The sequence below is a fragment of the Taudactylus pleione genome, unplaced genomic scaffold (assembly GCF_031769625.1).
Source record: "Taudactylus pleione unplaced genomic scaffold, aTauple2 ptg000015l, whole genome shotgun sequence".
NCBI classification, from domain to species: domain Eukaryota; kingdom Metazoa; phylum Chordata; class Amphibia; order Anura; family Myobatrachidae; genus Taudactylus; species Taudactylus pleione.
Window position 1 is genome coordinate 7,972,990 of NW_028284417.1, and position 144,179 is coordinate 8,117,168.

Below are 144,179 nucleotides of genomic sequence, written 5' to 3' on the forward strand. Positions count from 1 at the left end.
TGCACACACAGATAGCCACATATGCAATCTGTGTGTGCATATGTGGCTGTGTGTATATATGTGGCTATCTGTGTGTGCATATGTGGCTGTATGTATATATGTGGCTATCTGTGTGTGCAAATGTGGCTGTGTGTATATATGTGGCTATCTGTGTGTATATATATATGGTTATCTGTATGTATATATGTGGCTATATGTGTGTGCATATGTGGCTGTGTGTATATATATGGTTATCTGTGTGTGCATATGCTGAGTCGAGAAACTCAGAGTCACAGGTCCATCTCTCCTCCTTGCAGCTCACATTATTGGCTGGCAAGGTATTAATTGGAGGGGAGGAGTCGGGACTGGAAAGGGGAGGAGTCAGTGCTAAACGGTAAACCGCCCCCCTAAAAGAAGAGTCTAGATCCGCCACTGCTAAAGCTGCATACACACATAAAGATTTTCTGTCCAACCATCCAACTAGTTGATTGGTTGGAATGAAAATCTGGGAACGTATGGGAGTAACTGATGATCAGCAATTTGCTCCTAAATGCTAGAAAACAGATGAAAATGGTCATTAGACAAGTTTGTTAAATGTTCTAAACAAATTGTTCAAACAACAGTTTTTGTCCATTTTCCGGCGTTTGGGAGCAAATTACTGATTGTCATTTGCTTTCATACCTTACCAGATTTTCATTCCAACCAATGAACTAGTTGGATGGTTGGACAGAAAATCTTTATGTGTGTATGCAGCTTTAGTCTTAGTATGCTGGCTTGAATCCTCCTCCTCCTTGGGGTCTAAAACCCTCTGTTGCGCTTCCTTCTCCCCTATCTCTGCCCCCCTACTCCTCTCACTCTGTATAGTGATAGCGCGATGTGTTTTGGATAGTATTTGCAAACCTTACTTATTATAAGAATAAATGAAATAATTCACACCAATACCAACTCTAAAATAAGTGACAATGTTTTACTTAAAAGCAAATCAATTATACATGTATTATTGACAAAGCAGATTTATAGCATAAAAAAAGATTAGTTCAGCAGTAGTGACAAAATGATTATTTGCAATGCCTAGCATAGACTCACAAGGTGACAGCCAGCCCTGTTTATACTTACAGCCCAGCGCCGCGCGACTCTCTCGACCTACGATCGCTCCTGCTCAACCCGACTGACCGACCCCTCCCCTATTTGATCAATCCTTTATACTTTTTCCCTCTCTGCTACTGACATATTCTAAAATGGCGAATATTAATTAATTAATTCAATATTCATGCACACTAAACATTTCACTGATTATAGGTTTTGTTATGATTAAAACATATTATCTCCTTTCTATGTTCTCAAAATACTGGTGACCGCTTATAGGCCAAGACTATCCCGATTAGCTCCCTCCTTGTTTAGCCAGATCTGAGACCTACTGTCTCCTAGTCTGTACATATTCAACTAACCCATTATTCTGTCTTGCTAGAGAAGAAATGGTTTTCAACAGTTCTGATTTATACCTATTCCTGTAATAACACTTATACCTTTAGATTATACAATATTAACCAATAATAACTGTTGCTTCAGACACACACCTGCCTACTTTAGAGATAGGGTAGACCTCATCTCTAGGCGTGATGGTCCTCCGCAACTTACAACTAATATATATTCTGAATCATTTCTATATACTCTTAATTGCAATAAAAATAATAATGAAAGACATAAGCATGCATATATATTCGTGAATTGCTGATGGAATATGTATGGTCACATATCCGACATTATCAGCTCTCATATGGCAAAGTTGCTGGTTTTTCATTTTATTTTTGTTTTTTTTAAATTGCACACCTGCCAACCAAACACAGCCACAATTGTTCTTCTTACTACCAATTCATATCTTATTTGGTATACATAAATGAACTCCACAGCCTGAAGCACTGGAAACGTAGGTAACAGCCGGATAAGAAGAAATAGCTGTAGAGATGAAGCTTATATAAAAAAAAAAAAAAACTTCGTCCTTTACCTATGGTGTCATAAAATGATTCCACCCTAAAGACTGGTTGCTCTAGCTTTACTTCCAATACATTTTTATTGATTTTTCAACAAGAAAAACACAAATCCAAAAATAGTAAAGTAAAATAAAATAAAAACACAAGTAAAAACACATTACTTACAATTATAATGGTTGCAGATAAATGACATAAAATAAGTAAGCAATATAAAAAGAAAATAGAACAAGGGGAAAAATGAAATATAATACAATACCAAAATAAAAAAAATAAAAAAGAAAATAAAATAAAAAGGTACCACAGTTCACAAAAATATACAGTACAAATAAAATATGTAAAAAAATGCCTAAATCCCAGTAAAGACCAATACCCCAAATATTTTCATACAGAAGGTATATCTCCAAGCATAAGGTCTGCACCTTCGCCAACAGATACAAATTCCTGCCATTTACACCATAACCTCAGTGGCGAAACAGCAGACGTGGAATATGCAACGTCTACAGTCTCCATCAAAAATGCGAATTGTACCTTATGCATAATTTTATGAATAGAAGGAAGAGAAGATTATTTCCATAATTGTGCTATTGCTGTTTTGGCTGCTAGGAGAACATGCCCCACTAAGTAACAGTCAGTTTTGGCCATGCCTACAGGATAAACGTGCAATAACGCCAAAGAGGGGGATTGCAGGATATTCACTTTTAATACCTTGGAAATCAAATGAAATAAAGCTTTCCAGAAAGCCTGAATATGAGAACAACTCCAAAAAATCTGAAATATATCTCCAACATTCGTATTACACCTCCAGCAATATTTTGATTGCATTGGCCATATTACGTGTAATTTGGCTGGAGTGAAACAGAGCCTATGGAGTATTTTATACTGTAATTCTAAATGATTATAACATTTGGACAATTTGTGGGCAGTAGTGAAAATAGATTCCCATTGCAGGGGAGTATAAGACTCCTGAAGATCAGACTCCCATTGCTCTTGGGACTTAAACTTAACTGGGGGGCAAGCCTCGAGACACATGGAGTACCAAAAACCAATAGTACCTTTAGAATTACCCCTTTTTAATTTAGCCAAGATATCAGCCGAAGGCAACTCCAAGGAACCACACAGCTTTATTATATTAGCCACCCAGTGCTGAATTCGAAGATAGGAGAAAAGCTCTCCAGAAGGTAACTGAAATTGGGATTGGATTTGAGAAAATGGGATTAGAGAGGAAGAACCCAAAATGTCAGCGATAGTTTCAATCCCACATGAACGCCAGATCGCCACAGATAGATCAGGGATTAAGCGTGCTATAGCGGCTAAAGATAAAGATTTAGTCGGTAATCTGATACATTTAGATTGAAATATCATGTTGTCCCAGCTTTTGAGGGAGTCTAATATGGCCCTAGGAGTATGGCCCTAGGGGTACTATTCGAAATAATTTGTTTGGGTGTCCAAATTAAGTCCACCAAGGGATACTCTTTCAATAGTGCCCTTTCTAGGTCAACCCAGGGTTTAGTGTTAGGAGGAAGAAACCAGTCACTAATTTGTGAAACTAAACACGCTGACTGATATAACTCTAGGTCTGGGATTTGTAATCCCCCCAGGATTTTAGGTTTGGTCAAGCGCTGGTAAGCTAGCCGTGGAGTTTTACCTTTCCAAATATAAGACACAATTAGTTTATGGGCCTTAATGAGAAAGTGTTTCGGAACCAAAAAGGGAATGGTGCGAAATAGATACATTAACTTTGGCAAAATCATCATTTTAAATGCTGCAAGGCGACCCAGCCAGGAAACCTCGAAACCCAACCAGTTATGTAACAGTTCGGCAATATGTTTTATTGTAGGATCAAAATTTATCTTAGCAAAGTTATCTAGTCTGTTCGAGATATTAATTCCTAGATAGAGAAGATAATCCGTTTTCCAATTATACCTGTATTGAGCTTGTAGACGTGACAAAACACAATCAGGTATGTTAAAAGGTAGGGCTTCAGTCTTGGTGGTGTTAAGTTTGTATAGTGAAGCTGCGCTAAATTTGTCTAGTATATCATGGAGGGTTGTCAACGAAGCAACAGGGTTAGTTACAAACAAAAGAATATCGTCTGCAAATAAACATAATTTATGTGAAGTTGAACCGACTCTCACTCCAGGAAATGAAGGGGAATTTCTAATTGCTGAAGCTAATGGTTCAATGGCTAAAACATACATAAGTGGGGATAGAGGACACCCCTGTCTTGTACCGTTTCTAATATTAAATTGGGAGGAAAGAAAGCCATTACTGAACACTCTAGCTGTGGGATTACTATAGAGTGCCTTGATAGACTCTAAAATAGCACCCTGAAAACCAAAATGGCTTAGTGATTCGTAGAGGAACAGCCAGTGAAGGCGATCAAACGCCTTCTCGGCGTCGAGAGAAAGAAGAATGAACTCCTTGCGTTGCCTCAACATCAGCTCCGCCAAATCAAATACTCTGCGAGTGTTATCTGATGCTTGTCTGCCGCCGACGAAGCCCACCTGGTCCGGATGAATCAAAAGGGGGATAAAAGGGGCCAACCGACTGGCTACCATCTTGGCATAAATTTTGATGTCTGAATTAAGTAGGGCTATTGGGCGAAAATTCGGACAGGAGGAAGGAGGTTTACCTGGTTTAGGTAAAGTGATAATTTGAGCTTCCAACATCTCTGCTGGAAAGCTACCCTGACCGGAAACAAAATTAAATAAGGAGGTAAGTATGGGAGAAAGCGAATTAGCAAAGTGTTTATAGAATGAGTTAGTAAACCCGTCCGGACCAGGGGACTTCCCCAAAGGCAATGCCTTGATCACACTCAAAGTTTCTTGTTCAGTCCAAGGTGCATTCAAAACAGCCAAAGCATCCTCTCCTAACTGAGGAAAAGTAATGTCTCTTAAAAAGGTAGAAATAGAAGCATCAGATTGCTGTGGTATAGTAATGTCAGTATGAAGATTATATAGTCCCGCATAATACTCAGCAAAGGCGTTTGCAATCTCAGCGGGGTTAAGTAGTTTCTTATTATTGGGTGTGATTAAATATTCAATCCTATTTCTGGTCTGACGTTTATGCAGTTTACGAGCTAGAAACTTGCCTACCTTATTCCCTGAATTATAGAACTTTTGCTGAAGTTTAATTAAGGATGATTTCATACGAGCCAAAAATAATTTCTGGAGTTGGTTTCGAATAGACACTAGTTCTCTCTTAAGAGTACGAGAAGGACGGGCCCTATTTAGAGATTCAACCTGGGCTAAGCGTAATTCCAATTCGGATTGTTTGAGTAGATATTGACTCTTAAGTCGTGAACTTGTTTGAATGGCTACTCCTCTAAGGACATCTTTGAGGGCGCACCAGTGTGTTGTGCTAGAGGTGTCCTGTGGATCATTATTTATTAAATAGGATTCCAGGGCCTCTGTTAACGGTTTAACACCTTCAGGGGAAGATAGTAAGTGATCTGGTAAACGCCATGGTCTAGAGGGAAATCTTGTGTTATGGCCATCCCAAGTCCACGTTACCGCAGCATGGTCAGACCAAACTATAGGCTTAATACTAGATTGTCGAGTATGTTGTAGTAGATGTTTGTCTAAAAGAATCAGATCGATACGTGAATAAGTATTATGTACATGAGAGAAAAACGTATAGTCTTTCACATTAGGCGAATGAACCCGCCACACGTCGTATAGATCGAATTCCGCCAAGAGCTTCCGCAGCAGAGCTGATGTATCGGCAACGCTATTGTTCACTACGGAAACATTAACTGATGATTTGTCTATTCGACTATCAGGGACTAAGTTAAAATCACCCATTGTAATCGTATGACCACTAATCTGATAGACTTCCTCAAACACTCGTCTGAGAAACGGGATTTGAAGAGTATTAGGGGCATAGAGGGAAACTAATGTAACCTCTTTACCGTCTAGCTGACCTACTAATATCAAATACCGGCCGTTCTTATCTTCTACCTTTCTAGATAAAGTGAAAGACACTGAGTTATGGAACAGCACAGCTACACCATTCTTTTTGAGAGGACCGTTCGCATAATATGCAACATTATATCTCGTGTCTCTCAAAATTGGTGGGGCCGCAGATGAAAAATGAGTCTCTTGTAGTGCTACAACTTTAGCCCTGTGTCTATGGAAGGTGGACAAAGCAAGCCTGCGCTTGTTAGGGGAGTTCAAACCATGTACATTTAAAGAAAAAAATTGGACCATAATCTATAGACCATAAATAAGAGATGTTAGATTGACAAAAATACCCAAGGTTCTAGCGGAGATAGAGTAATATGCACTAAGGTACCCAAAATACAAAATAAACCTGAAAAAAAGAAGGACACACAGAAAAGGAACACATAGGGAAGACTGAGATAACCCAAAAAATTAGGGTTAGAGTGTTTGCCGTATAGGAAAAAAAGGGAAATCTAAGAACATGGAGGAACGTGGCCTAGGGCAAAAGCCATAAGCCCCCCATGCAGTATATTGGTAACCAAATACAAAGACAGGTGGACTACATAGATATAGGAATAAAGCTAAAATAAAACGCTCGCCAATACAGAGTGCGTAAGGACTATTCAAGTCTCTCTAGATGTCAGATATGCACGTTTAGCTAAATCCAAGCATAAACTAACAAACTCGTCCACTTTACTAACAGTATAAACGTGGAGTCGCTAAACCCACAAAACAACAATAATAATAGTAATACTATAGAAATTTTCGGAATCTTAATTACACATAGTAACAAAAACAATATGCATTAAACATGCTTATTTGATTATAGATGTACTAGAAAAGGGTCTCAAATTAAGACTTTTTGCAATAGTAGGAAGGATGGAAACCCTTAAGGGTTCCCCCCTCTTATTTCTTATTAGTAAATAAGGCCCTTAAACTAACAAAAATACAAAAATACAGATTTTTGTTATTCAATTTGGTGCAATCAGACAATAAAAAACATGATAGAACATACATAAGAAATGACTATCTCATGTAAAAAATGTAATCTAATATCTCCGATCCTATCGATAAAACAGGGCTGACCAGAATATAACAGAGATAACACAATAGCTGTATATATGTAGTAATCTCACGTAGCTTTAGACCAGTCTTGAGTTACTTGAACGCTGGAGCCAGAAGCACGAGTAGACACTGTGATGTCCCATTCCGCCAGAAGCTTAATTCCAGCTTCCACAGTAGAGATTACGTATGAGGAAGCCTCGTAGCTGACCAGAAGCTTTACAGGAAACCCCCAACGATACATGATGTCATTATCTCTTAGAGCTGTAGTAATGGACTGGAAAGAGCGCCTTTTGGACAGAGTAGCCGCAGACAGATCAGGAAAGATTTGAAGGCCCCCCAAGGTGTCTGTGCCCTAGTGCGGAGGCTGCTTGACGTGCAGCGCGCATGATTTGCTCTTTGAAATGAAAGAAATGGACACGCAATAAAGTGTCTCACTGGTAATTTCCAGCTCCTGATCTCGGTTTGGGAAGGCGATGTACTCGATCAATTATCAAGTCTTGTTGAGAAGCCGTAGGCACCAAATTAAGAAACAACTTTGAAACTTAATCTGGTAGCTCTGCATTAGATACAGAATCTGGGACACCGCGAATCTTCAGATTGTTTCTTCGTGAGCGATCTTCCATATCCGCCATTTTATCTCTCATAGATGAAACCTCTGATTGGAGTTCTGCGTGGGCTGAGAGGAGCTCATTATGAGATGAGACCAATTCCTGCATCTTCACCTCTATATGGTCTGTACGCTCTCCCAGCCCCAGAATATCAGCTCAGATAGATTGAATGGAAGTATCCACTCCCTTTAACACGTCAGACCGAAATGACGCAAAAACCTGGAACATTGCCTGTGTAGTTAGCGGTGCATTAACATCCAGGTCTAGTCCCAGGTCAGCAAGTGAAATCGAATCCCGTGAAGTGGACATAGATGACGCTCCAGATGTTGGGGAAGGTATCTGTCCGACTTTAGATATAGGGGCAGTAGGAAAGCGGATTGGTGCTGGAAGTTTTTGTTGTCTTGTTTTCTTTGACGGCATAGTCGGAGAAATAGGTAAAATCTCGCTTTGAAAAGGACCAGAGTGATGTTTTGGGGAAAGCGACTCAGGAGATTACTGCATGGGTAGGCAGGGCATTACCCGTGGAGGTGCAACATTCTTTAGATAGGTATCTTCACATCGTCAACACAGTGGACTCTGGTAAGTATCTATTAGAATATTATCCGCTTGTAAGGATGGGTTAACACACAGGTACTGGGCTCCGTCTAATGCTGAACAGCCCCTACAGAGAAGACGACCAAGCAAGAGGGGAGGGTCCCCTATGCACCATCAGACTCCCAAACAACAAGCTGGCTGAGTTGATGTTACAGCCACAATCCTGGGCAAGCAAAGGGCATAACAAGCTTGACAAATGGACACAAATGGACACAGGGGCTCACAGGTCCAACCGCCCAGGCTCCAAAGACGGGGGTTGCCTACAGGGACTGTGGAGACTCAAATGTAGCAGGCCACTGTAGAAGTGTTCCAGGCACTCACCCCCAGCCGCGGGCACCAGACGCCAGATCGGCAGCACGTGGAAAAGCATCCCAGCGAGATCCGTCTGTTTCCCTCAAGGACCCCCTCCGTGCAGTAGTCGCTGCATCAGCGTTCGGGTGCGGCAGCAGAAGAGCCACATCGGCTGTCGCGCCCTCCGACACCACCGCTCCCCTGCAGTCAGCCGCACCGGCTAGCAGGTACACAGGGTCTCCGGGGGCCTTGGTGATAGCTGGGGCTGCGGGGCTAATGAAGCAGCTCACCCCATGGCTCCACGATGCAGCGTCAGTTCCAGCAGGCAGCAGACCCAAATCCAGGTCGCGGCTTCAGGCGCCAACTAGGCCTCTGGGCTCCGGGGGGTCAGGGAGGAGACACCTCCGTCTCCAAAGCCTCCGCACTAGGGTCTGCGAGGGCTAATAGTCAGCCACCAGTGGGTCCCGGCTCAGCAAAGCCCCTCTCTGAAGGTGAAAGGGGCATATGAACAGGCTTCTCTGCAGGAGCTCGCTCAGGACGCCACCATCCCGCTCAACAGCCAGGCCACGCCCCCCTGGTTGCTCTAGCTTTAATTCTACCCCTGCAACATCCACCCTGTGAATTGCACAATTAAGAATTGCTCTTATTCCACAGACTGTCTTAAATTCTGTCAAGACTGTCTTACCGTTTACCCAAATTCTGACAGTCTTGAGTCACCGGTACAACTGTGGGTTGTATAATATATTAAGAAGGGTTACCAACTTATATTTATTCTTCCAATATAGGATTCAATAGTTGGTGTTGGCATAGTTCCATTTAAATAGGTCAGTGACCTCATCAATGCAGTGTTTTTGAGACAATAATATTTTTGCCTTTTTTTGCGCAATTTAGCGGACATGATGTGATTTATACAAATGTATCTTATTATATGAGACCAAGTGCACTATAGCGCTCATTTTAAAGAGGTATTTACGATTAAAGGTTAATTGGGAGCGGGATGAGGGCAGCGGCTAAATGGCTCGCTTTCACGCCATTTTGCTTCGCCCCCTCCATACGGAGCCACAAATCCCGGCATTTATCTCCCCATCCTGCCCACTTCACTAGATACTCTTCCGGGGGTGCGGGGGGCTGCCTGACACTTCCAGGAGGGTAGGCAAGTATGGTTCATACTGGAATATTTGACTCTATGAACTGGTCCTGAAAACATAATGATGCAGATATAAATTAGCAAGTCCAGGGTGTAACCCACAACTGCTTAATGGACAATTATCCCAATTAAGCAAACACACAGAGTCTGAGGTGTGCTGAATGCACTATTAGGAGAGTGATCTTTTTTAACCACTTAAATAGCCTCCTGCAGCTGGCTAGAAATAGCTACAGGCTCTTCACAAAGTACTACTTCTTGAATCCAAATGCAGTTTTTTACCATATGGTGCATCATAAATGTTTCTTCTTAAATGCTGAAGGGACATAGAATAGTATACTTAAAAAAATCCTGCTAACATATTTAAGCACCCCTAATAAGGACTTACTCCGTCTGGGTGCTGAACGGCTGTTGTGGAAGAAGGCCGTTTATTCCATCTTGGCTGTATTCACAGAAAGCAGTATCAGGCAAAGCCACACTGCTTATGCAAACAGCGTGCCAAAGGCAGCTCCTTATCCCAGTACGCGGCATCCTTCCGTTCTACAGGCACCTTCCGGCACACAATCATGCACTGTATCTGGTTCACCACCACCAGCAGTGGCGTAACTACTGCCCCCGCAGCGGCTTGGGGGCGCTGGGTAACTTGGGGGCGACGGGGGCAGTAGTTACGCCACTCAGTAGCGGAACTCCCGTAACTACGGAGGGTGCAGGGGGTGCGGTCGCACCCCTGCACCCTCCATCTGCCGGGCGCCCGCTGAGTGTGTTACCAGCGGGCGCCCAGCTCCTATTCAAATGGTAATGTCTAAATCCCTTTCACCAAGAGGACCATGACATCATCAGCCAGTGTCCAGCGTCATTCCCTGCCATCCAAGTGGGCACAGAGGGGGAATATAACCGTGTGGCGAGCGTAGCGAGCCACCATGCCCGAAGCGTGGCGAGCGCAGCGAGGCTGCGGGGGACAACAAAACTTGTGTAAGTGGGGACAAAATTCTTCTTAAGCTGGCTGTCATGGGCAGGAACTGCACTTCCGCCCTCACTCACGTCACTTCCATGTCCCTAGCGCGAAGGGGAAATACAGCCAACCCTATTCAAACCCCCGGCGGCAGCCGGAGGATGGAGCGCCCTCCGTCTTCCGGGTCCCGCAGGGCACTATGGGAGTGACCTTACTCCCATAGTGCCGAGGAGCGGACGCAGGGGACGGAGCTCAGTCTTCTGGGTCCCACAGAGCACTATGGGAGTGACATCATGACGTTACTCCCATAGTGCCGAGGAGCGGACGCTGGGGTATGGACGGTAGCAGTACTGGAGCGGGGATAAAGGTAAGTGTTTTTTTTTTTTTTGTGCAACTACAGGGGGCTCAGTACTGGGGGCAACTACAGGGGGCACTACTAAAATGGGCACAACTACATGGGCCACTGCATATGGGCACAACTACAGAGGGCACTACTTTAATGGGCTCAATTACAGGGGGCCCTGCATAATGGGCAATACTACAGGGGGCATTGCATAAGGGGCACTATTACAGAGGGCATTGCATAAGGGGCACTAGTATAGGGGGCATTGCATTTTGGGGCACAACTACAGGGGGCACTGTATAAAGGGCACTAACTTGATACACACAGTTTACAGGTTATAAACTATGTTCCCAATAATCTGGTTCTACACAGACATAAAAACTGTGTCTTGAGCTGAGGTGACAGACTAGCAGGAGCAGAGAGGAGGGTTGGTGAAGTAGATCTGTCAGGGTGGGATGTAATGGGCATTACTGTTTGGCATAATGTGTATTTGGCATTACTGTGTGCACAATGTGCTATTAGGGGCATTACTGTGTGGCATAATGTGTAAGGGGCATTACTGTGTGGCATAATGTGTTGTATTTGGCATTACAGTGTGGCATAATGTGAAATAGGGGCATTACAGCATTGCATAAATTTGTTATAAGGGCTTTACTGTATGTCATTATGTGTTATACGTGGCATTATTATGTGGCATGTGTAAGGGGCAGTGCTGCATGGCATAATGTGTTGTAAGGGGCATTCCGGTGTGGCATAATGTGTTGTAAGGGGCATTCCGGTGTGGCACACTGTGTTATAAGTGGCATTACTTAGTGTGTCATAATGTGTAAGGCACGTTGCTGTATCATGTAACCACACACCTTAAAAGTCATCTTTGGTTGTGTTTGATCTTTTGGGGGAAAGCCTGAAACTTTTTTGGCATGGGGGAGCAAAGTTTATAGTTATGCCACTGACCACCAGACTTTCACCTTAATACAAATTTGCGAGTCCTCTGGTGAGCCTACCTACAAACACTAGTGATATTCCTGGGGTGTCACCCCTACCACAGACTGCGACTCCGGGAGGTGCATTGCCGGGCATAAAATATGAGATAAGTACTGAGAATCAAGAAACAACAAACTTCCCTACTCTAGTCTAAACTAGGGGATGAGGAGGTGCAGGACTATATACCAGCAGGTGGACAGTCCCTAGAAAACATCCTGTCTAGACTGTAGGAAAGGGATGTTATCCCGCTGTGATGGCTGCCATGGGGGAGCGCAGAAGAAAAAGCATACCAGTCCTCTGCTTATCTTTTTACCATGTAGTATACCTCACCCTTTTTCATCCCCCACTTCTCTTTGCTCTTGCCCTCAGCTCCCTTCACTTCTAAACTGGGTCACTGCTTGTGTTAACAGTTTGTCTGCTCCCTTCCCTTTAGATTGTGAGCTCCTATGAGCAGGGCTCTCTTGGCTCCTGTTCTCATTACCTATAACTCTTATGCACCAGCCAAATTCTACATTACCTCCTTGGGCTCTCTACCCCTGGATTCCACTCCTTCATTGTCTTCACACCTCTTTCAGTGGCTCTAAACTGGTTAGCTGCACCCACACTAATAAGTACAGGTTTCAGCTAGAGCTAAATATACCCTTGCATCAGTAGCTGGGCTGATAGTTGTAGTACTATTTGATTACTGTATTGTACTATACGGTTATACCATGTACTGTATTTTTGTAGGTCCTCTGTACAGCGCTGTGGAACAAATGTGGCTCCCTATAAAGAATAATAATGATTTGCGAGTCTAGAAAGGGGCGTGTGACCTTGCAGTAATGTTGGCATGATTTGGGTAAAGCTGAGAACAGATTATGTATAGCTAATCATAGTTTGTTCAGGGTGTGGGATGGGTATATTGGAATTTCCATTTTTCTATAGGTTTTTAATATCAAAAGCCTCTGAGTCAGACAGGAGACTGGGACAGAAAATACAGACGAAAAGGATATGTGACCTGAGCACAGAGCCAGAACCTAGACGTAGAATAGAAACAATCTCATGAAAAATACTCCATCCATTTTAGAGATAGATAGATAGTAAAATATATATATATATATATATATATATATATATATATCTATGATCAATACCCTGTGGGCTTGAGGAGAGATGAGTTGATAAGGGCTTCTAGAGCTTCGGAAAGAACCCCAGTGAAACGCCTGGCTAGGAGCCTCATATAGAAGCTGAAGCTTACACTGACAAAACCTCACCACCCCTTACACAACAGGATCAGTATTGCCCTCTAGATACTTTATCACCACCTACACAGTCCCAGTGCCACCCAGGGACAAATTCAAATTCAAGACTTTGGACAACAAAAGGGATGTGGAAAAATAAACAGAAAAGAACTTACAACTATCCTTTGTAATATCTGATATATATCACCCCAAAATATAATAGATCTATAGTTCTGTTCAACAGTCCTGATTCAGCAGCGTACACAATGTAGATTACAGACACAGATTGAGCGGGTGAATGTTTGCCATCGCGCTGTGGATGTACAGAGGAATGCATTGCAAAGTGGAGTGACAGGTTGTCAGTATTTGGGGGTGGTTGGTGAAACGTTTGGATGCCATTTTATGGGTATGCATAAATTGGCCACTGCAATTGAGAGCTATCTGCGTGCAAGTAGACTTGCAGTGTTTGCAGCTGGTCAGACTTGAGGTAAATGCTGTGTGACTGCCCAATGTGCGTTGATGGTACTGAGGTTTATGTAGAAGAGGGACATTGGGTGGATATGAGAAAGCAGAAGTGGGTGTCTTTATGCCGGCTGTGCTTTGCCAGGCATTAGCATATTTTCACAGCTGCAATCGCATTAGCGTACATTGCTGAATCAGGCCCAAAGTCGTCACCTGCAAATAAGCCTATCTAGTCCAATACATTTTAAATAGTTGGAGATAACATACTTGTACCAGAGCTCTACTGCCATCTAGAGTCATACAATCTGCAGCGACCATACTACACGTAGATTTTCCATGAATATTAGGTCAACAATACAACTTTAAAATATTGTATAACTTAAAAATCTGTACAACGCTAATAGAAAATGTCACAATAAACACAAATAGATAAAAAAGGTAGAAAAAAAAACTCAACTGTGCAATAAACTGGACAATAATATGCAGCATACCAAGTTACATAGAAGCAAAGTACCTTACTTCATAAAGTATACTGGATAAAACAAAAGGTTGCAGCATGGTATGGTGCCAAATTCTCCAGGAAACTTAATATATCACAGGTTCTCAAACTCGGCCCTCAGGACCCCACACAGTGCATGTTTTCCAGGTCTCCTCACAGAATCACAAGTGAAATAATTAGCTCAACCTGTGAAACTATGAAAATGTGTCAGTGAGTAATGAATACACCTGTGCACCTGCTGGGTGACATGGAAAACGTGATCTGTGTGGGGTCCTGAGGACAGAGTTTGAGAACCACTGTTATGGACACATAAAAAGGAAATTAACAAACGGTGTAATACATTTGGCTAAAAGCCCTCTTCATGTATCAAACTTAAATAGAAATGGTGATTTAATTGCAAGGTACATACATGCACTTACAAAATTAAAAGCAGATTTAAGCTTAGAATACATAGGAATCCTCCAAAGTCACCCACAGTCTCCTACCAGAATTATGCTGCAATTGAAGTGGGATGTAACTATGAGATCGCAATGCCGCCGGTCTAAATCCCGATGGGGGAAGCCCAACAAGGGCTTTTGCCTCCAAAACTAAATTCAAATCCCAAGGAGGAACTGGAGAATATATATATATAAATAAATAAATGAGGCTGTATGCAAAGAACCCCTTGTAAGAAGGTCTGCACTTCTGAAATGGTGGCCAATTTCTTTTGAAACAGAATCGACAGGGCCAAAATTTCTCAGACCCTTACCCAACCCCTCTTGTAAAAAATAGAGGCGAGATACTTGGAATATTTCAGGCCTGAACTTGTGTTGTTCACACCAACAAATATATATCTTCCATATCTGATGATAAAGTAACTGGTTTACTCTGAAAACCCTTTGGCCCTCAGAAGTTTGGATTCAAGAACCATGCTGTCAAAGCCAAGCGATGCAAATTGGGGTGACAGCATGGACCCTGAAGCAACAGATATTGACGCAGAGGCAGATGATACAGAACGTCTGCCAGCATGGTCCGAAGAATTGCGTACCAATGACAGCATGGCCAGTCTGGATCCACCAGAATAACCGGCCGGCCTACCTGTTGAATCCGCTGAATTACCCTTGGTAACATTACCAGAGGAGGATGCCATTAGATCTATTTCTGGAGATCTCCATCTGGCAACTATTTCCGCAAACACCTCCTGGTGTAATTTCCATTCCCCTGGGTGCAAACTGTGGCGACTTAATAAGTCTGCCTCACAGTTGTCCACACCTGGAATGTAAACTGCTAAAATAGCTGGAATCCAATTTCCTGCTCAATGAAGAATGAGAGAAACCGCCCTCATTGCTTGCCAGCTGCATGTTTATGTATGAAACTACTGTGGCATTGTCTGATTGGGTTCATACTGGTAAATTCTTTACATAGCATTGAGCCTGAATCATTGTATATCGAATTGCCCTTAGTACCAGTATATTGATAGGAAAAGCAGTTAACTGGACAGACCAAACACCCTGTAACTTTTTTCCAGAACCGCCGTCCCCCAGCCTGTTAGGCTGGCATACGTGATGACAATGGTCCAGTCTTTTACTGACAATTGGCAACCCTTGTTCAGATTTGCATCTTGCAGCCACCACCGGAGAGACCGCTGGGTCTGTGGTGATAATTGGAACATCTGTTTGTTTAATCAAGGGTCTGGTTTTACCCGTCAATGAAGCAATTGGTTCTGTAGAGGTCGGGCATGAAATCTGGCAAAAGGAACAGCTTCAAATGAAGCTACCATTTTCCCCATTATCTGCATAGCCCTTAGAACCGAGATTGCAGATATCTGTAAAATGGTCCTTATTCTGGATTGAAGATCCGAAATCTTTGCCTGCGGCAGAAGCACTCTGTGACACTGGGTGTCGAAGAGAAGACCCAAAAATACTATCCCCTGAAAAGGAATTAAATTTGATTTGGGAAAGTTGATGATCCAGCCAAATCTCTGGAGCATACCTAAAGTAATCTGAATATGTTGTTTCAATAGAGCTATTGAGGGAGCCCTTAGCAACAAATTGTCCAGATAGGCTAACATACATTTTCCCCTCTCTCTTGCGTAGGAATATCATGTGTGCCATCATACTCTGGGGGAGGTGGCCACACCAAATAGCAGAGCCTGAAACTGAAAATGTCGATGCCCCACTGCAAACCGCAGAAGATGCCAATGAACCCTCCATATAGGAATATGGAGATAGGCATCTGTGATATCTATGAAAGCCAGAAAATCTTCCATTGAACAAATGACTGACCTTATTGACTCCCATCTTGAATTTCTCCAAGTGAAAATAAGCATTTAACCCCGAGGTTGAGAATGGGTCGGAATGACCCGTCTGGTTTGTCTACTATGAAAAGATTGGAGTAGAACCCCAGGCCTTCCTATAGTACTGGAACCGGAATAATTACTCTGGAGTCGGAAAGTGCAGAAATTGCCTTCAAGAGTGCTGACTTCCTGCAACCATCCACAGGGAGAGCAGTGGAAAATAATATTTTTGGAACAGGCACCTCCAAATCCAAAATGTAACCCCTGGTAACTATTCGACTTCGAAGAATCCAAGTTTCCCAGAATTTGAGTAAGTCCCAGTCCCATGACAGTCATGTTGATCTACCTGCTGGCTGCAGGTAGACTAGCGCTGGGACCACTCCGTCCCCTAAAGGTACCCCTTCGGAGACCTCTAAGTGCACCTCGGAAAGCCTGAAAGCTTCCCCTGCCTTAATTCCGAAAGGCACAAAACCTAGGAGTTTTTGTTTTAGGTGTACAGCAGTTATAGGAAGGTAAGGACGTCTACCTCTTGTAACCGGTGTAATAATTTTTGTTAATTCTGGACCAAACAGAGACCTTCCTTCAAAAGGCAATGCCCCTAGAGCATGTTTAGATTCTATATCTGCCTTCCATGTATTAAGCCAAAGCGAATGCCTGGCAGAAACATGAGACTGTACCTGACTAGTATCTAATAAAGCGTCACCTATATAGGGTAGAGCTTCCGAAATCTGATCAGCTAAAGAGGTTAGCTTCAGATTCTTCCCCGAATTGAAAACCAGTAATCATCTGATTCATCCATGGACAGACAGCCTTAATTACCCAGGCGCTGGCGATAATTGGCTGTAGCAAAACTCCTGATAAGGTGAATAAAGATTTTAGAACAGCCGCATTCTGTCTATCCATAGGATCTTTCAAAGTTACAGACTGAGTAGTGGGAATAACCCTATTTCCCTTTGGTTGGTATCCTCTTCTGAAAGAGGATAAAGACCCTTACATTTTTTCAGATACAAAATTTTTAATCTGGTTTTAACCTGGCTTCTTTTAATATTTCCTCAAAATGAGAAAATTCTGGGAAAACCAAAACATATTTCTTCTTACGTTTAAATAAAGAAAATGCACTAGTCACTGGCATAGCTGCCTCCTGTAACTGCAGAGTTTCCCTAATCGCATCTATCAACATAGAAACTCCTGAATCTGACTGGGAGTCACCCTCTCAGTTTGAGGTGTCCTCCCAACCATAATCCAATTCCCCTTCTTTGAAGAGGTAGCTGAAACCTATTCTCGAGTAAAATCTACAGAAGAATGTGACCGCTTTTGAATGGCTGTGGCCGTTTTCAGCAGCCTGTATTTTAAATCAAAATACATACCTGAGGGGTGGCCAGGTCCTGCTAATTCAGGACACCTGTGAACATTACCTCCAGCTCAGCCTGATGACATCACCACTGCGCGACTACACGCAGCGGTCGTTTATTCATTCTTTGACACATAGCCTCCGGTGGTTTCCAATGAAGTCACCCGGCACGCACTCCAGCCACCTGTTTAATCTCTGGCCTGGAAACTACTTGTGGCCCCACCTGATGCAGTCATCGCTGTGTGCCTGCACATGTCAGCGGCAACCTGGAACCAGCAAAGCCCCGCTCTCCTTTCAAAGCAGCAGCATGTTGCCGCTTCTTTAATGTTCAAACCGAATGGTTAGTGCTGAAGATTGAAGCAGTATTGTGCTGAACAGCCTATGGAGGTGTGAGACAAGCAGGCTCTACAGGATCTGCTCAAAAGCATTGTTCCAGGAAGCAGTATAATGGCAACACGATTTACATTTGTAACAAATCTTACCTTTTTGCCTGCGGCCCCCTCAGATGTGTGTCTGGATTGGAGAGAGACCCAAGGACATGTTAGTTTGGCGACTCTCTCACGGGCCGTCTTTCAGAGTGGGATATAGGGTCACACAAACTATCTAATCTATATAACTCCCACTTTGTTGGTGCTTGTTGCCTGTCTCCAGGAACTAAGTACCCAAATCCCAAAATAAAGAAATAAAACCCAACTAAAAGCTAGGACCTATCTAGCTAGCTACAAAGGCAAAAAAACAAAAAAAAAACCAGTTGTGTGCTTACAGTGGAAAGGGAGGGGTTATATAGGGGTGGGAGTCAGTTTTCAACTAGAGCTAGTGTCCGACTCCACACATCACTATACATAACCCAGATGTAAGGCATTCCCCAGATAGATGAAGGAAAAGGGGTATTACATTTATTTAAAACAAGGGGGCAAATGTATGAAAGTATGTTAAAATGTATTTGTGGCATCTGCGTACATAATGTGCAGCAGTTACCGCTTTCCTGCATGTATTCAAGCAAGAAAATATCCAGAATGACGGAGACGCTATGTGACCCTGTCATTATCTGAGCTGCTGTACCTAGATAGGGTGCTGATCTGGATACAGAAATTATGGACGGTCAGAAGCACAGATGTGTGCATGTAACGATTTCACGAGCTCTGGCTATCGCTAGAGCACAAACCGCACCGTCTCTGGCTATCGGAATATACAGGCAGGCATTGTGCATACAAAGAAAATAAGACAGTATTTTTATTTGGTAAAAGTGCGCAGCCCCTGCTGCCTAGGTACAGTATCTTCACTACACTACAATAGTATTCAAATGCTGGTTGTTGGGAGGTAGTGAGTGGATCTCAGTAGGAGAAATGTCAATAATGAAATAACAGAATTGTAAACAGTTTATCCATATACTTTTATTGACATATTCCTTACTGCCTTTATTATAGGTTATTGATAAAGCCATAATATAAAAAATTAGCCCTGAGGCCTAAGAGTAGAAATATAATTAGCTCTGAAGCATAAAAAAAAGGATTTTGAAAAACAAAAATGTAGTTCAATTTGTGCCAAACTCATGTGCATAGAAGTCAAATTTCCCAAAGCAAATTTGGAGATTTGCATAAGGTGCAGCACTTTTAGTCATGTTTCCCTGTTTAAACTCAGTTATTGTTCTTTGAGAACTGGAGTCAGAATGAAGTCAGGATGTAGCAGTTTCGAGCATCTAGGGCTCTTTGTGAAGGTAGTGCATGCTTCCTCATGTGATGGGGTATTTTCAGGGTAGTCCATTATGGCTCCACTGATCACTTCCAGTTTTCACCAAACCAGAAGCGGTCATCATTTCAGGTTTCCATTGGTTGGCATCAGACCAGAAGTGGTTGTCATTTCCGCTTCCTGCTTGTGGCCATGATGTTGGAGTTTGAATTGTCAGTTAAGCAAGGGGTAAATTTACTAAAGAGTCGAGATGACAATCTCAGGAGAGCTTAGGCATGATTTTGAACTCGCAAATTTACTAAAGGCAAAGTCAGGTGAGTTAGCGAGATTACTCTTTGCTATCTCACCTGGAGTTTTACAAGTGAGATAACTCAAATCAACTCACCATCAGGACAACTCGGAAGTACTTTTCACCTAAAAGATACATCTCTCAAATTTACCAAGAATCAGGATGACAATCTCTGGTGAGATTACAGCAAAATCTCTGCCAAACTGACTTTTCAAACTCTCCACCTCCTGAGCTACGAGTTTGGCAGAAACACACAAATCATTGTGATTTGTGTTCGTTTCTGCCTGTAAATAGTTGAGACTTAATTTTTGTAAAAAAAAAAAAAATAGCTTTACATGTATCAGCCGCTCATTGGCTGGGACCCATGTGAAACCAGCCAATGAGCGGAAGCTACATGTAAAGCGGCCACTGATTGGCTAGCGGCCCATGAGAAATAAGATTATTTTGCTCATCTGTCATTTTGCGAGGTGTAAGTATATGTAACAGCATATACTTACATGTTCGGCTTGGTTCGGGTAAGTCTGTTTGTTGTTTCAAAAAGACTCTGGATGCTACGAAGAGCAACGCCAGAATGTAGGAGAGTATAGGATCTTTTTTGCAGGTTATTCCACACGGATTTCTACATTGGAGAAAAGGACAGCCCGGCTGGTACAGGCAAGTAAGTGTGATTGAGAGGTGTGTGTGTGTAATAAACTTGTACTATATACGGTGTGTGTTGTCTTTATTTAACTATTTATTTTACAGTGGAGGTACGGGTGCCGGCCGCCTGCTCCACACGTGCCAATGGGCAGGCATGCTGGCACCTGTAATTCCACTGTAAAAAAAAAATAGTTTACTTCTCTTTTACACTTTATTACCCCCGTACCCACAGCCCAGGGGTGCGGGGAAGAGCCCCGGGCTTCAGACCAAGCGAGTGGAAGAGGTGGTAGCCCTTTTTTCGGGGGTCCCCACCTCCCCTGAGCTCCCCAGCTTGGCCTGACCGCTTGGTGTGAGAATGCTTTGGCCCTAGAGAGACCCGGTAATAGGGTCTTCTGGCTGTGGCATTACACCCCGGTCAGTTTGGGTACGGTGCTGGGTTTAAATATAGGGGGACCCCTATGCAATTTTTTTTCCACCTATATTTACAACCAGCACTGGCCCTGAAGCATAGTGCTGGTTGCTAAATTACGGTGGAACCCTACTAGTTTTGTTCCCAGTAATTTTTGGAACCAGTACTGGCTGACAAGTCTGGGGCTGGTTATGCTTTTGGGGGTACCCTACGTTTTTTTCCCCCCAAAATGTAACTTTTTTTTTTACAGGTTTTACACACAAGCAGCCTTCACATATCCCACCGATATGTTCAGGCTGCTAGCTCGGGAGAGATTTGCAGAGAGAAAACACTGCAATCTCGGGTGAGTAATCTTATCTTCACTTGCAACTCGGGGGAGATATCTCGATCTGCTTCACCAATCTGTCATCTCACTTTCAGCTAAACTCACTTCTTAGTAAATTTGAGAGATAAAAAAAACCGGGAAAATCACCCGAGATTCGGCGATGCAAATCAAGATTAAATAAAAACTGAACTCAACCAATCTCGATTCTTAGTAAATTTACCCCTAAGTCAGTGACGGCGGTGAAATAAAAAGGTGGGAATCTCATGTTAATTCTGTTTCTTTGATTTGGGATGTTCCTCATAGATTACTTAATAGTTAAAGAATAAAGCATGCGCTATCTGGAAAAGGAGAAAAAAAAAAGCACTAGATGATCGAAAACACGTCAGTCTTTGCATGCTACATCCTGACTTCATTCTGACTCCGTTCTCAGAAGACAATAATGGTGAGCTTAAACAGGGAAACATTTAGGAACTACTCCTGTTTTTACATCACGTTTATTTGTTTCACTGAACTCTATTTTTTTTTTTTTGCTTCAGAGCTAATTTGTTACAGACTAAGTGCCACACTTTTTGGAAATCGACAAATCTACTTTGGGATATTTGTTACTTTTATTCATAGGAGATTTAGAATCCTTTTGCATGCTTCAGAGCTTAATATACCCCTTATACACCTAAGTCCCGGGTCCAACCTGGGGTTTGAAACCTGGTTTCAAACTGGGTCAGATCCGGGTTATTTCCGGGTCGGCGCCATTCACACTGCACTCGTGCGCAGTGGAACTCTTCTGCTGGTGCTTGGAGAGGACATCTGTGCCCCAGGAAATCAGGCTCTCTCCATGCTGTAAACGGGACCCGGGTTACACAGGTTGCTCAAGTGTTAAACCATGCAAGCTACCCCAGGTTGGATTGCAAAGTGACTCAACCCGGGAATATAACCCTAGCCCAGTGGCTCCCAAACTGTGCGCCATGGCACCATGAGGTGCCTCGGGACACTTGCAGGGGTGCCTCAGGTTGGTGGTCTAGCACCAAATCAAATTATTTATGGTCAATGTTGTTATGTAAATATGTGGACAAACAGAAGCGCAAACCTGTCCACCACATAACTGAACCTAAGGATAACAGGTAAGCGCAACTTCAGAATTTCTAAAACTGTTGGCTAGGGTTGCCATGAAAACCATGCCAATACTCTAGGGCGCCGTGATTCAAAGTGTTTGGGAACCACTGCCCTAGCCCCTCTTACACAGAGCAGTAACCCAGGTTAACACGGCAATAACTGGGATTTTAGCTAGTTATATTTCTACTCTTACGCCTCAAAGCTAAATTTTTTACATTACGACTTTGTTAATTGACACTTTACATTACGGCTTTTTATTGACATTCTCTACTGCCTTTGATGTTATTGATAAACCGTTTAAAATTCTGTTATATTCATTACTGAGATCCACTCACTACCTCCCAGCGTCTAAGGAAGTTCCACTATTTAAGAAAAAATAAATAATGTAATTTTTCAATGTTGCTATAGATTCTTTGTCAGTCACAGGAGAGTGCGATTCACTGGAGAGGTGAGTTAACACTCTGCCTCTTTGGCAAAAGCTTCTATTCATACATTTCATCTATATTTGATCCACTTTTTCCTTAATAAAGAGTGAAGCAGAGTATCAAACCATATTTACTATCAAGTATCATAAATCTCTCCCAAGGTTCATACATTTAAATATATTTTTGTTAAGCTGTGTTTAGGGGTTAATGCAGCCTCCAGTTTCCATGCCCTTATGTATAGTCGTGATTAGAATTAATATCAGAGTGTACTGTACATGCAAGCCAGTGTGACAGTTTAGTGGCTGATTCAGGGCTAATGCACTGTAACATGACAGTCAGCAATAATATCTTGTTCTTTACTGGTAGAATGGGAACCATTTACAAAAGGTCAGCTTTAGTTTTTCAACACTGCTAAATAATTTATGTGGCTGTTTTTCAATTGCTAGGCAGTGCATACAAATAACTTCAAAAGCAATGTGAAGATATAGGAGTTGTTGACAAGACCGGTGAAGGGAAAAAAAAGTAGTCAGTCTGAGAATAGCAATGTAAAACAGCTTTATTGTCAGCAGTTTATACAGTACATTTTAATAAATATTGTTCCCATCATTTAAACATGTCTTTATGACAAGGACACAAGAATCCCTGATACATCACAACTGAATAAGATTTCAGAAAGGTTTAAATCATTTCTGCTTTTGGGGAAATGAAGCCTTGACAATCTCAAATATGGAATATAGAGTTCCTGAAAAACAGAAAATTGGAGAAATGCATTAATAAAATGTAACTTCTGCAATAAAACCTCAAAGGCTGTACTGTAAGAGGAAACCTGGCAGTCCAGATTTCTCTTCTTATACAGTGCCTTGCAAAAGTATTCACCCCCTTTGCATTTTTCATGTTTTGTTGCCTCACAACCTGGAATTGAATTGGATTGTTTGAAGGTGTGCATCATTTCATTCACAAAACATGACTACAATTGTGAAGTTGTGTTTTGGTTGATATCGTGAATCAAACAACATTTAGGACAACATAACAGAAAACTTCAGTTGCATAACTATTCACCCCCATAAAGTCAGTACTTTGTCGAGCCACCTTATTGCGGCAATTACAGCTGCAAGTCGCTTTGGATAAGTCTCTATGAGCTTGCCACATCTTGCCCCTGGGATTTTTGCCCATTCCTCAAGGCAAAACTGCTCCAGCTCCTTCATGTTGGATGGTTACCGCTTGTGAACAGAAATCTTAAAGTCTTACCACAGATTCTCAATTGGATCGAGATCTGGGCTTTGACTAGGCCATTCCAACACATTTAAATGTTTCCCCTTAAACCACTGGTGTGTTGGTTTAGCAGTATGCTTTGGGTCATTGTCCTGCTGGAAGGCGAACCTCCGTCCCAGTCTCAAATCACAAATCACAGGCAGACTGAAACAGGTTTTGCTCAAGAATATCCCTGTATTCAGCATCATCCATCTTTCCCTCAAGTCAAAATCAGTTTCCCAGTCTCTGCTGCTGAAAAACATCCCCACAGCATGATGCTGCCACCACCATGGTGTTCTTGGGGTGATGGGATGTGTTGGGTTTGCACCAGACATAAGGTTTTCATTGGTGGCCGAAAAGTTAAATTTTAGTCTCATCTGACAGAGCACCTTCCTCCATACATTTGGGGAGTCGCCCACATACCTTTTGGCGAACTCAAATCATGTCTTATTTTTATCACCAAGACTAGTAATTGCTTTTTTCTGCCCACTCTTCCATAAAGTCCAGCTCTATGGAGTGTACGGCTTATTGTGGTCACATGCACAGATACACCAGTCTCTGCTGTGGAACTCTGCAGCTCCTTTAGGGTTACATTTGGTCTCTATGCTGCCTCTCTAATTAATGCCCTCCTTGCCCGGTCTGTGAGTTTTGGTGGGTGGCCCTCTCTTGGCAGGTTTGTTGTGGTAACATGTTCTTTCCATTTGAGGATGATGGATTTGATGGTGCTCCAGGGGATCATCAAAGATTTGGGAAAAAAATTTTTATAACCCAACCCAGAAATTTACTTCTTAACTTTGTACCCAACTTGTTTGGAGAGCTCCTTGGTCTTCATGGTGTAATGCCTCTTGCTTAGTGGTGTTGCAGCCTCTAGGGCCATTCAGAAAAGGTGTGTTTATACTGACAGATCATGTGACAGTTAGATTTCACACAGGTGGATTTCATTTCACTAATTCTGTTACTTCTGAAGGTAATTGGTTGCACCAGAACTTTTGAGGGGCTTCATAGCAAAGGGGATGATTACACATGCACATGGCAATTTTCAGAATTTTATTTATAAAGATTTTTTTATACATATTTTTCTCATTTCACTTCACCAAATTAGACCATTTTGTGCAGATCAATCACATAAAATTCAGATTAAAAAAATACATTACAACCTGTAATTTAACAAAAAAAGGTAAAAAGCAAAGGGGGGGTAAATACTTTTGCAAGGCACTGTAGCTGCTTGTAATGCTGGCCATACACTAGCAAGATTTCGGGCAGATTGCCCAATTTTTGATGCGTCGCACGATTAATTGTGTAGCATTTAGGTAGGATACGATCTGATGCACGCTCCCGCCGCTCTTAAAACGTATCGTATGATCAGATGTGCAGCCAATCATATCTATCGTAATCGTATGCAGATCGTGTGCGTTAAAAAGCACCAAATCATGCCGTCGGAACTGCCGGGGAGTTCAAGGGCAAATGTACGCTGAATCGCATCGTACTAGTGTATGGCAGCATAAGACTTTTTGCAGGAACACAGAGTGAACACACAAAAATAGAAACACTCACGAATGTATCAAAACAGCTCAAAATTTTCCTGCACTCATTAATTTGTCCACTAGGTGGCACTGTTACTTGAACAACTATTGACTACGAGTGGAGGCCAACCTATGGGGTAAATCCAATTAGGTGCGAATTGAGAGTTTTTGTTTCATGCAACGCGACGACTTTGCATGTATGCGCGCACCCGAGAATTATCCAATCTAATCAAAAAATGCATATTCGGGGTACTCGCAGTGGAGGTTTGCGAAATGACTGCCAAATGCGATGTGAAAGAAGTGCATAAAAAAAGTGAGACCATCCTGGACCCCCCAAAATTGATAGTTTCGTTAGCAGGACCGTATAGAAGGCTGTTTGTGGGCATTAGGAAAATACTGAAGGTTTTCAAATGGTGACAAATGGCTGATTTGTGCTTTTTATTTTTAAAAAAGCATTCAACGAAAACGATAAAAAGCTAACTTCTTTCGTTTAATCTTACACTAATTAAACTGAAAATGACAAAAAAAAAAAGTAGATTAAAAAAAAAAAAAAAAAAAGGGAATTTTAGGATTTTTCGAAAAATTGTAAAAAAAAAAAAAATTATATATATATATATATATATATATATATATATATATATATATATATATAAAAAAATGGTCAATTTGGGGTGCCTAAACTATTGAAAAAGTTGACTGGAGTAATTTGAGGACTTAAACCCCAAAAAATTACATTATTGGATTAATTAAGCTAATTGGAAACTTCCAATTGCCTAATTAATCTTGGGGGGGGGGGGGGGGGGGGGGGGGGTCCAGCACAGTTTCCCAACATTTTAACCTCAAAATAAAGCTTTTCCTTTCCACACCCCAAGGGATGTGCGAATGGAAAAATGCAATTTCACTGACTGGTTCAATGTGAGTTGCAAATTGGATTGCGAATTTGAAGACAAAACAGCAACTCGCACTTAATTGGATAGACCCCTTTGTCTTTAGGACCACTAAAAGTTAATGTTTCCAGACAACCTTGCTGATGTATTTACTCCTTACGGACACATTCTAGGGATCAAACAGTGGTCTAGAAAATAAACAAGGTGTCCTTGAGGAATGAGTTTGGCCACCCGTGGCCTATATTGTTTACTACATGGTAACCCTCTCAAAAAAAAAAAAAAAAGAGAAATCTTTGTTTCAGGGATAGCTCTACCACTAGGCAAACTAAGTGTCCCTTTGGAAATCCTGAAAGGAGCCCTCAAAACTCTCTGCAGAGTTTTGTGGGCTCCTTTCAGGATTTCCAAAGGGACAGTTTCAATATTACAGATTGGAGGTATGCATGACTCCCTATAACTGGTTCTTGAAGTCCGGACCTTTTTTTTTTTTTTTCTTTTTTACCTATTTGGGGGAATCACTTTGTGCATATATTTGTGTTTACATCTCCCCACTCCCATGTGATTTGGATTCAGTTTATGGACTTCCTTTATCAGTTCCAGTCTACACTTATCCATTGGTTGTACCTAATAAATATTGTTTACATCATCTGAACTATGGGACTCATTATGTCAACAACCTTAAAAGAAACCTTTAAGGGTGGAGCCCGTTCTATATACATGTGAGTTGTGGTACGTCATCTCCCCTGTTGATCGCACGCATGGTGATGTAAAGATACCTTTTCATGTACTTCACACAACAGATTGAAATGAGTCCATGGTACGCCATACCTGATTGATTAGCGGTGGCATAGGATCTATTCTACCTCTGGGAGAATTTGAATTTCACCACTTTATTTCCATAATCACATAAAAGGAATTTTGTATCTCCGTTGCATTGTCAATACTACACATTGGACCTTTCTTTGTCTTTTCTTTCGATTAACATGTATTGCTCATCACTGAAAAATACTGATCAAGCATACCGAACATCGCTTTTATTGGTAACATTTGAGTATAAGTATAATCCTTCCATAATTTCTATTGTATCTTTCAATTTGTTCACGTCTTATCTTTGACATCATCTATTGGCATATGTTCCCATGTCGCCTTTGATCCCCTTCACTTTGTAAATGTATATCATTTCTCTTCACCTGATTTGGGCAGGTTATAGTGAAGAGGATTGGGCAGACATAATTCTGTGTGATAGAAATCATTATCAATCACTCATCCATTTTCGTCTGCAGCTCCAGGGTTTAGAGGCCTATGGCCGCAGACATGGTAGGGCAGCAATTGGCAGCTTCTTATCTGTGAAGCTGCAGGCCCCTGTTCCTCCCTATTAGTAATGGCTAGTAGTGTTATGCTGGGATAAGATGGCACAAAACCACAATTCCAAGAAAAGAGATGGCAACACCAAAAGGAAGGGTTGCCTGGGGCACATGATGGTGCTGCCCTCTCTGTATACATAAAATGTAAACAAATAATACAAGACTCAGGGCATCAACAGTGAATTTTCTTTATACTCTATGCTTTTCTTTTTTTTAACCCATACAAGATTATAGTACAAAGAAAGAAAGTGTGGGCTATAAAATCATATGACATATCTGAAAAACATCTAATTTTAAAACCTTACAATATTATAAGTATGTTGCCGGTCTCCAGCTCTGAAAATGCACTATGCTTTCAATGTATATGCCATTAATCTTTCAATGACAGGGCAGTTTGAACTTTAATAACTAGGCCACTGTTCAGGTTTTGCGATACACTAGCTCTACCTTCGAGTGAAGGATGGCAAAAAACATTCTACTCCTTTGCCTCCACAAAAAAAAGAAAAAAAAAAAAAAAAAGTCATTTGGAATGGCTATAGTAGTAGATTTTGGGAGAACACCGGTGGCATATTAATGTGTATCTACAAAACAAAAGAGAACACATCTGAGGATGGATCATAGAATTAGAATACAGTTTATATTTTAAAAATAATTTGTCCCTCTTGTTTTCTATTTTGCTATATGCCATTCTTTTAAGAAATTTATATATTAGCCATTAGCAGGTATATTTACTTGGCAAATCTTCATTAAAAGAAATTAATTTCTATGTCATACTAGTCTCTTCAGTTTTGCTCCAAAATGGTATTCTACAGAAGTAGCAGTGTATAGCTTTTCCCAAATAAAATGATGAATTGTTATTTTGGAATAAAAATTCCTACATTGCGGTTAGTGTCATATTTTCACAGTGCTATAACACAAATTACAGCTATTTTCAGATACTGAGAGGTATATTTACTAAAGTGAGAGTTTTTAGAAGTGGAGATGTTGCCCATAGCAACCAGATTCTAGTTATCTTCTAGAAGGTGCTAGTTAAATGTTAGATAAAAACTGATTGGTTGCTATGGGCAACAACTCCACTTCTAAAAACTCTCACTTTAGTAAATATAGCCCTGATGATCATTTAATCTACAATTTTATAACCAAATTGGGTTACAGTCAGAATCTCCGAACTTGAAGCCCAACTCACAGCAACAGATATTTATTAAACACTTATTTATATAGTACACACATTCTGCAAAGCATTTTTCTGTCATGCACATCGGTCATTGCTCCAGGGGAGCTTAAAAACCATGGGGGAGATATAGAATTGGGCAGCTAACGGGCGGTAAGCCTAGACCCGCTTCGCCCTATTTATCGTCGTGAAGCAGGTCCAGAAACCGCCTGCATGTAACACTACCCAGTTTGCCGAAGAGGGAGTGTGCTAATTCACCTGTCCGGCGAATCGCACACTCCCTCTTTCGGCTTCTGACTGGCGTTTACAGTGAATCTGCGCATGTGCCGGTCAAAAAATTCTGAGCGGAACCCACACTAATATTGGGGGGAAAAAAAATGTTTTTTTGTAAACACAGTCCTTGGCTGCATATTGCGGTTGCCAGAGACAGTGGTGTGATGTGGCAACATCTGCAGCTGTCAAAATTAATAGCTGCAGTTTTCAGAAGGATAAGTGCCACTGACCGTTCATACATTGCCTCAACATTTTAGTGTCCTATCTAGGGATAGCGGCGCCAATGATGACAGGGGGATCTACATGCAGGGAGCGGTAACACATAACGTGCGCAGTTACCGATCTCACACATCGGTCCTTCATACATCTCCCCCTATGTTCTCTATCACATCTACACACAAAGGACTCTTATTGTAGTAGTGGGCGATTACGTGCAACATTGTAGCAAGGAGTCCTTTATTTTCCTGAATTGTATGATGCACTGCATAAGGTTAGAGATCATATGCTGTATATATACACATACCACAGGTACTGTATGTGCAACCAAAGAAAGATGCAGCAAAGCACTAACATGTTTAACCAGTAATTAAATGCTATGTAGCTTTAGGCCTAGAAGGCTTAAATAGTATTTAATTATTAAGGGGGCATAAAAACATGTACTTAAAGTCAGATCACTTACCAAAGAGGGTTATCCCCATGGTCAGTCTGTACAATAAGGCATCATTGAGTCCTGCCTTTAGATGTACAGGAAGGCCATTATCTTCCTGCAAGAAAACAATGTAATACACATAATTGGGGATCACTGAATTATTTAAAAACTAAATATAATTTTCACAATTACCTTCATGGTATAGTTTTGTGGACCACTGTCCCACTTCAACAAACGCATATAAGAGCACACATACCCACCCGGTTTCTTGATCTGCTTTCTGAGAAATAACATGACATACAGTTTAATTGATCTCCATGCCACATCACACCTATTTCCGACAAAGACCGTAGTAACATAGGCATCACAAAGGGGACAGTGAGAAAATAGTGCTGGAACCCAAGCTGTGTCACTTCTGTTAGTGTAGACACCAGACACCACATGCAGTGGCAAAGAGATCAATGAATCACTAGGCCGCACCCTTCTACAATGATATGTTGTGGAACGGAAACTGAGAAAGTGTTTACGAGTCCCAACCACAGAACAATTGCATTACCACCCTCTTCATATAATTCAAGTTTACAGTGGTATTCCAAATCTACAATATTAATTTATTGGGCGGTATTCAATTGTTTTGCCCCCTTACGTGCCTGACATGAGCTTTTCAATTGTTGCTCCTGTCGGGCGGGATCAGCTGCTGGCACACCATTTCAGCTCACAGCCCCAGGGGGGGTGCGAGCTGAAATGGGCAAAAAGCTACCTATTTGGGCGCCCAAACAGCACTTTTCGCGTTCGCGCCCACCACTTTGGTTGGCGGTAGCAGTTTTATGTGGCTAAAGCCGACCACTATGGGCGCGATCAGCGCGAAAATAAGCAACAATTGCATAGCGCCTTGTGATCTCCCGTCACTTCAGACGGGGGTTCCGGACCACGAAAACAATTGAATACCGCCCATTGAGGCTTAAAAAAATTAATAAAAACTTTTTGAATATAAGTAGAAAGATAAATGGCCTTTATGGTCTATCTAGGTCTACTCTGCTTTATTACCTCAAAGCCTGAACAGTTAGAAACATCATGCTAATACCGCATTGTGGCTAATTATTACAGTATAACGTTTACATGCAGATCTGGTCCTGCTCCATGGTAATGCTGATTATTCACATTGCTCTCAGATGAAAGCAGTAATGGGAAGAATGCCAAACCCCAGGTGGCGAGGATAATAGGAATTAATGCAAGTCTATGAAGAGCTGAGGGATTTAACTGTACAGTGACACCCACGTGGTGCCTATGCCAGAGGGCACATGGGCAGCATCAACAAGGCAAAAAAAAAGCTGAAGTTTTAACTGTTTTTGCAAAGTACTTTAATTAAAATATGGGAGAGGGAGACCGACCAAGGCCTGAACTACTATTTTCTCAAATTGGATTACCTAGCAGACAAGTACATACGTTAAAAACATATTTCAAATATGTTATTTTTTTCAACAGAAATCAGGAGTTTAAAAAGGTGTGGATTTCTATTTTAGAGCCTTAATGTATACCCGGTGTGGTCAGCCAAATGTTCCATTTCAGAAGGTGTGAGCACAAAACACTTTTAAAGTGTCATTATATAATATTCCAAATTGATTGATTGTTTACAGGCATACTAAATCAGACCACATCAGTATTGCAAGATGCTGATAATTTGCATCAGCAGTGTACTGCCAGCATAACACATAAATTAATAGTTTATATATTGCTATAGAATAGCTAGATCTCATCTCACAACATGCAATTTCTATTTGGCATTTATAAAAGAGTGGCCCTATGCGGCTACCATTGTTAAAAATGCACATAAAACACATTTAAGAGACCTCCAGTGGAAATTAGACTTATCTGGATTAATGAATCATTTTTCAGAGCATATTCTTTGAGAGCTTATTATTTTCCCTCAAATATTACTCATCCTCAGTAGCACCTGATTTTCCTCTCGCTGATCCACTTTACAAATGCTCTTGTTCCTCATGACCTCCAGAATCCAATACAAATGAGTCACCCTTACCTATAAAGCCCTTCTCTTCCTAAGTGGTGCATCTAAAACCTAATTTCAAACTACTCCTTCTTTAACCCTTAGAGCAACTTCTGACTTGGTCCATGCCTAGTCTCTGGTAACCTCCACATACTCCAGTCTACAAGACTTCTAGTACGCTGCTAGCCACATATGGCATTTCCCTTTCACACCAAATAAGATCACAGCCATATTTATCCTCTAAACTTACCCTACTCCCATCTCTACTGTATACTATCCACGGAACCACACTTGCTCTTCTAACTAGTGATCTCTTCTAGTTAGAGTGTAAGCTCTCTAATGATCAAGGTCCTCCTTGTCTACATTTATTGTTTCTACCTTGGATGTCTAGACCAGGGGTCTTCAAACTTGGCCCTCCAGATGCTGTGGAACTACACATCCCATCATGCACTGCCACCTTTTTGATATAACAGCATGCTAAAACTATGTGCAGTGCATGCTGGGATGTGTAGTTCCACAGCATCTGGAGGGCCAAGTTTGAAGACCCCTGGTCTAGACTATACACACAAAAAACAAACAATTAGAATATTCTCCAGGTACCTGAAAGAACTTCTGCCTTTCTGAAACCTTGTTTTGAAGTGACTTCCGGGTAGACGTGCTGAAAGTCCGCTGAGAAATCGGACGGAGCGCCTGCAACACAACAATGTACGCCTGTAAAAAATAGACTATTCCACCACATAACGTTCAGGAAGAACACCCTCCAGAAACTGATCGATAGTTTTCTAGCCAGAGAGGGAGAAATCGAAATTCAAGCTCTGCTTTATATTCAATGACTGGCAGGGTAGCTATCCGATCAGCACTTCCCCATGCGAAGGGTGCCCAGTGCTTGAATGTCAAACTTCTACTCAGGCTGGGTGGTAGTTGTTTAGGTGCTACATGCCAGTATCTCACAAAAAGCAGAGTTACAATGGTGTAAAATAGTTTTTGCCCCCTTCCTCATCTCTTCTATTTTTGCATATTTGTCACAATGGTTTCAGATCTGCAATTAAAATTGAATAGAAGACCAAGACAACCTGAGTAAACACAAAACACAGTTTTAAATCATTTCATTTATCCCTGCGTCAGGCGCCGCAGGCCCGACAGGCGCCACAAAGCTGTCATCGATCACCTCTCCACCACAAGGGGGCGCAGGGGCCTGCCCCTCCTATGTATAGGTGCTGTTTGAAACCCCACTAGTCAGTTTTCCCGCCACCTGCATGGAGTGCACTAGTGACCTTCCTGGCCTCTCAGGCTCATCACGCAGGAACTCGTCCGACTTTTGAAGGTACGTATTTCTTTTTAATTTCTCATAATTGTGTATTTTGCTAATTTTATGATTGAAATTTACAAAGGTTGTGGGTATTTTGCAGAAATAATATGAGATATGGTAAGAACTTACCCTTGTTATCTCTATTTCTACGAAGTCCATAGGGTTCCACAGGATACCTTGGGGTATAGGTGTGACGTCAGTCGCAGGGCACCAAAGAGTTAAGCTTTCAGCCTCCCAGGATGCACTAGGTCCCCCTCCTATACCCCGCCCCCGGGCCAAGGCACCTCAGTTAGTTACCAAGCCATAGGCCGGAGGAGGAGAAGGAAGAGAGAGAACAAAGATCTGGACACATACAAGAATCACATTCTCACCAGAGGGAGACGGAAAACCGGTGACCAGAGCAAAGCCCATCTGCAGCACAGGTGCGACAGGGCGGGAGTCCTGTGGAACCCTATGGACTTCGTAGAAATAGAGATAACAAGGGTAAGTTCTTACCATATCTCATATTTTCTACTTCAGGGTCCATAGGGTATCCACAGGATACCTTGGGGATGTCCCAAAGCAGTATCCTTTAAGGGTGGGGACGCTCCTGTGCAGAAAGGAGAATCCGCCGCCCGAAGGAAGCATCCTGAGAGGCGAAGGTGTCAAACCTGTAATACCTCACGAAGGTATGGACAGAAGACCACGTAGCAGCCTTGCAGATCTGAACTGCCGAGGCACCACGTCGAGCTGCCCACGAAGGACCCACAGACCTAGTGGAATGAGCCTTCAGAGAAGGAGGGACCGGTAGGCCTTCATGAAGATAAGCTTCAGAAATAGCCATACGGATCCAGGCTGCCAAAGTTTGCTTTGAAGCAGGCCAACCCTTTTTACGGAAGCCATAGAGGACAAACAAAGCATCCGACTTCCTAAACGAAGAAGTGCGGTCAACATAAGTCCTTAAGGCCCGCACAACATCCAAAGAGGCCTCACCCACGGAAAGACCCGGTGAGTTAAAGGCCGGAACTACTATTTCCTCGTTAACATGAAACTGGGAAATAACTTTGGGAAGAAACTCGGGCCGAGTGCGGAGCACTGCCCTGTTCCCATAAAAAACCAAGAAAGGGGGTCTACAAGAAAGAGCCCCTAACTCAGAAACACGTCTGGCCGAAGCAATGGCCAGAAGGAAAACAGTCTTAGCTGTTAGCCATTTAAGATCCACTGAGCCCAGTGGTTCAAACGGCGGTCCTTGGAGAGCCCTCAGGACCACAGCCAAATCCCAAGGCGCCACAGGTGGAACAAAGGGCGGCTGAATGCGGAGAACACCTTGCATAAAGGTGCGCACATCCGGGATTGTAGCAATCCTACGGTGAAACCAGACAGATAGGGCCGAAACCTGTACTTTCAAAGAAGCAAGGCGAAGCCCATGATCTAGTCCCGCTTGCAGGAAGGCGAGAATCCGAGACAGACGAAACTCCCGCGGTGCATAACCTCTCGGTCGACACCACTGGAAGAACGTATGCCACACGCGATGGTATATCCTCGCGGAAGACGGTTTCCGAGCTCGTAACATGGTACGCACCACAGAGCTGGAAAACCCCCGGGACCTCAGCATGGCCGTCTCAACAGCCACGCCGTCAAAGACAGCCGAGTCAGGTCCGGGTGAAGGCAAGGACCCTGAGACAGAAGGTCCGGTCGTAGCGGCAACCGCAGAGGACTGTCCACGGACAGACCCTGAAGGTCTGAGAACCAGTGCCGTCTGGGCCACGCGGGAGCTATCAACAGGAGCGTCCCTCCTTCCTGTTTGAATTTCCGGATTACCCGTGGAAGAAGGGAGACCGGAGGGAACAGGTATGCGAACCGGAACGTCCACCGGATGGACAGAGCATCCACCAGAGACGCCCCTTCGTCTCTTGTGCGAGACCCGTACACCGGCAACTTGTTGTTGTGCCGGGACGCCATGAGGTCGATCTCTGGAAGACCCCACCTGTCCACCAGCAGTTGAAAAACGTCCGGGTGCAGGGACCATTCCCCCGGATGAACGTCCTGGCGACTTAGAAAGTCCGCCTCCCAATTTAGCACTCCCGGGATGAAGACCGCTGATATGGCCAGAAGATTGCGCTCCGCCCAAACCAGGATCCGAGAGACCTCTACGAGAGCCGCCCGACTGCGAGTTCCTCCTTGCCTGTTTATGTAGGCCACGGTGGTAGCGTTGTCCGACTGGACCTGCACCGGGCGACCCTGGAGAAACCGCTGTGCCTGCTGGAGAGCATTGAAGACCGCACGGAGTTCCAAGATATTTATTGGAAGCTCCGCTTCTGTCGGCGTCCACCTGCCCTGGAACAAGTGTGGACCCGAAACTGCTCCCCAGCCCCGAAGACTGGCGTCCGTTGTCAACAGGACCCAATTTGGAACCCAGAACGGACGTCCCTTGTTGAGGTGGGTCGTCTGTAACCACCACGCAAGGGACAGGCGAACCTCCTGGGTGAGCACAATCGTCTGGGACTTCAAAGACTGAGTCAGCCCGTTCCACTTGGACAGGATCAGGTGCTGCAGAGGTCTGGAGTGAAACTGGGCGTATTCCACCATGTCGAACACCGACACCATGGAGCCCAGTAACCTCATCGCCGAGTGTAAGGACACCCGGCGGCTGTGCAGGCAACTGCGCACCCTTGACTGTAAAGCAGAGATCTTGTCCTCCGTCACGAAGATCCTTTGCTGTCCCAAGTCCAATAAGGCTCCAAGATGCAGAATCCTCCGAGACGGGATTAGAGTGGACTTCTGCCAGTTGATTAGCCAGCCGTGCCGTTTTGCAGCAGTGCAATGGTCAGGTCCAAGTGGCGTAACAGGAGCTCTGGAGATCCTGCCACCAATAACAGGTCGTCCAAATACGGCAACATGCGGACTCCCTGCAGCCGCAGAGAAGCCGCCATGACCGCCATCACCTTGGTGAAAACACGTGGTGCTGTTGCCAGGCCAAAAGGTAACGCCCGAAACTGGAAGTGGTCGCTGCGGATTGCAAACCTGAGGAACTGTTGATGGCGCCAAAGAATAGGGACATGCAGGTAAGCGTCCTGTATGTCCAATGACACCAAGTAGTCCCCAGGTTCCAGCGCCAGAATGATGGACCGTAGGGTCTCCATCCGAAACTTCGGGACCCGCAAAGACTTGTTGAGTGCTTTGAGGTTGAGAATCGGACGATATGACCCATTGGGTTTCTGTACCAAAAATAGATTTGAATAGAAACCCTGGCCCCTCTGGGAGAATGGAACAGGCACTATAACTCCAGCCTGGAGCATAGTGTGCAATACCTTCCGCAGCTCCGTAGCCTTGTTCCGGTCTGATGGGAGACCCGTGGTGAAGAAGCGAGCCGGGGGTCTGTGCCGGAAGGAGAGGGCGTATCCGTGGGAAACCACCTCCAGAACCCAAGTGTCTGCCGTAGTGGTCGACCAACACTGGGCGAACTGTAGCAGGCGGCCTCCCACCCTGGGATCCCCCAAAGGGAGGCCCGGACCGTCAGGCCGCAGGCTTGTCATCTGGCTTGGGGGCCGGACGTCTGGTACTCCATGCCTGCTTCCGGGGCTTGACCGATTTCTTAGGGCCAGCCTGTCGAGGAAACGACTGTGGTTTGGGCCTGCCCTGGGCCCTAGATGACCGAAAGGACGATGGTCCCGAACCAGAAGGAGCAGCGGCCGACGGGAGACAAGCAGATTTGGCTGCCGCCAGCGTGGCCACAATCTTATCCAGATCCGGACCGAAGAGAACTTCTCCGGTAAACGGCAACGCTTCCAGACCTTTCTTGGAATCTGCGTCCGCCTTCCAGGATCGCAGCCACAAGGTGCGACGCGCAGCTACCGCTGCTGAAGAAATTCTAGACACCAGAGTACTAATGTCTAGAGCCGCCTCGTTGATGTAGGTGGCCGAATCACGGAGATTGCCAATCAACTCCGCCTGTTCGGCCGGACAGTCGGATTCAAAAGAAGCCTCTAATGAATCCGCCCAGCGCTCCATCGCTCTGGCAACCCAGCAAATGGCCATAGCCGGCCGTGCTGCCCCCCCTGCAAGGGAATAAGCGGACTTCAGGCAGATTTCTACCTTGCGGTCCGTAGCATCCTTAAGGGAGGACATGGATGGCATCGGTAATGTGGCACTACGGACAAGACGGGTCACGTGAGAATCCACCTGTGGAGGGGATTCCCACTTAGCAAAATAATTATCCGCGAACGGATAAGCCACCGCCAGGCGTCTCTGCGGCTGGTATCTTTTGCCAGGTTGTTTCCACGCCTCCTCTAAATGGTCCACCAACTGACCCGAAAGAGGAAAGACTGTGGCATCGCCCTTCACATCTTTGAAAAAGGCATACTTAGATTTAGCCGCTGGGGGAACTTCGTCCTCAATCACCAAGGCTGTGCGGACCGCCCGAATAAGTCCAGGAATATATACTTTGGACTTAGCATCAGCGTCCTTAGTATGGAGAGGTTCCTGATCGTAAGGATCCAGAATCTCCCCATCATCAGACGTCCCTTCGTCATCCTCATAAGGAGCGACAGAGACGCCACCGGCCTTTTATGAGGCCGCATCACAGACTCCCCTTGCAACACATCCGACAAGTGCTGTACAGAACTCGTCAGGGAGTTAACCCACGCTGGCTCCTGAGAACTCGGGAGCGGGGAAATAGGGAGACTGTGGGGTACCACCAATTGTCGTGGGAACCCCTGCATGGGTGACGACACCACAGACTGCTGGGACAAACCCCTCGGAGTAAACGCGGGCTGCGGAGCTAACTGGCCCACTAAAGCTGTTAACGCCTGAGCGAAACAAGCCCAGGGCGGCTCCTGTACCGGTGCTGTAACCGTAATAGGCCGCGCCATGGACAAACACTGCCTGCAAAGGCCCTCCGCGCTACCCTCCCCCTCCGCTAACGGTACTTTACACGTGGTACACTGTAGCCGGAGGGGAAAATCACTTTCAGACATGATGGCACCACGTATGTGACCTCTCTCACCAATTAAGTATTAAATAGGCGAGAGACCACCCTGCAGCACCGCACCGCAAGGGCTTTAGCAGAAGAACAGGGACAGTAATAAAGCTGACAGTTTAGAGAAGAAAAGTTACAGGCAGCAGCGCTAGCACAGTCACATACAATGCAGAGAAATAACAATTCCTGCACTAACAGCGCTGATTACTCAACTACACAGACACAGGGCCTGGTAGGACACAGCGCTGCATACACAGACCTGAGCCACAGCGGAGGAGAGGTATGCGGGGGGACCCAGACCACGATGCTTCCGTCCAGCGCTTCCAGCAGCGTTCACCATGCGTTCTGGAGAAGATGGCCGCCGAGGAGCAGAGAGGAGGCTGGCCTGGGGGAGGAGCGCTGCCACAGGACCAGTCGGCAGCATGCAGAGAGGGCTGTGTGCAGCGGGGGAGGCGCCGGCTGTGAGACAGGGAAGGCGCGCTCCCCTGGCATGCATTTAACCCCTGGGACGCCGCAGCGCTACCGCTCTGCTGCGGTCCGCTGTCCCAGGGGGTAGTGGAAGCGCAGGTTGGTCGCCTGGCTCCACGCTGCAGCCAGTCCCCAGGGAGCCCCCTGCCTGGGGACTTAGGACCATGTGATCAGCGGGGACCCATCGCGGGACCCCGCTGCTTACCTCTGTCCCCCTTGAATCCGGCCATGGTCCGGAGCATCTGGGGTCACCGCTAGCTGTGACCCCAGACGCCCACCAGCATCCCCGGATCAGTACCGGCGTTCTGGTACCGGCGGGGTGTAGGGAAGACAGCATGAACGTCAGGACTGACTGTCCATGCTGTTCATCCAGATGTGCAGCCACAGCTGCATGAAGAAAAAGCTTCAGGGGCTCTTCTAGCCCCCACTCCAACAGGTGCACCCGACTCCGGCCGGGCACCAAACTAAACTGGGGTGCCTTGGCCCGGGGGCGGGGTATAGGAGGGGGACCTAGTGCATCCTGGGAGGCTGAAAGCTTAACTCTTTGGTGCCCTGCGACTGACGTCACACCTATACCCCAAGGTATCCTGTGGATACCCTATGGACCCTGAAGTAGAAAAGTAGGTTTGTCCAAGGTGACCTATTAGGCACACTGCACCTCTTAAAATGTAGCATTTTTTGTTTTACTTGCTTTAAGGTTGATAAATGTGGTTTTGTGAATCAGATTTCCATATATTCTCTCTTTGTACATCCTAATGAAAGTCACTGATCACTTTAAGAGTGTTAGAATTGAGTTAATTAGGTGCTAATGACGATTTTATAACAGGCGCCCGAACCTGGGAGTCCCAGAGGTGCGCCCAACGCAGGGTTATTGAAGGAAAAAAAAGTTATCCAACACCTATGTTGCCTTTGAGACCTATTATCCAGCTTCACATTGCTGGAAAGGTTCTTAATTACCCTTTCAGACCAAAAGGGTTGGTAGGACGGGTCACTGAACACAAGTTTCAAGACGTGTCACGGCTGCTTGAAAACCATTAACAGCGCAGGCTGGACCCGGATTATTGCCAGGACTTCTCCTCTCCTCTGCCGGCGCTTGGAAATTACATCATCTCCAAGCGTAGGTGAGCTGGCTCTCCATAGGGTGGGGTAACGGGACCTGGGTCACCTGTTCACACTGCCCTGTAACCTGCTCATTCCAGGGTAGCTACAAGGGTAGAATTCCCAGGACACTGGACCCAGTCTATTTTTCATGGACCCTTTCACACCGAGCCACGACCCTGTTTAACCCGGCTTTTTGCAGCGATGTGAATAGGGTATTAGTGAAGTTCAGATTCCTCAGGGCTGGCAGTAATAATAAACTAAGGAGGCAATTACTATTTCACACAGGGCCAGTTGGTGTTGGATAACGTTTTTCATTCAATAAATGAAATGATCATTTAAAAACTGAATTTTCTGTTTCCTCAGGTTGGACTGGTCTTATATGCATTGTAGTTTGAAGAAATCATGGAGAGCAAACATTCTCACGCAGTTTTGCAGATTTGAATTGTGCAACACAAATGCAATTTGCAGGGCTGCCATTGATCTTATGCTGCATACACACCTATAGGTATATCTGTCTGGTGGGAAGGAAAATCTGGTAATATATGAAAGCAAATAAAAATAGAAGTTTGCTCCCAAACACTGGAAAATGGACCATGGAAAATGGATTTTCCTTCCCACCAGAGATCGGGCATATATATCGATGTGTGTACGCAGTCTAAGACAGGTGGTTACTTTAATATTAACAATGAGTCTTTTACATTGAAAATAAAAATACACAATTTTCACAAAAGTACACGTTAACTAATGAAAGAATTACATGAACCCCCAGTGTTTCAATAGATCGTTGACACAAAAAACAGACAGACTAGACATTTGCTTTGAAAAATTATCAGAATTTTTCTTAAGTGTCATTGAGCATGTGTCACTCCAACTGAGATGTACTATAAAGAGAAAGCTTTAGAGGTCTTAGTTCAACAGACAATTACATGTATTTCCTCATTGCACAGCACAAATATTGATGCAACAAATATTAAACCACTTTTTTTTTTTTTAGACAGAAAATGAATATCTTCGCTAATTCTCAATTGTGCAGAATTGTCATCGCTCCGAGTCTCCATAAATACCGCACAGTGGCCATATTCAATTAGAGGCGAAAAGCCTTTTTCCCCTGTTTTTTGAGAAAATTTTGCATAAGAAAAAAAAACTTTAATTCCAGGACAATTTCACCTAAGCGGAAACAATTCTCCAAAAAAGAAGATTCTCCAATCAATAGCAGGTGAAAATAAATGCAAAATCTTTATTTTGGGGTGCAAACGTGGGGAAACAACTCAGAACCCTTTGGACAGCCCCCCAAAGGACAAATCTGCAAAAAAAACCTGAGAACACCCCCAAAAAGACATGTAATTTTTGGAGTAAAAATTTTAAAAGTGTGGGGATAAACATAAAAAGTAGCAAAATAGATTTCTTGGGGGTCCCCAAGTATGGGTCAGATGTTTTTGGGATTGCAGGTGCAAGTAGCAGGTGAATTTTTCAATTTTTTTTAAAAGTTCACTTTAGAGACATAAAAAGATGCTAGCACCCATTTTCAAGTACCCCAAATTTGACAGGAGTACTTATTTACACCCAAAAAATACTGCTTTATGCCATTCTTCACCACTTTTACGAAGACACTAAAAGAAAGCAATTTACACAACTTAAGTACACAAAATAGTTTTATTAGGGCTATTAGTACACATCTATATTGATTCCCTATGTTAGTGCATCTTTTTCTGGGGTACAGACTGATTTCCCCAATTCTTTCAGTATTTTTCGCCTGTTCCGCATTCGCCTATTTCAGTTTTCACCTGTTTTGCAATTGAATTAGGCGAAAAGCGGGGACGAGCACGGAATGAATTCGCCTCTGAAACAGGCAAATGAAGCGAAAAGTCTGACAGGCGAAAACTTCGCCTCTAATTGAATTCCCCTCAGTATCTCCATCTATGACAGAAAACAGCAGCCAGTAATAGACAAGACATTAGGACTGATTTTTATATCAATTTGTCACTTTCACATCTATGGGCACAATTCAATTAAACGCAAAGTGAATAGCGCCGGGAATGAGCTCCAGTAGCTATTCAATCCATTGCGATGTTAGGTCGGGGAAGGCTCATTCTCGCACCCTAAACAGGGTGTTTAGGCGCGAGAACGGGCATTCTCCGACTAAACTTCCCAGCACGCTGCTGTTTTCCCAGCGCTAAGGGCAGAAAACAGCATCACGCCTGGACTTTTGTCAGATTTCTGCTCACATAGTCAAGTGCTTTGATTCAACATGTACTAACAGAAACCTATATACCATGAACTTTTCTGCTGTACATAGGTCAGTGCATGCCTTAACAACAAAAAAAAAAAGTAGATCTTATTAAAACTATACGTATTACACAAGCAAAACCTTTACCACATACAAACTATGCTGTAAAAGTATACACCCTGTGCAATAAGGAGAGGGAAGGACAGTGACAGGGCATGGAGCACAGGTCAGGGAGTGACAGGAGCTGCACGTACACACTGTAGTACAGGAAGTAGCAGTGCTGTGTGTAGTACTCAGTTACAGAGCTGTACATAGCGGAGACACATATGATCACACATTTAATAGACTAACAATGTACAGCACCTGCACTAAGCTGCTGTCTGCAAGTGTGAGGTCATTAATACATAGGAATGAACCACCCCAGGCTTACAGACTACACGGCGCGCAGAGATTCAGGCACAGTCTGTATAACCATTATCTACGCAGTTGTGTCATCAGTACGGTGATGGCCGGCTGCAGCCGCACACACTCACACAGATCCCGGTAGTGGATAGATCCCATTCAGTAGATGCACGGGCACGCACACACGCGGCATCTGCACGGGAATACATGCACCCATCAGCCAGGCTGCACTCTAAGGCCGGGCACGGACAGCACAGTCATACAGGATACATAGAACAGAGATGTTACCAGAAGGTTGCGAAACATGATGGTGGTGCTGCTCTCACTCTGACTGCACACACAGAAGGACAAGGACACCGGATAGCCGGAACAGGAAGTAGCGTCCCGCCGGAAGCACGGGACTAAAACCTGTCGCCACGGAAGCGGCCATGTTTTGTGTGGCATATCTACATCATATAATAACAACAACGTGATAACTGAGCGCACCTGGCTGCAGGGTGCTAGGAAATAAATAGAAGCGAGCTGCACATGATTTTATGATAACGTGTGATTATGGAAGCATATGGATGTGTGCTGTGCATGAGCGCTGTATGCGGGGCGGCCTCCCAGGCAAGGACACCTAGAGGTCACCTGTGTGTATGTGATTATGGAGGTTACATAGCTGGTCCGTGTGAGGCCATAAGGAGTTACTCAACTCAGAATGACTACGTTCATTTAAGATAAATCCTGGCCTCCGGTCTTAATAACGATGGAAATTCCGACGTGGGATTTAAGCTAAGCGTCGAAATACCAACACCTATCTTAATCCCGACGCACCAGCCTGAACTGGGGGGGGAGGGGAGAGAAGAAAATAGGGTTAAGCACCTCTAGAGGGGAGGGTTAGGTTTAGGCACGACGGGAAAGGGGTTAGGTAAAGGCACTAACAGGGAGGGTTAGGGTGTTTACCCGACACCTGTCGGGATACCAACCATCAGGGTACTGCTGTCGGCATTCTGACAGGAGGCATCCCGAACTAAACAGGGATATACTGCAAAGGCTAAAACATCATGAATACTGTATCAACAGACATAATAAATTAAAATGCATTTATTGATAAATACACATTTATGAATATAAGCTCCTGAGAGTTAATAAATATTAACACAAAACAGTCAATTGATTAATAAATTAAAGAGCATATAAACTAGTAATTACTAGTACCATAGAGCATAATAAATTGCAAACTCAAGAATGCTGGTTACACAGAAGCATAGTGAAAAGTAACCGTCTCAAATAGAGACTAAAGATGCCTGCACACATGGCGATATTTCACCCGATCTGGCTGATTCCGACGCATTGGAATGACCGATTGTGTAAAATGTCCTAATCGTGAGTCCCCTCTCACAATGCCGATGCGCGTCCCCGCTGGTCGCACATCGCATCTTCAGATCTGCCGTGCTGTAGGGCAGATCTGACAATCAGGGATACAATGCACTGAACAAAAAGAAAGGATACATGATGTATCGTTTGTTCATACACTAAATCAAGTGCCAATTCGTGAGCAGGACTGCCGGGGGAGTTTCAAGGGAAATCGTACACATCGTCGGATCGGCAGCACAGCACCATGTGTGTGTGTAGGCACTGATAATGCAGGAATATGTGGATGTACATATTCCTTCAGCAATTCACAAATATATGCATGCTTATGTATTTTATTTACCTGCACTGCAATTTAAAGTATATAGAAATGATTGAGGTTATATTTATATAGTTGTGTGAGTTGCAGAAGGCCGCATTTGTCGAATGGCCTCAGGCCTAGAGAGGATAAGGCCTTCCTTTTCTCTCTAAAGTAAACAAGTGCATGTCTGATGCAGCAGTCATATTGTTTAATATTTTAGCTAAAGGTATGTTAAATGATATATTAAAAAGTATATAGAGATTAGTGTTTATTTCTATGCAGGTGTGATTAACTGCGGAGATCTGTATAGGTTAGAACTACTGTAGCCATTTTGTTCTAGCAATAAGAATCATGGGTTTAAAATGTGTCAGTGTTAGCGTGAGCAGATTAGTAGACAGCAAGTCTCAGTTTTTATAAACAAAAAGAGTTAAGTCAAGATAGCCTTGGTCTGCAAGAAGCAGGAGCTGAAGGCTACATGGGAACAAAAAAAGAGATAACATTATATTGTCAATATTTTGGTTAGGACATATAAACGATTAGGGTCTAGTACGTATGAATATTAAATAAATTAATATTCGCCATTTTGATTTATTGGAGGTATGGACAAGTTATAGTATAAAGTATTGACCAGAGACAGGGGGAAGGGAGCAGTCGGAGGACGAAAGAGAGAGAGCACACAACGAGGGTCTGGGGGTTGCCGTACGTATGTATGAAATTGGCTGACTGGTAATCTGCACTGGGTGTCACAAATTTATTTTACAAGTATTCCCTACTGCCGCTGTATGTCTGCACTGGCAAAATACATGTATAATTAAGCTGTCTTTAAGTAAAAGCATTGTCATTTATTTTAGAATCTGTATTTGTGTGAATTTTTTCATTTCTTTTTGTGACGGGAAAGGTTTTTAAGTAATCTAGAACACATCGCGTTATCAGCACCATAAGTATCAAGGGCCTGATTCAGAGCCGCTCGCATGATGTGTATGCAAATTGCGTAGGCAGTGCTATCGCGCAGCAATGCATTGGCACGCCCAGCATTTCTTAGAAAGCGATCACATAGTGTATGCAGACACCCACCAGCCTGTTTTAAGACGCAGACTTGTGCACATCATGTCCAGGAAGTGTATGCAACCATCAGTACATCAGATGCTATCGCAGCGCTTGAGGTTGACCCAGCCCTGCAGCAAGCACTGCGAGCACTTCAGTGTAAAAACAAGCCAGGTGATGTCTACTATGATGCGGTCTTATAATTATGCACACCTCTAAAACGCCGTTGAGATGCTCAGGCACACCTGCGTTCGCACCTCCACTCCTCCGTTTTTAATGGCCAGTCCGTTATCACCTACAAACGGCTTCCCGTCACTCACTCTGCTGGGCTGTCTATGCACAGTGAGCGAATGCATTGTGAACTTTCGCAAAGGTATGCGCACTACGATGCATGCACACAATGCATACCATCGGCAGCAGCGAGAGTATGCATCTTATTGAGCAGGTCTGAATGAGCTCCCAAGTCTCTTGTGTCCAAGCAAGGAAAAAGGATGTAAATGAGTTTTCCACAAATGTGGGAATAAGTCACAAATAAGCTGGAATAGTGATCCTGTGGATTTGATAATATAAATGTAACAGCACATAGGAGAAATTCTTTGGTACTCACTGAATACAATCCTCTTAGACTCTGGTCTGAGGTTAATGTGTAGCACTTCCAGTGTCTGCTGGTCGCAGTGTAATAAGTCGGGCCGTAGGTGAAGGAGAAGGGAGCCAACTCAGGGCGATCGTTCCGAGGTGAGCGCCGGTTTCCCGTAGGAGTCCTGGGCCACACCAGGCCTCCGTAAGCACTTGCTCCAGCAAGCTAGGTATTCAAGCACTCTAGCTGTAGAGCTACTACAAAGTAGATGCTCCGGGCTGAATAACACTTGTAGCACCGACATGTTTCCCTGTGGTGCACGGCTTTTTCAAGAAGCAGGTGTCTGAATGAGGTAAGCCTGGGGGGGGGTGGGGGAAGGTTAGGGTTAGGCAGCCCTAGAGGGTAGGGTTAGGTTTAGGTATGAAGGGAAGGGAGTTAGGTAAAGGCACTAACGGGGAGGGTTAGGGTGTGGAGGGCAAGTATGCTTACCCAGCCCCTGTCTGGATACCAACCATTGGGATGCCGCTGTCAGTATTCTGACAGGTGGCATCCCGACAGCCAGCATTACATACCCATTCCGTAATTACAGCCTTCTTAATAGCCTAAAAATGTCTTTGTTCTAAAAAGTTTTTTGTAAAATTGATTCTATACAATTAACATATAGAAAAATCTGAGTGCCTCATTAATCTGAATACTTCCCCCACCCTACCCTTGACAATTGTCTAACGTTTTGAAAGCGCACCACCTTCACCATAAACCCTGCACTTTGTAGATTAACACCCTGTGCCCTTGATGTACTGAAGTAGCATAGAATCCTTGGAGGGCATGGGGGATGACCATGTTGAGCCTTCATAAAGATACAGTCAGACAAGGTGAGCTCATCATGCATCGTAAAGGAACTAAGTCATGGGGCAACTCAAAGGTGAATGTATGCCAACCATCAAGGACAACCTGATACAACTGTTGGCAGCAGTCATCCTTCAAATGTCTAGAGTACAAAATATCCAACAGCATGATATCAAGGTTGTCATCACCATCTGAGTGAGACAGGAATACACAAGAGTACATTGAGTTTTCACCATCCATGCACACCACATGCAGATCATAGCATTGCAGCTTGATCATCACTTTATTATGGCAGTCGCAATGTGTACTCACTTGCAGAGGCTTGTGATCAGAGGCAAACAGCCAAAAGCTCCATTTTCAATTTGAGCATATCTGGACATAGTTTCTGAGAGCTCAGGAAGCAAACAGACTTGTGCTGCATACAGACACCACCCAACCGTGCTGAGAGGCATCAGCTGATTTCAGAAACAGAAGGATAAGACTATAGGTCAGGGGTGGCCAACCAGTCAGACAAAGAGCCATAAAATATCTGTAGTCAAGATAAAGAGCAGATAGCATGCGCGCACGTGCAAAAATGGGACGTGGCCTAGCTGTCAAGGCCACTCCCCATTTTTGTGCACGCATCTTTGGTATGACATTTGCAGGAGCATGACCTTGTGAGCCCAGCACATTGAAAATACTTTGTGCCCCTTGTATAGTTCCCCCTGTAGTTCTGCCCCATACTACCTGGTGAGGTGAACATTTGATTCATATAGGGAACCCAGAATCTGCACTTACTAGGGTAGAGCTTTATGTTTTTTAGAGCAGATTCTCTAGCAATTTCAGGAGGTGCTGTTCATGCTCTTCCATGGTAGAACCCCAAAGGATGTCATCTACATTTGACAAGGGAAGCCCTCAAAAAGGTGTTGCATGCAGCATTGAAAGACCTCACTACCAGTACATATGGCGTACTAAAGAATGCATACCTGCCCACCTGTATCATGAATGTGGTTAAGATGGATGATTTGACAAAATTTATATCTTTTGTGTCAAATATTGTGAAGAACTTGCCACTGGGCATGTCAGCAATCACTTGCTCAAGTTTTGTGCTGGTGAAGTCTTAATTGTTCTCGGTCAATACAGATTCAAACAGATACATCCTTTACAGCAACCGACACCCGAGTAGCCTCCTCTTGGTGTAAATTATCTAGGTGCAGTCAGGAGGTTAAGCTCTGCAATTACTGTCTTTTATGGCAAGTGATATCCATCCTCTCCATTCTGCCTTTTCTTCATTCACGGGAAACTGCCCTCACAGCCAAATCTCTAATCTTATACTCCTTGACTTTACAGCAGCATTTCACACTGTTGATCCTTTTTCTCCAAACCCTCAATTGGGCTTCACAACTCAACACACCCAATTCACTTCTTACTTGTTCAATTGCTCCTTCTCCGTATCTGCACCCCTCACCTTCTAAGTGGGTTACTCCAAGGTTCCGTCCTTGGCCCTCCTTTTCACCCTTTACAAGTCTTTCCTCAGTAAGCTGATCAGTTCCTTTGGGTTTGGTACCACGTCTATGCCGAAGATATCAACATTTACATACCTTTCCTGGAGTTCACTACCTCTGTCCTCTCACATGTCATCTACTGTCTGTGACCCATATTATTCAAGATGGCAGAAAGCTTTCTGAAACCCAGTACTTCCAACACTGAATTAATTCCTTTTCACAATCCTGTCATTTACATCTGCACAAAATGTACAGTATGCAGCCCTTCCTTACCCTGAGTGTTACTAAAATGTATTCATGTCCTCAAGATTTTCACCTCAATAACTGTAATCTGCTCCCTTATGATTTTCCCTCTCCAGTATATCCTCAACTCTGCTACCTGCCCTTATTTTCACTATCACTGCAATACTTCTGCAGCCCCTCAGCCAGTCAATGCTAGCTCCTCTCACCTACAAAGCTCTCAACCTCCCTACATATCCAGATTAATTTCCTCACATACTACCTGCTACTCTCTTTGCTTAACTAATGATTGCTTCCTCACCCCTCCCTGATTACCATTCTCCACTCTCTCATTCAGGATCTCTCCCAAGCTCCTCCTAAATTCTGGATGGCTCCCCTCTGCTCCATCAGACTTTTTTCAGGCCTCCAAGTGTGCCCTTGAAACTTATTTTCTTTCTAGATTACCACCACTCCTCTTTTTGGACTTGATCTACTCTACAGGGCAAAAATCTTTCACGATCTACCAAGCAGGGACATTTGCGCACGCCTGGAAAAGGGGACACGGTCTTGCAGCAAGGTACGTGGGGACTGTCCCACCAAAATTGGGACTGTTGTGAGGTATGCTTTTTATGGCTCAGCAATTGAAATATAAACAGCAATTTGAAATTAATTAGTGTTATGTAGCTGGATAATGTAGTAAACACACTCAGATACACCAATACATTTTCTTCAGGTTTGTATTAGTATTAAAGGCACACCACACAATGTTATGTAGCTATACACCCCCAGATACAAGGCACACTGTGTTATGACTAATTCAGCTTCTGTTCCCAAACCACAGTAACAGAATTTAGATGCATAACAGTTATATTTATGCAGCTGCTGCTCTGCCCTCTACCAGTGTAACTAGCTAATGGTGAGCAGTAATGCTGCCCCATATGTATATCCTTTGTGCCCCTCACCTACCAACTATGTACTTTTTTGTGTCCCTTCCCCTCTGTATTTTTTTCAGTGTGCTCCTCATCTGCCATTTGTGTGTGCTTCATGATGCTCCTCTACTACGCCCCCACACCTCTTCGACACATCAAACTTGTGGTCTACCTACCAAAAAGGTTGCCTTTTTATTCTTCCTTTGCAGAGTCCTGGCTCCTCTGACACTGCCAGTGAAGAGGAGAGACCAAGGCACAGTTTCAAATTATCTTCACACACACTTCTCCCACAGGTCCCTGTACTGGTTTGGTGCGCCTGTGCTCACCCTCACTCCTGATGCCACTGGTACAATGGAGATTGCTACATGTGACAGCCTCAGCCAATGAGAATCAGCTTGATTCTTCTTGGCTGCTGCAAGACATTACCGCAACCTAAGGGTTGAGTGACCGCGCTCACTTTAGCCACCACTGTCCTATAGATTATAAGATTATATGAGCAGGACCATCTCCCATTTGTATTCTCTACATAAATGCACACTTCGTTGCTGAAGGTTTTCTTACCCTTCTGCTGAGGTAATTTCTTCACATTTGCGCTAGTTACATTCCAACATCAATGGGGCATATTCAATTAGCTGCGGGAGTTCACCCCGCAGCTAATTGTCGCACTGATCCAATTCAATTAGGGGGGATTCCTCGTATTAGTCCCCGCAGTCGGACTTTACCACATATTTCTTGGAAGTGTGAGGTAAAATCCACGTAAAAAACGGCCTAATCGGCAAACACGCCAAATCCGCAGTTTTCACTGAATCAGAGTGTTTACGCGCACGTGACCTGATTTAACGATGCGGGGGAAAAAGCTATTTAATTGAATAGCTAATCCCCGCGCCGCAGGTCTTTGTGGCAGAAATTAATCGCGGGTGAACCCTCACGGCAAATTGAATATGCCCCATAGCCTGATTTTTTTTTTTTTCAATGCCGTACCCACACATATTATACCTTGTTTTTTTGTATTTTCATAAAACACCATTAGTCTTTTTACTCATTGTTAAACGTACAAAAATAATTTAACCCAAAAGGCCAAACAATTTTTTTTTTTATTGAATTCAAGGAAGGAAACTGAAAGCAAACATGATTTTTAATTTTTTTTTTGGTCTTCTAAGCAACTCAAAGAAACACTTTGTGGTTCTTGTTTTACCAATAACCCACCTTTTCAAAATAGCAATAAGTAGGATTCTATGTATAGGTTTTGACTAGAAAAAATCTGCACTTGAAATTTTAATGTTTTTTTAAATTACTCTTTTGGGTTTTAGATTCCCATCTGTGGAAATTTTAATTTTTGCGCACTGTTTTAGTTATTGTCTGCTGATCATCAGACAATAACTACTAAATAAGTCTCCCCTCTTTCAGGATAGGGTGCCCCTGTGTGTGGGCTGGCCAGTACGAGGGAGATATCTGTGGAAAGCTATTTTTTCTGCAGCACTGGGCAATGTTGTCTGGTCATCACCAAACACTAGCCGCTAAGCAGGCCACATGATTAGAAAGAGGGGACTCTCCTCTTCCATATGTGGGTGACCCCACATTTACAGATGTGCCTTACCACCCATATACAGAAAACATATGTTTTCAATATCACAGACAATAGCTACTAGTGGGTCACATAATTTGAAAGTGAGGACTTTGTCCCACTTGTTTGAAGCTGTCGTTATGCGGGATGATAGGACATGTACTGCCCTTCCCCCCACCTCACCATATGGAAAACCTATTTTATAGTGTGGGGGTAGCATTGCCTGTGATTACAAGGCAATATGTACTAAGGGGCCCCAACATTTGAAATAATGTATCCCACCTCTTTCTAAAATGGATGCCCCTTAATTATTTGTAGCCAGGTTGGGGGGGGGAGATTTTCCCCCATGCCTTAACTACATTATTTTTCTGTAGTGCACAGGGTTAATGACTTGTAATCAGTGTGATCACTGGGCACACCGTTTGAAAAAGGGGACTTTTTTCTATGTCATAGGGTTATTAGCAATGGTGTGCACTCCACCGTCAATTACGATCTAACCAGGGGGCTGGTGAGGGTCTCGACTGTTCATTAGAACCAGACAGGGTATCATTAGGAAGATTTTTTTTTTATTGTTCCTTGCAATGTGGGACTTGTCCTCCTCAGTCTTACTATGTACATTGTAGAGAAATATTTTCTATATTTATACCTAGGGTGCCAATTATTGAAGATGCGTGTCTCCAATAATAATATTTGTTTGCTATATTTATAAATATAAAAGTTCAATTAACATACATTTTATCATATAAATACACACACAAATACATGCATACGTATGAATTATGATTCAGTGAGTTCAGACATGAAATTCAAGCTCTGATTTCAGATATGAGATATGGTAATAACTTACCTTTGTTATCTCTATTTCTACGAAGTCCACAGGATACCACGGGGTATAGGTGATGACGTCAGACATCGGGCACCATAGAGTTAAGTTTTCAGCCTCCCAGGATGCACTAGGATCCCCCTCCGATACCCCTCCCCCGAGCCAAGGCATCTCAGTTACGTACCAAGCCATAGGCCGGAGGATAAGGAAGAGAGAGAAAAAAAAAAAAAGATCTACACACACACACAAAACACATTCTCACCAGAGGGAGACGGAAAAACCGGTGACCAGAGCAAAGCCCATCAGCAGCACAGGTGTGACAGGGTGGGAGTCCTGTGGAACCCTATGGACTTCGTAGAAATAGAGATAACAAAGGTAAGTTCTTACCATAGCTCATATTTTCTACATCAGGGTCCATAGGGTATCCACAGGATACCTTGGGGATGTCCCAAAGCAGTATCCTTTAATGTTGGGGACGCTCCTGTGGTGAAAGGAGAATCCGCCGCTCGAAGGAAGCATCCTGAGAGGCAAAGGCGTAAAACGCGTAATACCTGACAAAGGTATGGACCGAGGACCATGTGGCAGCTTTGCAGATCTGGACTGCAGAGGCACCACGTCGAGCAGCCAACGAAGGACCCACAGACCTAGTGGAATGAGCCCTCACAGAGGAAGGAACCAGAAAGCCTTCATGAAGATAAGCTTCTGAAATGGCCATACGAATCGAGCCTGACAAAGTCTGCTTTGCAGCCTTTTTACGGAAGCCATAGCGGACAAACAAGGCGTCCGACTTCCTAAACGAAGAAGTGCGGTCAACATATATCCTTAAGGCCCACACAACGTCCAAAGTGTCCTCAACCCACTGAAAGATCAGGTGAATTAAAAGCCAGCACAACAATTTCCTCGTTGATGTGAAAACTGGAAGGAAACCAGGACGAGTGCGCAGCACCGCCCTGTTCCTATGAAAAATCAGAAAAGGGGGTCTACAGGAGAGAGCCCCTAAGACAGAAACACGTCTGGCCGAAGCAATGGCCAGAAGGAAAATTGTTTTAGCTGTCAGCCATTTGAGGTCCACTGAGCCCAGTAGTTCAAACGGCGGTCCATGGAGAGCCCTCAGGACCACAGCTAAATCCCAAGGCGCCACCGGTGGAACAAAAGGTGGCTGAATTCTGAGAACACCTTGCATAAAAGGTGCGCACATCAGGGATTGTAGCAATCCTACGATGGAACCAGACAGACAGGGCAGATACCTGCACCTTCAGAGACACAAGGCGAAGCCCATGGTCCAGTCCCGCCTGTAGGAAAGCTAACACTCTAGACGGATGGAACTCCCGCGGAGCATAACCTCTCGGTCGGCACGACTGGAAGAACGTATGCCACACACGATGTGGCATATATCCTTGCAGAGGATGGTTTCCGAGCCCCTAGCATTGTTTGCATTACAGAGCTGGAAAAGCCCCTGGACCTTAACATGGCCGTCTCAACAGCCACGCCGTCAAAGACAGCAGTCAGGTCCGGGTGAAGACAAGGACCCTGTGACAGGAGGTCCGGTCGTAACGGCAACCGCAGAGGAATGTCCACGGACAGTCCCTGGAGGTCTGAGAACCAGTGCCTCCGGGGCCACGCGGGAGCTATCAACAGGAGCGTCCCTCTTTCCTGTTTGAATTTCCGGATTACCCGTGGAAGGGAAAACAGATAAGCAAACCGGAACGTCCACCGGACGGACAGAGCATCCACCAGAGACGCCTTTTCGTCTCTTGTGCGACACCCGTACACCGGCAACTTTTGTTGTGCCGTGACACCATGAGGTCGATCTCTGGAAGACCGTACCTGTCCACCAGAAGTTGGAAGACGTCCTGGTGCAGAGACCATTCCCCTGGATGAACGTCCTGGCGACTGAGAAAGTCCGCCTCCCAGTTTAGGACTCCTGGGATGAATACTGCTGATATGGCCGGGAGATTGCGCTCTGCCCAAACCAGGATTCGGGACACCACTACGAGAGTCGCCCGACTTCGGGTTCCTCCTTGCCGATTTATGTAGGCCACGGTGGTGGCGTTGTCCGACTGGACCTGCACGGGGTGACCTTGGAGAACCCGAGGTACCTGCTGGAGAGCATTGAAAACCGCGCGGAGCTCCAAGATGTTTATTGGAAGCTCTGCTTCCGCCCGAGTCCACCTGCCCTGGAACAAGTGTGGACCCGTGACTGCTCCCCAGCCCCGAAGACTGGCGTCCGTTGTCAACAGGACCCAATTCGCCACCCAGAATGGACGACCCTTGTTGAGATGGGTCGTCTGCAACCACCAGGCTAGGGACAGGCGAACCTCCGGAGTGAGCACCATCGTCTGGGATTTTAGACTCTGAGGCAGTCCATTCCATTTGGACAGGATCAATTGCTGCAGAGGTCTGGAGTGAAACTGGGCATATTCCACCATATAGAATACTGACACCATGGAGCCCAGTAACCTCATCGCCGAGTGCAGAGACACACTGCGATTCTGCAGACAACTGCGCACCCTCAACTGCAAGGCAGAGATCCGACACAAAGATCCGTTGCTGTCCGGAATCCAGTAAGGCTCCGAGGTGCAGACGGGATCAGGGTGGACTTCTGCCAGTTTATCAACCAGCCGTGCCGTTGCAGTACCACAATGGTCAGGTCCAAGTGGCGTAGAAGGAGCTCTGGAGATCCTGCCACAAACAGAAGGTCGTCCAAGTACGGTAACATGCGGACTCCCTGCAGGGGCAGGGAAGCTGCCATGACCGCCATCACCTTGGTGAATACACGTGGTGCTGTCGCCAGCCCAAAAGGTAACGCCCGGAACTGAAAGTGATCGTTGCGGATTGCAAACCTGAGGAACTGTTGATGGCGTAAAAGAATAGGGAGATGCAGGTAAGCGTCCTGTATGTCCAACAACACCATGTAGTCCCCAGGTTCCAGCGCCAGAATGATGGACCGTAGGGTCTCCATCCGAAACCTCGGCACCCGCAAAGACCTGTTGAGTGCTTTGAGGTTGAGGATCGGACGATACGACCCATTGGGTTTCTGCACCAAAAACAGACTGGAATAGAAACCCTGGCCCCTCTGGGAAAATGGAACAGGCACTATAACTCCAGCCTGGAGCATAGTGTGCAAAACCTTCCGCAGTTCCATGGCTTTCTTCCGGTCTGATGGAAGACCCGTGGTGAAGAATCGGTACGGGGGCCTGTGCCAAAAGGAGAGGGCGTACCAATGAGAAACCAACTCGTGAATCCAAGTGTCTGTCGTGGTAACCGACCAACACTGGGCGAACTGCAGCAGGTGGCCTCCCCCAAAGGGAGGCCCGGACCATCAGGCCGCAGGCTTGTCATCTGGCTTAGGGGCCGGACGTCTGGTACTCCAGGCCTATTTCCGGGGCTCGGACGATTTTTTGGGGCCAGCCTGTCTGGGAAAAGACTGTCTTAGGCCTACCCTGGGCCCTGAAAGGACGACGTACCTGAACTGGAAGGAACCGCAGCAGACGGAAGACAAGCCGATTTGGCTGCCGCCAGCGTGGCTATGATTTTGTCCAGATCTGGACCAAATAGGACTTCTCCATTAAAAGGCAACGCTTCCAAGCCCTTCTTGGAATCAGCGTCCGCCTTCCAAGATCACAACCATAAGGTGCGACGAGCAGCTACAGCTGCCGAAGAAATCAGAGACGCCAGGGTACTGATATCCAAGGCCGCTTCATTGATATAAGTGATATAAGTGGCCGAATCCCGGAGATTGCCTATCAACTCGGTCTGTTCAGCCGAACAGTCGGAATCAAAAGACGCCTCCAAACTATCAGCCCAGCGCTCCATAGCCCTGGCTGCCCAACAAATGGCCATAGCCGGCCTAGCTGCCCCCCCACGCAAGGGAATAAACGGACTTTAGGCAGATGATCACCTTACGGTCCGTAGCATCCTTCAAGGAAGACATGGAGGGCATGGGCAATGTGGCACATCGGACTAGGCGTGTCACGAGAATCCACTTGTGGAGGGGATTCCCACTTAGAAAAATAATTATCCGCAAACGGATAAGCCACCGTCAAGCATCTCTGAGGCTGATACCGTTTGCCAGGATGTTTCCACGCCTCCTCTAAATGGTCCACTAACTGACCCTAAAGAGGAAACATTGTGGCGTCACCCTTAATATCCTTAAAAAAGGCATTTAGATTTGGACACCGGAGGATCTTCATCCTCAATCACTAAAGCTGTGCAGATTGCCCGAATAAGTCCAGGAATATAAATCTTGGACCTAGCGTCCGACTCTTTAGTACGGGGAGGTTCCTGGTCAGAAAGATCCAGAATCTCCCCATCATCAGACGTCACGTTGTCATCCTTATAAGGAGTGGACAGAGACGCCACCGGCCTATGTGGCCTCAATACAGACTCCCCTTGTAACACGTCCGACAAGTGCTGTACAGAACTTGTCAGTGAATTAACCCACGCAGGCTCCTGAGAAACCTGGGGAGGGGAAATAGGGAGACTGTGTGGTACCATCAGTTGTCTCGGGAAACCCTGCATGGGTGACGACACCACTGACTGCTGGGACAATCCCATCTGTGAGAACACAGGCTGCGGAGCTAACTGGCCCACAAGGGTTGTAAGCACTTTGGCAAAACAAGCCCAGGGCGGCTCCAGTACCGGAGCCGTGACAGTAATTGGTCGTGCCAATAAATAACACTGACGACATAGCCCCTCCGCGTTACCCTCCCCCTCTGCTATTGGTACCTTACACGTAGTACACATAAGCTGGAGAGGAAAGTCACTCTCAGACATGATGGTAAGTATGTGACCCCTCTCACTGATACTTGTTAGTATAGTGTGAGACCACCCTGCAATCACCACACAGGCTTTAGCAGAAAAAGATCAGGGACAGTGAAATGGCTGACAGTAGAAAATGAAAGTACAGGCTGCAGACGCTAGCAGGTCACATACAATGCAAAGAAATCAATTCCCTGCACTATCCGCACTGATTATCAACCACGCAGACACAGAGCCTGGTAGGACACAGCGCTGCATACACAGATCTGAACCAACGGAGGAGAGGTATGCCGGGGGACCCAGACCGCGATGCCACCGATCTTCAGCTTCCAGCAGCGCTCACCATGTTCCAGCAAAATATGGCCACCGAGGAGCAGAGAGGAGGCCGGCCTGGGGGAGGAGCGCTGCCACAGGACCAGTCAGCTAGAGCAGAGAGGGCTGTGTGTAGCGGGGGAGGCGCCGGCTGTGTTACAGGAAAGGCGCGCTCCCCTGGCATGCAATTAACCTCTGGGACACCGCAGCGCTACCGCTCAGCCGCGGTCCGCTGTCCCAGGGGGGTAGTGGAAGCGCAGGTTAGTTACCTGGCTCCACGCTGCAGCCAGTCCCCAGGGAGCCCCCCTGCCTGGGGCCTCTGGACCGTATTTCAACAGGGTCCCACCGCGGGACCCCGCTGCCCCCTTGAATCTGGCCATGGTCCCAAACATCTGGGGTCACCGCTAGCTGTGACCCCAGATGCTTACAAGCATCCCCGGATCAGTACCGGCAGGGGTGTAGGGAAGACAGCATGGACGTCAGCACCGACTGTCCATGCTGTACTTCCAGATGTGCAGCCACAGCTGCTTTGAAGAAAACTTCAGGGGCTATCCTTAGCCCCCCTCTAAACAGGTGCATCCGACTCCGGCCGGGCACCAAACGAAACTGAGATGCCTTGGCTCGGGGGCGGGGTATAGGAGGGGACCGTAGTGCATCCTGGGAGGCTGAAAACTGAACTCTATGGTGCCCGATGCCTGACGTCATCACCTATACCCCAAGGTATCCTGTGGATACCCTATGGACCCTGATGTAGAAATTTAGTTTTTACAGGCAAATCAAATTATGCAGAATGTTATACACAGTAGTGAAATATATACTAGGAATATTTATGCTTCTCTAAGACATAAAATTTAAACAATTTAACAAATTTAGACAATAACATACTATTCATACTCCTTGATGTTTGCAGTCCAGAGGGAGCGAATATCTGCTCTGTCCTTTCTCCAGACTGAGCTGTACTGCCTGAGCTCCTATACTCACCATACCCATCACTTCTCTACTACAACTCATATTTATATCCCTAACTTATGCATTAACTGGCATATCCTCATAGGTTTCAATTGTAATAGATAATTATAGGTTAGCCAGTTAAACTCCAAGGAGTTGTAAATCATGTTTACTGGACCAAGTTTGATATTTCTGCTCAAGCAACATGGTGTTATAAAATGAGGAATTTCTATTCCTTAATAATCTTCCTTTGGTTGTGTTTGAGGTGTAAATATATTCGTTTGGCTGGGGTGTTAGGATCAAGAATTGTGACCTCTTGGTGGTATAGTAGCTAAATTGCCCCTGGCCTGGACAATGGATGAACTGGTTTTATGATTGCCCAAGGTCTGCTACACTTTGATTCTGATCTTAATTGTATGCATATCGCCTACACACCTATGAATACCAGTGCCCATTTCATTGTTTTATGACATAAGCAGGGAAAACCTGTTCAAACTCTCTGAACAGTGATACATTTACTGTATATCAGACATATAAACATGATCATTCCCTACAGTATTTGATACATGTATACATACTCTTATAAACTAATGTAAGTCATCTACTGAACTTCTTCCTACAAAATATATATATATATATACACACATACATATACATACATACACACATATATATATATATATATATATATATATATATATATATATATACATACACACACACACACACACAGTCAGGTCCATAAATATTGGGACATTGACAGAATTTTGGCCTCTATTCACCACCACAATGGTTTTGAAATGAAACAAGCAAGATGTGCTTTAACTGCAGACTTTCAGATTAATTTGAGGGTAATTACATCCAAATCGGGTGAACGGTGTAGGAATTACAACAGTTTCAATATGTGCCTCCCACTTTTTAAGGGGCCAAAAGTAATGGGACTATCAACTCAAAAGCTATTTCATGGACAGGTGTGGGCTATTCCCTCGTTATTTCATTATCAATTAAGCAGGTAAAAGGTCTGGAGTTGATTCTAGGTGTGACATTTGCATTTGGAATCAGTTGCTGTCGACTCTCAATATGAGATCCAAAGAGCTGTCACTATCAGTGAAGCAAGCCATCATTAGGCTGAAAAATCAAAAAACAAACCCTTCAGAGAGATAGCAAAAACATTAGGTGTGGCCAAATCAACTGTTTGGAACATTCTTAAAAAGAAAGAACGCACCGGATAGCTCAGCAACACCAAAAGACCCGTAAGATCACGGAAAACAACTGTGGATGACAAAAGAATTATTTCCCTGGTGAAGAAAAACCCCTTTACAACAGTTGGCCAAATCAAGAACACTCTCCAGGAGGTAGATGTATATGTGTCAAAGTCAACAATCAAGAGAAGACTTCACAAGAGTGAATATAGAGGGTTCACCACAAGATGCAAACCATTGGTGAGCCACAAAAACAGGAAGACCAGATTAGAGTTTGCCAAACAACATCTAAAAAAGCCATTACAGTTCTGGAACAACATCCTATTGACAGATGAGACAAAGATCAACTTGTACCAGAGTGATGAGAAGAGAAGGAAAGGAACTACTCATGATCCAAAACATACCACCTCATCAGTGAAGCATGGTGGTGGTAGTGTCATGGCGTGGGCATGTATGGCTGGCAATGGAACTGGTTCCCTTGTATTTATTGATGATGTGACTGCTGACAAAAGCAGCAGAATGAATTCTGAAGTGTTTCGGGCAATATTATATGCTCATATTCAGTCAAATGCTTCAGAACTCATTGGACGGCGCTTCACAGTGCAGATGGACAATGACCCGAAGCATACTGCAAAAGCAACCAGAGTTTTTTAAGGCTAAAAAGTGGAATGTTATGCAATGGCCAAGTCAATCCAATGACCTGAATCCGATTGAGCATGCATTTCACTTGATGAAGACAAAACTGAAGGGAAAATGCCCCAAGAACAAGCAGGAACTGAAGACATTTGCAGTAGAGGCCTGGCAGAGCATCACCAGGGATGAAACTTAGCGTCTGGTGATGTCTATGCATTCCAGACTTCAGGCTGTAATTGCCTGCAAAGGATTTGCAACAAAGTATTAAAAAGTGAAAGTTAGATTTAGGATTGTTTAGTTTGTCCCATTACTTTTGGCCCCTTAAAAAGTGGGAGGCACATATAGAAACCGTTGTAATTCCTACACCGTTCACATGATTTGGATGTAATTACCCGCAAATTAAATCTGAAAGTCTGCAGTTAAATCACATCTTGTTTGTTTCATTTCAAAGCCATTGTGGTAGTGAATAGAGGACAAAATATGAAAATTCTGTCAATGTCCCAATATTTATGGACCTGTGTGTGTGTGTGTATATATATATATATATATATATATATATATTTATTACACACACACACACTATTCACTATGGTGTAAATCACATTCAATCATTAATGGTATTTTAATTCAGGCAATGTCTCTAATCATCATATTCCTAAAATATTTAGAATGACAGAAATGGTAACATGGAGGATGAGTCCCAACACCTCCTCTGCAGCAAAGGGGTTAATAATGTATGTGAATTTATGTACTGCTTGTACATACAATTCTCATTCTCAGTGTTATCCTATTGTGGTGCCTTTTAAATAAGACTAAGCGAGAAGGATCAGGTTTTATTTATCAGATGACGTATTGGGTAGGGTATATACACATTTGAAGCACATAAGGAGTTATGGCCAAGATGAAATGGACAACCAATTCATGTTGCATTACGTAGAAGTACAGCTCACTTGTGTGAATTCATGCAAGTACAGCCATAGAAAATGTATAACAAGTAATATGAGTATTATGTTACGATCATGTAAGGAGGTTTTGCTCTATTTTCTGAAGTAATATAATTGCAGAGACTCTCATTAATGACAGTACAATGGGTACATTCTTCAAGAGAATTTATTAACTGAGGAAAGTACCAGAGTAACAGACAGACCTAAAGCAAGAAAGAAAATGATAGTTCTTTTGAATTATGACAACTAAGTAGTGTACATCATTTCAGTAGAGACATTTCAGTTATTTTTTAACTGCATTGAAACAAAAATGCATGACATATTCTGAAGCTCTTCTCTTCATAAGATTCCCCTGCTGCCTGATGAATCTTTACATTTTATTAAAGCAGATATCTTCACAAAAGCTTTCTGGACTCTACTTCTCATTTGCTTACCTGTAAAGCTTCTCAAACAAACAGCCCATGGAGCCCCAGAATCTATTACCAATTTGGCCAAGATGCAGCCATTTGGGCCAAGTGGCCGGATGATTTTGGTTACCATTTACAGGTCCTAGTGATGCCAAAAGATAACCACTTTTACCAGCCGGCATGATAACGATCCTACTGATTTCAATTGTATTATTACAGTGCATTGCAATTGTTTTCAGGTCACATACACTGGATATCAGGCCAAGTGGACAGGTACCCGCTTGCGGGTAGCACTGTACATCATATGTAGGAGTGTATATAATAAAAATACTGTGCAAAATAGGTTAGCCATTCTCCTGATAAAATATATATAAAATGCCTCACTGAAGGTGTGCAGTATTGTGATTGAATTGCTAATATTTATTGTAATCTACAGTTAATTCCAATGAACAAATCTTTAGAGACGGTTAGAAATAGTATAAGTTTAGGTTGAAGAACACTATCTTAACGCACATGCTCTGTAACTGCACAAAATTGTTAGATGCAATTTTACAATGGATAATAGGTTATGAAACATTGTTACAATCACTATTCCATTTGACATGCTATTTTATTGAAGTTCAGACAGAGGATACCTTTTTGAAAGAAGTTAATGGTTTCCAATGCAACTAACTACAAAAGAATCTTGTTGCTTGTTCTATAGAGAATAATATCCAACCAACTAAAAGGGAACTTACATGATCCAAGCCCTGCAATTACGCAACAGAGAAATAATATTTTGCATAAACTATGGCTTGAAAAATAAATGCAATCATAATTTCTACACAATTTCAAAGCAGAGACATAAAAACCAGTACATTTATTTTTGGTACAATTAATTTTGTTGTTGGCAAGTAATATTCCAAAAGAAACATAACAGCCCTGAAGGAATGTTAAAATAATTTAAAGAAAAAGAAAGCAATCAGCAGGAACATTTACATAATTTATTAAACTACATAAGACCCTTCACCATGTACACCTAATATAGAAGTAAATCAAGTAAAAATGTAGCAAAACAAAACATTTCAAGCAAACAAAAAAAAAATTTTTCTTCATGACCTAACGGTCAGCACTATAGGAAACAAATATTAAAAGTAGATAACTATAACGTAATACAAATTTTTTTGTTTGTTTGGTTCGGTAACAAGATACACACTTAATTGAGGAGATTGCTAATATTCCAAGGTATATTGCAGATATTTATGAAAGGATAACATTACTGGTTTTTGGTCACACCTCTATGGGGTGCAAGCAGTAACAAATAACATTTCCTTCCCGGATAACTTGTGTTATATTAACATGGAAGGATCTGACAGAATTTCAATGCCAAGTTAACCATCCAAAATATTTCTGTAATAAATGATTTGCAAGCTATGTAAAACTATTTTGTCAAATCCTGTAAAGCTGCTTCTCTGGTTCAGGAATAGTGATGTCCTACAGATTATCCTAAATCATTGAAAGCAACTGTAAGAGTAAAAGTAAAATCAAAAGAAGACATAATAAGCCTTAAGAGATCTCAAGCCCATCACTTTATCAGCTAAAATAAATTAAATTTTTTAACAATTAGTGGTATGTACATAAATCCATAGCCCATTAAATGTTGTCAAACCCAACAGATGTAAAAAGATTTTAGGGGTTATAGAGAAAAGGAAGAGAGGAGGATGATGTTCTACAGGGGAAAGAAAAGGCTGGTGTATTGTACTGGGATCATAACAGTTCTATTATGACAGACAATATGTTAGAGAATCAGAAACCAATAGACACACCCTGTACATTTTGATGGAAATGAGGTACGAGATGTATTATGTAACAGATTTCTTCAAATACAGTAATTTACAGAGAAAGTAATTCAAATACCAAACATTCTCTCTTTCATCAATGCATCAAGCCTCAGAGGGAAAGAATACAATGTAAAATGTATGCGATGGCTCACTTGCATTTGAATTATGCATTATTTTCTTTAAAAAAACCCAAAAAGAAACCCAAAGAATTATTTTTACATTCTCTGGCCCGGATGTCTCTGTTCTGCTGATCAGATACACCAATCAGCAGCCATCGATTATCGACAATCCGTCGATAGATCAGGGAAAAACCATATTACAAATCCCTTACACACCGATCACGATAATTTTTTGGACGGGATTGAAGAATCAAAAATTTTGGATAGCCCCAACTCTGGCATTGGCAGAATGAGGACATTAGGGCAATCCATTACAGATGTATGAGAACCATTACTCAATACTTAATGTGGCTCATACATCTATGACCCAGATTCCCTGTTCTGCCCATCAGATTCGCCGATCAGAAACACTTCAGCAGATTGAGGGGAAAAAAAAGCATGTTAAAAATCCACAACTTGCCGATCCCGAACAGTTTTTGGTGTGGATTTCTCAGATTCTCCTACCCGGGCAGAACAACCGTTGAATTGGAGCAATCCATCACAAATGAATGGGCCCATTAAATGTAAAAGGTAGCTGGTACATATCTCACAGCCATGTATAAAAAGCCATAACAAAAGACTTAATTGTACTCTGTTGAACATCAATTTTATGTGCTCTCTCTATGAGCTCAAGTTTTCCGTATGGGAAAAAACAAACAAAAAAAAACCATTAAAAAATAGGTACAGTAAACAAACAAAAGTAAAAAGGGAAAAACTAAAGTGTCTTAACTGTACAGCCATTTGCAACTGTGCTAGAAGGCTAGAATAAAAAAACCTGCAAGAAGTGGCCAACCGATACATAGCTTCCATTTTAATTGGTCTAAAATGTGCACTATAATACTTTATGGAGTTATTGCAGGGAACAATAAATAAAATGGCCTTAATAGGAGCACATCAATTAAACTATAGCAGGAAGCCTTTTTTAGATGCACATGCAACACATAATGAAAACCATTAGTTTGGAATATCAGCACTGTTATTCCGATTTCCATATTTATGATGTATTATAAGCAGAACTATACCCAAGAAAAAACATATGGAGCCCACAGTGATGTATGCAATTCCTAAAAATGGATTCTTTCCCCCCATCCAAGAGATTGTGCTTAGGATCATCCTCTTTCTTCCATCAAAGCTGTTAACAGGATAATCTGAGAAATGTATAGGAAAACTGCAATAAAAAATATATATTATATATACAGACACATACATATACAACATGGTCAAAAGTATGTGGACACCATTTCTCACAATAAAATAAAATAAATTGGAAAAAGCGCTCCGTGGTGTTGGGCAGAGTGTAATAATAAATTAATTTTTTATACACCCAAATGTTCAGGGCCTGTTTGAGTGTATATGGAAAGTCACGATGGAGAATACATTGAAATGGAGTGAGATCAAAACTGGTGGGCAATATCTTGAGGCTGGGTGTTCAGGACTTGAGTCCCCTGAGACGCAAATAAGTCTATATGACGGGGAATGATCAGCAGAAACTTCTAAGGATCGATATGTAATGTACAATGTTAATCCCTGTACACCCAGGAGGTTTGATAGAGGGCTCTGCTATGTGAGAAAAGTTTGAAGTGGTGTGAACAGTGGAGAAGGCCCATTACATCCAAAATCCTGGACAAAGTCTATGTGTTTTCATTCAACATTCTGCCAACAGTTTTTGCCTAGCTGAGTTAAATTAATTTAAAATTGACTAATCAACACCCAGCCGACAGTTTTTGCCCACCAGGTTATGTGAACTTTCTCTTGGTGATTAGTGACCCTCAGTAGGCCACTGTATTGGATTAACATTGTACATTACATATCGATCCTTAGAAGTTTCTGCTGATCATTCCCCGTCATATAGACTTATTTGCGTCTCAGGGGACTCAAGTCCTGAACACCCAGCCTCAAGATATTGCCCACCAGTTTTGATCTCACTCCATTTCAATGTATTCTCCATCGTGACTTTCCATATACACTCAAACAGGCCCTGAACATTTGGGTATATAAAAAATTCATTATTACACTCTGCCCAACACCACGGAGCGCTTTTTCCAATTTATTTTATTTTATTATTTAAGGAAGTGGGGATACTTCCATAGAAGAGCTGCTAGTGGTGAAACATCTCTGCCCCTCCTATGAGCACCGGCTGCCTCTGTCCACCTTTATACCATTTCTCACAATGCCCAAGGAAACTTCTCAGCTTGTATACTAGGCTCAGTGTTACTAACAAACTCAAAATAATACAAGGTCATATTGAGGATTTGCATAGGATTTAATTACCTGATGAATTGTTAAACTAGTTGAATGGTATAGTAATCACCCAGCTTCCAACAAAATTAAGCTTTATACCAACTGGCATTCACGTGTTTCCTAGTGTTGTTAATAAATGTGCACAGTTTTGACAATGGAATCAGATGTCAAATGTTAGCACTTGCACTGGTTTTTTTTACTACACCGTTTGGTTGTGTTGCAGTTTTCCAAATGCTTCTTACTGCATTTAATGCATTCCAAAGACCTCCCAAAATCAAGTTCTATAAAAAAAATTAAAAAAAAATAGATCCCCAGTGGGAGCATGGCCTTTATGTTTCAAAATACAGAACTGTTCTCATACATCTAGCCTCTATATGCCATGAGAAGCCTTGTGCAAATGAGCCTGTGCGACTCAGCTTGCTCTGAGCATCTTTTTTGTCCAAAATTCATCTTCGTTGCAATCGGATGCGACAACCTGCTTCACGACATTGCAGTGATTAATTTGATATGCAACACATATTTGTGTGCGACTGAGGCTGTATACAAAGCACAACTGAATTTGGCGTGAAAAAAAAAAAAAGCTGCGGCCACTGCACCGTAGCACTTCGTATACAGATTCAGACGCACACAGATATACAAGTGTCGCAAATTAATCAGTGTTGTCTCAAGAAGCAACTTGTTGTATCCAATTTGATCAAGATGCATTTTCACAGCAAAAAAAACACTGAGCACAGACACTGGTGCGCAGAGAAGGGCTGTTTGGTGCTACTGCAGCCATAGGGTAAGAGGACAAATCTGTATATTTTGGTTACTGGATGATTTAAATTGAGAAACACTGCTAACTCTACTTAATGTAGACTCCACAAATAGCTTTTCTTGAGGAACAGGGAACTATTGAAAAAGGTAAAAATGTATGACATTTTAAATTTTCCAGATACCGTTTGAAAACAATACTTTACAGAGAGCATTAAGCACAAGTAACCAAAGTCAGTAGAAGGGTTCAACATTTTTTTTTTTTAGGAATACTGCCGCTCTACCATGAGCCAAACCCAGTGAAAAGCTTAATGGTGCAATGATTACATCTGTATCATTAACCTCTTCTGGTCATAATTTAATTTTTTGCAGCACATCAACCTACCTAGTGTGGGAAACTATGGCATGTGTAACACAATATTAGGAAAGGTAGAGCAGATATATGCAACTTATAACTTCCCAGCTTTGGTGGATCTGAAAGCCTCAGTATTTGTTATATTTGACTTAGTCATTGAGAGAGTTTCATGATGCTCAAAATTATTACAATCTGAATTTTGGGCCTCACAGGAGATAAGTCTTTAATATGAGTAATGGTTTCTTAAGTCTCAAAGGGAGCAATTCAATTCAGCACAATTGCTTCGATGTCCCATTTCAGAACACCACAATGCATCAGTCAACATTGAAGACTTTGCCTAGTACCCCATAGAGGTACACAGGAAAAACTTGTGATGTACAGCCTACCATAAATGGCTGATATATGAGCATTATATCATTGATTGGCAGAACATAGTTCAATGTGAGATTATTGACCAATATGAACTTTCATGAGGGTGAGGTAATAGAAAGGATGTCGAAGCATAATTGCATTAGAAGTGCAAGTGGACACTTTGCGCTGACACATCCACACAACAGGAATAGAAATCAATGTTAGTGTGTGTAGATTAGAGACATTATGTGAAAATTAATGTTCGTCAAAAGCCTTTGTTTTATAAAAGGATACTGTACTCTATATGTAGAGAGTAGTTGCCAGGTGCTAAGGCTGCATGTAAATCATTATCAATTTCTATCAGGCCGTAAAGCTTTCTGAAGGTCGGCAGTGCAGCAGTACGCATCCAAACAATAAAATCTTCATTGATGAATCCATTGTTGCCACTGTTGTCTGGATCCAGTTGATACACTGGCTTCTTCCAATTAATTGGCTTTGTTGTGCCTAAGTAACAGAAATGTAAAATAAAGACAAAATCGGTAATTTGAAACCATTACACTAGTGATTAAAGGGGAGTTTATTTTACAAAAAACAAAAGTAAATTAATTATTTTCAGCCCTATAAAATATATGGACCTATTTGGACACAAAGACAAGAACAAATGGAAACAGCATCAATTGCAACACAATACATATGGGCAATCATGCAAATAAATATATTTTACAAATTCGACAAATTCCATTTTAGGAAAAGTAATATGAAGGACATGTTTTGTTTGTTACATAAAAAAACATCACCGCTATGTCTGCATGACGGTCTTCAGTTACCTGCAACACACTAATCAGGAAAAGTTGGAGAATGTGCCAGAAACACAAATTCAGGTGGCAACGTTAGATAAACTTCAGATGATCAATGTGGAAATGCCTAAGCACTTTAAAAAAAATACGTTTTTATATCTACACCTTTATAGCCATATCCCCCCCGAAAATACTTTTGTCAATTTTAAGCCAAAAGAAAAAGCTCATCAAATTCAATGTGCAGGGAGGGCTTGGTCTTCTTGCAGGGGCAAGTCTGAAATTATTGGAGGTTTAGCAATGTCTATTGGGTCCAAACTGGCAATGCAGGCTAGTGATGGGAGATCTAGTTCATTTTGGTGATTAGATCATTATGATCTAGTTCACTCAAAGAGTAGTTCAAAAGATCAGTTAATTTAGGTCATTGCATCACTGGCTGATACACTGCTGATAGAAGTGATTGGACACAGAACTAGTCTATTACACATGCAGCACAGCATTTCTACTAGATGATTCTTGTTCAAATGATCAGATATGTTTAATATGTCTGATCTATTAATATTTAAAAAAGCATTACATAACAAACTACTAGTAGTATTGACATTGTTTAGCTCTGCAATGTTAATTATTTTTGAGAAATACCCAAATTAAGAATATTGTGACGTGTAACTTTTTCTTGCTTTTTAAACACCGTAATTGGGAAGAAAAACAAAAAAACAGTAATTGGAAAAACCCCATACCTTTACCCCATCTTATTTTTTAATTGCATCCATTAATGTCACTGAACACACACCTGGACTAGATTAAAAATGGGGTGGATGGGAATACAGCTCCAGGCCTCCACATAAACATAGGCCCATCATCATTACAGCATTATGATACCCACAGCTGCCTCACTGGCACACAGTTCGCTATAAATCATAAGTATTCTAATTGCATTTCCGTTTTCCTCTCAAAAATATACATTTTTTTAGTATTTAGGGAGATAATGGGTCTGATAGTGTAGGGGTTGTATATGCCAGCTTCTATCATTTATCTAGCACTTTCTATAAAATGACAGAAGCTGATTGGTTGCTATGGGCAAATTTTCCATTTGATCACATCTCCCCCTATGTCTTAAGGAATTAATAAAACTACTGTATATAGCATGCAGCTCTCAGCACTGTGTCTTGAGCTGATGGGGAATGTATCATGTGACTTGTGAGCTACATGATTCACTCAGTCTAAACTAACTACTGACCTACAGTACCAGTCAAAAGTTTGGACACACAGTCTCATTCAATGGTTTTTGTTTATTTAAATTATTTTCAACATAGTAGATTAATACTGAAGACATCAAAACTCTGAAAGAACACATATGGAATTATGTTGTAAACAAAAAAAAGTGTTAAACAAATCAAAATATGTTTTATATTTTAGATTCCTCAAAGTAGCCCCCTTTTGCTTGGATGACAGCTTTGCACACTCTTGGCATTCTCGCAATCAGCTTCATGAGGTAGTCTCTTGGAATGGTTTTGAATTAACAGGTGTGCCTTGTCGAGAGTAAATCTGTGGTATCACTTGCATTCTTAATGGGTTTGAGACCCTCAGTTGTGTTGTGCAGAGTTAGGGTTAGTACACAGTGAACACCACTATTTGACTACTGTTGTAATCCATATTATGGCACCAACCACTCAACTCAGTAAAGAGAAACGACAGTCCATCATTACTTAGACATGAAGGTCAGTTGCTCCGGAAAATTTCAGGAACTTTGAATGTATCCTCAAGTGCAGTTGCAAAAACCATCAAACACTATGATGAAACTGGCTCTCATGAGGACACCCCCAGGAAAGGAAGACCAAGAGTTACCTCTGCTGCAGAGGGTAAGTTCATTAGAGTTACCAGCCTCAGAAACCGCTACTTAACAGCACCTCAGATTAGAGACCACAAAGTCTTCACAGAGTTTAAGTATCAGACAAATCTCAACATCAACTGTTCAGAGAAGACTGCATGAATCAGGCCTTCATGGTCGTGTTGCTGCGAAGAAACCACTACTGAGGATGAACAACAAGAGGAGGAGAATTGTTTGGGCCAAGAAACACAAGGAATGGACATTAGACCAGTGGAAATCTGTACTTTGGTCTGATGAGTCCAAAGTTGAGATTTTTGGTTCCAAACGCCATGTCTTTGGGAGACGCAGAAAAGGTGAGCGCATGGTTTCTGCATGTGTGGTTCTCACTGTGAAGCATGGAGGAGGTGGTGTGATGGTGTGTGGGTGCTTTGGTGGTGACACTGTTGGTGATTTATTCAAAGTTCAAGGCACACTTAACCAGCATGGCTACCACAGCATTCTGCAGCGCCATGCCATCTCAACTGGTTTGCACTTACTGGGACCATCATTTGTTTTTCAACAAGACAATGACCCCAAACACACCTCCAGGTGTAAGGGCTACTTGACCAAGAAGGAAAGTGATGGAGTGCTGCGTCAGATGACCTGGCCTCCACAATCACCCGACAAACCCAACTGAGCTGGTTTGGGATGAGTTGGACCGCAGAGTGAAGGAAAAGCAGCCAACAAATGCTCAGCACCTCTGGGAACTCCTTCAAGACTGTTGGAAAACCATTCCAGGAGACTACCTCATGAAGCTGATTGCGAGAATGCCAAGGGTGTGCAAAGCCGTCATCCAAGCAAAATGGGGCTACTTTGAAGAATCTAAAATATAAAACATATTTTGATTTGTTTAACACTTTTTTGTTTACAACATAATTCCATATCATAGTTTTGAGGTCTTCAGTATTAATCTACTATGTTGAAAATAATTGAAATAAACAAAAAACATTGAATGAGAAGGTGTGTCCAAACTTTTGACTGGTACTGTATATGCCAGGAGAATAAGAATTCATAAGCTATACAGAATCACCACAATGTCTGAGCAGAGCACAGTGCCACCTGTGGTAGTTAGCAGTACTGACTCATGATGAATGTATGAGAGAGCTGATGGGGAATGTATCATGTGACTTACATGAGTCACTGACCTAACTGAACTAGTGAACTAGATGCCAGGAAAACTACTCATGAATCCTCATGACAATCAGTTCAATCAGATGCACATAGGGCCTCATTCAGACCTGGTCGCAAGCGCTGAACGCTCGCAACCGGGTCAATGTTTGCCCACTCGGCATGCGCACGTCCGAGCCGGCTCCTACGTGCGCATGCGTGAGACCCGGCTAGCGACGGGTGCTCCATCGCTACGGGTCTCGCACCAAAGGGGGCGAGCTGTCGATGGTTATTGACAGCTCGCCCCGTTTGGGAGGCGGGTAGGGGGGTGGCCGGCCAAACGGAGGCGTTCCCGACGGAATGCTTGCCGTTTGGGGGCAGCCACACTGACATCAGCAATGATGTCGGTGGGGAGCTTCCTGCTCGATCAGAAAAGGAAGCTCCCTGGGGCTTGCGCTTGCCGAGACCCAACCTTAGGGTCTCATCGCAAGCCCCGATGGTCTTGACCATCGCGACCATCACCCTGGTCGCTCGCTAGGGCTGTGGGTGGTAACCCACAGCTTATCTAGCGACCAGGAGGCCGCACTTCACACCACAAGCGGCCGCCCTCATTCAGAGCAACCACTTGTATCTAGCGATAGACTCTGAATCAGGGTCATAGTCCTCACAAAGTCACATAGCAGTGCCACCTGTGGTCATTTAGCAGTACTGACTCATGCTTAATGGAGCGGCTGTGTTCTCTCTGTCACTGTGTCTAACTCCTCCCACTTGTTTTAGCTCATGATGAACTGATCTTTGCCAGAGCTGTGAACTAGTTCATTTTAAAGATCAGTTAATTTGAACTGATCATTCGTGAACTACCCATCACTAGTGCAGGCAGAAGGGAAGCATAAACAACTAAACATTATTATATACACTGTACATAAACATTAAACTATGTATATTTCAAACACAATACACTTTGCACATAGTACTTGTGAATAAGAAACAAAAATCTATATCTAAGGCACAGAACCAAAAATAAATAAATAAAGCTAGTTCAGTTCAAACAATTTTACCAGTTTGGGTAAGAATTTACCTTTAAAAATGTCCTGAAGTATACTTGTATTGGTTGAAGTTGGATTTCTGAACTTTACATTTTTATCTGTCCACCAAGCAATGCCTGTTTTTGTCAAGGGAATTAGTTCTGGTTTTCCAGCTGTTATTTTAAATAAGCGAAGTGTATCTTTAAACAAAAGGATAACAAGTTTTAATGCAACTTTCTGCTCCAAATCCTTCAAGTTGTTATATAATACACTGAAGTGCTAAAAGTAATGAGATGCCTAGTAACGTGTAGGACCCCCTCTAGCACAGCAAAGTACAGCAACACGACGTGGCATCTATTCCACAAGTGGACGGAAGACCTCTGGAGAGAAATTGATCCATGCTGTCTCCTCTAGAGGAGTGCTAACCTTGTTAGTAACTAACTGTATAATGCATGATCCTCATATCTTAAAAATATATTAAACCCAATTTAAACTGTTCAAACAACTTATTAGAACATGTGCATCTAATGTGAAATACAGAGGATAATGCATTATACAAGAGAATATGACAATGGCACAAAGATAACTAGTAGTAGTCTGCAGATCAACACCTGTTTACAATGAAACTATACATGCAAACAATTTGATTATCCCACCACCCATGATTATATAAGAAAATAAAAAGAAATAAAAAGACTAAAAGTGTCTAATTTTCCTGCCAGCAAGATAGAAAATATATTTAGAAAGAGAAAGAAAATATATACACTGACACAGTTAGGTTAGGGGGTCCCTCTCCTGGGTAGAGGACTCCTTCCTTACACACACACACACAGCAGCAGGGAAGCAGCACACCAGTCTGGATGCAAGTACAAGCTGGTCGGCGCCAGTCTTTATTGTACAATGTCAGAAACTTAAAGAAAACAAATATAAATCCTAGCCCTGTCGGGGCACTAACTTCACAGGTAGTTCCCTCACTACCAGAACCTGGCAGGGCCTAATGCCCTCGCCAGCAACAAAAGCACAGCACAACACTCACAGTTAGGTATCCAAGTGTCTCTGAGCAAACTCCCTGTCTGCTCTCCCAGGTGAGACAATCAGCCCTAAACAAACTAGGCTTATATTGGCCACTCTCGTGGAAAACTAACAATCCTGTTACCAGGCTGCGAGAACCAAAACCTGGAGTGGCCGTGGGTGGAGCCCTCCCTCTCCTCTCACCCACAACCCCCAGGTCCCAAACCGGCTTTTCAAAAAAGCCGAAACTCAAGCCTGCTACACTGCAGACTTTCTCCTGGGGATTTTAAACACACAGGACAGGAATCTGGGACAAATGTACCTGCCACAGACCACTTTACCAGTGATCCTATCACAACACACAAATACTCAACCACTTTATTAGGTGCCGCTTTGCCCCTACAAAATCCCAGAAGATCAGCAGTTTGATATACTCAAACCCGATCTAGCATCAACAATCATTTTACAGCCAAAGTCACTTAGAGATTTCATTTCACTCTGGTGTTTGGGCTGAACAAATGAACCCCCTGACGAGGTCTGCATGCAGCTATACAGGAGTGGCTAATTCGATAATTGAATAAACGATCAATTGTTTTGGTGTACACAATAAAGTACCAGTGTGTGTATATATAAAGAAAAAAAAAATGTTTATAGAGATATGATTGTAGCGTTCAAGTAAGGTGTTAATTAACCGAAGGTCTAAATAGTTTCAAAAGGACCAGCATTCTCCAAATGAATGAGTGAAAATTGTATGGAATTAAATATTTTCACTCATTCATTTGGAGAGTGCTGGTCCTTTGAAACTATTAGCTGCTTGAAAAAAGGATCATTCTGTTTGCAAAATATTGCTGTCTATTGCATAAACTAAACGATTTTAGGAAATTGGTATGGTTGTTTGTCATACGTTTTTCTCACAGTTATCAAAAAGTTGACTGAATACCTTACCATTAAACATACTGTTAGCAATGGCACCACAAGGCGCAATGGGTTGATTCTCACTGGTGCGATAGGGGTCACATTCCTTGCTGGGATTCTAAGGGTGTACAATACAGTTATTCAACAAAACTGGAAACAATTCATGTACATGTATATTATTGGAAACATTTCTCTGTAACTAGGTTTTTCTGCCACCTTCAGTAATAATGTAACTGCATGAACATATGAAAGCATTAATAATTCAATTGGATTAGCACAAAATTATTTCAGAATATGCTAAATTGTGTACAGACCTTGTATTTCCTTTTTTTTGCCCCTCACAAAATGTACCAAATGGTGTGAATTTGAGGCCCAAATCTAAACCACCATCCTAAAATACACATTGTTGCAATGAATTAGATTCAATACGGAGTATGTCATATGCAGCCTTAATTTAGGTGCTATAGAGCAGTGTGGTTTATATTGCACGTTTCAAAATAAAATATTGGAGAGCTTCAAGGTCAGTTCGTAAATATATACTCCAACAAAAGCTGGGTGGCTTATTGATTACAAAATTACTTTAACATTTCATGAATCCGTTTAAATATTTATCATCCTACAGAAAAACAAGGCCACCTATGAAGAGCTAATATTTCTAATTGTTTTGTGGTCACTTATATCATCAATACCTGCACTACATACAGATGTAGCAAAAGACAAGTGGTATTTTAATGCTGGGCTATTCTGTTATGACGGCATAGTCCATGCAGTACGATTTAAAAACACCATAACTACTGCTAAATTTACTTGCCAAGCCTAACTGCACTGTTTGCTATGAACTCATGAAGTCCTAGCAAGATCGGCAGTTTAGATGTAACAAAAGATACCATAAAAGATGAAAAATAAAACAAAATTGAATTTAATTCAGAAAATGGAAGCAGATTCAAAGTTTGTTATTCCCATCATACAGGGCAAACACGAACAATAAATAAAGAATTTGTAGTATGACAACTATTTTAAGATGCTTATTTGATACCGGTTGGGTACAACCAACAGCTGTGGCGGAAGTGAAGGACCCAGCATACCAAATTCAGTTTATCAACCGCTTGACATACACAGTCTGAACATTTTGACGCATACAAGTTCTACTGGTTACTTGCAGGCGGATCTTAGCATAAGAAACAGGAAAGAACCAATGATCAATTTGGACACACATACACACAGTTAAATTAGATGAGATGCAGCATGATTAGGGTATATTCATACAGTAGGAAGACCATAGTATAGACAGACCACTATAAATGATGCCTGATAATTGTCTCATTGGTGTCAATTGGATTATTGATCCTTAAATGCAGGTTTTTTTGGCCAAACACATCCCCATCAGCTGCATGTTTAACCAGCACTGTAAAAACTGTCTTTTTTCATGCAGCTGCATTTTCCCAAAATATAGCTGTTTTTGTTAGACAGTTTCAGTATAGGCATACTCTATTCTAATCATTTTACAGCAGCCCTGGAAATATATAACCCGATAGCTGCATACAGTCAATATCCTAAATTGCAACAATCACTAGTAAAATAATCCTCTGCTCAGCCAAGAAAGAAAGTAACCTAGGGAAGCCAATCCCGGATGTTTTTGAGTCCCAAAATACACAGGATTTCAATTATTAAAACCTGGCTATTACAGGATTCAAAACGCACTGTGGATTGGTCTGGGGGCAGTGAGATAGTACTTACCTTATCGGTTCCAGTTGCATTATCCTGTCCTCTCAGGCTTTCCCAGCTGTCCATAGAATAGATGGGAGCCCCATTATGCAGTTGCTCTCAGTCATTGAAAGGCTAGGAGCGAACTGTGTGGTGATATCAGCACTGTATGGCACACTACCATCCAATCCATGACAGAGCACCAGAACCACAGAACTCCAGTTCTTCTACTGCAGCAGAGCCTTGGAGAGGACCAGGAAACTTTAGCTGGGCATACACGGCCAGATAAAATGCCTGTCAGACCGACAGACATTTTATCTAGCAGCATGCCAGCCGCAGATGTCCGCAGCATACACAGATTTCTCACAGTGTATTAGCCCTGACATCAGCGCTCCGCCCCCGGGGGAGGAGATATTTCCCTGTGTCAAAGTCAAATAATGAGATATGATCGCTGTACAATTATTATCTGACGATATAATCGTGCATGGTCTGATGACATGCTACTAGGACGCTACTTTGCGTCGGTGCAATCCGATGCGCTAAAATGCGTATACACAACACACATACGTTGATGCACATAACGCAGACGCTCATATGCGGATGCACATACTTACAGATGGACGCTCAATTGCTATTTCAATACACAGACGCACATATGCAAACGCATACATATAAAATGGTTCCCACACATTATAGTTAATAATCAGAGTTTTTAAAGATAATTGTTAGCTAATAATTATGATATGAGATGTACTTAAACAAGATCTAAGGTTTAGAATATAGTGGACATGTCATGTTTGGTATCATACTAAATCCCTGTTTATTTGCAGACATCCGTTTCTATCGACAAAGAAGTCGCATCATGCATCCGCTAGTTATGGATGATAGGGAGTTATTGAATAATATGAGATATGGTAAGAACTTACCTTTGTTATCTCTATTTCTACGAAGTCCATAGGGTTCCACAGGATACCTTGGGGTATAGGTGTGACGTCAGTCATCGGGCACCATAGAGTTAAGCTTTCAGCCTCCCAGGATGCACTAGGGTCCCCCTCCTATACCCCGCCCCCGAGCCAAGGCACCTCAGTTAGTTACCAAGCCATAGGCCGGAGGAGGAGAAGGAAGAGAGAGAAAGAAGATCTGGAAACACACAAGAATCACACTCTCACCAGAGGGAGACGGGAAAACCGGTGACCAGACCAAAGCCCATCTGCAGCACAGGTGCGACAGAGTCCTGTGGAACCCTATGGACTTCGTAGAAATAGAAATAACAAGGGTAAGTTCTTACCATATCTCATATTTTCTACTTCAGGGTCCATAGGGTATCCACAGGATACCTTGGGGATGTCCCAAAGCAGTATCCTTTAAGGGTGGGGACGCTCCTGTGCTGAAAGGAGAATCCGCCGCTCGAAGGAAGCATCCTGAAAGGCGAAGGTGTCAAACCTGTAATACCTCACGAAGGTATGGACAGAGGACCACGTAGCAGCCTTGCAGATCTGGACTGCAGAGGCACCACGTCGAGCTGCCCACGAAGGACCCACAGACCTAGTGGAATGAGCCTTCAAAGAAGGAGGAACCGGCAGACCTTCATTAAGATAAGCTTCAGAAATAGCCATACGGATCCAGGCTGCCAAAGTTTGCTTTGAAGCAGGCCAACCCTTTTTACGGAAGCCATAGCGGACAAACAAGGCGTCCGACTTCCTAAACGAAGAAGTGCGGTCAACATAAGTCCTTAAGGCCCGCACAACATCCAAAGTGGTCTCACCCACTGAAAGACCAGGTGAGTTAAAGGCCGAAACAACTATTTCCTCGTTAACATGAAACTGGGAAACAACTTTGGGAAGAAATTCAGGCCGAGTGCGGAGCACTGCCCTGTTCCCATGAAAAATCAAGAAAGGGGGTCTACAAGAAAGAGCCCGTAAATCAGAAACACGTCTGGCCGAAGCTATGGCCAAAAGGAAAACAGTCTTAGCTGTTAGCCATTTAAGATCCACTGAGCCCAGTGGTTCAAACGGCGGTCCCTGGAGAGCCCTCAGGACCACAGCCAAATCCCAAGGCGCCACAGGTGGAACAAAGGGCGGCTGAATGCGGAGAACACCTTGCATAAAGGTGCGCACATCCAGGATCGTAGCAATCCTACGGTGAAACCAGACAGATAGGGCCGAAACCTGTACCTTCAAAGAAGCAAGGCGAAGCCTATGATCTAGTCCCGCTTGTAGGAAGGCAAGTATCCTAGACAGACGAAACTCCCGCGGTGCATAACCTCTCGGTCGACACCATTGGAAGAACGTATGCCACACGCGATGGTATATCCTCGCGGATGACGGTTTCCGAGCTCGCAACATGGTACGCACCACAGAGCTGGAAAACCCCCTGGACCTCAACATGGCTGTCTCAACAGCCACGCCGTCAAAGACAGCAGAGTCAGGTCCGGGTGAAGACAAGGACCCTGCGACAGAAGGTCCGGTCGTAACGGCAACCGCAGAGGACTGTCCACGGACAGACCCTGAAGGTCTGAGAACCAGTGCCGTCTGGGCCACGCGGGAGCTATCAACAGGAGCGTCCCTCCTTCCTGTTTGAATTTCCGGATTACCCGTGGAAGAAGGGAAACCGAAGGAAACAGGTATGCGAACTGGAACGTCCACCGGACGGACAGAGCATCCACCAGAGACGCCTCTTCGTCTCTCTTGTGCGACACCCGTACACCGGCAACTTGTTGTTGTGCCGGGACGCCATGAGGTCGATCTCTGGAAGACCCCACCTGTCCACCAGCAGTTGAAAAACGTCCGGGTGCAGGGACCATTCCCCCGGATGAACGTCCTGGCGACTTAGAAAGTCCGCCTCCCAATTTAGCACTCCCGGGATGAAGACCGCTGATATGGCCGGAAGATTGCGCTCCGCCCATACCAGGATCCGAGACACCTCTACGAGAGCCGCCCGACTTCGGGTTCCTCCTTGCCTGTTTATGTAGGCCACGGTGGTAGCGTTGTCCGACTGGAACTGCACCGGACGACCCTGGAGAACCCGATGTGCCTGCTGGAGAGCATTGAAGACCGCACGGAGTTCCAAGATATTTATTGGAAGCTCCGCTTCTGTCGGCGTCCACCTGCCCTGGAACAAGTGTGGACCCGAAACTGCTCCCCAGCCCCGAAGACTGGCGTCCGTTGTCAACAGGACCCAATTTGGTACCCAGAACGGACGTCCCTTGCTGAGATGGGTCGTCTGCAACCACCAAGCAAGGGACAGGCGAACCTCCGGGGTGAGCACTATCGTCTGGGACTTTAGAGACTGAGGCAGCCCGTTCCACTTGGACAGGATCAGGTGCTGCAGAGGTCTGGAGTGAAACTGGGCATATTCCACCATGTCGAACACCAACACCATGGAGCCCAGTAACCTCATCGCCGAGTGTAGAGACACCCGGCGGCTGTGCAGACAACTGCGCACCCTCGACTGTAAAGCAGAGATCTTTTCCTCCGTCACAAAGATCCTTTGCTGTCCCGAGTCCAATAAGGCTCCAAGGTGCAGAATCCGCCGAGACGGGATTAGAGTGGACTTCTGCCAGTTGATTAACCAGCCGTGCCGTTGCAGCAGCGCAATGGTCAGGTCCAAGTGGCGTAGAAGGAGCTCTGGAGATCCTGCCACTAATAACAGGTCGTCCAAGTACGGCAACATGCGGACTCCCTGCAGCCGCAGAGAAGCCACCATGACCGCCATCACCTTGGTGAACACATGCGGTGCTGTCGCCAGGCCAAAAGGTAACGCCCGAAACTGAAAGTGGTCGCTGCGGATTGCAAACCTGAGGAACTGTTGATGGCGCAAAAGAATAGGGACATGCAGGTAAGCATCCTGTATGTCCAATGACACCATGTAGTCCCCAGGTTCCAGCGCCAGAATGATGGACCGTATGGTCTCCATCCGAAACTTCGGCACCCGCAAAGACTTGTTGAGAGCTTTGAGGTTGAGAATCGGACGATACGACCCATTGGGTTTCTGCACCAAAAAAAGATTTGAATAGAAATCCTGGCCCCTCTGGGAGAATGGAACAGGCACTATAACTCCAGCCTGGAGCATAGTGTGCAAGACCTTCCGCAGCTCCGTGGCCTTGTTTCGGTCTGATGGTAGACCCGTGGTGAAGAATCGAGCCGGGGGTCTGTGCCGGAAAGAGAGGGCGTACCCGTGGGAGACCACCTCGAGAACCCAAGTGTCTGTCGTGGTGACCGACCAACACCGGGCGAACTGCAGCAGGCGGCCTCCCACTTTGGGATCCCCCAACGGGAGGCCCGGACCGTCAGGCCGCAGGCTTGTCATCAGGCTTAGGGGCCGGACGTCTGGTACTCCATGCCTGCTTCCGGGGCTTGGCTGATTTTTTGGGGCCAGCCTGTCGGGGAAAAGACTGTGGTTTGGGCCTGCCCTGGGCCCTATAAGACCGAAAGGACGATGGTCCTGAACCAGAAGGAGCCGCAGCCGACGGGAGACATGCAGATTTGGCTGCCTCCAGTGTGGCCACAATCTTGTCCAGATCTGGACCGAAGAGAACTTCTCCGTTAAAGGGCAACGCCTCCAAACCCTTTTTGGAGTCAGCGTCCGCCTTCCAGGATCGCAACCACAAGGTGCGACGAGCAGCCACCGCTGCTGAAGAAATTCGAGACACCAGTGTACTAATGTCTAAGGCCGCCTTGTTGATATATGTGGCCGAATCATGGAGATTACCAATCAACTCCGTTTGTTCGGCCGGACAGTCGGAATCAAAGGACGCCTCCAATGAATCCGCCCAGCGCTCCATCGCTCTGGCAACCCAGCAAATGGCCATAGCCGGCCGCGCTGCCCCCCCCCGCAAGGGAATAAGCGGACTTCAGGCAGATCTCCACCTTGCGGTCCGTAGCATCCTTAAGGGAGCACATGGATGGCATCGGCAATGTGGCACTACGGACAAGACGTGTCACATGAGAATCCACCTGTGGAGGGGATTCCCACTTAGCAAAATAATTATCCGTGAACGGATAAGCCACTGCCAGGCGCCTCTGCGGCTGGTATCGCTTGCCAGGCTGTTTCCACGCCTCCTCTAAATGGTCCATTAACTGCCCCGAAAGAGTAAAGACTGTGGCGTCACCCTTCACATCCTTAAAAAAGGCATACTTGGATTTAGCAGCTGGGGGAACTTCGTCCTCAATCACCAAGGCTGTGCGGACTGCCCGAATAAGTCCAGGAATATAGATCTTGGACCTAGCGTCAGCGTCCTTAGCATGGAGAGATTCCTGATCGTAAGGATCCAGAATCTCCCCATCATCAGACGTCCCTTCGTCATCCTCATAAGGAGCAGACAGACGCCACCGGCCGTTTATGTGGCCGCATCCCAGTCTCCCCCTGCAACACATCCGACAAGTGCTGTACAGAACTCGTCAGGGAGTTAACCCACGCCGGCTCCTGAGAAACCGGGAGCGGGGAAATAGGGAGACTGCGGGGTACCACCAATTGTCTTGGGAAACCCTGCATGGGTGACGACACCACTGACTGCTGGGACAAACCCATCTGTGTAAACGCGGACTGCGGAGCTAACTGGCCCACTAAGGTTGTAAGCGCCTGAGCGAAACAAGCCCAGGGCGGCTCCTGTACCGGTGCTGTAACCATAAGAGGCCGCGCCATTGACAAACACTGATGGCAGAGGCCCTCCGCGCTACCCTCCCCCTCCGCTAAAGGTACTTTACACATAGTACACTGTAGCCGGAAAGGAAAATCACTTTCAGACATGATGGTACTAAGTATGTGATCCCTCTCACCAATTGTATTTTAAAGAGGTGAGAGACCACCCTGCAGCACCGCACCGCAAGGGCTTAGCAGAAAGAACAGGGACAGTAATAAAGCTGACAGTCAGAATAGAAGATACAGGCAGCAGCGCTAGCACAGTCACATACAATGCAAAGAAAATCAATTCCTGCACTAACCAGCGCTGATCACTCAACTACGCAGACACAGGGTCTGGTAGGACACAGCGCTGCATACACAGACCTGACCACAGCGGAGGAGAGGTATGTGGGGGGCACCCAGACCAAGATGCATCCTTCCAGGCTTCCAGCAGCGTTCACCATGCGTTCAGGAAGATGGCCGCCGAGGAGCAGAGAGGAGGCTGGCCTGGGGGGGAGCGCTGCCACAGGGCCAGTCGGCAGAGTGCAGAGAGGGCTGTGTGCAGCGGGGGAGGCGCCGGCTGTGAGACAGGGAAGGCGCACTCCCCTGGCATGCATTTAACCACTGGGACGCCGCAGCGCTACCGCTCTGCTGCGGTCCACTGTCCCAGGGGGGTAGTGGAAGCGCAGGTTCTTACCTGGCTCCACGCTGCAGCCAGTCCCCAGGGAGCCCCCTGCCTGGAGACTCAGGACCATGTAACAGCGGGGACCCACCGCGGGACCCCGCTGCTTACCTTGCTGTCCCCCTTGAATCCGGCCATGGTCCGGAACATCTGGGGTCACCACTAGCTGTGACCCCAGATGCTCACCAGCATCCCCGGATCGGTACCGGCGTTCTGGTACCGGCGGGGGTGTAGGGAAGACAGCATGGACTGACTGTCCATGCTGTACATCCAGATGTGCAGCCACAGCTGCATGCAGAAAAGCTTCAGGGGCTCTTCTTAGCCCCCACTCCAACAGGTGCACCCGACTCCGGCCGGGCACCAAACTAAACTGAGGTGCCTTGGCTCGGGGGCGGGGTATAGGAGGGGGACCCTAGTGCATCCTGGGAGGCTGAAAGCTTAACTCTATGGTGCCCGATGACTGACGTCACACCTATACCCCAAGATATCCTGTGGATACCCTATGGACCCTGAAGTAGAAAGAATGTTATTACTAGTATGCAGTGTTGTAGTCAGTTTTAACCAGTTCTTCGGCGGGAAGCTACACAATGTGACTGTTGGAAGATTGAGCCATACCCCTGATGACACTGTATGAACTGACCAATGACCAGAAGCAAGAACCAATGAGAACCTGTCAATTTGACCATTTGTTAACTCTGAAACCTGTAAGGTATATAAGCCGTGTGCTGACCTCAGTGTACAGGTATCTTCTTGCGACCGCAGACTTCTGGATTGATGACAGTATACTGGGACCAGTGCGCACGCGTATGTATAGGGCTGTACTATTTTCATTGCTTTTTACTCTAATTGTTAAATCTTACATCGTGTTACCCCTTTCTACATAAATAACTTTTTGTGCTTTGGAACCACACGATTGGACTGGAAAGCAATTCTTTCTTAAGCGACTTGCAGCGCTAAATAACGACTTATAGGAATCAATACCTGTTCCTTCCATAGGAAGGAACACAAGAAATGTCTGTCTGTCGGCCGCGGCTGGGCATACACTGTCCGATGCGGCCGATTGTTTACCGCTAAATATCGCATCGGACGGGCATGCTGGACAATCCGGAATGCCCGACCGAGCATTATTTAACCCTCAGTTGTCCCCCCCACACGCTACTATTATCGGGGCGATCCGCGGCTATCGGGTGGATCGCCCCGATAATTGTACAGTGTATGGCCAGCTTTTGTAAGGTGCTGCGGAACACTTGTGGCACCATATAAATAAGTAATAAGAAAACGCCCCCGCTGACAATAGAAGCCCCTTCTGACCACTGCTGTGTGACTAAGGTAAGGGTGCCCACACACACAGCGATCTGCACACGATCAGCCGATGTGTACAATTTCCCTTGACACTCTCCCCGGCAGCTCTGCACACGATCTCCACACGATTTCGTGTCCAATCTTCATACGATCTCTCCTGCATCGCCTCCTAGATTGTCAGATCTGCCCTACTGCATGGCAGATCTGACGATGCGATGTGCGACCAGCGGAGACGCGCATCGCATCGTGAGTACTCACGATTTGGCCATATTTTACACGATCTGTCATTCCAATGTGTCGGAATCTGCCAAATCGGGTAAAATATCGCTGTGTGTGGCCAGCTTAAGTCAAAAGGGCAGGGGGATAGAGATGGAGGATATCTTTCTACAAATCAATCAAGGGATTCCCAGGATTGAGATTTTTGTTTCCAATTCTGAAGCCCGGGATTATAAAAATGGGGGGGTATTGGTTTAGCTAATGTCATCAGAATACAGCTCCTCGTTTCTTACAGTGACTGGTAGGCATGCTACTTTTCTGCAGCCACCTTTCCCACACAAACAGTATATTATCTGTTGTTGAGGCAACTGTCAATCGCTTGTAGTTCTTCACTATTCACCCGTATTTTTCTTCTGCAAGTGGCTAACAGTTACCTTCAGGCCATAGATTCTGCCTGTTCCCAAATGTAGCTGTACAAAGCTTAGTACACATGCACTACATACTTTTAAAGTAATTCAATATCTGGTGGCAGGAAAAAAAAAAAAAAGGCATTGTAGGGAATTTTGCCATGCTTTTATTCCTCCACATAAGGAAAAAAAAAATCTGCCAAAACAAAATAAGTTACCGAAGTCATGTCACATCCAAAGCAAATTCATTCCTTTTAAATGAAGCGAATAGTTTTGTTTTGTGTTTGAAGTGTTAGTCTAGGAACAAAACATGACTTACTGTAAGGGAGTTTTTGTCTCCATTCAGCTGGCTGTCATCTCTAGACTTCACATATCGACGATGGTTCTGATAAAAGTTGGACAATCCATAATACATAAACACAGTGCTCTACAAAAAGAGAAATAATTCACACAATAGTTTAAGGTACTTGGTAGAGTTCAAAAGATATGCTGTCCAACTTGAGCTTTTAACGAAAAATATTTATAAGAATAACTTATCTTCATAAAACATTTAATACCACAGGGGAAAGAATGCGGTGAACAAACGGAAACAGAAATAAAACACTGTGCTTTATCACCACAAGGCATTGAATAAATGGAAAATAACTTTTTATTAGAGTCAACTACTTTATAAGAGCCACTTTCATGTACCCCAAGTATAAACCTTGCAGTCTCGGTGGAAACACTGTGGAGTTGCAAAAGGCCAAACATAAAACAGGTAGCATGAGAATAATCAGAGATTAGCTGTAACATGTTTAAACCCATCTGTCAATTAGAGGATTATAAACAAATTATTACAGAACAGAGTAGGCTAGAAATAAAACAGATCAATATTTTATTTCTTCATCTATAAAAACATTGCAACACAGTACATCCTTAACCTATCCATTCTTTTATCCTAAAACTTGTGGGAAATATACTATTAAATGTTGGTGAACTGCTCAAATTGCATCCAAGTGTCAGCAGAACGCTGGGAGGGGTTTTGTTGCCTTTTATTTCTACCCATTTCTTTTACATAATGCTCACAGAGCTAGGAATAGGGTAAAGGAAAAAATTATTACATTGCAAACAGCAACTAACTGGCCAAGAAAGTATAAAAAGGTATGCAGTCGTGTTGTTGACAATCACAATGTTGACAGTCAAAAGGTCGACACCAGAAAGTTGACATGGTTAAACCATCAACACCTGTAAAATGTCGACAAATATTAAGGTTGGGGTTAGGCTTAAAATTGGGTGTTGACATTATGTACCAGTTAACATTGTGGTTATCGAAATTCTGAAAATGTTGACTATTTGTCGGCACTATGCAGTCTAAATAATGCCCGTTGACATTTTGATTGCCGACAAGACATACCAAATCTGTATAAAATGCACCTGTTCATAGGGAAGGGTATGTAAAGCTTCCTTCCCTCCCTGTTTAGCACTGCCTTCCTATCCATCCATAACTCTATTACAGTTATCATATAATAGCAGCAGATATTTTAAGCACAAAACAGGGAGAATTCATTATTTTAAAGAACATTTTTACAACATTAACCCAAAATAGCGATGGAAAAAAAACATTACCTCAAATGCAGTATCCAGTTGGAAATAAATAGTACAATTACAAGTTTCGTTCCATGAAACATTAGAAACATTAGCGCACTTGTAGCAATCACTGTTTGACTCTTTCCCAGTGTAGTCAATCTGGAAAAAAATAATAATAAAAAAAAAAATAATATAATATATCTATAGCTCTATATCTATATCTATATTATCTCCAGTCAAAAGTTTGGACACCTTCTCATTCAATGGTTTTTTTTTAATTTAAATTATTTTCCACATAGTAAATTAATACTGAAGACATCAAAACTATGAAAGAACACATGGAATTATGTTGTAAACAATAAAGTGTTAAACAAATCAAAATAGGTTTTATATTTTAGATTCCTCAAAGTAGCCCCCTTTTGCTTGGATGACAGCTTTGCACACTCTTGGCATTCTCTCAATCAGCTTCATTAGGTAGTCTCCTGGAATGGTTTTCCAACAGTCTTGAAGGAGTTCCCAGAGGTGCTGAGCACTTGTTGGCAGCTTTCCCTTCACTCTGTGGTCCAACTCATCCAAAACCAGCTCAATTGGGTTTAGGTCGGGTGATTGTGGAGGCCAGGTCATCTGACGCAGCACTCCATCACTTTCCTTCTTGGTCAAGTAGCCCTTACATAGCATGGAGGTGTGTTTGGGGTCATTGTCTTGTTGAAAAATAAATGATGATCCCAGTAAGCGCAAACCAGATGGGATGGCATGGCACTGCAGAAAGCTGTGGTAACCATGCTGGTTAAGTGTGCCTTGAATTTTTAATAAATCACCAACAGTGTCACCAGCAAAGCACCCCCACACCATCACACCTCCTCCTCCAATCTTCACAGTGGGAACCACACATGCAGAAACCATCTGCTCACTTTCTCTGCGTCTCACAAAGACACGGAGGTTGGAGCCAAAAATCTCAAATTTGGACTCAGACGACCAAAGTACAGATTTCCACTGGTTCAATGTCCATTCCTTGTGTTTCTTGGCCCAAACAATTCTCTTCTTGTTGTTCATCCTTAGTAGTGGCTTCTTCACAGCAATACGACCATGAAGGCCTGATTCACAGAGTCTCCTCTGAACAGTTGATGTTGAGATTTGACTGCAACTTGAACTCTGTGAAGACTTTATGTGGTCTCTAATCTGAGGTGCTGTTAAGTAGTGTTTCTGAGGCTGGTAACGCTAATGAACTTATCCTCTGCAGCAGAGGTAACTCTTGGTCTTACTTTCCTGGGGCGGTCCTCATGAGAGCCAGTTTCAACATAGCGTTTGATGGTTTTTGCAACTGCACTTGAGGATACATTCAAAAGTTCTTAAAATCTTCCGTATCAACTGACCTTCATGTCTTAAAGTAATGATGGACTGTCGTTTCTCTTTACTGAGTTGAGTGGTTGGTGCCATAATATGGATTACAACAGTAGTCAAATAGTGGTGTCCACTGTGTACTAACCCTACCTCTGCACAACACAACTGATGGTCTCAAACACATTAAGAAGGCAAGTAATTCCACAGATTGACTCTTGACAAGGCACACCAGCTAATTCAAAACCATTCCAGGAGACTACCTCATGAAGCTGATTGAGAGAATGCCAAGAGTGTACAAAGCTGTCATCCAAGCAAAAGGGTGTGTGTGTGTGTGTGTGTGTGTGTGTGTGTGTGTGTGTGTGTGTGTGTGTGTGTGTGTGTGTGTGTGTGTGTGTGTGTGTGTGTGTGTGTGTATATATATATATATACACACACACACACACACCAAATGGCTCGGCACTCACTATTAATGTAATATTCCAGACCTGGGTGCTCGCTGAAAAATAAAGTATATACAGGCAAAGTGAAAAGTCACTAAACGTGACAAACACACAGCGTCACTCCAGGATTTTGAAAATAATTTTTACTGCAAAAACAATGTTTCAAGGCCTCCTGGCCCCGTCGTCAGGTATACAAAACATACATACATAGACAAACACTTACCTAAATACCCCACCCGGTGATTGCTGAACCAGAGACTGCCGCTGGACCGCGATCATGTGACCGGAGGGCGCGAGTCGCCTGTTTAGTGACGTCACATGATTCCCCTCCGGAGGTTGCCAAGCCAACCTGATACGCTCCTGCGGCCATTGGCTGTCTACAAGATAACAGCAACAAAATGCACATAAACGAGTGCACACACAAATACACTACTATCGTTGTTAAATACTTTACAGATAACATCTAATCGCATACTATGACACAATGAAATTTCATAGCATACCAAACTAGAGTCTAAATTATAAATACATTCAATGTGCAATATGTGTCATAAAAAGCATATAAACAAAAAAACAATATGAACCCAACAAAAAACTAATAATAATACGCATAAAATGATAATCTAATGGGGAAGACAAAGTAAATAAAAGGTCAAAATAACCAAATAAAGAGAATGTGAAGTCAAACAATAATAAAAAGTAAAAAATTAAACAAAAAGGAGATTATACAATAGAAAAGCCAATATAGAAAATACCAAATAAATCACAAACTACACTCCAAGAGTGATGTTTTAAAGAATTAATTTAAAGAAAGGAATTCCAGGAAATACGTTCCTTAAGGCCATGAGGTTGAACAGTATTCATTCTCAGAATCCATTTGGCTTCCAACACAGTGAGAGCTGCCACTCTGTTACCTCCCCTTGGTAATTCTGGAACGTGGTCTATGATCTTATACCGCAAAGTGGATAAATGATGGCCCATCATTTTAAAATGTTTGGCAACCGGCTGGTCTATATCTCTTCCAGATAAAGCCATCGTATGGCAGACCTGTGTAAGGCCATTCGTTCTTTAAAGGCACGGGAGGTCATGCCTATGTAACATAGAGAACACGGGCATGTTATTAAATAAATAACAAACTTAGTGTTGCATGATAACACATGTCTGATTTTGTACTTCTTGCCAGTATGTGGATGATGGAAAAAATCTCCTGTCTGTAAAAAGCCACACGTCACACAACATGGGCATTTATAACACCCAGGTTTTTTATGTACTGTCATAGGATCTCTGGACTTATGATAGTCAGTTATCTCAGCATGAACCAATAGATCTTTAAAATTTTTGCCACGTCTATAGCACACCATTGGTTGAATGTTCCGAAAAATAGGAACATCTTTGTCTCCTGACACAATAGGCCAAAACGCTCTTGAAGCCTGAGGTACTACTGCACTTGAAGTGGAAAAAGTCGTGACCCAGGGGAAACTATCCTGGCCTGTTTTTTTCAATTTCGTGGCTAGCAAGTCTTCTCTATTGAGAGCTAGGGCCCGTTGTTTGGTGGCCATCAACTGATTCAAAGGATAACCCCTAGAGTGAAATTTGTTTACGACCTCATCTAAACGATCCGATAACTCATGATTATTGCTAGTGATCCGTACGATCCTGATCATTTGAGAAAAGGTGAGTCCTTTCTTCAAGGATGGAGGATGATGACTACCACTATCCAGTAGGGTATTCCTATTAGTGTCTTTGTGAAACACTGATGTTGAAATTATTCCATCAACAATGGAGATGCTTACGTCAAGAAAGTCTATTTTAGTCTTGTTCCATCTATAGGTGAATTTGATAGGAGAGTCCGAATGATTGATGTCCAACATCAAGGCCTCGAACAAATCACTCCCCCCGGACCACAGCATAAAGAGGTCGTCTATATAGCGTGTGAAGAGTTTAATATGTTGTTTGATGTTAGGAGACTGGAAGAATAATTCCCGTTCTTGCTGGAACATGTAGACATTGGCATACGATGGGGCCACATTGGACCCCATCGCACACCCGGACTGTTGTAGATAATATTCCCCATTAAACAAGAAATAATTGCGTGTTAATGTAAGTTCCAAAAGTTTCAAAAATAACTCATGATCCAGACCTAATGGACATGTTAGAATGTCCAAGAACAATCTCATGGCTGCCAACCCCGACATATGAGGTATAGACGTGTACAGGCTCTGTACATCCATGACACACATAATCACCTTGTCATCCAACATTTGTACATCCTTTAGAAGTTTTAAAAATGAAGTAGTGTCCTTCAAACACGTGGGTTGTTGAATGACATGTGGTTGTATCAGGGAATCTAAAAGAAGAGATATCGGTTGGTACATTGAACCTCTAGCGGAAATTATAGGCCGCCCAGGTGGAGGATAGATGTTTTTATGGATTTTTGGGACCGTATAAATAACTGGAGTAATAGGGTCCTTCTGTTGTAATGCCTCAAATGTTTTAAGATCTATCATATTATCATTCTGTGCTTGTTTTAAAGTAGTATTCAATTCTAAATGAAATTGTGCAGTCGGGTTTGATGGCAATTTTACATATGTATTATGATCCGCTAGCTGTCTGATGATCTCGTCCTTATATGGTTGTAGGTCCTGAATGACGATACCTCCACCTTTGTCAGCAGGGCGTATGATGATTGAACGGTCCTGACTGAGGCTTCGCAACGATTCTTGTTCCCTCTCTAGTAAGATTAGAATGTGGCCTAATTGGTGCCTGAGTATATTTTTGTACAGCGTCATTCATCAAGCGAGAGTAAGTTTTGATGGAAGAATTAGTTGATGGTGGGTTTTGATGGAGTAAGTGTCAACTAATTCTTCCATCAAAACTTACTCTCGCTTGATGAATGACGCTGTACAAAAATATACTCAGGCAACAATTAGGCCACATTCTAATCTTACTAGAGAGGGAACAAGAATCGTTGCGAAGCCTCAGTCAGGACCATTCAATCATCATACGCCCTGCTGACAAAGGTGGAGGTATCGTCATTCAGGACCTACAACCATATAAGGACGAGATCATCAGACAGCTAGCGGATCATAATACATATGTAAAATTGCCATCAAACCCGACTGCACAATTTCATTTAGAATTGAATACTACTTTAAAACAAGCACAGAATGATAATATGATAGATCTTAAAACATTTGAGGCATTACAACAGAAGGACCCTATTACTCCAGTTATTTATACGGTCCCAAAAATCCATAAAAACATCTATCCTCCACCTGGGCGGCCTATAATTTCCGCTAGAGGTTCAATGTACCAACCGATATCTCTTCTTTTAGATTCCCTGATACAACCACATGTCATTCAACAACCCACGTGTTTGAAGGACACTACTTCATTTTTAAAACTTCTTAAGGATGTACAAATGTTGGATGACAAGGTGATTGTGTGTGTCATGGATGTACAGAGCCTGTACACGTCTATACCTCATATGTCGGGGTTGGCAGTCATGAGATTGTTCTTGGACATTCTAACATCTCCATTAGGTCTGGATCATGAGTTATTTTTGAAACTTTTGGAACTTACATTAACATGCAATTATTTCTTGTTTAATGGGGAATATTATCTACAACAGTCCGGGTGTGCGATGTGGCCCCATCGTATGCCAATGTCTACATGTTCCTGCAAGAACGGGAATTATTCTTCCAGTCTCCTAACATCAAACAACATATTAAACTCTTCACACGCTATATAGACGACCTCTTTATGCTGTGGTCCGGGGGGAGTGATTTGTTCGAGGCCTTGATGTTGGACATCAATCATTCGGACTCTCCTATCAAATTCACCTATAGATGGAACAAGACTAAAATAGACTTTCTTGACGTAAGCATCTCCATTGTTGATGGAATAATTTCAACATCAGTGTTTCACAAAGACACTGATAGGAATACCCTACTGGATAGTGGTAGTCATCATCCTCCATCCTTGAAGAAAGGACTCACCTTTTCTCAAATGATCAGGATCGTACGGATCACTAGCAATAATCATGAGTTATCGGATCGTTTAGATGAGGTCGTACACAAATTTCACTCTAGGGGTTATCCTTAGAATCAGTTGATGGCCACCAAACAACGGGCCCTAGCTCTTAATAGAGAAGACTTGCTAGCCACGAAATTGAAAAAAACAGGCCAGGATCGTTTCCCCTGGGTCACGACTTTTTCCCACTTCAAGTGCAGTAGTACCTCAGGCTTCAAGAGCGTTTTGGCCTATTGTGTCAGGAGACAAAGATCTTCCTATTTTTCGGAACATTCAAACAATGGTGTGCTATAGACGTGGCAAAAATTTTAAAGATCTATTGGTTCATGCTGAGATAACTGACTATCATAAGTCCAGATATCCTATGACAGTACATAAAAAACCTGGGTGTTATAAATGCCCATGTTGTGTGACGTGTGGCTTTTTACAGACAGGAGATTATTTCCATCATCCACATACTGGCAAGAAGTACAAAATCAGACATGTGTTATCATGCAACCCTAAGGGCCTGATTCAGACCCACTCGCGAGCGGCTGTCCGCTCGCAAGTGGGTCGATGTTATGCACTGAGCATGCGCACGACGGAGGGAGCTCCGTCGTGCGCATGCGCCAGACGCGACGAGCGAAGGAAAGTCCTTCGCTCGTTGTGTCCGATCAAAGGGGGCGTGCTGTCAATGTTGATTGACAGCACGCCCCCTTTGGTGGGCGTGCCTCCCTGACGGGGGCGTTCCCACGGGAACGCCTCCCGTCAGAAGCCGGCCCACTGACATCACTAGTGATGTCAGTGGGAGTGATTTTGGCTCTGATAGAGCCAAAATCACTCCGGAGCTTGCGGTTGAAAACCTCAACCGCAGGCTCCGGCTCGCAATTTCGATGGTCGCGATGGTCTCGACCATCGCGGCCATCACAAAGCACGCTCGTATAGCATGTGGGTGGTGACCCACAGCTATACGAGCGTCCAGGACGCTCCATGAAAATGGAGCCCGGCCCTCATTCAGAGCGTGCGCTCTGCTCAGAGCGTAGGGCTCTGAATGAGGGCCTAAGTTTGTTATTTATTTAATAACATGCCCGTGTTCTCTATGTTTACATAGGCATGACCTCCCGTGCCTTTAAAGAACGAATGGCCTTACACAGGTCTGCCATACGATGGCTTTATCTGGAAGAGATCTAGACCAGCCGGTTGCCAAACATTTTAAAATGATGGGCCATCATTTATCCACTTTGCGGTATAAGATCATAGACCACGTTCCAGAATTACCAAGGGGAGGTAACAGAGTGGCAGCTCTCACTGTGTTGGAAGCCAAATGGATTCTGAGAATGAATACTGTTCAACCTCATGGCCTTAAGGAACGTATTTCCTGGAATTCCTTTCTTTAAATTAATTCTTTAAAACATCACTCTTGGAGTGTAGTTTGTGATTTATTTGGTATTTTCTATATTGGCTTTTCTATTGTTGTATAATCAGTTATCTCTTTTTGTTTAATTTTTTACTTTTTATTATTGTTTGACTTCACATTCTCTTTATTTGGTTATTTTGACCTCTATTTACTTTTTGTCTTCCCCATTAGATTATCATTTTGTGCGTATTATTGTTATTAGTTTTTCATTGGGTTCATATTGTTTTTTTGTTTATATGCTTTTTATGACACATATTGCACATTGAATGTATTTATAATTTAGACTCTAGTTTGGTATGCTATGAAATTTCATTGTGTCATAGTATGCGATTAGATGTTATCTGTAAAGTATTTAACAACGATAGTAGTGTGTTTGTGTGTGCACTCGTTTATGTGCATTTTGTTGCTGTTATCTTGTAGACAGCCAATGGCCGCAGGAGCGTATCAGGTTGGCTTGGCAACCTCCAGAGGGGAATCATGTGATGTCACTAAACAGGCGACTCGCGCCCTCCGGTCACATGATCGCGGTCTAGCGGCAGTCTCTGGTTCAGCAATCACCGGGTGGGGTATTTAGGTAAGTATTTGTCTATGTATGTATGTTTTGTATACCTGACGACGGGGCCAGGAGGTCCTGAAACATTGTTTTTGCAGTAAAAATAATTTTCAAAATCCTGGAGTGACGCTGTGTGTTTGTTACGTTTAGTGACTTTGCCTAGGTGTGTATATATATATATATATATATATATATATATATATATATATATATATATATATATATATATATATATATATATACATACATACACACACATATACATATATACACACATACATACATATATACATACACATTAAAAAGGCAGTTAAACTAAGTTTACACAAAATGAAATGCTATATCTATAAACACACACACACACACGGATCATTTTACACACTTCTGTACAATTAACAATGTAAAAATAAAGGGGACTGACCATTTAAAATCTAAAAGGGCAAAAACAATGAGAGAAACACTGATTGATGCTACTTATTAAAGGCATTTGAAAAATACATGTAAACTTTGCCAAAATTAAGTGTTGTCACATACCCTTCACTTAAATATTGATATAAAATGGCAGTGTGGAAAGGCTAACGAGAGGTCTATAATTACTAGTTTCAGTTAATATGATCAGTCCAACTGTAAATCAGTCACTTTCACAGGGGACAATTTTCCATTTTGAGGACTTTGAAGTGTAGCCGCACAAATATTTTTTCTCTACAACGTGTAATGTTATAATGATATCCAATATGCATCCTATAACTCACAGGTTCTCAAACTCTGTCCTCAGGACCCCAAACAGTGTATGTTTTCCAGGTCTCCTCACAGAATCACAAGTGAAATAATGACCTCCGCCTGTTGAACTTTTTAAATGTGTCAGTGAGTAATGAATACACCTGTGCATCTGCCAGACCTGGAAAATGTCACCTGTGTGGGGTGCTGAGGACAGATTTTAAGAACCTCTGCTATAACCTCTAAAGCAGTGATTCCCAACCTCGGTCCTCAAGGCACACTTAAAGTGCCTACACACATGGCGATTTTTTTTACATGATTTGCCCGATTTCGACGAATCGTGACAAATCGTGTAAAATATGCCCAAATCGTGAGTTCCTACTCACTATCAGCGTCCCCGCTTGTTGTACATCACATCTTCACATCTTCAGATCTGCCATGCTGTAGGGCAGATTTGCCAATCTGGGACACAATGCACTGGATGCACGATAGATCTTAAGTCAGATTGGAAATTTTTTACTCCAAATCGTGACCACGACTGTCGGGGAGAGTTCAGGGGAAATCGTGCCTCAGGTCGGATTGTGAGCACATCGCTGTGTGTGTACCTTTACAGTCCTGGTTTTAGTGATAACCATGCTTGTGCACAGATGGTTAAATCAAAATAACTGAGGTACTAAGGAGCTTATTCAGACCTGGTCGTTAGCTCTATGAGCTCGCAACCGGGTCGATGTTGCTCCAGTGCGCATGCGCGAGACCCGGCTAACGACGGGTGATCCGTCATTAGGGGTCTCGTAGCAGACAGGGCGAGCTGTCGGTGTTGAGTGACAGCTCGCTCAGTGTGCTGGGCGGGCCGGGGGCGTGCCCGGCCAAACGGAGGCGTTCCTGTCAGAACGATTGCCGTTTGGGGGCGGCCCCACTGACATCAGTGAGGTCAGTGGGGAGTTTCCTGCTCAAACAGAGCAGGAAGCTCCCTGGGGCTTAAAGTTGACGAGACCCTACCTTAGGATCTCGTCGTAAGCCCCGATGGTCTTGACCATCGCGACCATCACCCTTAGCAGTCGTTAGAGCTGCCTAGTCACAGCCTAACGACCGACATGGAGGCGGCCCTGTTTCAGAACGACCGCTTGCATCCTACGACCGCCTCTGAATGAGGCCCAAAGTCACCTATGCTCAAGTACGGTTATCCTTAAAACCTGGACTGATATTGTGCCTTGAGGACTGTGGTTGGGAATCCCTGCTCTAAAGGGTGCATGTACAGTATTAATAGATTCAGGGGCTCTCCAGCCATTGTAGAAATCCCAGAATGAAACCATTGAGGTTTTTAGGGATGGTAAAAAAGGGACCACAAAAGCACCCCAATTCTAATGAAATTGAAATCCAAATATATAAAATGGACAATATCCACCAGGGGTCTTCTGTTACTGTTTAACAGAATCATACTTTTAAGATAATGTAAACTATAGATAATATTCAATATAGAATGATTTTAAACTGAATACTTGAAATCAAGGAACAGGATCTCCAGTGTGGGGAATGGGATTCACCCTAAAATACACTGATTGACAAGGGATGCAGTCGTCATGTCGAAAATCATTGAGGCAGATTCAATTCAGTGCACTGTTTAGCTGACTAAAGGATTTCTTCTTGCACCCTCCTGAGGGTGCAAGGAGAAATTAGACTAAAGCACCGGCCGCAAGTCTGTTTGCCAGCTTTGCAACACCCAGGTTCAGTCGCGAGAACAGGCATTCTCCGACTTAAGTTATAATAGTGGAACTAAACAGCGCAGGGAATTGAATAGCTCCGGGACCAACTTCCCGGAGATATTAAACTCGCGCTGAATTGAATCGGCCCCATTATGTCAACACAACAATGTCAATAGTTATGTTGACATGGAAGTGATGTGGAAGCAGAAATCTGCAAAAAGTAGGGCTTTGTGGTCGGCTGCGTGTGCCGGGCACGATTTAACAGCAATACGTTCAGCACTTAGCTCCGGAGAGACCACTTACTACGACTAATCCCATGCATTTTGGCGAGAAAATGGGGCCATCACTTTAGAAGGGAGCTATAAACACCCCTAAAGCCCACACAGGCCTCAAGAAATAATGAAATATTTAATGTTTCATTTGTAACAGTCTCATTTATCATCACATTTTCCAAAATAACTACATTAATTTTGCTTATAGTCTAACACTATACACGGAATCGTTAGAAAAAGAAAAAAAAAGTTCAAACCACAGAAAGAATGAATGTTTCGGAGTACAAATCTCCAAAATGTGTATCATTAAAGGAAACATCTGACATAAAAAAATAATAATAATAATTCACAAAAATGTTTCAATCTCTGACAACGAAGGGTTTAAAGAGCTATATTCTTGTATTCTAACTAATGCAAGCTAGGTAGTATAATGCATGACGGTAGGCGACAAGTTTAAAGTTCTAACACTCACGCTGTTAAAATGCCCTCTAAGTAGCAATACACCTGTGACGGGAACCCAGCACCAGCAATGTCATGACGATATACTCACTGTGGAGATACAGATTTGTCCTCACTTATCTTTGCTGCGTCATGCCAAACAGCCCCACTCGGCATGCCTGGTGTTGTGAGACTCTGCTATCGCCAGGCATGTTTTTTTGCCGAAAATGCTTCTCAAGTCACAATGCGATGCTTGTATGCACCAGGAGACTATGCTGATTCATTTGATATGCAACACTTGTATATCTGTGCGTGACTGAGTCTCTCAAACAGCATGCAAAGTGGCACGATGCAGCAGCTTTTTTCCACGGTTCTATTTACAGACTCAGTCACAGACATACAAGTGTCGCAAATCTTATTAATCAGCACAGTCTCCTGGTGCATCCCAGTCACATTTTTGGCAAAAACAGACGCCCGACATTAGCAAGTTGTACGGGACCTGGCGACTCACTCACGCCAGGCATATCACGCTGCATGGCGTATTGAGGCTAGATGACCAAGGACACATCTGTAGTGAGTGTCGAACTGCTGACCGTATCCCATTACAGGATCTACCAAACAATTAACATATCACCACAACATTCAGGAGTCCTTTACTACAAACACAAATAATTGCATTCACTGCCAACATGCATTTGCAGTAAACACTTGCATGTGCTAAAGTTATCTTTCGAGCAATAATTTGAGTTGCATTTTTAACAAGGTCTCCTATGAAAAACATCAGACTGTTTTGGTTTAAGTTTCCTTTAACAAACTTATTTCCTTATCTGGTTTATTTTAGGACTTTGTGCCTCAAATATTATTGCCAAATGTCTATCAAAACAAACATTTCCAGATCTAAAATAATTTTTCCTTTTGAAGTAATAGTGTAGTGGCAGCAAATTTCTGTGTGTTCTTATACATGCATAAAGACAGCATGGACAAACATCGATAAGTGATGCGGCAGGTAAAGTTTGCAAGCAAAGCCCACGCCATGCTCAGAAAAAGTACTATAAATTATACCAGCTACAGCCTTTCTTTATGATGTTTATCCTCTCCCCACAGGGCACCTAGAAGTCTATACAGCAACATCATTACCATTACAACACAAGGTGTTCCACCACTGAAAATTCCAGAGTCACTTAAGATACAGTGGGTAAAGTATTGAACACATCAACATTTTTCTTAATAAATAAATTTGTAATGGGGCTATTGTAATGAAATTGTCACCAAATGTCAGCAACAACCCACGCAATCCACACATGCAAAGAAATCAAATCATAGACTTCCATAAATTAAGTTATGTATAATAATGTGAAATGACACAGGGAAAAAAAAAGTATTGAAAACGCTTACTGAAATGTATTTAATACTTCGTACAAAAGCCTGTGCTGGTAATGACAGCTTCAAGACACCTCCTGTATGGAGAAACTAGTCGCATGCATTGCTCAGGTGTGATTTTGGCCCATACTTCCACACAAACAGTCTTCAAAACTTGAAGGTTCCATGGGCCTCTTCTATGAACTCTGATCTTTAGTTCTTTGCATAGATTTTCAAATTGGATTCAAGTCAGGTCATTGGCTGGGCCATTATAGCAGCTTTATTTTCTCTATCTTGTCGAAACCGAATAATTGGGTAAGACAGAATCTGTTTGGCAAACAGGAAAACCTGCACGACGCCATCTTGTGAATGGCAGCAAGACTCCATTTTAGAAAAGAAAGCTTACACAAGCGCCATTTTGTCAAAAATACATAGTACACAATCCACAGTGCAAAATTGATAAAACAAGAGATATGGTAAGAACTTACCTTTGTTATCTCTGTTTCTACGAAGTCCATAGGGTCCACAGGGTTGACCTTGGGGGTATAGCTTGGATCTGGATCCACGGGCACCATACAGTTAAAGCTTTAGCTCCCAGGATGCACTTGGGTCCTCCTCTATACCCCGCCCCCGAGCCACAGGTACCTCAGTTGGTAAGTAGCCTAGGCCGGAGGAGACTAAACAGAGAGAAGGAAGAATGGAACACACAAGAAACCATACTCACAGAAATGGGAGACGGAAACACCGGTGACCAGTACCACAGCCCATTTGAAGCCAGGTGCGTCAGGGCGGGCGCCCTGTGGACCCTATGGACTTCGTAGAAACAGAGATAATAAAGGTAAGTTCTTACCATATCTCTTGTTTTCTACTTCAGGGTCCATAGGGGGTCCACAGGGTTGACCTTGGGGATGTCCCAAAGCAGTTCAACTAAGGGCGGGGACGCTCCTGAGCAGAAAGGAGAATCCTGCGCCCGAAGGATGCATCCCGAGAGGCAAAGGTGTCAAACGCATAAAACCTCAAAAATGTCTGAATGGAAGACCAAGTGGCTGCCTTGCACAGCTGAACAGCGGAGGCACCATGTCCAGCAGCCCAAGAAGGGCCTACAGACCGAGCGGAATGAGCCTTAACCGAGGCTGGATCAGGCAAACGTTCCTGTATATAAGCCTCCCTAATAACAGAACAAAGCCAACGGGCTAAAGTTTGTTTGTTGGCAGGCCAACCCCTCTTATGGAAACCAAAGAGGATGAACAACGAATCGGACTTCCTAACAGAGGCCGTCCGTTCAACATAAATTCTGAGAGCCCGGACTACGTCCAGCGAAGCCTCGCCAGCTGTAAGACCCGAAGCCTGAAAAGCTGGCACTACAAGTTCCTGATTTATGTGGAACCTAGAAACCACGTTCAGGCAAAAACTCAGGACGGGTGCAAAGCACAGCCCTGTCCTGATGAAAAATCAGGAAGGGGGGGGCTACAGGAAAGTGCCCCCAACTCGGATACCCTCCTGGCCGAAGCAAGAGCCAGGAGAAACACAGTCTTAAGTGTTAACCACTTGAGGTCAACCGACTCAAGAGGCTCAAAAGGAGGTTCCTGCAGGACCCGAAGAACCACCGCCAAGTCCCACGGAGCCACTGGAGGCACAAAGGGAGGCTGGATCCTCAGCCCACCTTGGAACAAGATGTGAACGTCAGGCAGTGTGGCAATCCTTCGCTGGAACCACAATGACAGGGCCGATACATGAACTTTTAGGGAAGCAAGCCATAAACCCAGGTCAAGACCTGACTGCAGAAATGCCAAAATCCTAGAAACTCTTAACACCTGAGGGTCATAGCTTCTAGACACGCACCACTGAAAGTAAGTGTGCCACACTCTGTGGTAAATCCATGCAGAGGCAGGTTTACGTGCCCTAAGCATAGTACTGTTGACAGAGCTGGAAAAGCCCCGGCACCATAAGACGGCTGTCTCAAGAGCCACGCCATCAAAGACAGTCGACCCAGATCCGGGTAAAGGCAGGGACCCTGAGACAGCAGATCCCGACGTTGAGGCAGAAGGTACGGAGCGTCTACAGACAGGCCCCTGAGATCGGAGTACCAAGGACGTCTGGGCCACGCTGGAGCCACCAGCAGAAACGTGCCTCCGTCCCGTTTGATCTTTCTGAGTACCCGAGGGAGCAGGGAGATTGGAGGAAACAGATACGCTAGGTGAAACAACCATTTCACTGACAACGCATCCACTAGGCTTGCGCCTGCGTCCCTTGTCCTTGAGCCGTATATGGGCAACTTGTAATTGTGACGAGAGGCCATCAGGTCCAATTCCGGCAGTCCCCACTTGTCCACGAGAAGTTGAAACACCACTGGGTGAAGCGACCATTCCCCCGGGATGCACGTCGTGACGGCTGAGGAAGTCTGCCTCCCAAATGAGAACTCCCGAGATGAAGACTGCCGATATTGCTGGAAGGTGGCACTCCGCCCAAGTCAGGATTAGGGACACTTCCGACATCGCAGCTCGACTGCGAGTTCCTCCCTGGTGATTTATGTATGCCACCGTGGTGGCGTTGTCTGATTGCACCTGAACTGCTCTTCCGAGAAGAACGGTGCCTGACGCCAGAAGAGCACAGGACAGTGCCCGTAGCTCTAAAATGTTTATGGGAAGGACGGCCGCCTCCGCCGACCAACGGCCCTGAAGAGACAACGAGCCGGTCACTGCCCCTCAACCCCGGAGACTGGCATCTGTCGTGAGCAGAACCCAGTCCGGAATCCAAAAGGGGCGACCCTGGCTGAGATGAGCTGACTGCAGCCACCACGCCAAGGACCGGCGCACTTCCGGGGACAATACCAGCATCTGGGATCGGATCCGGCGGGACAACCCGTTCCATTCCACAAGAATCTGCCCCTGCAGGGGTCTGGAATGGAACTGGGCGAACTCCACCATGTCGAATGCGAACACCATGGACCCCAGGACTTTCATTGCCGAATGTATTGACACCCTGCCACTGCTCAGGCAACCGTGTATCCTCAGTTGTAGGAAGGATACCTTTTCCAGAGTCAAGAAAATCCTTTTTGTTGACTGGAGTCCAGAAGTGCTCCCCAGATGGACCATCCGTTGAGATGGGATCAGAGACGACTTCTTCCAATTTATTAACCACCCGTGTGCTTGAAGACAAACAATTGTCAGGTGGAGATGATGAAGAAGCACCTCCGGGGAGCTCGCCAGCAGCAGCCGATCGTCCAGGTACAGCAGCAGCCGTATACCCTGACCCCGAAGGTGGGCAGCCATGACTGCCATCACCTTGGTGAAAACCCTCGGAGCCGTGGAAAGACCGAAAGGCAACGCCCGAAATTGGTAGTGATGGTTTAAGATAGCAAACCTCAGGTACCGCTGATGTGCCGGTACAACGGGCACATGGAGATAGGCGTCCTGGATATCGAGGGAGACCATGAAGTCCCCTGGTTCCATCGCCAGGATGATGGACCGCAATGTTTCCATCCTGAACTTGGGAACTCTGAGGTACTTGTAAAGAGACCTTAAATTCAGAATAGGGCGATGAGAACCATTGGGTTTCTGCACCAGAAACAGAGATGGGAAGCTTTGGACTCGTCCAGCGAAGGACTCGTGCAAAAAAAATTGCTGGGGCGGCCTGCACCGAAACGACAGGGCGCACCCCTGAGAGACTACTTCTCGAACCCAAGCATCCGTGGTGGTACTGAACCAACAGTGGGTGAATCCGAGAAGTCGGCCTCCCACTCTGGGGTCCCCCAGGGAGAGGCCCGTCCCGTCAGGCAGCAGGTTTATCCTCCGGTTTGGAAGAGGGGCGCCGAGCAATCCATGCCTGCTTCTTGGGTTTGGATGAGGCTTTGGTCGCTGAATGTCTCGGGAAGGACTGGCCCTTGGCCTTACCCTGAACCCGAAAGGACCGAAAAGCAGTGCTCCTCACCCTAGCCGGCGCAGAAGCCGAAGGGAGGAAAGCCGACTTGGACTTAGCCAAGGTATCCACTATTTTGTCCAAATCCGGACCAAATAGCAATTCTCCATTAAAGGGGAGAGCCTCCAGACCCTTTTTAGAGTCCGCATCAGCCCTCCAGGACCGCAGCCACAAGGATCTCCGAGCAGACACAGCCGCAGCCGAAACTCTAGAAGTTAACATGCTTGCGTCCAATGACGCTTCCCCAATATAGGAAGCAGCATCCCTCATTTGTGCCACTAATGCTCTCTGAACATCCGGAACATCGTCCGTAAGAGAATCCTCCAAGGCATTGGCCCAGTTCTCAATGGCTTTAGCCACCCAGTGGTAGCGTAGCGGTTTTAACCAAGCGAGTGACATGTGAATCCACCGCCGGTGGAGTCTCCCATTTCCTGCAATGATCCTCAGGAAAGGGATAATGAGAAGGCAAACTTTTCTGCGGTTGGAATCTCTTGCTGGGTAATTGCCAGGCCGACGCCATATGATCCGCCAACTGATCGGACAGAGGGAACAGAAGTAACCTTTGCTTCCTTGAAGTCAGGAAACTTCGACTTAGGGACCGGTGCCTCCTCTTCTATATTGAGAATAGCCCGCACCGCCCTAACTAATGCTGGAACATTAATGGAGGACCTAGGTCCCACAGCATCCAAATCAGAATCCTCACGGACCTCTCCATCATCTGAAGAGGGATCCGATTCTGATACCTGCGCAGTGAGTAAACTCACAACAGGCCGCTTAGTCGCCTTCTGTGGCACATCACCCTGCAAAAATGACTGAAAAGCCGAGGATGAGGCCGCCAAACTCTGTACCGAGTTGGAGAGAATATCCACCCAAGGCGGAGGAGCCGACTAAGGGAAGCTCTGAAAAGGCACTACAGACTGTTGCGATACAGGGGGAGGCTGGACATACACAGGTAGCCCCGAATACTGTCTCACAGTCTGGGCCCCAGAGGGAGACCGCAATACCTGCGGAATATCCGGGGAATGGGAGATAGAGTGCTGGGACAATGCCCCAGTAGGGGACACTGTAGGGATTGACATCTGCAATAGATGTCAGCACTTGTGAAACCATCGCCCAAGGGGGGTCCTGCTGCATAGGGGGTATAGAGGGGCCTGCCACAAAGACTACACTGAGATAAATCCCCCCCATTAACACCAGCAAAACAGCGTCTGCAGGAAAGCAACACAGGAGCCCCGGAGTGCTCAGTCTCCTCATCAGACATGATACAGTAATTATGCAATAAATACTTATCAGCAGAGGACATACGGTGTTAACACCCCCGCACTCACCAGCATGCAACACAAACAGGCCCAAAAATATGGTACTGTGTAGCACACAACAGTATGTGACTGACCTCACAAATACATGATTTACAAGAGTGAGGTTAATAGAAAAACGCCCCTCCCCCACACACCTTCGGGCTGTAGGAGAAGCAAAGGGATAGATATAAGCTGACAGTAATTAGAAAATAAGTACAGACAGCAGCACTAGCCTGCGTTATAGCCTTCTAAAGACGGCCACCGGAAAGCTCTGAGGAGGAGTGGCCAGCAGAGGAGCAGCTCAGCGACGCCAGTACACCTGAGAAAAGGTGCGCTGAGCTGAGGGGAGGAGCCGCTAAACCAGGGAAGGCTGCCTCCCCTGGCTAGTATTTAACCCCAGGGATGCCGGTTCCCCTCCGGAACTTATACCCTGGTGGTCCAGCGGAGCGCGGGGTATGCCTGCATGAGGGGGAGCCCGCCGCCGGTCTGTCTCCAGAGACCGGCGGCAACTGTCTTCGTTTATCCCCGCGAGCAGCGCTAAGAGCGCTGCTCGCGGCTTACCTGTTCCCCGTAGAGTCCGGCAGCAGTCAGAGGGAGGTCCCAGAGCCATGCTAGAACTAACTCCGGGGTCCCGCTGCGATCCCCAGATCATTACTGGCGTCGCAGCACCAGCTGGGTGTTGGAGTGGCAGCGTGGACGTCCAGAAGGACAGTCCTATGCTGCCGCATTAAGTGTAAAACACGAGAGAAAAAATAAAAAAACTTTTCTTCTGCAAAAATAAAGCCATGGGGCTGCTCCTGCAGCCCCACTGCACAGTGCAACCGACTTCGGCCGGCACCAAACTGAAACTGAGGTGCCTGTGGCTCGGGGACAGGGTATAGAGGAGGACCCAAGTGCATCCTGGGAGCTAAAGCTTTAACTGTATGGTGCCCGTGGATCCAGATCCAAGCTATACCCCCAAGGTCAACCCTGTGGACCCCCTATGGACCCTGAAGTAGAAAAGTAGCAATTTTGCTACTCACAACGCAAAGTTGCTAAAAAGTAACACGAACAGCTTTTTAATAATCTTCCCCAACACATACCGACAGTTTTCAGCACACATAAAAATGACTTCCCAACATGATAAAATCTCACAGCACTATTTTGTAAAAAAAAAAAAATAGATAGTCAGCCTTCCCTCAAACGCATGCAGACAGTGTTTAAAACATAAACACTAACTTATTAGCATTTGGAATCCTATACAAAGCCCATCCTGGAGAAAATCCCTACACCATAACACGACAATATACCGTGGTGCTATAACCATTTTTACATAAGAATATATGAGCTGTGGCAATTGTAATGTAGCATAGCTATGGAGCTACACAATTGAGTCCATCCCCACAACCAAAACAAGCAGAATAAAGAGTGGGAGCCTCCACCCTGTATGAGAACTAAATTCACTGTATAAACACATTTTGCAACTGCAGTTTAAAAACATCAGAAAAATACATTTGTGCTATATATATATATATATATATATATATATATATATATATATGTATGTGTGTGCATGTGGCCCATCATGCATGGACTTACGTGTATAATATCACACACAGACTTATATTTGAAAAGTAGCAAAATTCCCTGCAACTCATACACACAATGTTAAACAGAACACAGTCAGCTTTTTAGTGACCTTTCCTAAACCCATACTGGCATGCTCACACACATACACAGAAGCCTTTCCAACTTAGTGCTGGTCGCTAAGTGCCCCACAGACCCTCAAACGCACAACACAATTTAGTGTCATTTCTCCCCGCATACACATTTAAAAGCAATGGTCCCACAGCGCGAAAGGAATGATTATTACTTGATTTAATCACAATGTCAGCATATAAAGAAATGAATGTTTTCTGTAACTATGGCTTAGTAAATGACAATTGGAACGTGTTTGGTGCCGTACTGATCTACTCTGTTCCCAGAGCGTTCCGGTGGAATCGGTGAGAAGATCAGAACATGCGGCTATGAAATATGAATGTTAGAGAGAATAACTTCTTGAAATGTTGTATGCCATAGTTAGATTAGATTTATTATGCAGCGGGAGGGTGAACACAATCAGGCTGTTAGAGGCTGGGTTGAGTCTTTGCACTGACCTATGAATTGTACCGTAACGGAAGAAGCAAGAAAAGGAACCAATGTGAACCTGCCAACGTATTCTATTGTATTGCTTATCCCAGTACGGGTATATATGTGAGTGCTCTGAAACAAGATGCCAGTCTGCAGTGTTCCTGTTTAGAAACAGACAAATCTCAGGTGCACAACTCCAAATAATTGATAATATATAAATGCAATATAATTTTGCAATCAATAGAGGTTTTTAGCATAATCTTGACCAAGGTTATGGGCCTACCCACCATATCCAGGTAACCTCTTTAGGGTAGGTCCCTACCATACTAGGGTTCAAATCCAGAGTGCAGGACACCCCCTAAACTAGCCCAGGCAAGCTGCCCCAGGGCACCGCCATAGTAAGAAAAGTGCAGTGCAAAAGGGATAGTTAAGAGCAGCCACAGCTGCATATAGAGAATGAAAATAAAAAGGTGAAGTACATGTATAATAAACAAACAGTGAAGGGTTAAAATGTATTATAAAAGAAAAATGTGTTATAATGCGGTGCCCTGAGACAGATCAACCAAAGCAATCCAGGGGGACCCACGCCCCAAAAATGAACCAAAGTTGCACTACAGTATATAACTTGTAGGACTTACCTAGAATTGTGCCTAATACTAGTGTGCATTAACATTACCAGACTCCATGCTTTTAAACCAATAAGGAAGGGGTGCTAATCCAGGCTGAGGGCATCTCCTTTCCCTCAGGTGTGCAATAAAGCACATTAAATGGAGTACATATATTATGCAGTGGGAAGGTGAACACAATCAGGCTGTTAGAGGCTGGGTTGAGTCTTTGCACTGACCTATGAATTGTACCGTAACGGAAGAAGCAAGAAAAGGAACCGATGTGAACCTGCCAACGTATTCTATTGTATTGCTTATCCCAGTACGGGTATATATGTGAGTGCTCTGAAACAAGATGCCAGTCTGCATTGTTCATGTTTATGCTGTCGGCGGAGGTCTCAATCTTGATGCCAGTATCTGGTCCCAGAGCGCACGCGTATGTATTGACTGTACCTTATGACCTAAATATTTGTACAATTTATTCTGCGCTTATTGTTAGTTCATAGCGTGGTAACATCTGTACTTTTACCTGAATAATAATCTTTAGCGCGTTGGACCGCTATTCAACTGTCTTAAGAGTTTTATTAACGGTATAATTAAACACAACGCTAATTAGCTACATCTTGTGGATTTAGAAGGTATAGGCAGGTTTTGTCTTAGAGGTTCTAGGCAGGTGAATCTTAGAGGTTTATAGGCAGGAATGTACTAAAGGTTTATTTACGATTCAACACTCTGAAACCAATTGAGTGTCCTTGGCTGTGTGTTTGGGATCATTGTCTTGCTAAAATGTCCACCCTCCTTTCATCTTCAGCATCCTGGTCGATGGCAGCAGATTTTTATCAAGAATGTCTCGGTACATTTTTCCATTCATCCTTCCTTCAACCATACGAAATATGCCAGTACCGTATGCTGAAAAACAGCCCCACACCATGATGTTCCCACCTCCAAACTTCACTGTTGGTATGGTGTTTTTGGGGTGATGTGCAGTGCCATTTCTCTTCCAAACATGGTGTGTATTATGGCATCCAAAGAGTTCAATTTTGGTCTCATCTGACCAGACTATATTCTCCCAGTAATTCACAGGCTTGTCCAAATGTTGTGGAGCAAACTTTAAACAAAAACTTCAACATGCTTTTTCTTCAGCAATGGAGTCTTGCGTGGTGAGCGTGCATACAGGCCATGGTGGTTGAGTGCATTACTTATGGTTTTCTTGGAAACAATTGTACCAGCTAATTCCAGGTCTTTCTGAAGCTCTTGGACAACTCTTCTGATAATTCTTTTCACTCCTCTGTCAGAAATCTTGCGAGGAGCATGTGGTCATGGCCGGTTTATGGTGAAATTATGTTCTTTCCACTTCCGGTTTATGGCTCCAACAGTGCTCACTGGAACATTCAGAAGTTCAGAAATCCTTCTGTAACCAATGCCATCTGTATATGTTTTGCAACAATAAGGTTGCAAAAGGCTTGAGAGAGCTCTTTGCTTTTACCAATCATGAAACGTTTCTTGTGTGACACCTTGGTAATGAGACACCTTTTTATAGGCCATCAGTTGGGACTGAACCAGCTTATATTAATTTGCACTGAAAAGGGGTAGGATTGCTTTCGAATTACTGATAAGATTTCTTTTTGCACCTCCCTTTCTTCATGTGTTCAATACTTTTTCCCTGTGTCATTTCACATAAATTTATGGATATCTATGGTTTGATTTCTTTGCATGTGTGGATTGCATGGGTTGTTGCTGACAATTTCATTACAATAGCCCCATTATAAATATATTTACTGAGAAAAATGTTGGTGTTCAATACTATACAATATTTTACCCACTGTAAATATACAAGTGTGTCTCTGCGCTTATATCAACAAAAATAAAATATTACAAAGTGTGTAATCCAAAAAAAAAAAAACATCAATGACTGCAGTCAAATACGCATCACAAAAATAGAAAGTCACCTTTGATACAGTATAACAATAAAATTAAAATTGCCAGTCTGTAACCAAAAATAACCAAAATGTATAACAACCTTAAACTTAGGGGCGCCGTGATTCAAAAAAGTTTGGGAACCACTGCCCTAGTGCCTAACCCTAACCTCCACCCGGGGGTGACTAATGTTAACCCCCCCTTACCGCACCCTAAACCTCCCAGGGGGGGGGAGGGGACGTGCCTAACCCTAACCCACCCCTCCTAGGGGTGACTAACACTAACCTCCCCCCTAAAGCCTAACTCTAACCCCACTACGCTCCCTAAACCTAAGCTTCCCTCCCTGTGGCCAATACTAATGGTGGCCGTACTTACCTCATTCGGGCCGGCGTCCTTCGGCATTGGAATTAAGATAGGCGTCGGTAGTTCGACGCCCATCTTAAATTCCTTGTTGGGATTGAGACCGGCGTCTCATAACTACAACCCATTTCTCATACCTCACATCTCCTCCATTTCCTGTCCAGAAGATTTCAGAAATAGTTCACATAATAAATATAAACTGTAGTTACACATGCATTTGTTTTCTGTGGAGTAACAATTATTCCTAATATTCAAGTGGTATAACTATACAAGGATAATGGCATGATGATAATTCAGAGTACTCGATATGTACTAGAGTATTTCAGATATGTCTCTCATCATAAGAAAGAAAAGATATCCCAAACCGAGATTAGATTTTTTTTTCAGGATGTACTGTCTTCAATAAATAATCTTTCCCATAAATATTTATTTATGTAACCATCTTATTTTCTGGGTTGGGAGAAACATTAGAGATATATACTTTAGAAAAGACTGTCACGATACATCAGGATAGTCAGCGGACACAGGATCAAGCCCTCTGGGCAATAACTGGGTAACTTGGTGATGCTGGAGTAAGCCAGAACTGGACTATGACTTGACTGGAGCTGGAACAGACTGGAGTCAGACTTGGATGATACTGCACTGGTGTGCACTAGTACTGAATGTAGCTCTGGGGAGGGCACAAGACAAGATGCAATACTGTACTGACTAGATGTAGCGGTGCTAAAACTGGATCAAAAGGTCAGTGGATGTTGGCGGAAAGGGTCTATGCTGTTAGGCCCTGGTGCACTGGCCGGATGTGCAGATATAATACACACTGAACCAAGTAACTCACAGAAGATACAGGGGTTACTCACATAGCAGAGTTCATGATCACTGCAGCAGATTAGTTAAAGCTCTGCACCAGCACTTGCGGGAAGGCTGTGGTAAAGGGATGTAGTTAATAGACCGGCGATGCCGCTGGTCTAAATCCCGACTCCTCCTGCCCGACAAGGGAATCAAGATGAGGATTGAAATGCCGACGCCCATCTTAATCCAGATGCTGGACATCGACCCCCACCATCCCGATTGTCCTTGGAATGGTGGTGGGGGGGTTAGACACCCCTTGGGGGGGGGGGGGGGGGGGGAGGTCAGGGTTAGGCACCACCCCGGGAAAATTAGGTTTAGGGTGCGGCGGGGAGGGAGGGGGTTAGGCATTAGAATTAGGGAGGGGGGGAGAAAGGGGAGGGTAAGGTTACCTACCTATAGCTGTCGGGATTTAGGGGATTTTCCTGCAGGCCGATGCACGCTCCCCTAGCAGACTGCATTTTATAGCCGTGGCACCACAGAGGACAGCACTGGAAGCAGGGACTCTAGCAGCGGGCGTCAGGAACTTCCCACCTGCTGCGACCAGGACGCCAGTGTTGCCGGGCCTCGTAATTAACCACAGGGGTCCAGCACACCAACACCACCACTGGCAAAAACATGACCCATACGGGTATGGAGAAATAGGCGGAACGCAGGTACTGAGCCATATCGGATTCCGGATCTTATCTAGGACTCCCAGATGAGAAACTAAACACTTATGGACAGGATTATTAAAACTTCAGTATAAAAGCCCTTTAAAACATCCAAGTACCATGGTTCTAGGCCTGGGTTTGAGGATGGGTCATTTTAACCCTTCTACTTCCCATCTCTTAATTGATAAAAGGGCATTTAACTTGGCAATGATATTATGGGGATGAAAAACTGTAGAAACATATGGCAAAGGTTGTACCTATTATTACCTATTGGTAAATAGAAGCAATTTATTAGATTCATGTGGAGTTGCAGACAAATAGGCTTGAAATTGTTTCAAGGTTGCCTTTGAAGTTTAGAGTGAAGGGGACAATTCTATTCTCATCGATGTGCAGTTGTCATGCGCAGCTGCACACGGCATAGAGAATTACTGTAACCAAACACCACACATTCTCCTGTGTTCAAACCGCTTATCCAGCACTTCGAATCCATTGCTTCTAATGGACTTGCCCCATTAATGTATTATACTGGGAGGAGCTTTCAGTGAGTGCTTCTCTTGACAACATCTCTAGATGATCAGACACTTTTCTACAGTGCACTCCTGGGGGTTACTTTACTAAAGTTCGAGCGGACCCTATGCATTATTTCCCCCTGTAATTCCAGAACCAGGACAGGATCTGAGCATTAGTACAGTGGAAACCTATGCAATTTTTTCCCTGAACTTACACAACCAAGACTGGCTATGAAAAGTCCGGGGCTGGTTGTGTATTTAGGGGGGGGGAACCCCACGTTATTTAAAAAAACAAAAAACAGTAAAGCTGTCATCCACTGGCAGACCTCAAAACGACTGCACGATTAAGACATTGTAATCGTGCAGTCGTTTGTCAGTCTGTGATGTGCCTTCACTGAACAAGCAGTCGTTCAGTGTAGGCACATCAATCAGCTGCAAACAGATGATTGATCCAGCATGTTTGCCGATGATGGATGTCTAAATGACCAGCGGGAGCGTGCATCGCTGGTCGTTTTAGACATTTTTGCAAACGATTTAAGAACGATTGAACTATATTGTTATATTGCTCAACTTGTGGTCGGGCACCTTTACTGTTTCCAAGCTTGCTACAATAAGATACATGCAGACATCTCACTGATGTATGCATGTATATGTGTGAAAACGAACTGCTCATGCTGAAAACAAAAGAATGAAGCAGTTCTATTCATTTGGGGATTTGCAGTTCGAGTTTGCTTTTCATTCGATTTACAAATCGAATATTAGTAAATGAAGGGATCCTATTGTCCTCAAAGTGAAAACATTGATGTTATTCAGAAATTCAATTTCATTTGAAATTCATATTTCTGTTCGATTTGACATTCGATTTGGGCTTTAGTAAATCCTTTATTATAAATAATAAAAAAAAAAAAATACGTAATCGAATGCAAACATCGAACAGAGAACAAAATTGAACTTTAGTAAATTTACCCCTGATGATTGTGTATTTATACTTGGAAACACATTTTCTGATTTGCATCTGCCTTTTACTTGATATCAGTCGTAAATTAAACTTAGGGCTGCGTACAAAAATCCCTGAGTCTGGGACAAGATTGAGCAATGGAAACTCACCCCCCTCACGTCTACCTGAAATGACCACTTAAGTATATTAGAATATTTATAAAGTTTTATTTTGTAATAACAAAACCTGCCCCTGTTGTGGTTCAATTCACATCAAGAAACAAGGTGAATTCAAATGTATTATACAAACAAAAGATCAAGTGTCACAGGTTAGATGTATCATAATATGTCTTTGAAACACAACAATGATTGTGCTTCGAGTTACTAATAAAAGGCTTAAGATGCCCATCCACTAGGCGATGCGGGGACGCCGGCATGATTACGACGCCGTCGTCTCCCGTGGGGTGAAGTCTGGAGAGGTCTTCCTCCCGGGTCCTTGGCGGTGACGGGCAGAAGTCAGCAGGGCACTGGTCTCCGGCAGGCTGCAGGACCCCCTCCTCAGCGGCTCCCAGCTGCAGACATTCCATGGCAACAGCGTCCCTCTAGACAGGTGAGTGACAGCGCTCCCTCTCTTGGCACTCTGCTTTATGGTGGCGGGTTCATCCCCGAACATGGCAACCTGACGGCCGTCGTCAGGTTGACCGTCATGTTCGGGTGATGATAGATGTTAACCAGCGGGCGCACGCATCGCTAGTAGTTTTTAACCTTTTACTGCCCGATTTGCAGGCGATTACCAAGCAATGGAGCGATAACGACCGTTGTTTTTGCTCCATCGCTAGGTTTAGTCGCCTTGTGGATGGGCAGCATTAGCAAAGAAAAAGATTTTTCTCTTTTTTAGTGGCCCCTATCTTAATACAGGAAGCAGTAAAAGGGAAGATTCCAAACATAAAAATATTAAAGGGGTATATTTACTAAAGTGCGGGTTTTTACAAGTGGAGATGTTGCCCGTAACAACCAGATTCTACTTAAGTTATCTAGCACCTTCTAGAAGATAATAGCTAGAATCTGATTGGTTGCTATGGGCAACATCTCCACTTGTAAAAACCTGCAATTTAGTAAATAACCCCATAAGAATTATTTCAAACCATTGCAATAAACTTAAACTGATTACAGAAAGACATTCAATAACATAAACCGAGGGGATAGGGAAAGGAATGTACTATGGTATTTGTAATAGGACATTTGTACATAACCTTTGTATCACAGATCACTCTCTCTCCTCTGTAGAATGTTTCCCCCACTAGGGAACAATGCCACAATATACTCTGAATATTAACTCATGGAAGTTAAATATTTGTTTGTATTTTGACCCCTTTCTATAGAGAATTTAGCTTTTGTATGCTACCCAAGGGGTAGGTAACTGTGGCAATCCATTTGCTGGTGGACTACACATACCAGCATGCCACAATTTCTGCATACCCTAATAGCGGAACTGTGGCAAGGCATGCTGGGAGGTGAAGTTCCACAGCAGCTAGAGTGCCACAGGCTGCCTAACCCTATTCACATGGCTTATATCTATAAAAGATACCACAATCTAAAGCTGGGTACACACTTATGGTGCATACACACGATCAGATTTTTCCTTCAGATATGAACGATAACGATTTAAAAATCGTTCAGTCGTTCATATCTGAAGGAAAATCTGACATATCTGACATGCCTGAACGATGGACGATCAACGATGCGCGTTCCCGTTTGTCAGATAACGATATCTGACATCTGATGGGTTTGCAGTCAGACTTGGACGATTCCATTCATTTTAATGCAGTCAAAAATCGTTCAATCGTTCAAAACTTTGGTAAAATCGTTCATCTCACAAATCTGACAAATCTGACCGTGTGTATGCTCCATAAGAGATATTTTAGACGATTTGAGGATTTCCAATGGATTGGAATGATAAATCTTGCAGTGTGTACCCACTATGTCGGGCAGTGCGTGCTCCTGCGGGGTTATCAGGTTGGCCCTACATGCTGCTCAATGTGACAATGCGGCAGGCAACCCCATGCAGTGGAATGCAGCAGGGGCGAACATATCGGGCACCGCATCGTCTGTTGTGTACTAGCCGCCCAATATGTCAGCCCATCAGGTGTGGGGAGGGGGGGGTCGCCCATCAAATCACTGGGTACACAATTTGTTTAGTGTGTATCCAGCTTTAGCTTCGATCTACACAGGAGCACATTATGTTGCTCCCAACTACCTCTACAACTTCAGTTGTCAAACTATTAAAGTAAAGTGAACTGAATATACAAATTTGCATATTTAAAAATATATTTAAGACATTCACATTGCTATCACAATTTGAAAAATTTAGATATTTCAAAAAAGTGATTGTGACTGGAAATTTACTTTCTACAAAAAAGTACATTGCCTGTCAGTATTCCACTGAAGTACAGCCATTAAGCAGCCTTTAGCCACCTTTATCTTGCAGTGGACTATAAACGCAAGTATAGGCCACTATTTATTAAAAATTGTGGTGAAGCCCCATAAATAAATGCTTATAGCAGCAATAAAAATGTTTTTTTCAAGACTATGAGGGGAATTCAATTAGAGGTGAAAAGCCATATTCGGCCGTTTTTTTTTGAAAAATTCGCCTAAAAAAAAATTAGCCAAATTCAATTCCAGGACAATTTCGCCTAAGTGGAAACAATTCTCCAAAAATGATTCTACAAACAATAGCTGGTGAAAAGAAATGCAAAATCTTTATTTTGGGGTGCAAACGTGGGGAAACAACTCAGACCCCTTGGGACAGCCCCCCCCAAAGGACAAATACGCAAAAAATACAGAACTAAAACCTAAGAACACCCCGAAAAAGACATGTCATTTTTGGGGTGTAAATTTAAAAAGTGGGGGGATAAACATTAAAAGTAGCGAAAAAGACTTCTTGGGGGTCCACAAGTATGGCTCAGGTGTTTTTGGGATTGCAGGTGCATGCAGAAGGTGGATTTTTCACATTTTTTAAAAGTTCACTTTAGAGACATAAAAACATGCTAGCACCCATTTTCAAGCACCCCAAATTTGACAGGACTACTTATTTTCACCAAAAAATACAGCTTTATGCCATTCTTCACCACTTTTACAGAAACGCTAATAGCAAACAATTTACACAACTTAAGTACACAAAATAGTTTTATTAGGGCTATTAGTACACATTTATATTGATTCCCTATGTTAGTGCATCTTTTTCTGGGGTACAGACTGATTTCCCCAAATCTTTCAGTACTTTTCACCTGTTCCGCATTCGCCTATTTCCGTGTTCGCCTGTTTTGCAATTGAATTAGGCGAAAAGCGGGGACGAGCACGGAATAAATTCGCCTCTGAAACAGGCGAATGAAGCGAACAGTCGGACAGGCGAAAACTTCGCCTCTAATTGAATATGGCTCTATGTATTAATCTGCAGTAGTCATGAAATATTCTGGTAAGAGCTAGAAGTAAAGTGATTGATAAGGTAAGCTCTTTACTTATTAACTTATATATAGAGCGCCAGCACATTCTGTTGCGAACACAATTTTTAGCAAAACAGTAATAAAACAAGACTGGGTAATAAAGATAAGAGGGTCCTGCTTGCAAGCTTACAATCTATAGGCAATTCGGAATTAGATACATGAGGATAAGTGCTACATACAGATGTGTCCACATGCATCTATTCTTCATGCGCTACCTGAATCTGCAAGGCCTTGGTCTTGTCCAGAGGAAGGATCGTGCAGAAAAACTGGTGAGGAGGTCTGTAACGAAAGGAGAGGGCGTACCCCTGAGAGACCACTTTTACCAAAGCATCCTTGGTGGTGTGGCACCAGTACTGGACGAACTGAAGAAGTCTGCCTCCCACCCTGGGATCCCCTAGAGGAAGGCCCTTCCCATCAGGCTGAGGGTTTATCCTCTGGCTTGGAAGAAGGGCCTCTGGAGCTCCAGGCCTGTTTCTTAGGTTTAGAGGTCGACTTGGCTGCCGATTGCCTAGGGAAATACTGACCTTTGGGATTTCCCTGAGAACGAAAGGACCGAAATGCAGAGGTCCTAGCCTTTGAAGGCGCAGCTGCCGATGGCAGAAAGGCTGATTTAGACTTTGCTAGGGTGTCTACAATTTTGTCCAGGTCTGGGCCAAATAAAATATCCCCATTGAAGGGCAAGGCATCCAGGCCCTTTTTGGAATCAGCATCCGCCCTCCAGGAGCATAACCACAAAGAGCGGCGAGCCGACACGGCTGCAGCAGACATTCTGGAGGTTAGTAGACTGGCATCCAAAGCCGCCTCGCCAATATATGCAGCTGCATCTCTCATTTGGCTCACTAAGGCTCTTTGAGCCTCAGGAGCCTCCTCAGGGAAAGTATCCTCCAGCACATTGACCCAGCTCTCAATGGCCTTAGCCACCCAAGAGATAGCCATGGACGGACGGGCCACAGCCCCCAAGAAAGAATAAATCGATTTCAGGCACGTCTCCACCTTCCTGTCCGTGGAACCTTTCAAGGATGAAATGGAAGGCATAGGCAGTGTAGCACTCTTGATTAAGCGAGTAACACTTTCCCACTTTTTGCAATGACCTGCAGGAAACGGATAACTTGAAGCTAAACGTTTCTGCGGCCGAAACCTCTTACTAGGCCAGTGGTGGCTAACCTTGACACTCCAGATGTTGTGGAACTACATATCGCAGCATGCCTTGCCAGTTTGGGCATGCCCTAATAGCAAAATGGTAGCAGTGCATGCTGGGATATGTAGTTCCACAACATCTGGAGTGTCAAGGTTAGCCACCAAGGCACTAGGCGATTGCCAGGCCTCCGCCATGTGATCTGTCAGCTGGTCAGAGAAAGGAAAAACTGCCGAAGCCACTTTTGCCTGTTTCAAATTTGGGTATTTGGATTAAGGGGCCGGAACGTCATCCTCTATGTTAAGAATGGATCGAAACGCCCTAACCAATGCTGGCACAAGAAGATTTAGGTTCCACCTCCCGGACAGGGGAATCCGAATCAGACCCCTCAGACATTTCCCCATCATCCGAAGACGCATCCGTGTCTGAGAGCTCTGTAGACTGGGATGACATAATTGGGTGTTTATACGACTTCTGAGGTTTTTCACTCCGCAGCATAGTTTGAAAGGCCGTAGATGAGACCACCAAACTCTGGAATGAACTAGAGAACACATCCACCCAAGGTGGCTGGCCAAGTTGCGGAAGTCCGTTGAAAGGAATAACAGACTTTTGAGGCACCAGAGGAGACTGCATATAAAGCGGTAACCCCTGATAGGGAGCAACAGTCTGGGGCCCAGGAGTAGACTGCAATAATTGCGGGATACCCTGAGAGGGGAGGATGGCTGATTGCAACCCCATATGGGGAGAACAGCCGGAACCGCCAGGTGATCTGCAATGGAGGCCAACACCTGAGAAAACACAGCCCAAGGAGGGTCCTGACCCATTGTTGGGGGTTTGCAGGACCAGGTGACTGATAGCACCTCACACATAGTCCATTTTGAAGTAAATCCTCCTTACCAACCCCCACAGAACAAGAGAGAGAATATAAATAAAAATATAATGGGAAGTCTGGGAGCACCGAACTGGGGAACCCACAAACATGCAACACACAGGTCCACTAATATAGTACCGTGTAGCATACAACTGTATGTGATGGACCGCACATATACTTGAATTTATATAAGCGAGATCAAAGAAGAAAAAAAATAAAAACCTTCCTAAACACACCTGTCAGGACTGTAGGAAAAGGACAGGGATAGGTATAGACTGACAGTATTCAGAAATGAAGACAGTCAGCACTAGCAAAAATCACATACCATGCAGAAAGTAATACTCACTGCACCTTGCCACTACAATCAACCTGCATAGAACCAGTGTCTGGGAGGGCTATAGTGCTGCATACACTGTCCCTGCAGGGGAGAGGTATACAGGGGAACCTCTCCCCTGCAGAGGTCCAAAGCCTGGGAGATCTGCGCTGCCACTATGAGAAAAGATGGCCGCCGGAGACCTCAGGAGGGGGTGTGGCCATAGGAGGAGAGCAGACCCAAGCGGAAAGGCACCCTGAGCTTAAGGGAGGAGCCGCTAAACAGGGAAGGCTGCCTACAGTGGCTGGCTATTAACCCCCGGAACCCCAGCGCCCGCTGCCATTAAAGTTCACTGGTGGTCTAGTGGGTACGCGGGATATGGGAGGGGGGCCGCCAGAGACCGGAAGCAACAGACTGCATAATAAAAATTGACAGTCAAAGTAAAAGCAAACTATGAACTCAAATAATAAAAATGAGCTTAGGGGCTGCTAATCAGCCCCCCCTCCCCTGCGCAAACAGTGACCTGACTCCGGCCGGGCACCAACTTAAACTTAGGTGCCTGTGGCCCGGGGGCAGGGTGTAGAGGAGGATGGACCCAGTGCATCCTGGGAGCTAAAGCTTTAACTGCGTGGTGCCCGTGAATCCAGATCCAGCTATATCCCAAGGTCAACCCTGTTGACCCCCTATGGACCCTGAAGAAGAAATAGACTTTAGTCACTTTTAATAGCTCATTTTCATTACACATACTCATTTATAAAAAAAAAAAAAAAAAAGAGAGCTTTCTTTTTAAAGGGGGCTTTGAAGACTTCGGGGAGGAAGTTTTGATCAATTGCCAGGTTTCTCCTATTAGCACAAATACATGGAACAAAGCAAAAAAAAAAAAAAAACTTTGCACCTTGGCAAAACCATGTGGCACTGCAGCTGAGGCATATGTAATATGTGCAGAGAGATTAAAGCTGGGTATACACCTTAATGATGCACTGATCAGTCCTCCTCCTGATGGTGCGGTCGTGTATCCCGGCATACTAAACATTGTGCAACTATATCGCATCGTCCCATCTGATGTTCAGCACATCAGATGGTGTGATGCCAAGAACTATGTGTACAAACGACAGATTGGAGTACACAATGGTCGCAGGTATCATGATTGCATGAAAAATCAAGTAGCGTATACCCAGCTTTTAGAATTGAGAGAGGCGTGTCCAAACTCAAATCTAACTTGCAGTGTAAATATAAAGCTGGAGAGGTAGCGCTTTCTCCCAAAACAGTGTTACCTCAATTGTTCACAGGATATATATACGTTGCGCTGGCTAGTTTCCATATAAGAACTGAGCCAGGAGTGTGCAATGAATACAATAAAAAACATTTATTTCAAAGGAAAAATTAAAAACATAACTTATAAAACCTAATTTAAAAAAATATATAATATATTCTATATAGCCACTGCAGTGATCCACTGGACACAATATAACAATAAACGCTGTTCATGAGACAGTGATCAAAATGTATCACACAATTAAGAAACAGAATATTTATAAGCATGTATCCCTCTAGATTTTTTTCTTTATGAGACTTAATTCTGCAGTGTGTCCAGTTTGCAGTGTATGCTGTCAATTGACAGGTAAAAATTAACTCTTTTGTATATAGAAATGGTCTTCCTTATAAAAACTTGTGGTTTATGAATGGACCATAATTAGCAGACCTTTTTAAACTGATTCATATGTTCACAGTTACCGCAAATTATACAAAATTACAGGTTGTCCGGACAACAAAGTTTATACCTGGCAGTATAAATGTCTGCAGACCACCTCAGTCACTCACCGGTTTGCTCGCTGCAAACAGTAGATTGCGGTAATGATCAGCGTGAACCATGTCGCATTAAACCAAAACTGTCTTATCATTCAGCATATCCAGTGTGCTGTGGGAGCTGACAAATACCTCTTTTCCCACCAAAAACCCAGGTCCGACCTGGGTTTTCAGACATGGTTCCAACCCAGGTCAGACACCGTTTACAAAGCACCATCGATCTGGGTTATTCTCAGGTCAGCCCCAGTCACACTGAACCTGGGTCTGCCCTGCTAACTTGAAGTCATAAAATGTGGGAGGTGACTGCTCCACAACCACCATTGCCAGGTCACTTGACCCAGGTTATTTTTCAGGGACTCTTTTACACTGAGCTCCGACATGGGTAGACCCAGCGAAAACCCAGGCTTTTGTGCTGGTGTAAAAGGGGTAATAGTCTGTAGGTTCACCTGCTGTTGGCATTCAATGTTAGAGCCCGTGCCAGACATAGCGGTATTACCGGTGAATGTCCAGCATGTAGCGGTGCCCTACTCCCGATGTCACTTGGAGAGACTAGGGAGGAGTGTGGCAGCCCAGCGGTGTTGTAGGTGGTCCACGTCCTATGTACCCATGTTTATAACGTGTTTCCCCATATAGCATACCTCTCAATTTCCTGTTCTAAAGGATTACACATTCCTTCTTTTTTGGCATCACGTGAAATACATTTTTTCTTTTAAAAATAAAGCTATTCAGTAATTGTGGGCTTTCATGCAAAAATAACCAGTATTTTACCCTGCATGCAAAAACTAAATATAGATGCACCCCTTGCACTGCAGGATGGTTTGTTCAAGATACAAAGTTACTTGCTTTTTTTTGCTTTGCTCCCACCTCAAAATCAGGCCCATAGTGTGTGCCCGAACTCCAAGGCTCTATATGCATGCTGTACCTACTGTATACTGTGGACTGGTCTATTGATCTCAAACAAGGCTCGACACTGGGACCAAAACATTGACAATAATTAACATCATGTGCTCATATGAGTTGTTTCAAGTTTTTCCTGTGAAGATAATGGGAGTGTCCTTTCTACTCTTATAAATAAGTCTACTAAATGAATGTCCCTGATATGCGCAATGAGAGCCGGATGGTGTTGTGCACATGCCCCAGCACCCAACAATGGAAAACACACAGTTACCACAACCACAACCCTGTGCCAGCTTACTCAATCAGGGTTTGTACACTGTAACACAGCATGTGATGTGCAATGCGGGTGTACAGAGTCATTAAAGAAATGGGGAGAGCATACAGGAAATCAGTTGGTGGGTGAGGGGAGAAAGAAGGGTTAAAGAGCTGGGTTTGGGGGAGGAGATGGAGCATAGGGATGGGGAGAAGAGAAAGGGAAAGAGGGATACAGGGACAGAGGGAGGTAGAGAGAGATGGAATAAAATCGGTAGACAAAGAATAAGAGAGGGGGTCACGGAGAGAGATGGGAAAGTGGGGGAATTGAGAGGGACCTGGGAACAGCAGTAAGCGACCCAATGAAAATACCTGTGTGCGTATAAGAAAAAACACACATGGACTCATATACATATATATATTCCATATCATATAGTGCATCTGTATATATTTTTATTTTATTGTTACGGTTTGGGTGGCAAAGTGGTTAGCATAATTGTCTCAGAGCCCTGAGGTCAGAAGTTTAATTCCTGAACAAGGCCCCCAAACAGTGCATGTTTTCTAGTTCTCCTCACAGAATCACAAGTGAAATAATTAGCTCCACCTGTGGATCTTTTAAAATGTGTCAGTGAATAATGAATACACCTGCTGGGTAACCTGGAAAACAGGAATTGTGTAGGGTCCTGAGGACAGAGTTTGAGGACCACTGTACTAATAGGTCAATTGACTTCTGACAAAAACAAGTAACCATAGTGTGTGTTTCCAATAGGGTAGTGGTTCTAGGGCACTTGCAGGATTGCCACTGGTTGGTGGTCAAGTACCAAATCAAATTATTATGGCTCATGTGATAGCAAAAACCAGTGCTGGTGGCTGCTAATCATAAACAATGTGAACAAAGAAATGCAACCCGGTCCACCAACACATAACTGAAACTATGGTAACAGGTAGGCACAATTTACTTCATTTATTCATTTTTGCAGCGTTTCTCCATAATAAACTTTTGGACTATGGGTGTCTTGGAAAGAATGCTGATGCTCTAGGGCGCCAAGATTCAAGAAAGTGTGGGAACCACTGTGATAGGTAATAGATTGCAAACTTGAGGAGCAAAGTCTGATGTGAACCCTCCAACATGACCTGTTACATAAGATACAAACCACTCTGCTCCTGGACTTCCCACCTAATTAATGTTTGCAGTCACCTGTGTTGAACTAGGTAATTGATAAGACAGGTGTTTCAGCACAGGTGGCTGCAATCATAAATTAAGAGGGAAGTCCAGGAGCAGAGCATTTTGTACCTAATGGAACGGGTCATGTTGGAGGGTCTGTGAATGACTTTAATATTCTCTGGAAAGTGCTGGATAATGTGCGTGCTATATAAATAACATACATAAAATGACTCAGTACTGGGCGTGGTGAAATAATTGTTCTGAGCATTCCCTATATAGCAATTTCGTTAAGGAATTTAAAAAACGAAGTGATGACAGTGCCATTAGTGCGACTGGGGAACTAGTAATCAGCTGCTGTGTGACAACACCCGGGTGAGCACTAGACCCACCTGCACAAATGCGCTCACCTACAGACTTACTATACCCCGATTTCCATACCCCAGCATCTGACGTTAGAGGGGCATGATTTACACCCCGACCAGCCTTATGCCCCCAGCACAGCCACCGATACCGATCAGCTCCCTCCCCCCGGGGTCCCTCCTGTACATACAGACAGTGACACCACACACAGCGCGGCCAGGCCTCACCTCAAACTCCCGGATGTTATTGGAGGTAACGAATATGCCGATCCCTATGGGGATAAATATGATGCCGATGACGAAGAAGGCCGGCAGCACGGTCCCGGCGGTGAGGATGGGCTGCCAAGCCGGAAGCCGCTGCTGCTTAAAAGCCGTGTTATCTGGCTTCTTACTCTTTACAGCCACTCCGGGGCCAACACCGGAGTGGTGCCCGTCCTCCTCCTTGTAGTTCATAGCCATTTGGTCTGTCCTCACCCGGTGTCACCAGCAGAGCGCAGCTGCCCACAGCTCAGTGCCCTGCTGCTGACTCCCTGACGTCACCAACGGGCGTGCCCCAACGCGGAAGCTGTGCTGCTGTATGCGCATGCGTCATTAGCAGGGTCCAGCGCACCTCAGTCAACGCTAGAGCTGCACACTGACGATGTAAACTCATTGCCTTCTCATCAGCTCCGCCATTATCGTGCAATGGCGGCAGCCATTTTCCCAAAGACATCTATTTGTTCATGTTCTAAGCCACTATTAGAGAAGAAAGGTTGTCAGATAACATACTGGATCATTTATTTACAGAAAGAGTAACAATACATAGAGCAGTCTCACACCAGACACCATGGGGAGTGAATTAATGAAAATTGAATCGGATTAGCGCATACTTGCCGACAGTTTTGCAACCCCCTTCGGGGTTCACTGGTTGTGAACTGTAATCTCTGACTAAAGTTATTGTGAATTTCAGGGCACAGAACTGTATATAAGCAGCACTGCACACCGAAGAAGTCAGCTTGTTCACTTCCTTCACTAACTCGTTATGGAGCTCAACCATACTTACCTACTCTCCCATAAGTTGCGGGAGGCTCCCGAATTTTTGGGGAGCCCTCCGCACCCCCAGAAGAGTATCCGGATCTCCCGCATCCCACCCACTTCCTAGTGAAGTGGGCAGGATAGGGAGATGATTGCCGGAAATCAAGGCATAATTGCCGTGAATCGCTGCTCAGTTTGGAGGGGACGGGCCAAAATGTTGTGAAAACGCGTCATTTAGCCTTGCCCCTCCTCGCACTCCAGTGATTTGCGGAAGTTTGCCGTGACGGGGCAGGGCCGAATGACATAGAAAACCGGCTCCACCTCCCAGAGTGGCCTTCTCTGTCTGCTCTCCGGGCATCTCCCGGGAGCAGATAGTAAATGTCAGCAAGTATGAGCTTAATAGAGGCCACTGGAGAGCCATGATCTCCTACAACTAGAAGAATGGTCTGCGACAGCAGGAGATTTTTACCCGACTGTGAGCTGCTTTTGGGTTGGAAGCACCATCCCGATCCACGGTGTTTGAGTTTGCAGAATTTCTGGTCCCTTGATGAGGAGCGCTGCGACCGACCTGTGTCCACCATCACTGATGATATCGTTGCTGCCGTGTGGGCCATAGTTGAGGTTGATACCAGGGTTACTGTGGCCCAGTTAGAGAAGGAGATAGGCATCTAATCGGTATCTATTATGGATACCTAATTAAAACCTCTATGCAATCCTGTCTATACCTTCTAAAATCCTGCCTATACCTTCTAAACTTGTCGCAATTTAGCATAATGAGTCGCACAGTAAATAAATGCTTTTAGACTTTGACTGTGGTTCCAAAGCACAAAAAGTTATTATTCAATATAAAAACAGATGGTTACACGCTGTGATCTAAAGACAATTAGCGCAAATAAATCATACAGACCCAAGATACAGTTGTTACACACGCACGCGCTCTGGACCCAGATACCGGCATCAGCAATAGAAATCTCTGTCAACAGCATAGTAAGAAGACTCAAGACTGGATTCAGAGGTCCTGATTCAGAGCCGGACGGGCTGAACGAGTGCTCGCTCTGAATCAGGGCGTTTTTTTTTTTTTTAATGGAGCGGCCTCCTGGCGAGCGGCCAGGATGTTGGTCAAGACCATCACGACCATCGGGCTTGCGACGAGACCCTTGTGGTAGGGTCTCGTGGCCGCAAGCTCCAGAGAGCTTTCGGCTCAAACAGAGCCGGAAGCTCTCCCACTGACATCACTTGTGATGTCAATGGGGCCGCCCTCAAACGGTAGGCATTCTCATGGGAATGCCTCCATCTGGACAGCCATCCCCCGGCCTGCCCACCAAAGGGGGCGTGCTGTCACTCAACATCGACAGCACGCCCCCTTTGGTGCGAGACCCGGAGCGACGGATTGCCTGTCGCTATCCGGGTCTCGCGCATGTGCACGACAGAGCCGGCTCCGTCGTGCGCATGCACTCTGGGCCACCATCAACCCGGTTGCGAGCGCTCAGCGCTTGCGACCGGGTCTGAATCGGGCCCAGAAAGCGCACATATATACTCTTTACAGGGATAGGCAATACAATAGACAAGTGTGTCATGATTCCATTGGTTCTTCTTAAAGGTGCTTTTGTTACATAGTTCATAGGTCAATTTGAATAGACACAAACAGCCTCCAATAACCCTTTGTGTCCTTTTTCTCGCTGCATGCTAATCTAAGCTGATAACATTACAGAGTACATTTTAATGTTCTAACTCTATAGTCCATAGTTTGCAGACGCATGTTGCGATCTTCTCACTGATGATACCGGAAATCTGTTGAGACATAGTGGATCAGTACAACACCAAACACGGTCTGCTTACCATGTACTAAACCTTAGATATCAAATAACCTTTATTACACAACATTAATAATTACTGCATAAACCTTGAATATTACACTTTGATGCTAGGGAACCTTTTATGTAAGTGTGCAGTGTGTAAGTATTGTGGAATTGGGAAAAGACGCTAGTTAGCGTTGTGCAACTATGTGTTTTGTGGAGTACACCATGGTATAAGTTTTGCAGGGATAATCAATTTATATGTATTAGTGGCTGTCTGTATTTATGTGGTGGGGACTTTTAACTTTCTATTGCGTGGGAATCGCACAGCGCTAAATAATAGCATCTCCGTATGAACTTATAATAGCGAGTTTCACTAAAATGGCGCTGGGTGGCCAGTCGCAAAATGACGTCTCATTGCCATTTGCAAAATGGGGTCGCCTCAATCTAATTTTAAACCGGTCCTGTATCAACCAATTATCCGGCTTCGACAGTCCACCCTTTGATAGCAAACAACATGCTATCATACTCTGATTTTAGAATTTACACTTACATTATGACATATTATTTAATCTTATATTATAGGATGGCACAAGGTGGTTCTTAAACCATCAATAATGTGTCTCTAGGAGGGGACATAAAACTACACCTATACGCACACCGCGGATCTAGAGAGATCATGGGAAAGATGTGGGGATGCACCAATCCTATAAAGGAAGTCTTGAGGGGGAATAGGGACTTACATTATTTAAGATGTTTTAAAATAACATTTTAATAACACATTTTATGCATGTCTAAATCTTATATGTTATACGATGGTACCTTCTAGTTCAGGGTTGTAATGCAGTTCTACATTTACCTCAGTATTCATATTGTTACTACTGACCACCATCATAATTTCATTCTTCCGGTTTACCTTATCTTTACATTTTCCACATTTCTACACAGTAGGAACACACCTAACACATAAGCCAATTACTATGATGACAAGCAGTATGAGGATCAGGAGTTTACCTATGCTCGCAATTATTTCCTGGACCCACTCTCCTAGACTTGAGAACCATTTCACTGGGTTCAACCATGAAACCCATTCCTCTACCTTCTCCTCTACTTCAGCCACTGAAGCATTATGGTTCTTTCGAAATTCCCATTTTAGCTGCAGAATTTCATCCATCTACCGGTCTATTACCTCCTTGGGATCGCTGGTATAGTTTGTAATGTAAGTGCAAAACTTTACTCCAAATTGGGTGGCCAAAGTTAAGCAATTCCCTCCAGTGACAGCTGTTAAATAATTTAACACTAGTCTGTGTTGCACCAGTTCTTTCTTGTACGCTAGCAACTCCCTACCTGTATACCTGAATGTGTCATCATACATCTCGGTGATATTATCTATTAATTTAGCAAGATCTTGGATATATCTAAAATTTAGTGTACCCCGAGCAATCCTGGTGGGATACAGTGCTACCAAAACTTGAAAGCCAGTTGTCTCACTAATTAACTGTGTGGCTTTATGCACATCTCCAGGTATCATATTTCTTTTGCCTCTGTGTTCATACTGTGTGTGAAGATATGATGATGGTGTGTTTTTATGAATACCAAGCATTTCACCATGTGTTAGGGTCATAACCTGTAGGACTACTCTTCCCAGGTAACACAAACCTTCGGAACTTGGAGAGAGCCACTTTTACGCTTTCCTTCCACATATAAAATATACATCATCGGGGAAAATGTAAGGAATAGTATGCATCATGATCATCAAACACATTTCCCTCACAAATGATCCTATCTCAGGTTCTCCCATCTGGCATATACATGTTTCTGGTTGTATAACCTTAGCACAGTACCCTTCTGATATTCTACCAATCATTTCTTTGGTGTTACTTATTGTGTATATTTATACCGGAAGTGTCTTCCACCTGACCTAATTTTGCTTAACAGTTTATAATTCATAGGCTCACGGTCAGCTCTTTGTGAGATGGTCATCGTCTGGTTATTCCCAGTCACTTCCCAACTTCCTGGTTCACTGGAGTTGGTGATGTTTAAACATATAAGTGTTTTATCTGCCTGGTACTGGTGGAGTTTAAAATGAGGTGGTTTGGTATTAAGAATTTTTCCATCCATTGTCTTCCCTTTTTGCAATTCTAAAATTTCAGAGATATTTAATGGGAATGGCACTAATCCTACATTATGCTGTCCTTGGGGCACTTGAGAGCACACCCAACAGTCAGTTTGGTTCAAAATTTTGCCCACCATGGTGTGATAATCCTCTAAAGGATACCCACCACAATACTGATTAAACTTGGGTTTACATCATTGGATGCATCTCTCATCAATTACGGACCCACAGAACTCACACATACAATAATCCTCAGACGATAGACCTTCACACTGTCTCCGAGTATCCAAAATAGCAGATCTCTTAACAATTACTGTACTAAGATTGGTCAAACACTTCCCTGATTGGCATAGCACTCCTCCTTTCGACTCCACTCCATCAATACTGCCATCAGCTCCCATCTCCTCTATCGGTCCCCCATCACAGAAACCAGAAATCCCCGAACAAATCAGGATGATGGAAACTCTGGAAGAGAATATAAAAATGAACACAGCAGACCAGTCCATTGCCGCAGCAAGGACCTGCAAATTTCTTTAGCACAGATATCTCACTGCAACCTTTTAACCCTCCCGGAACAAGCTCACGATCAACAGGTCCATGTTATCATCCTCGTCTCCGCCTTGTTTCTCCACCGGTTGATTAACCTTATTGAGGTGAGTGGAATGGACCCAGGTATCTCTCTCGGCCACCTTCAAAGATGTGGTACTCGTCAGCAATGCCTGATATGGACCTTCCCAATGGTCAGTCAAAACAACCTGAACGCAAGAAATTTCTGATCATAACATATTCTCCAGGTTCAACATCATGACAGTTTGTTTCAGGCATATCATGGGACAACAATTTCAGTTTCTGCTGTTGCTGTTTTAACTGTTTACTCATTGTTATAAGATACCTTACAGTTACCTCGTTGTTACCTTTCAAATCTTCCTGCAGACTTATAATCAAATGAGGTTGTCTACCAAACAGTATTTCAAAGGGGGACAGATTTAGAGGGGGTCTAGGAGTGGTCCTTATGCTATGTAGGGCCAACGGTAATACTTCTGGCCATCCTAGTCCAGTCTCTGCCATGATCTTACTTAATTTATTTTTATTAGTACTGTTCATCCTTTCCACCTTGGCACTGGCTTGCGGTCGGTAGGGGGTATAAAGTTGACTATTAATACCCATCAGTTTACACATATTTTGAAAAACATCACCTGTGAAATGAGTACCCCTATCACTCTCGATAATTTTAGGGATACCGTATCTGCACACAAACTCCTGAACAATTTTCTTGGCAGTAAACGCAGCAGTATTAGTGGCAGCTGGGTATGCCTCAACTCAATTGGAAAACACATCAGTGCACACTAATACATACTTGAGATTCCTGCAGGGTGGTAATTGGATGAAATCAATTTGTATTACCTGGAAAGGTCAGTCAGTTGGAGGAATGTGGGATGGTTCGGTAGGGATCGTTTTCCCAATGTTGTTCCTCAAGCAGGTCAGACAGGACATTGCTCCCTTTTCCGCTTGAGAAGAAAAACCCGGTGCGCACCAGTATGCTCTCACCAATTTACACATACCTTGCTTTCCCAGATGAGTCAGACCTTGCGCTGCCTCAGCCAGGCTTCGGTAGTATGCTTTGGGAGCCACTGGCTTACCTTGTCCATCTCTCCAGAGTCCAGAGGACTCTTGCCCACATCCCTTGGACCTCCAGACTGACTTTTCCTGGATAGAACACAAATTTTGCATCTCAATTAATTTCAGCATATCAGTTGTTTGAAAAGTCATAATTTGTTCAGTTGGCACATTCATTTTTAACCCTGCTGCCCATTTTGCAGCTTTGTCTGCCCTGTTGTTGCCCAGTGACACCAGATCATCCTCACATGTATGGGCTTTACACTTAATTACTGCCACTGCCTTTGGCAATTGGATTGCTGTTAATAGTCCTTTTATATGTTTGGAATGTGCATTTGGTGTGCCTGCTGCTGTCATAAACTTTCTCAGACACCATAAGGCACCGAAATCGTGTACTACACTGAAGGCGTACCTAGAGTCAGTGTAGATATTAGCAGATTTACCTTCCGCTAATTCACACGCTCTCTTTAGTGCCACCAGTTCCGCCACTTGGGCCGAGTGTGGTGGGCCTAAAGGTTCAGCTTCTATAATGTCCTCATCATTTACCATAGCATAACATGTACATAACTCTCCAGTGTCAGTTTGTCTATGACAACTCCCATCCGTGTAAAATGTCACATCTACATTTTCTAAAGGTGTATCCCGTATGTCAGGTCTTGCAGTAAAAGCTTGATTCAGATATTCCATACAATCATGTGCATCAATATACCTGCAGAACTCACCTGTTGCCAGCGGCTCACCTATCTCCACCCTTTGAGCATCAGGTTGCATATATGGTAAATACGTAGCTGGGTTTAACACACTGCTCCTTTTGATGGTGATGTTTGCAGGTGCTATTAAGGCTAGTTCCTATTTTGTGAATCTAGCTGAGGAGACATGTCTGGTTTGGGCAGAGTTTAGCAAAGCAGATACAGCATGGGGAGTATTGACAATCATATCATGGCCTAGTACCACATCCTCACTCTTACTGACCAATAGAGCAGTTGCTGCTACACTTCTTAAACACGTTGGGAGTGATCTTGCCACAGTGTCCAATTGTGCACTGTAGTATACTACGGGCCTACTGGCCTCACCATGTTTTTGTGTGAGGACACCTGCTGCACAACCATCGGCTTCCGTACAATACAAATCAAAAGGTTTTTCATAATCAGGTATTCCCAATGCAGGTGCTCTTCTCAGACTATCCCTAAGATTAAGGAAAGCTTGCTCTGATTCCTCTATGTGTATGACATGATAGGGCTTTGAGGAAGAGACTAAGGGTCTGATTCAGAGCCGGACGCTCTGAAAGAGCGCTCGCTCTGAATCAGGGTTTTTTTTTTTTCTTGGAGCGGCCAGGTTGATGGTCACTATGGTCAAGACCATCGCGACCATCGGACTTGTGAAGAGACCCTTGTGGTAGGATCTCGTGGCCGCAAGTCCCAGAGAGCTTTCGGCTCTAATAGAGCCAGAAGCTCTCCCACTGACATCACTGGTGATGTCAGTGGGGCCGCCCACAAATGGCAAGCATTCGCTTGGGAACACCTCCATTTGTGAAGCCACCCCCCGGCCACGCCTACCAAACGGGGTGAGCTGTCACTCACCATCGACAGCTCACCCCCTTTGGTGCAAGACCCGGAGTGACAGAGCATCCATCGCTAGCCGGGTCTCGTGCATGCGCACGACGGAGCCGGCTCCATTGTGCGCATGCCCAGTAGGCAAACATCGACCCGGTTGTGAGCGCTCAGCGCTTGTGACCGGGTATGAAGTCCTGTTATGGCAAGGCCAAAATAGAAAAACCTGGGATCCACATTCTGCAGTATCCACACAGATACGAATTTGCTGTTGGTTCTGCAGCAGTGTCATGTTCTGTATGGCCTGGATTCTGTCATTTGTGAGATGTCGTAACCCCTGAGTTAGGCAGTGTCCCAAATATTTAACTCTGGACTGGCATGGCTGTAGTTTGTCCTTAGCAACCTTGTGTCCTGTTTACGAGAGATGAAGCAACAAAAGTTTAGTATCATTTAAACATGACATAAACAAATCAGAACATAACAATAAATTGTCCACATATTGTATTAGAACAGATCCATTGGCAGGTTGAAAAGATTGTGTAAGGCCTGGGAGAAGATACTGGGGCTGTCTATGAAACCCTGGGGCAATGGTGTCCATGTGTATTGTACACCCCTGTATGTGAAGACGAATAGGTACTGACAATCAGGATGAAGAGGTACAGAGAAGAAACCAGAACAGAGGTCAATGACAGTGAAATGGGTTGCATTTGGTGGGATCTGCATGAGAATGATAGCTGGATTTGGCACTACAGGAAATTGGCTCTCTACCACCTTATTAACCCCTCTAAGGTCTTGTACCAGCCTATAACCCCTCCCACCACTTTTTTTCACAGGAAAGATGGGACTGTTGGCTACACTAGTTGTATGAATTAAAATTAACTGCTGTAACAATGGCTCAATTATGGGATAAACCCCTAATTCTACCTCCTGTTTTAATGGGTACTGGGGAATTTTAGGAGCTTGCCTACCACTTTTTAGATTTATCATTACGGGACTTACGTTTGCCATTAATCCAGTGTCCTGTCCATCCTTGGTCCAAAGTGAATCTGGAATTTGGGATAACATTTGATCTACCTGAGATGAATTTTTACTTAAACCAATAGAGTGATACATTATCCTTTGGGGAGTGTCCAACATATCCCTCACCTCATGCGCAACTCTCTCTGGGATATCTAGAAATATACAATCAGGGGTACAATATATGACACATCCCATCTTACATAACAAATCCCTTCCTAGTAGGTTAGTAGGAGCCGCTGCTGCCAGGAGGAAAGAATGCCTGGTATGCAATGGCCCGATAGTGACCTCTGTGGATATTGTTAAAGGATAATGTTGCACTTGTCCGTTACACTCATTGCTGGTACCGTCTCGCTGGTTACCTGTAAGTTAGCGGGAGATTTTATCACTGACCTGGTCGCCCCTGTGTCTACAAGAAAAGGATATTTAGTACCAGCTACATCAACCATCATCACCGGTTCTTCCCTAGTACTTCCCGTTAACCTGACTATCTGTAGACTACAGGTATGACCTGACCCCTAGCGTTGACTCTCACTCTCCAATACAGCATTTACGGCCACAATTGGAGCTGGTGAGTTGTGGGTTTCCTGTACTCTGTGTATATCCCTTATGGGGATAGCCAGGTACTCCCTGGTTAGGGGGTCCTACCTTCTTCACCTTACAGTTCCTACTTACATGTCCCAGTTGGTTGCAGTTAAAGCACCTTCGTGAGTGGGGTGGGTGAAAAGATTGCTGTGTGGGTTGAGCGGAAGGGAAAGATGGTGGGTGTGGATAAGGATACTGAAGGTAATATCCTTATGCACACCCACCATCTTATCCACACCCACCATCTAGACGGGACGTCCAGGTGCAGTAGCCGCTACAACCCCTATTGGAGATCACACCTCTAAGCAGGAGATCACCCAGACAAGAGACGGCATATAGCTACACTTTACTGAGTCCCCCATTACTATATTGTCTCCTACACCTGCAAGGCTACGCTTATGGATAAAAGGACTAACAACTAAACAGTGAGTTGTATTGACGGCTTTGTCTCATGCTGAGTGGGATAAATAGCTACTGTTTATTATTACACAGTGCTAGACACTTTAAAATGTCTTTTCCTTGATATACATTATTGTCGCAAAAGACTGTGGACTGTTTTTAACACAGAGACATACGTGGTGGACTTTGTGATAGAAGCTGCTAAAAATATATATGATAACTACAAGTGGTATCACCTTACAAGGAAACTTGCTACATTTTAATTTAAATCCAACTACATCATTGGATACAAATCAATATAACAACATCTTGAACAGTTGGACCTACCAGTTTATTTTTTTGTTGTTACAGCAATGAAGCCTTATTGAGGGAAAATGACAACAACATATTTTTCATACTAACACTGTTTTATTGTTTTTTACTAGCCGGACGCGGCTGTACTACAATAAAGTAAAAAAAAATTTGCTATTTTATAATTGTCTATGAGTTCACATGCGCTTTGAATGAGAAATTTCTCTACTGTCAAATGTGATATTGTGTTGCATCTGTATGTAACTAATATGATATATACCATTTTTCATTAAAATATTTCTGTTTTTTAACCTATTATTTTTTCATTATACTAAATTGGCACTTACTTTTGATGTTCAGTCAATTATCATTGAAATTGGGTAACTCTTAAGCGCAGTAAAACCTTTATTTATTTTTCAGTATGGGTTTTGTGGCTGTGTGTGATAAGTGGGGTTGTGTTTGAGGTGGTGCAGGATTGGTGAGGACGTGTAGCTGTGCAGGTGCATGTGTGTCTGTTGGCTGTGATGTTATCATCATTCCTTCTAGAGCTTGAATACTAACAGCCATTAGCTTCTCGCTCTGGGTCTCTCTCTTTTTAAGGATGTTCTTATTGTGTTCAATAGCGGATTCTATGAGGGTGTCTACAGTGACTCCCCTCCAGCCAGGTTATGTGGTCTTAACTCGGGTCTTTAGGTTCTCTTTTAGACCATCCATAAGTACGGTGACGATCATTCCCCTGTGGTGAGTGCTATCTTTAATATCTTCTAACCCAGTGTACTGGGTGATAGCCTGCAAAGCACGGTTACAATAATCCTCTGTAGATTCACTCTCTCTTTGTTTTATGGTGAAAATTTTGCTCCAGTTAACTACTACTGGAAAATATACACCGAATTGAGTTATAATGCGGGAAATGTTACCTTGGTTAATTTCGTCTGTTAAGGAAACATCTCCATCCAATACACAATCCGTGATAAACTTTGTCAAGTCAGTATTGCATGGAAGACAAGCCCTTAACACTACTCGCCAATCTTTATTGGTTGGCTCGTGAGCACTACCCAAATTTTTCAAAAATCTTTGGCTAATTCCTTTTTAGGATCGGGGAAATCATTCATTATGGAATTTAGCTCCGCTCTTGTCCAAGGACAATGCATGGCTACATCCCTTGTGGGCACTACACCATTCACATCCTCATTCCCATTCAGAACTGTTATTGTCCGGATAGGATGCAGACCGGCCGCACTGCTACTTTTGACCTTGTTACCTGGCTGGGGATTTAGTCTATTACTGCTACATATAGGGTTAACAACTTCCTTTACGGGTGCAGTGGATGTTAACACTTCCTGTACTATCACTGATGAAGATGGCGGCACCACTTGTGCTTGCTGTGGTGGAGCATCTAACGTGTGTACAGCATGGGAAATGGCAGACATAACAATAGGCTCATCATCCGTATCATAAACATGTTCTTTATGATTACTTAAGAGAGGGTACAAGTTACTTGTTACATTTTTATAGGTTTTTTCAACAACTGTACCTGCACCCCCATCCGCATAGGGCGGCGGTGGTGCGCGTGAAGCACTGGCAATACCTTCCACAACGCTTGCTGTATGTGCGTGCTATCTCGCGGTGCGTATGCACCGCAGTTTAGCGCTGCATGTGTACTCTCTGGTAACATGCTCGCTAAGCTAGTTTGCGTCGTGTGCACACCTTTAAGCCACGCATCCCCCTCATGCTGCCAGAATTTTAAACACTCGTTATATTTTACCTTTTTCATTCGAGAGCGCGCCATACAGATGCTGTCTCGGACATTGTTCAATACCTCCTTATCAAAGCTGCCAATTCTGGGAAACGGTCTAACACTCTTCATCGTCATTTTAAACCATACATCACAGTACCTAATTGCATAAGCACCGTACTTAGTATGCATAATATGGCGTGCCGACCCAAGCGGCGCTTCCAACAGCCACACGTCATCTAACATCTCTACCATTTGCTTGGCCCCCATCTGGGAGAACCCCAAGATTTTCAATAGAGATTTAAACTGGTGAAAGACAGTCAAGATACTTTCACTTACCTGCGGACGATATTAACAGGATGCGCCCACACACCTATGGAGGACGATATTAACAGGATGCACCCACACACCTATGGAAGAATGACCAGGCTGCTTCCACGCACCTAATCCCTTTTTGACTACCTTTCAACTGCTAGCATGTAGGTATTCCAATAACACCTACCCTTTTCAGTGATTTCGTCCACCCTCTACCCAGTTCACAATCACAATTTAGCCAAAACTTTGGTTCAATTACAATGCTCAAATAACCCTAACTGATCACTGAATACTGTAATCACACTGGGAGCCGAACCTACAACAAAGACTACAACTACACCTGCTTATGTGTTAGAATGGTATCTACTACCGAGCTACTAGGTCGACCCTTGCACCTAGTCCTTAAGGGTCCTACGATACCCTTAACTAGGGAACTGTTGTCCCTACCAACAAATACTCACTGTTACACACCCTTTTCCTGCGCAGAAAAATACACGTTTTCCCAGACTATGGCAACACTGATCAATGTATTTACAACAATGCTATCTATCAATATCACCGTGCACTCTCAATGGCTTTGTTTAAAACACGTGGCAGCAATACAGGAAATATGTATATGCTATTGTGCGTCTAGTCACATACACAATAATGTGACTTCCCCTTTTTATCACAAAAAACTATCGATGAAGGAAAACAAACTTTTTCCTCCCCCGTCCCTGGATTCTTAATCAGTGCTCCTAAAGCCACAACAACAGGTAGCGGACTCTCAGCAACAAAGTGGTAGCAGATTTCGAAGGCACAATGCATTCTCCTGCTATGGCGCCTCCACTCTTTTGCTAAGAGATCGCTACCGAGTGTTACCAAGTGACCAGTAGCGTGATTAACACTGTGAGCCCCCAACTATGGATACCTAAATAAAACCTCTATGCAATCCTGTCTATACCTTCTAAAATCTTGCCTATACTTTCTAAAATTGTCGCTATTTAGTGTAATGAGTCGCACAGTAAATAAATGCTTTCAGACTTTGAATGTGGTTCCAAAACACAAAAAGTTATTATTCAATATAAAAACAGATGGTTACACGCTGTGATCTAAATACAATTAGTGCAAATAAATCATTCAGACCCAAGGTACAGTTGTTATATACGCACGCGCTCTGGGCCCAGATACCGGCATCAGCATTAGAAACCTCCGTCAGCAGCACAGCAAGAAGACTCAAGACTGGGGTCAGAGAGAGCACATATATAGTCTTACAGGGATAGGCAATACAATAGACAAGTTTGACATGATCCCATTGGTTCTTCTTAAAGGTGCTTCTGTTACAGGATAGTTCATAGGTCAATTCGAATGGACACAAACAGCCTCTAACAACCCTTTGTGTCCTTTTTCTCGCTGCATGCTAATCTAAGCTTCTAACATTACAGAGTACATTTTAATGTTTTAACTCTCTATAGTCCATAGTTTGCAGACGCATGTTGCGATCTTCTCACCAATGATACCGGAAATCTGTGGAGACACAGTGGATCAGTACAACACCAAACACGGTCTGCTTACCTTAGATATCAAATAACCTTTATTACACAACATTAATAATTACTGCATAAACCTTAGATATTACACTTTAATGCAATGGAACCTTTTATGTAAGTGTGCACTGTGTAAGTATTGGAGAATTGGGAAAAGACGCTAGTTAGCATTGTGCGACTATGTGTTTTGTGGAGTACTCCATGGTACGTGTTTTGCAGGGATAATCATTTTATATGTTTTAATGACTGTCTGCATTTGTATGGTGAGGACCTTTAACTTCTTTCTATTGCGTGGGAATCGCACAACGCTAAATAATAGCATCGCCGTATGTACTTATAATGGTGAGATTCACTAAAATGGCACTGGGTGGCCAGTCGCAAAAAGGTTTCTCATTGCCATTCGCAAGATGGCATCGCCCCAGTCTAATTTTACACTGATCCTGTCTCCAATTATCCGGCTTCGACAATGGCCAAGAGCTGCTTCATCAGCTATATTTGTGCTGTTCATTTCCACAATTGCAGAGGGAGCAGAAATGGTGGAAGGCGGCTTCTCTGCAAGTACAACAGTATCAGAAAGGTCAGGCTCACACATTGCACTTGTGGACATACTTAGGGGGGAATTCAATTGACCATGATAATGTTTTGTGCTGTAGAAACTGAATTTTATGGGTATTTTTGGGGGGCAATTGAATTACCCTTCATATTTACCGCACGCAAAATTCCCCTGTTTTGGGTGAAAACACAGAGGATTCAGGATAAGTTCCCGGATCCGTGTGTTTTCGTGATTGCGGCCACGAAAAAACAGCACTTATCGGGGGTTTTGTTGCACCTGCCTTGGGCAGGTGAAAAAAAATCCCCTATGGTGCTGGCTTCCTGTCAGCAGCCAAACACACGTTGTTGTGTGCTGGGCTGCAGCGGGATGAGGGAGACTGCTGCCACTGAGCAGCAGTCTTCTCTCCTCTGGAGGAGTGTGATCACATTGATCGCAGCTTTCCTGGATCTGTCCCTGGATCTTCTCAGCCATTTTTTTATTTTTATTTTGCTAGGGTCATGGCCTCGCCTCTCACAATTAAGCCACGCCCCCGATAAGTCCAGAGTCTATTGCCTGGAGGTTTTAATTTTTTTTTACACCTCTTCTACACTCTGAGTGATAAGGTCTTGCATCGTCATGAGAGGCAGAGGGAGATGCCTAACTGACACTTGCAGAACCACCACGAGTCTTGTGTGCTGGGCTGCAGCGGGATGAGGGAGACTGCTGCCACTGAGCAGCAGTCTTCTCTCCTCTGGAGGAGTGTGATCACATTGATCGCAGCTTTCCTGGATCTGTCCCTGGATCTTCTCAGCCATTTTTTTATTTTTATTTTGCTAGGGTCATGGCCTCGCCTCTCACAATTAAGCCACGCCCCCGATAAGTCCAGAGTCTATTGCCTGGAGGTTTTAATTTTTTTTTACACCTCTTCTACACTCTGAGTGATAAGGTCTTGCATCGTCATGAGAGGCAGAGGGAGATGCCTAACTGACACTTGCAGAACCACCACGAGTCATAAATAAAGGCCAAGGCCTCAGTCTTTCCTTGCTACTGCATGTGGTGAATGGCATGTTGGCAATTTTATGTTTTTCTGTACCACATTTTCCTTTTATTAGATTATTTTTTCTTTAGCACTGTATATTTTTTAAAATTTTACATGCCCTGACTTAGACCCTCTATGCCCTTGAGCATCGGCTTTAGTAGATGACGGTGAAGGACTAGCTTCATCATTAAGACTGGTGGCAGCAACTGGAGTGACAGTATTTGCATGCTCGTCTTTTCTAAATGGAACGTTATCCATTTTCAATTCGCAGATCACTGCGTGGCTTATATGCACAAAACAAAGAGCACAAAACAGTACAAACAATACAATTTTTTTTTTGATGGCGCAGCTGTATTCCTGCATGGACTGGAGCCACAGGGCTTATATATGCATGTAAGCAAAACAAAGCACAGAAAGCCGTACAAACAATACAGTTTATTCGGTTTTTTTTTGGCGCAGCTGTATTTCTGCGTGGACTCGAGCCACAGGGCTTATATATGCACATGAGCAAAACAAAGCGCACAGTACAAAGTAACAATACAATTATTTTTTTTAGGGTGCAGCTGTATTCCTGCGTGGACTGGAGCCACATGGCTTACACAGTATATGCACATGAGCAAAACAAAGCTCAACAAACATTACAAACAATACAATTCTTTAATTATATTTTTTGATGTCGCAGGCGAAGCTCTATTCAAACAGCGTGGAGTGGAGTCACAGGGCTTATATATGCACATAAATGTCTTACTGATGACACAGCACAGCCAAAACAGCAGGGTACAGAACAGCATACAGCAGCGTGCACCCCCTATACACATAGACTAAACAGCACAGACACTTGTGACTTGTGCTTATGGACACAGCCTATACAGCAGAGTACAGCACAGCATACAGCAGTAGGCACCCCCTATACACTACACATTGACTAAGCAGCACAGCCACTAGTGACTTGTGAGTCTGGAGTCTGGACACAGCATATACAGCAGAGTACAGCACAGCAGCGTGCACCCCCTATATGCACATTAACTAAGCAGCACAGCCTATACAGCAGAGTACTACACAGCAATGTGCACCCCCCTATATACACATTAACTAAGCAGCACAGCCTATACAGCAGAGTACAACACAGCAGCGTGCATACCCCTATATATATATATATATATATATATATATATTTATATATATATATATTAGTACAGCACAGCTTATACAGCAGAGTTAAGCGCAGCATACAACAGCGTGTTTAACAAAGAAATGGCGCTGAGTCCCGCCCGTGGCACCTTACATGGAATCCAAAACCCACGAGAATCTGATTCCGCGAGGATGACGTTTTGCCTCGAACAGAATCCAGGTCAGACAGACAGATCCAAGCCACCGCTCGGATCTACTCAGATTCCCAATGTTCGGGTGTGTTCGGAATGCAAGGAATACGAACTGCTCATCTCTACTGTGAATATAAGATTTTACTGCTTAAAATAATGTTTTACATTTGAAATAAGTAGTTGTTTTTCATTTTTGCCATAGCTGTCCTTTAAATAAGACTGAGATAGCAGGAAAGGTGCTTTGTATCTGTTGCAAGGTATGCATAAAAACACTTAGGGGCTGATATAGAGTTAGCTATTGGGTACAAAATTTGCTCCTGAAAAAAAAAAACATTGGACCTCATTCAGAGCCGCTCGCAAAATGCGAGCGCTCGCTCTGAATGAGGGTGGCCTCTTCTCTGTAAAGTGCCGGCCTCCTGGCCGCTTGCTAAGCTGTGGGTGACCACCCACAGCTTTAGCGAGCGGCCAGGTTGATGGGCTTGCGACGAGACCCTTGAGGTAGGGTCATCACGAGTGATGTCAGTGGGGCCGCCCCCAAACGGCAGGTGTTCCTTCGGGAACGCCTCCTTTTGGCCAGCGACCCCCCCACCCCATGAGGCCCATTGTGTGCTGCCCGGGTTAAATTTATAATTAATTCTATACCTAGAGAAAGGGGCCTATATATATATATTAATAATCACGAAATTGCCGCGTTTATTAAGGGTTCCATATTGCAGTGGATATTATAATTTTTAATGAAAATATCCCCACTATGCACAAAGGGGAACTCGAAGGGACAGCAGTTGTGGTAACCACAGTCCCTGCATGTTATGTCCCCAGCATCATGTAGCAGTCTTTCATGTTTGTGACAGACTTCTCCTGGGGAAGCTGACACTGCGCATGTGCACAGTGACAGCTTCTGCTGCCAGCTGGAGGTTCGTAAGCTTCCATAGGCTTAAAGCAGTTTACACCATCTGAAGATGGTGTGAACTACTGGGCCAAACTCATAGTAACAACTGAAAATAATGGGGACTGTGATCTGCAGCGCTAATTAGCACTTTGCCGGAGATTTCTGTGAAATCTCTTGCATTGTGCTATTAGTACATAGCAACAATTCATAAATTATGCAGAAACTGCAGTTTCTACATAATGTTATAAAAAAAAAGCTTGATACATAGGCAGTGTCGTAGCTACCACACCCGGTGCAGGCCATGCCCCCTCCGTATGACGTTACACGAAGGGGGCGTAGCCTGCACCAAGCACCGGGTTCGGGAGATGGGTGATTACAGCAATGCCCAGAGCATTCTCAGAATACTCCGGGCTGCTGTAAGGGCAGCGTTGTGACCATCTGGAGCATTCTGAGGATGTTCCAGGCGGCACTGCTGCAGAGATTCTAGCAGCAGGGTGCCGTTGCAGGCACCCTGCTAGCCAGTTGTTGTGGGTGAGTGACCATACCGCCCACAGAGCACTGCACTCTGGCCCTGATTCAGAGCCGCTTGCTAGATGCAGTCGCTCACTCCCAGCGTATGCAAATCCTGCGCACGCCCAGCAAGGCAGGCGATCGCACAGCAAGGCATTAGCACGCCCACGATGTCTTGATGTGTGATAACTTTGTGTATGCAGATGCCCACCAGCCATTCATAAGGTGCCCACTTGGCACGTCATCTCCTGGAAGTGCATGAAAACATTGGTACATCGAGCACCATCGAATGTGCTCGCAGCGCTTGAGGTTGACTATACCTTGCCGCAAGCACTGCGAGCACTTCAGAGTGAAATACAGCCAGACAATGTGTACTATGACGCTGCCTTTTAATTATGCACGCCTCTGAAACGGCTTTAAGATTCTCAGACACGCCTGCGTTCGCACCTCCACTCCCCCGTTTCCAGTGGCCTGCCCCTGTTACCACCCACGAACGGCCTCTCCTGTCACTCATTCCACTGGGCTGACTTTGCTAGGTGAGCGAGCGCTTCCCGATCGCTCTAACTAGTTCGCGCACTACGATGCATAGGCATGCGCAATTGCATAACATCGGCCAGGAACGAGCGAGCGGCGGCTTGTGAGAGGGTCTGAATCAGGCCCTCTGTGCGGTCGCACCACTCGCACACCCCTAGTTACGGCTCTGTACATAGCTTCCAAAATCTGGATCTAATGCTAAATCTGCTCTTTGGTAGAATGTCGAAGTTTAATAAGCAATTATGAGAAAATGTAGTAAACATATTGAACATTAGAGGGAGCCTGTGAGCAAGCTAAATAATATAATGGACTATCACCTATATGCAAAATATGTAGGAACTCTGGAGCCCATTCAGACCCGGTCGCAAGTGGCCGCTCGCTCGTTCGCGGGTGATGTTAAGCGACCGCACATGCGCACGCATCGTATTTCACGTGCGCGAACTACTCCGAGCGATCGGAATCCAATAGCTCACAGAGCAAAGCCAGCCCAGTCTAATGAGTGACAGGTGAGGCCGTTTGTGGGTGGTAACAGGAGAAGGTGCATGTAAACAGAGGAGTGGTAGTGCGAACGCAGGCTTGTCTGGCCATCATAACGGCGTTTTATGGATGTGCATTATGTCAAAGCTGCGTCATTGTACACGTCACCTGGCATCTTTTTTTGCTTGAAGCACCTGCAGTACTTGCAGGAGCCAAGGCCTACCCTAAGCAGTGCAAGTGCTTCCGATGGCTCTCGATGTTACCGATGGTCTTATTTACTTCCTGGAGATGACATGTGCTGCGAGAGTAGAAGGGGCGGTATTACACAAACTTGCGAGCGCTTAGGCACCACCCGCTAACACATAAATGCCATTCTTTAGCCTTGCCTTGCGAATATGGGTTTTGCATGCCCGGCCCAATTTTGGATGCGAGCGATCGCATCTAGCGAGAGGCTCTGAATGAGCTCCTCTGTGTTTTCTTTGTTCTGTTCTTTGTTGTAACTGAAAAGACAGGAAAAAAACCACTGCTGACATTACTGAAGATTTTTTTGTAAAAATAGAAAGAAAAAAAAGATCTTAATTCTTTACCACGTTGCTTTTCACGCCAGTGTAGTGTTTCCACCCCCAGAGCTAATACTACAGAGTGCTCCTTCATCTCTCTGCTTATGAAACTGCCATTTTAGGAGCTGTTGGACACTTCTCTGCTGAAGGGCATGAAGGCTGTCAAATCATCTGCCAGATTCTTAACCCTGGAACACTAACCATATAAAAAATATGTTATCGATAACCATGGGTCTGAGAGACTCAACTATTTAGACCCACACTGTTCAGACACTAATCAATGAATTTTTATTTTAATAATATACACATGTTTTAGAACTCAAGGGAATTTTCCACAGAGAGGTAATAGTAAAAAATACAGACGGTCGGAACACAACATTGTACAGAGAGCCATGCATACAGGCATGCAGCATATACACTTGAACGACGTCTTCCGGTCCTTAGACAAGAGACAAAAACCTCATCTTTGGCAAGGTTGCAGTCCTTGGGTAGGTTGTGCTGGAACCAAGTTTACTTGAAAGGAGATGCAATCAATATCCCGACCACGAGGATTCCAGCGCTCAGAATGCCGGCCCCGGAATCCCGACACTTGTCAGAATCCTGGCGCTGGCATCCCGACAGCCAAAATCCCAAAGATAAGTAGCAGAGTTGGGGGAGGGTTAGCGTTAGGGTAAGGCACTAGGGGGAGGGTTAGAGTTAGCCACTAAAGGAGGTTAGGTTTAGGGTGCAGGGAAGGGGAGGTTAGGTTTAGGCACTAGAGGGGGAGGTAAGGGTCAGGAACCAGGGTTGTGGTTAGGGTAGGGAGAGGAGGAGAGTTAGAACACTGACCAACAAGCGGACAAAGGGGGTGGCATAGTTGTATAGAACGTTGAGGATTACAAAGTGGAAATTTACTCCCAATTGGGGGTTGCAGCTGTGTATAAAGAACTTACCACAGATTCCAACATGACTATCAAAAAATAATTAGATTGTGTTTTACTTGAGCCTGTCAGAAACAATATTCTTCCTCTCAATGTGCTAAAAGCACTTCAGAAGGAGTGGCCCAGTTACCCATATTGTACACTATACCCAAAATCCACAAAAGTATTAACAAACCTCGTACGTGATACTACAGCCTTTTTGAACAAATGAAACAGTCACCCCAATAAACGCAGACAGTTTCCTTTGTACACTTGATGTTTCAAGTTTGTACACCAATAGTCCCCACAACGCCGGCCTTGAAGCAGTTAGACGTTTCCTTACTAACAACAGCAAATATGAAGGTCCCGATATTGCCTTTTTCATCCATCTTTTGGAATTGACTTTAAAGAGAAATCATTTTATGTTTGATAACAAGTTTTACCTGCAATTACTGGGCTGTGCGATGGGGTCATGTGTGGCCCCTTCGTTCACCAATATATACATGTTCAAGATGGAACATAATTTCTTTTTTTCTGATCCACGGATTACCAACAAGATTTACCTATACCAGAGATATATTGATGATCTGTTCATGATCTGGTTAAGTACTAAGGAAGAATTCATCTTTATCATGGAAATGATCAATGTAATGGATGAACACATTAAGTTCCCTTGGGACATCAATCCCACCCAGATTCATTACTTAGATGTCTTAGTGACACACACCAGCACTTAGCTATTCACACCAGCATCTTTAAGAAACCCACTAACAGGAACACCATCCTCAGGGCTAAAAGCCACCACCCACAATCCTTAAAACATGGACTACCATTCTCACAATTATTGCGTGTTCACAGGATCACTGATGATCCAGGGGTTGCAGCTAAACTCATGGATGACATGATCAAGGAATTTGTAAACCGGGGTTATTGTTGCAGAAACCTAATCGAGATTGAGGGGTCTATTTACTAAGCAGTGTTAGGAGACAGAGTGAAAAGTGATAAGGTACCAGCCAATCAGCTCCTAACTGTCATTTTTCAAACACAGCCTGTGAGATGGCAGTTAGGAGCTGATTGGCTGGTACCTTATCACTTTTCACTCTGTCTCCTAACACTGCTTAGTAAATAGACCCTAAGAAGAAGATACTATTGATTCCAAAAGCAGAGACTTTAGCCTCCTCTAAGAAAGACACTAAACCCAACAGATTCACTTGGGGGAACCAATTCAACCAGTTGAGTCCAGATATCAATAGATCTGCCAAGCAACTTTGGCACATAGTAACAGAAGATCTGGCGTTACCAACTTTGAAAGGAAAAAAAGTTAATGCCCTGCTACAAACGACCGAACAACATTAAGGATTGGGTGGTGAAGAATGACATTTCTGGCCTACTGCCAGTCATTTTCTATCTAAAAAACCTGGCTGCTATCGGTGTATTAACTGCACTACATGCAGCTATTTGGAAACCGGTGATACTTTCGCTCACCCTCATTCTGGAAGAAGGTATCGCATTAGACATGTACTTATGTGCACATCCAAATTTGTGGTTGACATCATCCGATGTCCATGCGGGCTGGTGTATGTGGGCAAAACCACTCACCAGTTTAAGGAAAGAATGGCTCTACACCACTCAGCGATTAGAGCAGCACTGTACGGTAAAGATCAAGATCAACCAGTTGCATGGCATTTTAAAGATCTCCGCCATGGGTTGGCAACCTTAAAGTATAAAATTATTGACTGCGTTCCTCTGTCCATTAGAGGTGGTGACAGAGCCCAGGCGCTATTGCGCCTGGAAGCCAATTGGATCCATACTCTGAACTCAGTGACTCCTGCTGGCCTCAATGAATCATTATCGCTGACATGTTGCCATTAATTGGCATTGTGGTTTATTTCTTGTGTTGTAGGGAGTACGGGTTACTCTGGAAAGTTTTTGATTATTATTGTTATAGTTGTGTGGTAAATGCTGACCTATTTTTACTTAGATATGTACATTTCACTTCAGTTCTCTTTTTTTCACAGTTTGCTCTATGCTGAGCTATAACACTGTGGTTCACATAGTCCCCTGGGATGGGGGTGGATTTGCTACAACAAGTTATGAATGCTGTTTATGAGGTATGTACCTCTAGTAGTACACTTACCTGAGTCTCCTTGATTTGGTTTATGTTTGCTTTTATGTTATTAATTTTCATGTTCTTATTTTTTACATGCTTTAATATTTCTTTTATTTTTTATTGTTTACTTTTAACATTTACAGTACACCTGTGTCATGCACCTGTGCTTGGTTTCCTGTATATTATGGTACATTCATTGTTCTAATATGTCTTTTTTCTTTTCACTGTCTTTTGTTGCCCGGGGCAGTGCAGTTTCATGCACTCGACATTTCTTATGTTTACACTCGAGATTTCTTATGTGTCCGGGTCCACATGAAGTCCCAGAGTTGGTGGTCCTTTTGCTGGGAGCTGTGGAGCCTGCCCTTGTTACCGGGGACGCACTTACAGGCTGATTGGTTGTTAGGGACATAGCCGGGTCACGTGTGAAGTCACAGGAATGCGCCTCCGTGTGCATGATGCCAAGGGGTGTTGGGCCATCAGCTAGCAGCTGAAAGCAGTTCACTGGGATTCTTATGGGTATTTAAGGTATGTTTTTTTCACAGTTTGTATGCCTGATGACGGTTTTGTAATAAAACCAAAACGTTGCAAGTCTCTGCAGTTTTTTCCTTATTGTTACTAATCCTGGAGTGCCCTTCTTCATGACTATATATATATAGTAACGCAAAAAGATATTTAGGTGGCACTCAGAGTAAATGTGCAAAAAAAAATGACACGGAGCTGCTGCTTGTCAACGTTTCAATCCATTAACAGAATTTTCATCAGGACATAAAGAAGCAAACAACATACACATATTTATATACCCTTCACCACTTACCCCCAAGTGACACTGATCCTCCCGCTGACTCCCGTCAGCGCCGTCACAATGCCCCGTCGTGGCCAACTGACGTCATTCGCAGGAGACTAGTTACCCAAAGTGCAGACAAACCTCCAATCACCTGACACTAGCGTCGTTCCGGAGCTCCATCGTGGCAAACTGACATCAGCATGTGAGGCTAGTTGCCAAGCAACTTTACACAAGTGAAAACAAAGAGCAACAATGTCAACATGTTATCAATAATCAAATTCATAACGGATACCTAAATGGCATATATACAAAATATGGGAGATAATATAACATATCGCTATACCACCGTATCAGAGGAATTGAATACTAAGAGAAAGAGAAATACATGTATTGCATAATATGCGGATATATATATCTATTAAACTAGGATATACAAAGAGA

General features: G+C 44.0%; 2 protein-coding genes across 2 annotated transcripts; both read right to left on the reverse strand.

The window, feature by feature from the left end:
• Window positions 1-23,117: 23,117 nt before the first annotated feature.
• On the reverse strand, window positions 23,118-42,564 carry COX7A2 (cytochrome c oxidase subunit 7A2). The gene is made up of 4 exons (XM_088471488.1): window positions 42,458-42,564; window positions 32,306-32,395; window positions 29,731-29,815; window positions 23,118-23,327 (listed from the first exon to the last, which is right to left on the reverse strand). Exons 1-4 carry the CDS (start codon window positions 42,473-42,475, stop codon window positions 23,269-23,271), a joined length of 252 nt encoding a protein of 83 aa, XP_088327614.1. The 5' UTR covers window positions 42,476-42,564; the 3' UTR covers window positions 23,118-23,268.
• Window positions 42,565-60,260: 17,696 nt separating this feature from the next.
• On the reverse strand, window positions 60,261-120,703 carry CDC50A (cell division cycle 50 P4-ATPase accessory subunit A). The gene is made up of 7 exons (XM_088471495.1): window positions 120,350-120,703; window positions 84,458-84,577; window positions 83,172-83,279; window positions 72,950-73,037; window positions 71,047-71,193; window positions 66,492-66,701; window positions 60,261-63,645 (listed from the first exon to the last, which is right to left on the reverse strand). Exons 1-7 carry the CDS (start codon window positions 120,578-120,580, stop codon window positions 63,452-63,454), a joined length of 1,098 nt encoding a protein of 365 aa, XP_088327621.1. The 5' UTR covers window positions 120,581-120,703; the 3' UTR covers window positions 60,261-63,451.
• Window positions 120,704-144,179: the final 23,476 nt, after the last annotated feature.

Excerpts from the sequence above, each read along its gene's own strand:
- COX7A2 (XM_088471488.1), bottom strand. Across the intron at positions 29,816-32,305 it reads AAAGGCAGAAGTTCTTTCAG|GAAGATAATGGCCTTCCTGT; the intron begins GTACCTGGAGAA and ends GTTTTCTTGCAG. Across the intron at positions 23,328-29,730 it reads CATGGGGATAACCCTCTTTG|GAACTCTATATTCCATATTT; the intron begins GTAAGTGATCTG and ends TCTGTTTTTCAG.
- CDC50A (XM_088471495.1), bottom strand. The coding sequence starts at position 120,580 with ATGGCTATGAACTACAAGGAGGAGGACGGGCACCACTCCGGTGTTGGC. Across the intron at positions 83,280-84,457 it reads AACTGGATACTGCATTTGAG|AGCACTGTGTTTATGTATTA; the intron begins GTAATGTTTTTT and ends CTCTTTTTGTAG. Across the intron at positions 63,646-66,491 it reads CTCTCTACATATAGAGTACA|ATTATCCTGTTAACAGCTTT; the intron begins GTATCCTTTTAT and ends TACATTTCTCAG.